The following is a 144,179-nucleotide window of genomic DNA, read 5'->3' as shown; positions in this document are numbered from 1 at the left end:
GCGGGATAAACATTTTTTTGTAATTCATGTTATTTAATAATTATCAAGATTGCATAATATCAAACTTTACTAAATCAATTTAATTATACATGTTTTATATCGATGTTGTTAAAAAAAAGAAGTAAAATGACCCGTATTGGACTGTGAGATGAATAATATTATAATTTTTTTAATAATATCAACTTAAACTCGGTACTTCTTACAACCCGTCCCATCATATAATATGTTGGAAGCATATTACAACATTTTCCCGTGTTATACCCTCTCATGTCATATAATCGCCAAAAAAATGAATCCATATTTAAAAAAATATGTTGAACAAATTATTTTGGAAAAAATATGTCATAAAATTATTTTGGGTTGAACAAATTCAACATGTTGATAAAAACATAACCAATTATCAACAATTTTATAGGTAATCGATTATCATTTTTGTTTAAACGGTTAACCAAAGTAAAAACAAAAACCTTTTATACTTTTTATGATATTTCTTTAGGTTGAGCCGACTTCTTCTTCTTCTTCTCCATTGTTTCTTCTATTCTCTTCTTCTTCATCAATTCTTTTATTTATCTTCTTCCACTTTGCTTTTTCTTCATCAACTTTTTCTAAATCTAAATAACCGTAATATCCAAACCGAATGACCCGAACTAACCGAAGTCACATGCCATATTTTACGAACACACATACAATCGTTTTGGTCACCATTACGTTTTTAAACGTTTTAGACGGATGCCACGTCATCGATTGAAGGTTTATATTGCGGGTGACTTTCGATTTCATGGTATTGACTTGCATAGCTCGGATATGAAGTATTAACTTACAAACAAAAAAAAAAAAAAAGTATTAACTTACAAAACTTTTTTACTTTGGAGAGTTTTTTGTTTTTCTTTTTTGTTTTTTTTTTTTGTTTTTGCTGAAAACCCTATATTTATTAACAAATCATTGAAATGAATTAATTCAGAAACGGTACAAGATTCAAGTGCGCATGGTAAGCTATCCTGCGCACCCACCCAGCCTTCTAGGCTGGAACGGAACTTAAAAAACAACCGACTAAAACCGAAGCTTTTCAAATCCATCCGTTAAAAACTAAAGTTTTCCCGATCTAAATGAACGGCCTCGATTTCTTCTTCTCCCCTTCGCCAACCGTCGATGCATCCACCACCGGAAACAACGGCGAAGATGATGATTGGGGAGATTTCGTCGACTCTTCCGATGTAGATCGAAACGGCGCCGATCCGTCGTCTCCTAATCGGATCGAGTCGGAGAAGAAGAATCAGGCGCATTGGGTTACTTCTCGTGGTCCGGTACCACTCTCTGTGTTCGGAGAGGAGGAAGAAGGTGATGAATCAGGTGCGCCAGTTCCATCGTTTGGTTTCTCATTCGATTCGTTTTCGAGTAAACATAATAATGGCAATGGATCTGTGAACATAGTTAAGGATTCGAATACGGATCATAGTGTTGGGATTAGTGGTTTGATCGCAAATTTGTATAGAGAGAATGGTCATAGTGATTTGGATTTGCTAGAGAAGAAACCTGGGAATGATTCGTATAGGAGTTCAGGTGGTTTGGATGTAGATCTCTCGAATTCGAATCGTAAAGTCGAGAACTCAGCTGGTAGCTTGGAGACTATGAACTGGAATCCATTGAATTTTGGTACAGAGAGGTCTGAAAGGACGAGTAATGCGGTGAATTCGAGTGCTGCTGAGGTCACATTGGATCAAAATCATTCAGATTTGGATAAAAATGAAGATGATGTTGATGGTTGGGATTTTCAATCCGCAGACGGAGGCTATAAGGTAATCATATGCGTTTTTGTTATCTTTCTCGACTAATTGAAGCGAGCAAATGCCTAAATGTGGATCTGTTGTGGTTCAGGATACTAAAGATTTGAGTTCAGGCGTTTGGAGTTCACCTACAACAAATGGAACAGGTGCAAGTTTTGATATTGGTAAAGTAGATGCAGTTAAGTCAGTTTCTGAAGGGGTTAATGGAGTTGATGACCCATGGGGAAATGGCGGATGGGAGTTTAAGGTTGCTGACGTGGAACAGCCAAAGCACGATTTAACAAACAAGGTAACAGCCGTATTCTATAATAACAATTCTTGCATTGGAAGATGGTACAAGCTTTACTTGCCATGTGTTTTTAGGAATCTAACGGCTGGGGGCTCGGATTTGGTTTTGAACCTGTTTCTAAAATTGAAACAAGTACCTCTTTTCAATCAAACGTTGAGAAAGAGCCGCAAAAGACGGAAAATGGCTCGATTTCCTTTCCAAATAATGGAGATGAGGATTTTGGTGGAACTTCTTGGGCTTTTCAGCAGCCATCATTGGAAACTGGGAAGGAGAAAGAGGTAATGTCTTTTACAATCTGCATTATAATTGATTCATTCAGCAAAATATTGGGCTTTTCTCTATTGGTTTTGAAATTAATAGTTTTCACTTTTGATGGTATCATGACTCTGAGATTGGTTAATCTGACATATCGATAATACTAAACGTACCTTGTTTGACATGCTATTCATCTCTAACTTTGCTTAACCTGCGATTGGTATCTTTATTACATCTTTTGAACATTAAATAGGTACAAACATTCACAACTGCTGCTAAGATTTGCCTTTGTTTATATATCTTTTAGAGTATACATTGTTTAGTTTAATGGAGTTGCCTTTTCTTCTTCTTGATTTTGTACTTACCTGTACTCAGGAAAAGGAAGTGCAGATTAATAAGCCCAAGGGAGTCTTGCCACTGTCCTTTTTCGAGGATGAGAAATTGGAAACCCCTGATACTTTGGTTCATCAGGATAATTTTGTTTTATCCAGCGATTTTTCTGTGAGAGAGAAAAAGGCTCCGAGTCCAACTGTGTCCATCAGTGACCTAATATCAAGTTTATACAGCCAGGTGGAGGAAAAGAATGCTGTTAATCATTCAGAAAAGTCCGCTAGTGATTCCAACGTAGTAAATGGTGAAGATGATTCATGGGAGTTTCAGGTCCCCAAAACGCCCATAACAGAAGGTGCTGATGATTTTGACAGTACTTGGGAGTTTCAAGGCCCTTCACCAGCCATGGAAAACTCTGATGTTACAGAAGGTGTCGATGACGATGATTCATGGGAGTTTCAAGGTCCAGCAGAACCTGTGAAAGATGCCATGCCGAGGATAGGAGATAATGGCTCATGGGAATATAAACATAGTTATGTAGAAAATGAAGTTGGGAGTCAATCCTCTGTTCCAAATGGTTTTGGAGAATTGGATAAAAAATCAGTATGTCAGATAGATCGTAAAAATTACCAAGATCTCTTTTATAAATTGAAGATTGAGCTATACTACATTGCTCTGAACCATCTCGAGAAACTAAAGGTCAGCAGACTTTTTGTGTCTGTAACTTTCTCTGCATAAAACTTTCGTTGTACATCCTATCTTTTAATTTTCGTTACATAATTGGAACTTTTGGATATTGAAGGAAGCTCGTGACTCGGCTGTTGATTCTGATGAAGTCCTTGAAGTTCAAAAACGCGACAGTGAAATCGAGGTAGGTATATTCGTTGTTTTCATACATTTTCTTAGGTGAATCATGGGAATGCTGCAGAGAGTATTAATTCTTGTGCTTTCCTTCTAGGATCTGCAAAACTGGCTGAACAATGATGTTTTGATCAGTGAAGTCAACCGAGAAAGTCTACAACCAAGATCCTCTGGCATTTCTGAACTTCTTAAAGCTCTGCAGGAGCCAAAGTTTCAACCACTTGATTCAGAAGATCTCCTGACAGAGAGATTGTTATCAGTTGAGTTCTGTTCGGAACTTGGTTACCTTTATATTGAGATGAATGCTTGGTAGTATGAAATATTAACACGGAAAAAATAACTAACATCTTTTCATAGGCAGAGAGGGACTGGAAATCAACGATAGAACTTCTCAAACATGCCACGCTGACCCTGAAGATCATAAACTTGGGTTCACCTGAGCAACAGTCGAAATACTCTTCAACGTGGTTTCGAATTGCTTCGACCTGCGCTAGAGAACTGCATCATGCTACATCCATTTGGAAGCAGGCGATTAAAAATGATGTTCAAGAAGAAATTCTCTCTAAACCTCAAGGTACCAAACCATTAGCACTTCAACCTTCTTGCATCGTGAGCATGACATTAATATTGACGTATTCGTATTGTGTAAATCAGGGAAGAGTTATGCTCTCTCAGTTGGAGAAATTTACAGAGTAGTGAAAATCCTGAGAGCCTCAACAAGATTATATAAACCATGGATTCTATTACATCCCACGTCATCCAATGTGTTTGCTGTTCTGGACGAGTGTGTGAAGTTGTGGTTGAGTTCTGGACTAGTAGAGGCTCTGGTAAATAAGTTCATCTATCAAGGACTTGACCATGATGATTCTGCCGGTCAACTTCTAAAATCAATTAAGAATATAGACGAAGTTGACGCTTTCACGCTTCACACCTCAGCCACATTACCCACATGCCACATCTCTGGCCTAAATACCGACATTGTACCAGGTACGCTTATACTAGCAACTGCTGTTAGAAAGATCATCTCTGAATGCTTATTCCACTCGGGATCTGTGAAACAGGAATCAAGACAGTTGAGTGGAACGGAGAGCATTACTTGCTACCGTTTGCGAATGTTTGGGCCAACCTGATAAGCCGTGATCCACCGAGCCTTCCTGGCCTCCATTTTCCTACTGTCTCTTAGAAGAAACCTATACTACACTCATGAACTCACGCAACAAGCCATTCTTACCACAACCATTTTCAACCGAAAGCTATATCCTTCCATACACCTATACTTATTTGTCTATAATGTTTGATTTGTTATGGGTTGTGTTATTGTAATTTATTTCGAATGGGTTTGGGTCTCACTAGTTGAGCACATTCCCAGTTTTTACAGAGGATATATTTTTGTATCGGAAGAAGCAATAAGCCAATATAATCAGTTCATATATTTTTACAATGTCGCCAATGGTATTCAGAGGATGCAGAGATTTACGATGAGTTAAAACAAAGATGGAAGCTTGAAGTGGTATCTAAATCAAACACTTTCGGCTTTGTCCATGTTTAAACTAAAATGGAATCAAGATTGTTGTTGTGCAGCACCTAACTCCTGAATCATCAATCATGTTTCGCCGTGACAGGGGCATAAGCTGATTACAGGAAAGTATCAGAGCTATGATTCAGGCTTTTGAAATACGTTAGATATAAAGTCGTCGGCGCGCTAAATCAGACTCCTTCACTATAGTCAACTTCATCATCTGATTCAAGGTAAGATCAAGACTACAAGTTGGATAATAATGTGGGAAATTCACAAAATGCTTAGGTCCTAAATTATACATAAGTTTTACAGAACCATAGATTATCTTCAGTCATCTACTCATATTATTTAGTTGAACATAATTATATAAACACTCAAGTCCACTCCTTAGCTTCTTTTTCTTATCTATGGAGCTGCGAAGTCCCTTTGCTTCTCCTTAGCCACCTTTCCTGTCGTCTCCAGCATTTTATTCTGCAATTTCGCCATTTCACCAGAAACTTCTTGAAGCCTCATTGCAAACTCAGAGGTCTCCGCCTCGCAAAACTTCATCTGTTTCTCTACTTCACTGAGACTATGTGCTCTATCACGAAGTGACTTAAGTTGCTTGTACGAATCCGTAAAGGCAGTCAAGGTATCAACATATTTCAAAGAAACATTCTTGAAATGAAGCTTTTCTGAGTTATATTGCTCCATGAGGTCCATCAAGGAAGAGCTACCTGAAAACGAGGCTCCGGTTTCACCAGATATAGTAGATTGATGTTTATGGTCAGGTTTGGTTTTGCCATTCGAAACTGAACCACCAGTGTTCTGAGATACACCAGTTATCTCCTCCGATGCATAACTCGCTTTACTGTTACATTTCAAAAGATCACTACACAAAGTCTCCACTTGAGGTTCAAGGTGTTTAGGGGCAAGTGAAGGAAGTATTTGCTCTTCCGCATCTTCATATAATGTAATCAAATCAAATGAAGGGACATTGCCTATAAAAAAACGTATTAGCTCAAAAATGAAAAGGCAATGCCTAGTATCTAAGGTGAAGAACACCGAATAATGCACACAAACGCAAGGTATCTCGTTAGCGGGAAATAGTCCAGCCTAACTAACCAATATCGCGAAAGCCATCCCTAAAGAAGTAACAGCCAAAACGTACACACAAGTAAACAAACAGAGAAATACCTTGGTTTCTGCCATCTACAGAAACAATTCCACCATTGGAGACCAATTTACGATTGTTGAAACCTGCGAAAACCGGATTCGATTCTTTTCCGACAGTGATTGCATTCATTGGAAGAGTATCTTTCACAGGCTGAGCAATTCTACCAACAACTCTGTTTCCAAGAGTAGACTCATTAGATAAACTTGGATTCAAATCTGATTCAACCACCACTCCAAGTCTACTCCTCTTTACATTCCCTAGTTGTTCAGATTTAGGTAGAGTTTGAACATCATCCTCTAACTTAAAGAATCCACAAGCCCCAAAATTCTAACAAAAACATCAGACAAGACAAGACAACTTCAAAATCAGATTCAGAAGTATGTAATGGATATGAGTTCCGTTGTTATAAGACAGCAAACAAAGTAAGAACGTTGAGCGTTTGGTCCATCTATGACTGTTACCTTTCTACAAGGTCTAGAGCCACAAGGGCAAGTGGGATGAACAGAGATTGACTCTGGTTTGATGATACTCTCTTGATCACACCATTTGAAATATCCACAGCTTGGGCATTTGTAGAATCTCCTGTTTGGGTTTTCCTCTGTTTTAGAAGTGAAAACGTTGCAAACTCCGCCGTTACAGGGGCAGTGAATGACCGGCGGAGACACGGCGGCGGTGGGAACTGTGGTGGTTTTGAGAGGACAGTTTTTGGCCCAGTGGCCAGGCTGATGACAATGGAAGCAATCGCCAGTTTGCATGACTGATCGGAGGAAGTAATCGTCGTCGTGCTTCTTCCACTTGTTCTCTCGGATTCTATAGAAGTCGCGTTTAGTAGACAAGACAGGTGAATAGTGTTGTGTCTCGATTTGTGAGCTCAATTTTTCTACTCATACTATTCATCAATTATATATAAACGGAAAGAATTTTCAAAAAATTGTCGGAAAAAAAACCGAAAAATACGCCATCTATTTTTTATTTGGATGTTTACTAGGGTGACGGTATCATATAACGGAGTTAGATTTTAATTTGACGTGTTTAACTGATATATATAACTTGGTTACAAGCATGTACGAAAGAATTGTTGTGGCCTGGTGGTGACATGCTTCCTTTTGTACTCACGGGTTCAGTGTTCGATTCTCTGCCAAACCCTTTTTTTTTTTTTCTTCTTCTTCTCCGTTGTCACCGTTGTCACCACTGAACAGATCAGAACTTCTCTCTAATGGTTTTCTTTTCCTGTATACCAGAAAAAACATTTCTATTAACTTTTGTGGTGCCAATCTTCATGCGGATTCGTTTAATTTGTCTAGTTCGAAACCTAAGCCACAGATCTCAATTCCTATCTTTCGAGAAGGTTGATTTTAAATTTTTTTGTCGTAGATCTAGATCGGCATATCTCACTCTCACGATTATGAGAACGCCTTGGCTAGAAAAAACTTCTGTCAACTTTTTAAAAAATCGATCTATGATCTGTAAGAAAAAAAAAAAAAAAGGGTTTGGCAGGGAATCGAACTCTGAACCCGTGAGTACAAAAGGAAGCATGTCACCACCAGGCCACAACAATTCTTTCATACATGTTTGTAACCAAGACATATATATCAGTTCAACACGTCGAATTAAAATCTAACTCCGTTATATGATATCGTCACCCTAGTAAACGGCTGTTAACTGTAAGGTAGGAATCTACTAACGAGTATATAAACGAATATTTTTTAAAACAACGTTAAATAAACGAGGTATATTTGTTCCAATAAAAAAAAACGAGGTATTAAACATCCAAATAAAAAATAGATGGCGTATTTTTCGGCTTTTTCCCAAAAATTGTCAGCTATTCTATTATTATTATTTTTTTCAAGGGTTTTGTGCAAAAAAACTATTAAGTAATATTTTTTTGCAAGAAAACCTTTCATATCAAATAAATGCAGGTCAATACCATAATCTCAAAAGTCACCCGCAATATAACCTTTTTCTGTATCGATGACGTGGCAGTTTAAACACCTTGCTGTTTTGAAGACAAAAAGATAACAACACATTGATTTTTTTTAATAAAAAGATTTTACAAAACTGTTTGTCTTCTTCGTTTGCATCTCTGCAACAATAAAGAAAATATGAAAAACATATATCAAAATCGAATCCCTTAATCCAATTTTATCATTTTCCCGAATCGAGTCTCCAAGACAAAGCTACAAAAGAAAAATTAAAAACAAAAACTTAGAAAGAAAAACTGGATTTATGGATCTAACATGTTTGCTCTCAAGGGTTTTGTTTATTTGTTTGATCTTAGATTTTTGTATCTCGTCATTTTGGAAGCTTACCCAACAGTGAAATCAAAACTATTTCTGGGTTTTATCTCTTATAAATCTCGCTTGAGTGATCTTTACAGTCCACCTTCGATTCCAGCTGTTTTTGAAAATCTATGGTTGGTGGTTCAGATTTGTTTCTTATTGTTTTTTCATCTGGTGGAGAAAAATGCTCCTTGTGTTTGGAACATTCGAGACAATAATTTTTGTATTTAGAACACACGAGAGACAATAATATTGTATTTGAATGAGCAGCAAGTTCTATGATTTCTTTTGGTTGCAGAGATGCAAACGAAGAAGACAAATTTTTTTTTTACTTTTTATTATAATTTTTTTTTAACGTTTTGTCATTTTTTTGTCTTCAAAACAGCAAGGTGTTTAAACTGTCACGTCATCGATACAGAGAAGGGTTATATTGTGGGTGACTTTTGAGATTATAGTATTGACCTGCATTTATTTGATGTGGTGAGTAGTCTTGCAAAAAAATATTACTTAAATGGTTTTTTGCACAAAACCCTTTTTTCAACTTGAATTTTTATTATCCGATTACAAAAAAAAGTCCAAAAAGGGACACTTAAGCCGACGGACAACTGAAGTCTCCGGAGACATTGCCAGAGGAACAAACAAATTTCCCGGAATCTAAACCCTATCAAAGAGGACCAAAAGAACTGAACGAGAAATACAAAGCAAATAATGTCAAACACAATCGAAAGAGGACAACTCCTTAATCTAGGAGCAGAAGAAACTAGCTACAAACCCTAAAGAGGCAAGAAATAACTAAGAGAACAAAGCAACCTCTCCTTCTGAACACATGTGAATGCGATTTATCATGGATGCTCACGGCCAAACCAGAAATAACATCTACCACCTCCTATCATAAAGAGAGCCAATCTCTCAAGAAACCAAGGATCTCAGAACCCGACAAGCAAAGAGCGCTCATAGACACACATAGAACCTCGAACACACTTCCGGATGCGACGATGACGACAAGAGCGTCCTTTAACGTATAGCTAGAAACCTTCATAAGAGATCAGATCTAAACAGAACCTGAAAGCAGAGACAAGGAGCGAGGCAAAGCTTCTCAACAACACATCCAATCTATGGACCGAGAGCTACGAAGGTTTGAGACAGCAAACACACACCGCGAACACCAAGGAGAAGAAGGCTTTGGACACTAGAAGACAGCTAATACCAAACATTGAACACGAAGCTTCTGCTTAGAAAGGAAGCTATCCAAAAAGAAGACAATGGTTGAATCGAGTAGGCAAAGAGAGCAGGGAAAGGCACAAAATGGGCGTATAGAAACACAATCCACAACCAGGCCACACAACGTCATATAAACGACGAAAGGCACAAGAACATCTACAAACCAAGGGGCAAGATCAAGCAAAGAAGAGACTTTATTCTTCCAGTTATACCATAGATCTAACAGATCCGGAATTATAATCAACCTCTCTGAAACCAAAAGTCCCAAAAGCTCTTACCGTCTGGACCGCTCTCACAGCCCCAAACCCAAGACTTGAATCAAACCAAGAGACTTCCCAATTGAAGGCCAAACAGGAATGCAAACGCCACTAACCATCTAACCAAACCTGAGTGGTTAAAGCTCCATCAACGGCCGAGTTCCACCACCACAAATATACATGTCGGATTTGGTTGTTGCAAATTAAAATTCCACTAAAAATCCTTGAAAATCGCTAGGAAATCCCTGAAAATCTCTCAGAATTTTTGTCTATATAAATTCAATTGAGATTCATTTGTTTGGCAAACGAAAATAGATACAATACCAACAAAAATGTCTTATTCAGATCCTTATGGTTATTTTTGTTGATGGATGGATAAACTTAGATACAATAAAGAGAGGGGCAAACTCTCAGAAGAGTTCAAAGAAGGTCTTAGGCAATTCTCATTATTTGCATCAAACCAGAGCATATCAATAAGAAACATGTACTATGTCATGTCATTGTCCAAATTGTCAGAATTAAAAAAAATCTTGAGGTACCATTAGTAAGGAAGCACTTGTTTAAGAATGGATTTCTGCTGGATTATATGATATGGCTTTCGCATGGAGAAAGTGAATCAATGGTAGATTATGGTAGTACTAGTCACCATTATATTTTGGATAGTGTAGAGGAACCATCAACGGAAGTAGAATAAGGTACATTTCAGATGGAGAACGATGCATTTAGGGAAAATGCCCCCTCATTAAGTTGGGATGGAGATATAATAGAGCAACAGAATTCAGAAGCCTAGAGATTCTTTGATATATAAGATGCGGAAAATATGTCACTTTACGATGGTTGTAAGAATGGTCATTCACCGATATCAGCCGCAACTAGGTTGTTGGGAATAAACACGGCTTGAAATTTATCAAAGGGTTGTGTAGATGCAATTACAGATTTTATGAAAGAAATTTTGCCGAAGAATGATCTTTCATCAGCTCTGTACTATGATGTGCAGAAACTTGTAGCTGGACTTGGGTTGCCATATCAAGTAATAGATGTGTGTAGTGATAATTGTATCATTTATTGGAGAGAAGATGCAGGTCGCACTACATGTCGGGTTTATCGTAAACCTTGGTATCAAGACAAAAGTGGAAAAGTTCATATACCATATAAGAGAATGTGGTATCTACCGTTGGCATAGAGGTTGAAAAGATTGTATCAGTCAGAGCGTACAACAGGATCATTGAGATGGCATGCAGAACATACATTAGACTGCGTAAATCCGCACCCATCGGATGCAGAAACATGGAAAAAATTTCAATCAGTCTATTCTGGCTTTGCGTATGAGCCAAGGAACGTTTTTCTTGGTTTGTCCACATATGGTTTTAATCATTTTGGGAAACATGGGAGGCAATATTCATTATGGCTAGTTATTGTGACACCTTATAATTTTCCGCCATCTTTGTGTATGAAACGAGTTTCTTTTCCTTACCATTCTTGTTCCTTGTCCTGACCATCCGAATAATGCACTTGATATTTTTTTGCAGCCATTGATTTATGAGTTAAAAATGTTATCAGAACATGGTGTGGAAGCGTTCGATGTTTCTGTGAACCAAAATTTCAACATGCGAGCGGTGCTTATGTAGACTATCAGTGATTTCCCAGGCTATGGTGTGTTATCTATTTTCAAGATAACACTGATGCATTTCATCTAAAACACAGACGTAAAACATGTTGGTTTGATTGTCACAGACGATGGCTCCTTGAAGATCATCCTTATCGTAGTAGCACCACATTATTTAGAAAGATCAGGCAAGTCTTTGATAGTCCACCTCCTGAGTATTCAGGTGAGGAAATTTTGACTCAGTTAAGAGATTTTGGTGTTGAGAAGACAGCGGTTTGCGGTGGTAATGGGCATGATACCGTTGATGGATATGGCAATCATCACCACTGTCACAAGGCTTAATCTTCTATGCATTACCATATTGGAAAGACCTTTTGCTAAGCACAATCTTGATATCGTGCACACCAAGAATAACTTTTTCAATAATCTCATGAGCACCGTACTGAATGTTGAAGGAAAGACAAAAGAAAATTTGAAGTCTAGATTTGAAGTCCATAATGTTTATTAAAACGTGGAAATAAATTATATCTGCTGAGGTTTTCAAAAAATATTATCATAAATAATTATTGGCAACTATTTTAAAATTTTTTATACTTTTGTAAAATGTATAAAACTAAAACACGTTTTATACACAATATCGCTATTTCTGACGGAATTCCTAGGGGATCAATAAGTCCTTGGAAATTTGTCAGTATTTTTTTTATGGCTGCCAAATGGTTCATGAATATGGTCAGATTTATAAAAAAATCCTAAATTCCTCAAAAAATCCTCAAAAATTTCTATTGGATTCCCCGAGGAGCTATGGTTGTCCACGAAAATCTGTCGAAAATTTCTGATTTAGATTTTTATTTGGATTTACATGTGTTTTCTAATACATATAACGCGGATTCAAATGGATTTGAAATTCATTACTATTGTATTTTTGGTGATTGTGGTAGATTTTATAATTTTTAAAATTATTAAAAATAAAATAAAAACTACCCATAACTCTCCACTCCACCGGTTTCAGTTGTTACGAAGCCGAAGAAATTAGGGATTTGATATTAGATGTAAGATCAATGAAGATAATATTAGTTTTGCGGACATGGCTTTGCTCTCCGTGGTTATTAGTAATCTTACAAAAGCGTCAACGCCAAAGTAGAAGAAGAGGGTTGGAGGGAGATATAGCTCAGATCAAAAAAATGGGAAGGTTCCTTTGTTGTAGTTTGGTTGAGAAAACTGAGGATTGCTGATTTGAGAAGCGAACCGATTCAGATTCATCATTTTGATTGAACACTATTGAGCAAAGGTTCGTTTAACCCGAATTATATCTATTTGAGAGAGAGACGACTGGGATAGAGAGGAAAATGAAAAAAAAAAAACAAAAAAGGAGAAGAACAAAATATTCTAGAAAAAGGTTGGATTGTGTTTGTTCATGTGTTAGAAGAAAAATACGTAGAAATCTAATATAAAATAAAATCGGGTGAATAAAAACTCTTTTAGATGGAATTTTGAATACACCAAACAAATATATAATTCAATAAGAGTATATTTTAATGTACAATTGATTAACACCTGATTTTAAAATAGATCAAATTCCTTTAAAATACATTATTCAATAACATACTCTAAGATCATTAATTTCAGTTTTGATTTTCATATTTATTTTAAATATAAAGACATGAATAACGGGTCAAAAAACAGCTTAATCGTTCATTTTTTTATAATTATTTTCGCTAAATTATGGGACAAGATATTTAGGTAACGTGATGGCGTTATAAAATCTGGATAGCTAATTTATATTTCAACTTTTAATCTATATTAAAAAAGTATTGCATCCTGTGCTGTAGCAGGAAATATCAGCTTTGGGCGTAATGAACCGGCCGTCGGATAAGAGTAGGTCCACAGACTGAGAGAGGACGTGAGGTCCATGGGCCAAGAGAGGACGTGGAGTCCACTGAAAATGTGACGGTTGGGGATTTACAAAAGTAAAATAAAATATTATACTAAATTATCCGTGTTGTAGCCAGGTTATGTCTATTGACTAAACATAATTGCATGTGTTGTAGCACGGATACTATCTAGTTATTTATTATGTGTGTCTTAAATTTTAGTAAATTATTTCTAAATTTGTTTTAATTATATATTATTTCCATTTGTAGCAAGATTTTAATTGGGAAAGTGGTGATTCTCGTAAAGTGAGAAGAGCTTTTGTCACATTCACCACAATCACATGCATGGAAGCAAAAGTGGAAGGAAGGCAAAAAAATGCCGAAGTTTCTAAACCCCAAAGTTTCTAAACCCCAAAGTTTGGCAAGGGTTTATCCGCTATTGGAGTATGGATACGCAATCTATTTTGTCACAAGCATCAAAAATCCTGTGCGAACATGGTGGAAAGGTTATAGCAACCCACAATGGAGGTTCCATATCCTTTAAAAAGCATGAGAGAAAAATGGTAAATTTTAAATTAATTACTCTAATTTTTTTCAAATTTTATACGTTTAGATTTGATATATTATTTACTTTAAAAAGTTGGTATCTATACTAGATGAGATAAATGCTACTGGTCCTAATGCTATAATGAAGTAAGTGTTGTATTGTATCATTCATTAGTAACTTTTAGGTTTTAATTTTGTGTATGGTTTAAGAAACTTGAACTCTGGTAATTAGGTTTTGGGATGATGAAGACGTGTGCAAAAAGCTAAGTCAACCAATGGTCATTGCTGATCATGAAACTCCATCCCCGTCTGATGGTAAGGAAGATGACGAAGTCTCTCGGGGAAGGAACGCGTTGCAGATAGTATAGATCGGTATGTCAATCTATCTGACCTTACATGTGGTTTATAGCAACCTTAAACGCGGGTTTTGAACCTTAACTTATCCTGGTTCTGTTTGTTTTCTATATGATATGTGTTAGAGTTGTAATAGATAAAGAAAGTGTGTTCAAAAGGCTTGATGAGGTAATGGGTATTGTTCATAAGACTGCTACTTCTGGTGATGTGAAAGTAGTAAACTGATTCCTACTCTGTTAATGTCTCTACTCTGTTTATAAACTCACTTTGTAAGGGTCTGAAAACTGCGTTGGCTACTGCGAATAAAGATGACGAAGACTCCGAGGGAAGGACAGCTCTGCATTTGGCTTGCTCGCGTGGTGAGGTATGTCAATCTATCTGCCGTTACATGTGGTATAATCTTGGGTTTGGATACAACTTACACTAATTGTTTCTAGGTGAAATGTGCTAAAGTTCTTCTGAAGGCTGGAGAAAATCTCAATGCGGTTGACAAAAACAAGAGCACACCATTGCACTATGCTGCTAACTGTGGGAGAAAAGGGTGTGTAAGCTTTCTCCTAAAGAAGGTGCTACAATGTAAGTTTGCAACAACCAAAAAAACTCTGTTTCAAACAACTCTGTTCTATATGACTCAGGTGTTTGATGTGGCTAGTTTCGTGTGTAGCTCTCTGCAAAACATGGATGGCAAAACTCCCATTTATTTGGCTAAGCTTAACTATCATCTCAACGTTGTGAACTTGCTTGAGAAGGACGCTTGACTTTGCCTTTGAGAGCTTTGAGATGCGCATATAGGGTTTAATGATCTGATAAAAGTGGCTGTAAGAAAACAAAAGAGAGATAAGTCGTTTTATTTATTTGATATTCATACATTGCTTGTGCCTAACGCATCAAATTCTCAAGCTGGCTACACACAAGAAAAAACTATTATAAGCAACACCAATCACTGTGATATGCGATTTACGCTGAGTTCCTTCGTTTCGCCTTTGAACGAGAAATGACGCCAAATATAAGCTTAGAAGTAGAAGGATCCCAAGAAAGTCCAATCTCATCTTTTTCCCTCAAGCTTCTCCTTTCGACAAAATCATTAACCCAGCCATTCATTAGACCATAGTTTATTCCCCATACCCGACGCAGAAGCAGCTTATGCATTGTGCCCAAGTCGTAGTCATATATGTTAACAATGATTCCGATTTTAGCTCTTATCTTTTGGACATCTGCTTCAGGAATATGTCTTCGAATGTGCTCATCAAAGGAGCTTTCTTTCAGAACAAGTTTGTCATAACCAGAATAAAGATCGTAATCGGTTAGAGTCTTCTTGATTGTCCATTGAGGTGCGCTGAGAGCTTTAGGGGTAGGGATCATCACAATCTTTTCCCTCTCTCTCTTTGCGTTCATCATCGACTCAATGCTTCCAAAAGAACCAAACGCAATGTTCGTGTCTGATCCTTCACCTAAAGCAACCAAACAAACATACAGTCAAGAAGTAAAACAGAGCTTTCTTGCAGAACAAGTGTGTCAGTATTAGGGTTAACATTTATTACCAGTCAGTTCCTTTGTGATGGTGCATTGAGGTGCGTTGACAGTTCTAGGGGTAGGAGTCATCATAATCTTTTCTCTCTCTCTTTTTGCTTCAATGGATTCAATGCTTTCACAAGAATCAAACGCAAAGTTACTGTTGTACTCGAAAGGGTCAGAAGTGTTTATGCCATATCCTTCACCTAAAGCAAGAAGTCAAATAAGCTCATCAACGAAGCTTTCTTGCAGAACAAGCCTGACAGTTTTAGGGTTAACATTGCTACCAGTCAGTTCCTTTGTGATGGTCCATTGAGGTGCTTGGACAGTTCTAGGAGTAGGGATCATCACAATCTCTTCCCTCTTTCTCTTTGCGTTCATCATGGACTCAATGCTTCCAAAACAACCAAAATCAATGTTACTTCTGTAGTCGAAAGGGCCAGAAGTGTTTATGCCAGATCCTTCACCTAGAGCAAGAACACAACCACAAAAAGTCAAATAAGCTCATCAATGGAACGTTCTTGCAGAACAAGTGTGCTAGTATTAGGGTTATCATCGTTACCAGTCAGTTCCTTTGTGAAAGTCCATTGAGGAGCGTTGACATTTCTAGGGTTAAGGATCATCTCAATATTTTCTCTATCTCTCATGGATTCAATGTTTCCAAAAGAACTAAAAGCAGTGTTACTTCTGTATTCGAATGGAACAGAAGTGTTTATACCAGATCCTTCACCTACAGTAAGAAGTCAACCACAAGAAGCCAAATAAGCTCATCAACAAAGATTTCTTGCAGAACAAGCGTGTCAGTATTAGGGTTAACATCGTTACCACTTACCGGTCAGTTCCTTTGTGATGGTCCATTGAGGTGCGTTAACTGTTCTAGGGATAGGGATCATCTCAATCTTTTCCCTCTCTCTCTTTGCGTTCATCATGGACTCAATGCTTCCAAAACAACCAAACTCAATATTACTTCTGTATTCAAAAAGACCAGAAGTGTTTATGCCAGATTCTTCACCTAAAGCAAGAAGTCAAATAAGCTTATCAACGGAGATTTCTTGCAGAACAAGCATGCTAGAATTAGGGCTAACATTGTTACCAGTCAGTTCCTTTGTAATGGTCCATTGAGGCTTATACTCATTGACAGTTCTAGGGGTAGGGATCATGACAACCTTTTCTCTCTCTCTCTGTGCGTTCATCATCGATTCAATGCTTCCAAAACAACCAAAATCAATGTTACTTCTGTATTCAAAAGGACCAGAAGTGTTTATGCTATATCCTTCACCTAAAGCAATGAAAAAACATACAATCATGTACTCTGTTTATAGCAGGAACAACCACAAAATGGGAATAAAGACTTTACTTATTCAGCACTCCTAAACCCTGAAGTGTATCTATATATACCTCTAACGTCGGAACCTTCAACACTTAAGTAAGACTGATCACTGTAAGACTGGTCACTGTTGTTCTTGACATCTCTAGAAGTAGGCTTCATCTGTGTCAGGTTAGGATCTAGTTCTGATCCCATGTCCCCTGCATAATCAAGAGAACCTGCAACACACAAGAAATAAATTACTGGTTTTGTCTCCATACCAGTGTCTTATAGTACATAATTTGTGACGAACGAACCTTCGAAGAAGCCATTAGAAGGACTTGGCATGTGTGTAATGTTGAGAAGGATGTTATCACTGTCGTAGTAACTTGGATTATCCCAGTACGATTCATATTGCCTCAAGACTTCTTCATGTTTATTCATCGGAGGAACAGAAGACGACTCTTGTGTTTCTTGGCTCATACTCGTTTGTCTCTGTTTCCTTGGATCGCAAGAAAGATGAATCTTGAGGGATCTCTCGTAGTTCTTGACTCGTACTTGTTCGATTCTTCTTCCTCAGTGCTAAAGGATCAATGGAGAGAGACTTCTCTGTTTACTTGTATCTCAAGAATGAAGAATCTTGAATGAAACAATCCTCGTCGGAGAAAGTTATCGTTAAAACGAGATTAGAGAAAGAAAGATTGGGATTAGTGTAAGCGCGAGTGACGAGAGTCGTTAATTATATATAGGCGACTAATTAATTATCTAATTTTATAAAATGTGTAATTATTACTGTGAATTAAAAAATTTGGTTGTATTTTAATTTGATTAAATGATTATTTTGTTTGTCTTATTAACAATTTATCCTTAGTTTCAAAGTTTATATTCGGTTTATGTATTTGTTAAAACATAAAGAAATGTAGGTGAAGCCTGGTTAATTATAATTAGTACAAAAGTTGCAATATATATTTAGAGTACTATGATACTAATAATGCAGCAGGATGAACAAATGCATGTTTCTTTTGATTTACGGATATTATCACATTTCAAAAATAATTAAACCCTAAACGATACTCATTAAGCTCTAAACACTAAACCCTTGCATTAAGTATAAAATGTTATCAAAGGTCTCAGAGGCAAGTATCCTCAAGCAGGTTCACCCAATCTAGCTTATAATTAAGCTTATCCAAATCAATGGGAGTTTTGTGATCTTGGATTTTTGACTATTATTACTTTTTTTTTTGGTTTCTTTTTTTTTTGTCATCACTTTTTTTTTTGGTTTTTATATTACTATGATGATATTCGAAAGATATGCGGATTTTTGAATTTATAACCTTGTTTCAATCTATTAACTAGAGGATAACCCGTGCTTCCGCACGGTTGAAAATTTTTTTTGGAACAAATTACTAAATTTTTTTACTGTATTGTATAAATATTTGGTGTTTAATACAATAGATTTGTACTATATGATAAACAGAATAGTGTGTATTATTGTACAGTTGTAAATTCGTTTGGTTTTAATATACGTATGCATATATCGTATGTTTTGAAAAACCGTAATATATATCGAGCACGGTAGTTACCTCAACCCTTGTTAATAAAAATGAATTATTTAAATAAAGTTATCCCTTAGGGGATGATCCGTAAGCACGGATGACATGTTTTTAAATAATGACTAAAATATAATCTATTAATTGGTTTTGTATTAATATTTGGTATTCAATAGTATTAGATACACAGAATAACGTGTTTACTTATATATTTTAATTTTAATTCTATAGAGACTAAATCACGTATTGATTTGTATATGATAACTATAAAAAGTAAATAGCGTGTGTATATTATGTTTGATTTTAATATAAATATGTATATATTGTATATTGTTTGGTTTTAATTTGACATGTATATTTATTTTGTATGTAAGTTATACACAAAGTAGGAAATAAAATATGAACCAATTACTCATAAAAACATAACAAAACTCACGCACGTAGCGCGGAGAACTGACTAGTAACACATAAAGTTAGGCTGGTTATACATCAGATTCTTCCAATATGCTTTTCCAGAGCCATGTAGTCTTTGCTGAAGCAACCAACCAGTCTGAAGGATGTTCAGGATGTGCCACAAGAAAGTTATATCCCATCTTCCTCTCTTGGTCGAGCATATTTAGGTAATTTTCGTCTTCACGACAGATGAACATACGATTAGCCGGAGGTGGATTATCATCATTATACAACCCTCGGCGCAACACATCTCCGAAAATATTACTTCTAACTTCTCCTCTTTCAGAACCTAAAACGTGAAAACAAAAGCTCGTAAATATATATGCATGGTTAATTAGACCATATATGAATTTGAATATGAGCATCAAAATCATACAAATTCAAGAGATAAGGAAAAGAATATTAACTGGAGTTGACGTGAGTAAGTGTGATCCCAGTGGAAGAGAGAGCTTTCTTGATAGAAGGAGGGATATGATCCATGTTGCCAAAGGCATATATATAGATGTTACCACGATAGTTCAACTTATTCAAGGCCAACCTTATTTTCTCAACGATCCCTTCAGGACTATAACCCTTTGGGATTGGACAGTCATCAATGTCCCACCAAACCAACGTTGCAGCCTCCTCGTATATAGCCTCCGCTACCTTATTCTTCACCATCTCGTATATATTTGAAGGCTACGAATTAGAAGTGAATCAAATCAAAACAATGAACTTGAAAGATTAAAGAACAACTCGATTTAGAAACTTCTCAAAACTAAATCTCTCTCAAGGTCTTATGGAACACTTCTCCATAGGCTCTTATTTATATAGAACTTAGCTTCTCCTAATCCTATATTGTAAAGGAAAACTTACAAAACTTATCTTAATAAGACTTTATTTGTGTTTTCCTATTTGCTATCTCTAGAAAGAGATTACTTGAACTCCAAGTCTTGGAATTATCCAAGAGTGAATAGACAACGAGAGAAGGTTAGTAGTAAAAGAAGAGAAAGATGGTGCTATATATCAGTATGGTAATCGTATCGAATTAGCGATCTAATACCTTTTTCCTGAGATTGACGCAATACTTCTTGATCTTCTTCTACGTATCAGTATATAAGGATTTAGGGTTTTATTTTAATTTTAGGGTTCTTGTAAGAAATAGATAGATTTAGTGGGTGTTATTGGATAATGGATTTTAATAGAGTCTAACTCTAACCCAAGTCTAATGTTATTTAATCAATGATTTTAAATACTTTACTCAAATCAAGTGTTATTGGTTCTTATATTTGCAAAATCTTCATTAAAAGAGTTTAAAATCTAGTGTTATTGGTTCTTATATTTGCAAAATCTTCATTAAAAGAGTTTAAAATCTAGTGTTATTGGTTCTTATACTTACAATTATTAACTAAAGTCTTATGTTATTCAAGTTTGGTGGATTTTCACAAATGATTTCATTTGAAAAGCTTTGAGTGAATCTGAAACTGATTTCATGTGTAAATTATGTCAATCCCAAAACCAACCTTCTAACATGAGATTTGACAATCTAATAAATTAATAAAAGTTTCATTTAACGTAATACACGTACGTTATCAATATTTGCAAACTCATTCACCCATGACCCAACACATATGTATCTCTCTTTATCATTTTTTTCCCAGTCTTTTTTTTTATCACTAGTTAATGTGTATATTGTTTTAACAGTTGTTGTATGATTCATTTGATCACTTTAACAAAAAAAAAAAAAAAAAAACTTTCATCTTTAAAAGATATGTTAAGACTTCAATACAGAAATTTGAAATGGGAAAAAAATACGTGATGGTAAAAGTTTGGTATAATTTCATTGAAAATTGTAAAATCATTTGTTATAGAATTCAATTATATTGTTCAAAACCAAAAGATATCATGTGTCAGTGTAAATACACTTCCACTGATTTAAAGAATGAATAGTAAATCAGTCTCAATGAACCCAGATTTTGAAAATCTTATGAATTTTAAAATCTAACGGAGTTGAATTTAACTTAAACAACTAATAACACCCCCTTAGGGTAGTAATTGTATTCTTGTTAAAAAAAAAAAATTGTATTCTTGTAATGCGACGTGAATTTTGTCACGGAGCGCCATGAACGTCGGTTGTTGTGGGTAAAGCCAGCTAGGTCCGGCCCTACTTGATTAGTTTTAAATATTCTACTAAAACAATATTTGTTTTAAAATAATATTTATCAATAATTATTAAGTAATAAGGCTTTTTATTAGTTATCAATCATATTCATTTTTCATATAATTTATCATAATAATATAGATTTTGGTATATTTATACATTTTTATAATTATATTTATATCTATTTTTGTAATTTTTTATTTAATCGCTATTGCTTTTGCTTGTCAACCAGTCATAAATCTCCCGCATACACACTCATTTTTAAACACTAAACCAATCGTTCAAAACACATAATAACGCTTGAAACTACAACCGTCTGCTTCCGCAAACTCCTACAATCGCAACCGCAACTGCTGCGTTTAAACCAGTCATGCCTTTATTTTAAACTATGGTTTCTCCCTGACTTTATCATCTCTAACTTTCACACAAAATTAGAATATGTTACATAAGTCCCACCAAAAAGCTACAGTGACACTACTAATTAATAAACTTTATACTCTCTTGTTCTCCAAGAGTAGATTTACCATTTACACATCTATTATTATTATATTGTAGTAGTGAACGAGATTTTCTATCGAGTATGCATATTAAAAGGATATTCCTGAGAAATGTTTTGAAAGTTTCTATGCGAAATTGATGCCTTCCATATCAAACAAATTGTGTCCTTTGTATATAATATGGGATTGGAAAAACTGTCAAATCATGTCTTATTAATATAGCAATGAATCATGAGAATAAAGTAACAAATCACAAAAACAAAGCATGGTCAACCTAAGAATATAACCTACTTAAAATTAAGCAAAAAGAAAATCATAGAGATGAATGTATCCAATCACCTATTAAATTAGAGTTTGGTTTCATGAAAAATAATATACCATTCTCAAAATAAAAAAAAAGATAAAAGATCTAAGAAGGTAGAAAAGACAATGGCAAAGTGGTTTGCGATCATATTGATAATGATGGTGGTGACTGTTGTGGTCATAATAGAAGCTGCACAAGAAGAAAATGGTTGGATTCTTTGTACCCGTCTATGTTCTAGTCCTTGCTGCGATAACGATAGCAATTGCTTCGAAAGCTGTAAAATCAAATGTGGTGGCCCTGTCCCTCCCTTAATTGTTGAGGTCACAACAAAAGCTGGAGAACAAGACAATGATTGGACTCCTTGTTTCCGTGTATGTTGTAATCATTGTCGCGTTGACGACGACAATTGCTTCGAAAGCAGTAAAATCAAATGATTTTATTAAAATGCTTGAGAACAAAGGAGAGAAAGGATACTAATGAGATTATGTGAGACTCCGGTTTGCAGAGATGTTGAAATGAATTGATTTGGTCACTTATGTCACCAAAGTGCACTTATGTTTTGGTCAAGGGTCCTGAGGGGACTTCGGAGTTAAGCGTGCTTATGCTGGAGTAGTCAAAGGACGGGTGATCTCCGGTAAGTAAATGACGGAACTGTGTGACTGAGGCCAACACACATAGAAAGTTCATTTGGTGATTTGTAGAATCGATAAAAAAGTGTTTAAAACCTCCCGGACGTAGCAGACCGGCCCTCAGAAATTGATGGGCTCATGGGCCTAATGAGATGACATGAGGCCCATTAAGAGAGGTGGACCCATGGGTTGAGAGTGAACATGGCCTACAAGAGTGGTGACGGTCAGGGCGTTACAACTGGTATCATAGCCGAACCCAGAAAAGTGTAGTGTAGTGAGCTCACACTGTCATGGGGTGACGGTCTTGGTGAGCAACGAGGACGTTGCGGCCTGTTCATGGGGGAGAATTGTGAGACCCCAGTTTTCTAAGAGGTTTAAATTAATTGATTTGGACACATGTGTCACTAAAGTGCACTTATCTTTTCGTTCAAGGGTCCTGAAAGAACTCTAGAGTTAAACGTGCTTATGCTGGAGTAGTCAAATGATGGGTGACTTTCCGGGAAGTGGTACTGTGTGAGTGAGGCCAAAACACAGAGAACGATCATGTGGTGATTTATAGGGTCGGTAAAAAGTCATTAAGCCACTAGGACGTAGCAGACCAACCGTCGGATATGGATGGGCTCACTGGCATAGTGAGAGAACATGAAGCCCATTAAGGGAGGTGGATCCATGGGTTGAGAGTAAACTTGGGGCCCACTAGAGAAGTTACAGCTGGAGCGTTATAGATTACTTTACTTGTATATCTATTGCATAACATATATGCCTCTGTTTTGTATTTAGGCCCATACGTCAGAAAATTATTGTTCGCCTTTTTATTGGATTATATACAATTGGGCTGAGTAAATAAGATTATTGGGCTGGTATTCGTCCTCTACTCACGAGGCTGAGAGACTATGGTGCTAGATCTTTGCGCATCCTGCTGAATGTTAAAGTTGTTGATGCTTATAGTATTCTTGCTAGCGGCTCCCTTTCTCGTGATCCTAACTACCGCTTGGAACCACAGAGTGTTCCACCTTGATAGATTGCGTATGCGGCAAAGTCTTGTTTCTTGGGAACAGATTCAGTCATCAAGCTGTAGTTTTTTTTTTTCGTAAACGTCATCAAACTATTGTCTATATTCGTTTGTTTCACAATCTCGGGACCATCTCTTCCTAGCTTATGATTATTCTTCCCAGGTTTGGATGTTGGTCTTTTCTAGCTCTGCCCTTGACAGCGACTCTTCGCCTCGTGGTCGGAGCTGCTCTCTTGGACTCAACTCACTTCTCCGAAAGCCCCTACTCCCTTCAGAAGCTAACATCTCCAGCGATATTCTACAACATTTGGCGGCAGCGCAACAACGTTTTGCATAACTCCGAGAGTTTGTCTCCTCAAGTAATCTTCAAGTTGATCGACCGCATAATTCGTAGTATCATATCGCAAGAAGATTAAGGAAGTGTTGCCGCAAACTCATGCTTTTATGCATTTATTAACCCAAATCTTGTTTAATTATATTGTAACCTTGTTTTTATTCTTTTTAGCCAAGGCAACTCGTTTATAGATTTTTTTGTAGAACCTTAAATTTTATTTTTAATGATATTTATATATTTAGAAGAAAAAAGATAAATGATGATGTGGCGGATAATGTGGCAGATAATGTGGCGGAATGAGAAGAAAGAAAGTTAACTTTATATAATTTTTGACCCGCTCTGCGCGCGGGAGGTTTATAATTTTCGTCTTGTTATATTTTGTTATTTCATTTTTTTTTTGTTTTGTTACTGTTTTCATTTTTGTTATTTTTTCGTATGATTTTTTCTTTTTGAATTTTATATTAGTTTATTATTTAAAATTTTTTTGTTGTTTGTTTAAATTTTGATTTATTCCCAATAGTAGGTGTTAGAACCTTATATTTCATAAGGTTTCAATTCTTGTAGCCCAAGTTATTATTTTGAGTACGCCGTTTTTTTTGGTCGGCGAGACCACTGATGTGTTTTCCCTAGTATTTTGATTTTGTGTTTTAGGTTTTTTTTTCTTGTGCCTTAAATCAGTTTTGTTCTCACTTGAGGTGGCTTCGGATGACATCAATTTAGTAGTATGTCTATCTGTATAGAATAAATGTCCTTATTTTGTTTTAGACCCATAAATCAGAAAATTATTGTAAGCTTTTTAATTATATTGAATACAATTTGAATTGAATGTCGAACCATTTAATTGAAATGAAATGAAATATGCTGAGTTAATAAGACTATTTACAATGAGCTTGATGTAAAAAAATATTCAAGAGTTGAAAAGAGTGCAATGATTGTTGTAAAAATATTGTTAAGGATGTGGCAAATTTGATGTTGATAAATTACAATACCATGAATTTTGATTGAGTGGAGTATTCTTTGCCATGTGTTAAGTTTTAAGTGGCCATTAAGATTTATGATATTTTTCGCCCTAATTATTTAACTCAACTATTTCTTAATGAATTATTATATACATAAATATTCTTTGATGTTGATAAATTACAACAGCGTGAATTTTGATTGAGTGGACTATTCTTTGTCATGTGTTAAGTTTTAAGTGGCAATTAAGATTTATGATTTTTTCGCCCTAATTATTTAAACTTAATTATTTCTTAATGAATTATTATATATATACATATAATATAAATCAATAATTTATATGAAAATTCATCATTTTCAATACTTTATAGATAGATAGTACTTTTTGATAAATTTTGAAAAATGAGTATTTTTAATAAGTAGTATTTAAAAAGGGGTAATTTTGAAATTTCCCCTTTTTATTTAATTTGGACCTAGATTTTTCTTACTATAGTACTTATTTTCTTAAAACCACTATTGACTATAAAAATAAAATAAAGTTAAATTATGATGTTGAAGAGAGGTAAAAATGACATAGAGTGTTAAAAGTCAAAAAGTAGGATGTTGTAATTTTAAACAAATGTAAAAACTTTTAATAAAAAATTATGATGTGGCAGATGATATGGCGGATGATGTGGCGGAAGGAGAAGAGAGAAAAGTTAAAGATATATATATATATATATATATATTACTTAGGAAATCCACAAAACTCAAAAATCAGGTTCAATATTTAAGTGGCAAGATATATGTGTGTCATTTTCTCCATTTTGACTTCTTTTACTATAATTCATAAATATTATTTTTATATACTAATTTCCAATTAAATATATACATAATATCTGTATAATGTTTCAAAATTTTGTTTTTGATTTCCTACTTAATTTGTAATACAAATTTTGCTGATTTCACCAATAAATTTTAAAATTATATGATAACTAAAACATAATGAAATGGATATGATTTTGAATTGTAGCAAGGATTGGTCAATTATACATAGTAGATCATTCCCATTTCAAGATAAAACGTAAACATGCATAATATGATACTTTTCTTAATAAAGCATGTCCTTCAAAAGCAAATCATCATATATTTTTCTTCTTTCGCTATTTTGTGTTATGTGAACCAAAATGTTTTTACTCAAGAGTTTTCTAGACTCAATGGACTAGTCTCCAACAAATACTCAAGAATCTCTTATAAAACTTTCTCTAAGTATAACACTAACACACGCTCCCATTACATGCGTGAGATTTAACAATTAACATAATCACACCAACCATAAACAAGAGAGAGACATATATATTGACTTTTCACACCAACGTGCGTCCATGCAAATGAGCCTTTTCAACACACACGAGTCACGAGTGTGCATATAAATCTTTATATCCTTACAAATAAAAATGCGTGTACAAACTTATAGGTATCAAAAACAAAAAATGGGTGCAAAAACTCATAATTCTAGAGGGAAAATATTCATGATCTATCTAATACTAATCTCATTATCACTTTTTGGTTTGATCTTACCTTTTAAACCTCTTTTAAAGATCACTTCTCCATCTTCAACGTTACGGATTAATCTCCCTTCTCCTCAAGTAAGCCAAAACCCGAAATGGCTCCGACTCGTCCGTGACTATCTACCGGGAAAGAAGATCCAAGTCGGCTTCCTTAACCTCGAAGAGAAAGAGCGTGAGAGCTACGAGGCTCGTGGACCGTCGATACTAAAGAACGTCCACGTGTCGCTAGATCCTTTACCGGAGAATGTTACTTGGAAGAGTCTTTACCCGGAGTGGATCAATGAAGAAGTTTCAAACTGTCCGGAGATACCTCTCCCTAAGCTACAAGGTTCTGATGTTGACGTGGACGTTATTGTTGCTAGAGTTCCATGTGATGGATGGTCGGAGAATAAAGGGGTTAGAGATGTTTTCAGGCTTCAGGTTAACTTGGCCGTGGCGAATCTAGCCGTTCAGAGTGGTATGGCCATGGGAAGGGTTGATGCAACGGTGTACGTTGTGTTCATTGGCTCATGTGGACCTATGCATGAGATCTTTAAGTGCGATGAACGAGTTAGGCGGGTTGATGATTACTGGGTGTATAAGCCTTATATCCCAAGGTTGAAGCAGAAGCTTCTCATGCCTGTTGGTTCATGTCGCATTGCTCCACCATTTGCTCAATTTGGTAAGTTATTATTTTTTTCCCCTCTCTATGTTTGGTAAAATATATTATTTTATTAAATTTTTCATAACATATATTTGAAATATTATCTCACCATTTCTTTCAGAAAACGTAGATAGTAATCGTTTAGAGTATTTTTTTTTTTCTCTTCATTTTACATTTTTATAGAATTTCCACTATTAATTAATCATTTTATGTGATTAATATGCTCTTTTTTTATATAATATGCTTTTTTTTTTCTTGGTGAAGTTTCTTTAGGAGAGGTGTTTTGGTAGATCATATATTGCTAACACGTACTTTGTTTTTAAATGAAAAGTTGGTATATAAAGTAATAGAAGGTTAATGGTTGGTGCAATTAGATCGTGCATCACAGTATGCATATATAGTTTTGTTGACGTGATCTTAACATTGATTCTTCTGCATATTTAAATTAAATAGCATAAACATTAGTTGTGTCGTCCCACATAAAACCACTAACATTTTTTGTCAAAGTTTTTATTAAAACTAAAATTCTTTGTGTTTTCAATTACTTGACATTGACGCTTTTGTTTAGCTAGATAACATAATTGTATGAAACGTCTCAAATTTTTATGATAAATTTTTTACAACAAATTTCAATTGTATATAGTCAATGTGGAACCTAAAATATATATGTCTATACTAATTCATAAATTATCATACCCAGTTTTTAAATTAAGTGGGAATTGAAAAGCTTAGCTCTAACAACTTTATACCCTACTTGTTCACCATATTTTCCTCGTTTTACTCTTTCTTCTCATTCATTCATTTATCAAAATATTCCTTAATCGTTATCTCACTTGTAAATTTTAAACTATTGTCATTTACAGGGCAAGAAGCATGGAGACCAAAAACTGATGTCAAACTTGCATCCGAGGCATCCATAGCCTTACCTCGTCGCTTACGAGTGGCCTACGTGACAGTACTACACTCTTCAGAAGCCTATGTTTGTGGAGCAATAGCCTTAGCGCAAAGTATAAGACAATCAGGATCTCATAAGGACATGATTCTCCTCCATGACCACACTATAACCAACAGGTCTCTTATCGGTCTAAGCGCTGCGGGATGGAATCTCCGGCTGATCGATAGAATCCGCAGCCCTTTTTCGAAAAAGGACTCTTACAATGAGTGGAACTATAGCAAATTACGTGTGTGGCAAGTAACTGACTATGATAAACTTGTGTTCATAGACGCAGATTTCATCATCCTCAAGAAACTTGATCATCTCTTTTACTATCCACAACTCTCAGCTTCAGGCAATGACAAAGTCTTGTTCAACTCAGGAATCATGGTAATAATCCTGCCAATACTAGTCAAAATTTTATTTTATTTTTCGATAAATTGATATGGTCACATACATATGTTGACGCATTTGGCCTAAAAAACCTAGGTTTAATATTTAAAGTTTCACTTGAATATAATATTTTGAAAAAAAATTTCTTGGCATCAGGTTCTTGAGCCATCAGAATGTATGTTTAAAGATCTAATGGAGAAATCGTTCAAGATTGAGTCATACAATGGAGGAGACCAAGGATTCCTCAATGAGATATTTGTATGGTGGCACAGGCTACCAAAACGTGTGAACACAATGAAGTACTTTGATGAGAAAAGCCAAAGAACACATGATCTTCCAGAGAATCTTGAAGGTGTGCATTACTTGGGATTGAAGCCATGGGTATGTTATAGAGACTATGATTGCAATTGGGACATGAGCGCGAGGCGCGTGTTTGCAAGCGATTCGGTGCACGAGAAATGGTGGAAAGTGTATGACAAGATGTCAGATCAGTTGAAGGGTTATTGTGGTTTGAATAAGAATATGGAGAAGAGGATTGAGAAGTGGAGAAGAATTGCTGAGAATAGTAGTTTGCCTGATAGGCATTGGGAGATTGAAGTGAGAGATCCTAGGAAGAAGAACCTTCTTGTTCAATGAGAAGGTTTTAGCTTTTGTTGATTTTTTTGATTCTTAAGAAAGGGTTTTGCTTTAGTATTTTTTAAAGATTTCTAGGGGGAATTTATGGTACGACAATGTACAATGTAATCTTACTTTCAGGGATGATATGTGAATGTGAAAGACAGCAAATGATCCTTTGAATTTCACATTATTATTTTTCTAATATAGTCTTTCAATGATGTTTAAATTAATTATTGAAATCTCTATGTTATTGATTTCAAGATTCTTTAAGAAGAGATGTGTCTCTTGTGATTTAGTGATATCATGTAATTAAGAAACATATATATATAAGATCGTAACATGCTTCCAAAACGAAAACTTGAAATCAAGCACATCAGCGAGTAATATTGGAAGGACTAAACAAGCCATTGACATGCTACATCAAAGGAATCACAACTTTTCTTATTACAATTGGATTCAAGAAACCATACATTGGAAACAAAAATTTGAATCAGTCAAATTTTGTTGGACACCAAGATCAAACAACAAAGTTGATGACAAAAAAAATGAAAAAAAACAATCAAACAACAAAGCAGTAGATATTTTGGCCAAACAATAATCAATTTCTGATCAATTGATGAGAGTAAAGAACACAAAAGTGTTTAGAGGAAGAATTATATTAGACTCTCATAAATATAATGCTACATAATACATCGATATATATAGTGATAGGAGTAAACCTAATTTTCTAGACTGAGATAATGACTAATATAAATAATACATTTCTACATAAATGTAAATATCCTAAATAAGAGGATCTAGATTCTTTCAAATCTACATAATTTCCATATTCTTGAGCAATCTTCTCGACCGTCGATCTCGGTCAATCTCGGTCAATCTCCGGTCTCTATCTCTCAATAATTTCTTTTTCACTACTTTGTATCCCAGTTTCTGATTAATTCTTTGCATTGTAATCATGTACAATAAAGTCTAAAGAAGATGAGAGGTACTAATAAACCAACTAACCTTGATTCTGTTGTATCTTTCTAGAGCCAGATCCACCATGTTCTGCATGACCGAACGGCCTGTAAGTCCAGCGTTCCAAAATGGTTTATCAAGATCAATGGGAACGAGTGGTCGGTACATCACACTCCCAGGGTAGTTTTCTCGATCCACATGGAAACCCTGGTGAGGAAGACAACATTGTTACTATCACAAGACCAATGTTTTCATCCAAATCTCAAACTAAAACAAATCAGTCCTTAAAGAATGAAATTGATAAAGAGACATTATAAAAAAAAGTTAAAGCAGGAAGAGTAAAGACCTTGCTACGGTACATCTGAGATCTATATCGATCCATCTTTTGACCTATCTCATCGTTGGGATCCAGATTCCGTTTGGGTCTGTAATCGAATCCATCGTCGAAACTATCAACGTCCCATTCTTGGCCCTCTTCGCAGCTAGACACGTCGCTTGCCTCCCTATCACCTTCTTCTTCGTCGTACTCCATCATGTCATCATCATCATATTCCAAATCACCAGAAGAATCAAACGGGGACTGCAGAGAGCCACCATCAAAAGATTATTTTTTTCGTTTACAATTTACGCAGCCACTCACGTATTAACACCTGGCAGAGGAACCCTCTCTTAAAAAGTCCTAAATAAAACATGAATACCCCTCGTAATTTCACTGTTTGTTTATTTTGGCCTTTTTAATTGGGTTAAGGCCCCTAAAGATGTAGCGATAAAGATGGCCTTGCCATTATATTGTTACAAACGCGTATAAAAATAATAATATTTTTCAATACAAATTTATTTTTAAATTTAAATTTTAAATAATGAAAAAACAGACCAATAATCTTCAAGTCATCTTTAAAGAACTCGTCTCACCACTTATTACTTTCTCTCTCTTCTTAATTAATTATTTTAAGAAAATATTAATTATATATATGTCCTTATTTAATATGTATTTAATAGATTAATTAATTTTAGTTTAAAGATAAAATTAAGAAAATTTAGTGTTAAAAATGTATTGAAAATCCAAAATGACACTCTTTGCAAAATAAAGGGCTAGTAATTAATGACTAGACGCACTTTATATTGGAGAGGAGGGTGAAAGAGAAGAGGGGAGAGAAGAAGAACATGCAAGAGCATGCACAACCCCACACTCATGCAAAATTTTTTGAAAATTTCAAAAGCAATAAATGCAAGAATGAAGGTAAACGATAGAAAATGGACCAAGGCAAAATGATGGGACTTGGACCCACAAATTTAGCTTGGTAAAACCACCCCCACTCGTGAGAGATACTAAAAAAAGGAAAAAGTATTATTTAATTTACTTAATTTTAATTATAGTTTTTTTAGGGCTGCCTATATATGGATCCACCTATATTTTAGCACTCTACCCAATTCCACATGAACAATTTTTTTTGCTTCCCAATTCCACCTAAACTACATAATTCCACTTAATTAACCAAAATCGATTAAGCTGTTAAATATCCTTAATTTACGTTTTAAAATCTTAATTTCGCGTTTACTGTTCCACGATTGACTAAACCCGATTTGAGTTTTTGAACCCGAATTATAATCATTAAAACCCTAAATTCGAAATTGGGCTTTTTTGTTCTTCCTCTCCATCGATTCTTCTTCTTCTCTTTCGACTTTCTCTTTGACCTTGTTGATCGAAATCTTCTTCTTCATCGACTCTTCTTCTTCTTCTTCTCTTTCTACTTTCTCTTGTGTTGATTGTATGCGCGCGGATCCCCTACGGATCGGGTCAGATTTTCAAACTGATTTAACAACTTTACTTAAATTATCCCTCTTAATTTCAATAAAAGTTCTCTTTTTCAATAATTGATAGGTAATTTGGGAAATTTTAACCATAATTTTGCAATGTCAAATTGTACTTCTCTTTCAATATATAAGAGGATACATTCCAATTTCTTATTACATTAACAATATTTTTTATATTTTAATGTCCAAAATTGCTATATATTATTAAACGAGTCGGGCAAATTTCTCGGATTGTGGAGTCCGTTTTTATCCAACAATCGATATAGTTACGTTAAAGAATTTATAAAAACTCTTTTATCGAATCTATAAGTCACCATATAATATTTCAGGTTTTGTTTTTTTTTTTTTTTTTGGTATAATACTAGCAATCACTTTCTGAAAGATTATTCATTCTATAGTCTATAGATTACGCATTTACCGCCATATCACTTGAAATAAAAATGTTACAATTGAACTACAAGTTTGAAAATATTTTACATAAGACATCGTCACAAAAGTTAGACCAATTCAAGAGTCCAAGTAAAAATTTCTACGAGAAAGTATATATTAAATTACGTATACGTGTTTACTGAAATTCCATATAAAAATCAATAGTTATCTTCGTCAGAAATTTAAGATTAACGACGTAACCTTAGTGCACTCCCTCTACATTTAAATACAGACTTAACATCTTACAAAACTTAATTAAAGAGTTTACTTAACATCTTGAGATCCAAGAAAGATCGATGTACATGGCAATTCGGTTAATAACATTGATGTTTCTCCTGTTCGTGGCATCAACAAACACAGTCTCCGCTCGATTACAATACGTTCACAAATCTCATAATACAAGTAAGTATCTAGCTAGTTATGAGAAATATCTTCTTTTGTCTCTTAGTTCGGTTACTTAAAAAAATTGTATTTAAAGATTTGTTTTGTTGAACTATACATAACAGAAAAGGTTTGGGATCAAAATGGCCTAGTCTTCGAGATCAAGGGTTCTGTAAACCCAAGTATTTCACCACCTGGAGGCCAAGGAGCTTCACCTAGCGGCCAAAGAGGTCCACCTAGTCCTTGAGGCCACAGAGCCAGACACTAAGACCAACATTAGATACCCTCTAGTGTAAATCTTATGGCTAAGATCCTACCAATAATGTTGGTCTAAAGACTACCTATCTTGTAAAGATTTGCTGTCATCGTTAAATCTTTTCTTTAATTTGCATGCCATGTCCCTTTCCTTTCCCTTTCTTTGCATTAACATTGAAAACAAAAATTTAGCTTATTTGTTACCATTACTTTGCTATAAATATTTAGTATATGTTTTTTTTTTTGTTAAATAATATTTAGTACTCCCTCTGTTTCTAAAAAGTTTATGTTTTGGCTTTTTCATACATGTTAAGGTAAAATTAAACAATTTTTTGTGAATTAATTTCTAATTACTTTTTGTTAGAAAGAGAAAATATAAACCATTAGATTACTGACATGTGGAAAAAAGATTAAAGTAGAAATATAGTTTTGGTTTTTTAATCTACAAAATCAATCTTTTAGAAACAATTTTTTTTTCTAAAACATCAAACAATGTGAAATAGAGGGAGTATATGCTATGTTATATAATTTAAAATGGGTTAAAGTAAGATTTCTAAAAATAAAAATTGAAGTAACGTTGAGTAGATTTCAACAAAAAAAAAGTTTGAGTAGATAACCACGATGTATACTGTCAAAATTTTTGTAAAAATCAAACTAATTTGTATATATTGTGCAATATAATTTCTTATTAACTTAAAAATATCTTGTATATACTTTTAGGTCTAATTACAAATCTCTTAATTATAAACGAGTCATCATATTGGAAAAAAACCGAGTCATCATAATATCTTTTTAAAGAAGACGCATTCAACAGTGTGATATTACCACTTGTAAGTTTTTTTTAATCGTCTTTAGATTTATTAATTATTGCAAATTATGAGAATTATTACAAAGATAATCTACCTTGGGTAATTCCTTCCGACCCTATTAGATTCACTATTGACAACACTCCTTTGTTGATTTTGAACGCCTTCTTCTCCATGCTGATCTTGAACGCCTTCTTCTCCATGCTGATCTTGGACATCTTCGTCAATAGCTGGAATCACGGCGAACGGCTCTAATTGTGCATCACTAGAGATCTCCTGTATACTTATCTCCATTAATATGTTGAAACATTAATAAATCGCGCTATCTGGGGTTCAAACCCCAGACCTCTATATATATATATGTAATTCTAATCAAAATATCATATTTGTTTGACAAATATTATTTATTCATTGTTTGAGGTTAAATCAATCTGAAACATTTAGTTGAAGAGAAAGTTTTTTGAGTTTTTTTTTCATGTTGATATGTTTTGGATTAACAAAACTTGACCACTGTGGGATAACGAGGTTTGTCAAAGTATAACTGTCATAGCTAGAGAGAAAGCTGTTTTATGAATCGCTAATCATTTGACCAAGTCATTTCTCTAATTTTTGAGTTACATAATAAACAATTGAATGTGATATGATGAACTATAAAGTTTGAAAACATTATACGGAAGGACGACAGAAAATGTCTTAAAAAGGAAATATATATGATCGCTATTACTAACAAAATAATTTTTTGACTCTTGAATTTGTCAAATTATATTATTTTGACTCTTGAATTTGTCAAAATATATTATTCTGTTAGTACTGTTTTTTTTTTGCTAAATTGTAAATATCATTTAGAAATGAAAGGTAGGTGTTACAGTGAAACAAAACCTACGAGATTGGTCCTTGTCAAAAAAAGTGGAAAACCAAGGAACAATTAAACAAACTACTAATCAAAGGATAAATTTGGATCTTCCAGAATGTCATCGTAGCCAAACCGACATTAATTTCTTGAACTTCTTCATACGCTTCCTAGCTGTGAGTGAGTTTCTAATGAGCCGGTCAATATCTTTGAAGATGGTAAGCGGCGGAAGTCTAATCTGATTATGAACCAAGTTGTTGCGCTGACGCCAGACCGTGTAAACCAACGTGTGGATAATCAAAAGACGCAGAGTATGGGGAGAACTTGCATTTCCCTCCTTTACCCAATCCATCATTTCATTCCAGTCAACAAAGTTGGGATTTGAGATTTGAAGCTTGGAGAAAATGAGAGACCATACCATCTTGGTGTAAGGGCATTCAATGAACAAATGGAGCCTACTTTCAACAGAAGCGGAACAGAGGCAGCATATTGTGGACACTTGCAAACCCCAAGATGCTAGTTTTGACATAGTTGGCAACCTGTCGAGATTTGCAATCCACATATTGAAAGCGTGGCTCGGAGTAGAGCCTTTAAACCAAACTAACTTCGCCCAGCTTTTCACAGAGCTCCTTGGTCTAAGAGCCTCCCACAATTTAGCTGCATTGTAGTCAACACAGGCCTTATCGTCTACAAACCAATAGTAGGTATCCTCATCATCTGTGGCTTTGGGAAGTGAGACCGTGGAGAGGTGAACTTGAAGGTCGTAGGCCTGGTCAGAACGGGGCGGAGGCAGAAGCCAACCGTCATTATTAAAAGCACTAGAAACTTTTGCGTGAAGAGGGATTCTTAGGGCTGTAGGACCAGTATCTCCTAGGAGCTTTATCAGCGGTCCTAAGGTTGTCCAGTGATCAAACCAGAACCAGGCCAGCGACCCGTTTCCAATATTACACCTTATGAACTTCTCGGCTAGGCTTCTTAACTTTAGCAACCTTCCCCAAATCCAAGAATCTGCTGATTTTGCTGTCATTGCCCAGAAACTCACTCGGTCCAATTTGTGGTGATGGTTCTGCCATGCAACCCACAGAGAGCCGCTTTTTGAAAAGAGAGACCAGATTAACTTCAAGCATAGAGTTGTGTTCCAAACTGAAAGCTTCCTGAGACCCAAACCTCCTTCCCATTTAGGGAGACAAACCGTAGACCACGCAACCTTTGCTTTGGAATGATTATCCGTTGTTCCTGACCACAAAAAGTTTGAGCAAAGCGATTCGATTTTTCTGATGCAACCTTTAGGCAGTAAGAAAGTAGACATCCAGAAGTTCACTGTTCCGTAGATGACAGAAGAAATAAGCTGCCGCCTACCCGCAAAAGAGAGAGATTTAACTGTCCAAGCTCTGAACTTATTAGAGATCTTGACAATAAGGGGAGAGTATTCATGAATCCTTAGCTTCCGGCACATAAGAGGGAGACCAAGGTACCTCACAGGAAGATTTCCAGCAGGAAAACCATAGTTGCTGATGGTTGTCGTCTCAGTAAGGGACAGACCTGCGTGAAAGAGCAAAGTTTTCTCCCTGTTCATATGCAGCCCAGACCAGCCAGCAAAATCCTCAAGGGTTTCATAAATACCGTGGAGGGAAGAGCTGCTTCCATCAAAAAATATCATCACATCGTCAGCAAACATCAGGTGGGATATTTGCACCTCTGAAGTCCTTGGATGATACGAGATATAACCGGAGTCAAATCTGGATTTCAACAGCTTAGAGAAAGAATCCATGACCAGGACGAAGAGATAAGGTGAGAGAGGATCCCCTTGTCTGAGCCCTCTGGTACTTTTGAAGAAACCATCAGATTTCCCGTTCAATGAAATGGAGAAAGTGGGAGTACACATGCATTCTTTAATCCAGCCGATGAATCTGCCCGGTAAGTTCAGAGCTTTCAGAGAAGACAGAACAAAGTCCCATCTTACCGAGTCAAAAGCTTTCCTGAGATCGATCTTAAGCATTGCTCTTGGGGTGATGTTTGCTCTGTTATAACCTTGCACTATTTCTGTGGCCAACAAAACGTTTTCTGATAATAACCTGCCCGAAAGGAACGTAGACTGTTCCAGGGAAATGACTGACGGTAAGAGAACTTGCAGACGAGAAGCAAGAAGCTTTGAGATGACCTTGTGCACCGTGTTTAAGCAAGAGATAGGGCGGAAATCAACCACTCTAGAAGCATTTTGAGACTTAGGGATAAGGACAAGAGAAGTAGCATTCCATTGCTTGAGAATCTGCCCAGAGGAGAAGAACTCAGCAACTGCAGCGCACACTTCCGGACCAATACAAGACCAGCAAGAAGTGAAAAATTCTGCTGAAAAACCATCAGGTCCACTCGTCTTGTTCTTGGGGAGAGAGAAGAAAGCCACTTTTATATCTTCAATGGAGAAGGGAGCATTAATCTGGTCTCTCTGAGCTGCAGAGCAAGAGAAGTTAAGGAGAGAACTTATATCGTCATGGTCGAATAAAGGAGCGGGCTCTTCGCTTCCCAGTAACTCTTTGAAGAAAGTAATACAATGCTTATGGATTCCTTGCTGACTCTCTATATGATTTCCCCCTTCATCAACCAGAAAGTGGATGTGGTTGGAGGCTTGTCTTGCTGATGCCATCTTATGAAAGTAGGAGGAGTTCTTGTCACCCTCACTTAGCCAAGTGATACTAGATCTCTGGCAAAAGAAAGACTCTTCCGCTTCAGCTAAAATTGCCCACTTTCTAGTAGCTTCCAACTCTAAGGTGGCATTAGCAGCTGAAGGATCTAATAAAAGCTTGCACTGAATATCCGATAGGACCTCACTAGCTTCCACCACCCTTTTCTCCAAATCAGAGTAGTTAACTCTGCTGAAGTCCTTTATGATCTTCTTTAGCGTTTTAAGTTTGAAGGATAGGCGGAACATTTCTGAACCCGCAACATTTATAGTGAACCAGTTATAACAGATTAAGGGCAGGAAGTCAGTGTTCTTGAGAAGGTAGTTGTAGAATTTGAACGGCTTCTTTTGTCTCTGCTGACCTGATGAAAGGCTGAGACAGCTAGGAGAATTGTCTGAGAATTGAGAAGCACCAAAAAAAGCTGTAGAAAGAGGAAACTGGGACTGCCATTCATCATTTACAAGGATCCTGTCAAGCTTCTTTGCCACTGGGTTTGCTTTTTGCTTGTTCCACCAAGTGAAGGAACATCCCCTAAACGTGAGGTCACTAAGGGAAGCCTGCTGGAGTGCATCACTGAAATCTCTAGTGGCCCTGTCCATGTTGAGAGTGGGAGGGGAGGAATGCTCAGAAGGTTGCAGAATCTGGTTAAAATCACCAAGCACAACCCAAGGGACCCCTAGAACTCTGGAGTCTGAAGCCAGCGTAGCCAACTCATCCCAAAGTTGCCTTCTTACCGTCTCGTCATTCGAAGCATAGACACAAGAGACAATAAACTGGGTAGGGTTGTCGGGAAAAAAGACTGCGCATGTGATCATTTGCAGTGAAGAAGCTATAGTCGTCACTTTCACGCTTGCGTGCCAAAAGATCCAAATTTTTCCTAAGTCAGAATAGTTATAATTATCCGAATAAGACCAGCCCGGCAAAATAGCATTGATGAACTTACTCATCTTCTGCTGCTTGACATGAGTCTCTATAATACTTCCAAAAAATGGTCTGCTGCTTCTAAGCCACTTTTTTAATCCGCTTCTATGGGATCTCTTATTAAATCCGCGGACGTTCCAACAAAAAATGTCACTATACATATATTAATGAAGTTTGAGGCCAAAGCCTCGAGAGTTCCTCCGATTTTTCTTCGAGACAACTTCCAAGTACTCGTGTTCTTCTTCTAAGGGCGAATCAGGGTCCTCCTCCTCACTAGAACTGATATCAGAAGAGTCTGAATCTGCCTCAGAGACCTTTGGAGTTGACTTTGCAGAGCCAGGGGAATCTTTCGCTTTTCCCTTAGAAGAAGTGACAATGTTTCGCGCATTTTCACTAGCGATCACAGAATGATGGGGAGGGATCGCTGAAGAGGATGGAGCAGATGCTCCTTTAGCAACGTATGAAAAACCTTTCGGAGTAGTAATGGTTGCGGGAAGAGGGTTGGAAATTGGAGGGATCTCTTCATTCCGAATCTCTGGGACTCCCGCCACAGCTGTACTCCTCGCCTTTTGTGGCAGCCTTGTCCCATTTCCTTTAATTCTAGGGCAGCTAGCTACAAGATGAACTGTGGAGCTACAATTTGAGCAAGTAGAGGGGGCGGTCTTACATCGCTTTAGACTGTGTCCAACCTCCTTACAGTGAGAGCAGATTGGTGGCATCCATGGACTAGAGACTGAGACCCTTCTTATCTCACCTGATTGAAACTGAACATTTACACCTTCCGGGAGTGGCTTTCGCGGGTCAATGAAAGTGAAGACCTTTGCGACCTCCAAGTTTGACTTGTTTATTGTGTCCGGATGAAGACAATCAGGGTGCCCAACCAGACCTGCAATGTGCTCAAGTCCCTCCTCATTGAAGAATTGAAGCGGCACATTACGCAATTCTAACCAAATAGGAGCAATGGTTAGCTCTGGCGTAACCGGAGCCATGCCTGGTTCCCAGTCAGCAACAAACATGGTTTGTCCGTCGATTTTCCACAGTCTCTGATTTAGCACTCGACGGCGAGTCTGGACATTTGGAATGCGGAAGAGGTACGCATTTCCTTCCAGCCTTGAGACCGAGATATCTTTGAATTGCCGGCTCCAGAACCCATTCACGATCGTGTGGACGAGAGCTTGCGGCGGAGGATCGGCGTAGAATTGCCCAATGATGAACGACTCCCATGACTTCTGATGCTTCTCAATAACAGAGTTTGGTATTTTAACACAAACTTCACCGTTCGGCAGAGTAAAGGGGACACCTTTCTTAGACAACTTTCTGGTAGAACCTTTGAAGAGACCAACCCACTCATTGCTCGGGGTAGGAGTTGAAATCGTTGGAGCTGCTGGGGTCGAAGTCGTCGCGGCCTCAGAGTTAGATACAGAAACAATCGCTTCAACGGGAGAAACTATCGGATCGGAGACTGATGGAGTTATTTCGGGTTCGACTATTCCTGCGCCTAGGTCTGACGAGCCAGGTGCTAGAGATTCAACTATGGCTGAGCTTGTCTCGATGACTGGAGCTGAGGCATTCTTCGAAAGATTCTCTATAGTATTCGATTTAGCTTCTGAACCGGCCGAAATACACAAACCTAGGTCTGTCGCTACGGCGGAATTGGCAACTTTTATGGCTGAGACTGTCTTCTGGACCAGATCTGAGGCATTACACTTAGGAATTGATGACTGAGACTCTGAAGCGGGCACCGAAGAAGGACTAACCTCCGTCGAGACCGGAGAGCTCATCGCTGGAGAGACGGAACCTTGCGGCGGTGAATGGGAACCCGAAGGTTTTCTTTTGATCTTTTTTGTCTTCCCCATGAGGAGGGGAGGGCCTGGGGGCAAGAGAGGGAGGGGATTCCGACGCCGTGAGAGACGCCGGAGGTGAGATGCGAAGGAAGTCAATTTTCCTCTTTTCGTCTTACTGTCCTTGAAAAAAGGTGTTAGTACTGTTGGTATTTTGTAGTTGTGTTCGTGTACATAGAAAGGGAAGTTTGAAAAAAGTATACACGGAATTTTCGAAATTCATTAGTTTTCTTTGTTGAAATTCAAGATTTACGACGTAAACTAATTAGTGCACTTTCTCTACATTTAAATACAGACTTAACATCTTTTTTTGTCTCTTTGTATTTTAAATAACATCTTATTTTGTCTATCAATAACAGAAATGGTTTGGGATCAAAACAAGTTCGAGATCAAGGCTAGTGTAAAACAAAGTCTTTCACAACGTGGAGGCAAAGGAGAAGTTCCACCATAGAGACAATAGTTAATTGGTATGTTGATATCGATTCAGATTTTAAGGTTTTTAACCCATCTTATAAGTTGTAACGCTTCTTATATTGTATCAAGAGATTTGGTTATTAAAATACCGAGAACTTATGAAGAGAAATCTGAATCTTGTATTACAATTAAAAAAAAAACATCATTAAGTAAAAACGATGAGCCATAAAAGTATATGCATCTAGCGTGCATAAATAAGAGAAGGCAACTGGCCACAAATATATTCTTGAACAAAACAACCAACAAAATATGTGACATGATAATCACTAGCTACTCTAAAATCGTAGAATTGGTTTGGGATCAAAACATGTTCGAGATCAAGGGTAGTATAAACCCAAGTCTTTCACAACGTGGAGGCCAAGGAGAAGTTCCACCATAGAGACAATAGTTATTTGGTATGTTTATATCGATTCAGATTTTAAGGTTTTTAACCCATCTTATAAGTTGTAACGCTTCTTATATTGTACTAAGAGTTTTGGTTATTATGTTATACAGTAGAATTTATAGTTGGTTAAACAATTTTAAAAAAAAAAAATACAAATTGAGAAAACATTTAATAATAGAAAATTGTTAATCTAAATCCCTGTTTAAAAAATCTCTGTCTAAGTCCGATTACTCCCCGTGTAATCGCTAGGACCACCCTATCCACTTTGATTAATGACTAATCCACGTCTAACCTCATCAAGAAGAATGGGGAAAGCGAGCTAATTCTCAGGATATTGCACTATCGAGACTAACTCTGCACATTATATTTTGAAAACATTACAATTTATTGTTCTTGCGAGTATGCTCTTCATAACCCATATTAAAGCTTACATCTCCAAGTGAAGAGACGAGAGACGCACTCCATGAAATTTTGCTCATAAAAACACCACATTTACATCCCCCTGAACACAAATACATCTTAGTCCAATAAAATGATCAGTTGAAGTGATCTTATTTCTTTTAAATGATCTTGAGAGAATGAGCTAGTTCTTTATCTTTTGTGTGTGATTTACCAAGACTAAGTTCTATGAATGATTTGTTCATAATTTACACACACTTGTACAAGTTGTTTTTTTCAAAGAGAGAAAAAATCTTTTGTTACCATATGTCATTGTTCTATCAACAATATCTCAAATGTTCTCTTGATATTACACTCGTTTTCCAAATTTTTTTAGAACCTTAGAGAATTACATTGCGTAAACCAATGACTAATGCTGTTTTTTACTTACTTGAAGTCACTTAGGGTATGCCAGCATAACCAAAACACCTAGGCATCTCAGCATTAGAGGTAGATGAAAAAGAAAAAACAGCACCATGAGTCCATGAAACAATTATGCAAGCAAATCCTAGTAAAAAGTGTAATACCCCGGCGTCATCATATATGGTGATGCATGCAGAGAGGTTTAAAAGGATTGATTTGACCGCCAATGTCACCAAAGTTCGCTTATCTTTTTGGCAAAACATACAGAGCAAACTACCTAGTTAAGAGTTATTATGCTGGAGTAGTTTCAAAATAGGTGACCTTCCAGGAAATTATTATCGGAACCGTGTGAGTAAGGAAAAAAAAGGATAAAGATCACGAGGTAAATTCTAGGGTCAGTTAAACAAGGTTTTAAAACCTCCGGGAGGTAAATAAAGAAGGCCCAGATACCTAGAGAGGATATAGATCCCAATAATAGAGATGATGGCCAGGGTTATACAAGTGGTACCAAAGATAAACCTATATGAGGGTGGAGTCAATAGATCTCACAATCTACGGGGTAACTATAATATTATCACTGTGACTAGTACTCGGACAGATGGATGACCGACGTGACCAGCCAACAAAATCCCATGATTAATTCCGCTAAAAAAAGTACAATTTTGGTTTGGTCGTTTATCAGGCTAAGGTAATGGAATAAGGAAGTACATGTAATGACCATGAATGAATTGCCATATCAAGAAGGATATTCCATCAAAATGGTATCGGAGGAAAGATTATTGGCAATGACCGTTAACTTTGTTGATAAACCTATAGGTAAAACCCTAAAAATAGTTTTAGATAACAATCGTTAGTTTGTTGAGGAAAACCTCGAATTGTTCAAAGAGAAATTAGGATTGGTCGAGGAAAGTATGTTTTTGGTAAACTGATTCGATAAAACGTTGATGTCGGATGTGGGTATTACTAGCCAACGCTCTTGGTAGCCAGACGATGGAGGCACTACCGATGCAGATTGCATCGCCAATCTGCCCGAAAGGAAACTTGGTCAATATGTTCATGCTCCTAAGCTGGCACGCTAGGAAGTAAGATATTATATTACCGCGGACTTTATACTCAATGACCGGTAACAACCGTATTGGTTATCTTGCGCATCGGTGGCTTAGGATGGGTAATTAGGTAGAATTATTTAGTTTCAGGCTTACTAAGAAGTACTGATTACTTATGACGCTACTTTATTTACAGAACATCTTAGATGAATATTCTCCATGGTGAAGCAACGTGATCATTGGGCAAATCAATGTAGGTTTTACAACTTTTGTAAATTCTTACTAAACTCGAAGTTTTGAAAGCTAAATGGTTATTCCAACTGATATTAAGTCTTGTTCGGACTTAACACAACCTCTTGCTTGCAGTGCGAGTTGCAAAACTTAGGCCGTGTCCGTAAAGTCGGAACCTTGCGGTTGGATGACTTTGATGAACGAATTCGTTTTGGGAACCTAGGTTAGCAACTACGATGGTCCTTAGTGACGCTCCCGATTCGTTCTTATTACTAGAACTAGCCGGGGGTATAATTGTGACGGTCTTGCTGCACAACGAAGACGTTGCGATCAGTTAGTGGGGGTAAATTGTAAATCCCCGGTTTATGATACTGATATACAGTAAACCTCTATAAATTAATACACTATAAATTAATAAACCTTATAAATTAATAAATTTTGCTGGTCCCGAGTCGGGCCAGTGTAAAAATTAACAAAATTTGATAGGATACTAAGATAATATTTTTTTTTGAAATCTCCATGTAAAATATAGTCCCAATAAAATTATAAATTAATAATCATTATATATACATATATATATACTTTTATTTTTCTGTAAAAATGATTTTTTTCCTAGTGTTCATCTCTATAAAGCAATTTTATACTATATTTTTAAACTTTAATATTGTAATATAATTCATAACATGTCATAAAATAACCAATTTTTTTAATCTTTCAATTTTTAAATATGCATCAAATTCATTTTTTTATTTTATAGGATGTTAAAATATAACAGTTGAGGTTATTAATCATAAATTTGTATTTATGTATACCACAAGTGAATTTATCTATAATATTTGTGATTTATTTGTCAATTTGTTTTCTTTTCAAAATATGAAATTCAATTCCAAACTATAAATTTTATAATATCTAAGAAAAGACTAATCTTATTTTTGTAAAATTACTCAATTTATAATTATTATAGATAAATTATAATAATTTTTCAAAAAGTTATAATAATTAAAAGTACCACTATAAATGAATAATTATTAATTTATACTATAAAATAATAAGGGCGATTTATACAATAAGGCACAAAAACACACAATATAAGCAGCCCACAAAAGCCTCAGCTTTTTGTCCAAAAAAGGACTATTGTGCCCCAATAAAGTTAACTGGATGGATAAGTGATTTTTAGTTAGTTTAGTTTGTTTTAACCATTAATGTTGGATCTCTTAACATATTACAAAAGCAAAAATATGAGTTTTTAAAATCTTTTTGTTCGAGAAACAACTTTTGTAGACTTTCGTTCTTGTACTTCAAAAGGCAAAAATCTGGGTTAGTGAAAAGAGCTAAGTTCTTGGTTGTTTTCACAGAGGTTTTGAATCGAGCGCAGAGCACAAAGGATAATGTCGTCTGGAACAGAGGTGAGATTTTGTAAAAGTTGTAAACGGGATGAGATTTTGTAAAAGACTGATTCTAAAATACTGATTTAATTTTTTTTTATACAAACGATTAAATAATTAATTTTTGGATGATATCCAACCCCATGGTTATGTATTTTGTGTTCAGGAACAAATGAAAAATTCACTATTGTGATCTGCGGGAGATAGCGATGTTGCGAAGAAGGGAAATGGAAGTTCGAGCTTTTGAGTTTTGAGTTTTTTGTTTTTTTTTGTTCGTTGTTACAGATCTGTATCGGTAGTGATGATCCTCTTTGTGATCATGTGAATGTGGTTTTCCTGGATACCAATGATGTATTCTGTCCAAATAATGTTTCCAATCAATCTTAAGGCTATCATGGTCTCTTGGATAAACGATTATTATCCATATGGATATGTTTGTCTAGACGTAGTACGGCTTGTTTTGTTATATATATTCGACTGAGTGTACGCAAAACTATGGACAAGTACTCCTCATCCAAGGATGGAATAGCAAAGGCGATTTCAAAAATTAATTATTGATTCGTTTGTATAAAAAAAATTAAAAGTTTGAATATAAAAAAATTTAACTAAATAAAACCTGAAAATTATGTGTGTGTATCATGAAAACTATATATTTAAACTAAATAGTAAAGGAAGGGACATGATATATCCAATATCTAAGAGACAACAAATAGAAAAGTGTAGGACATGTACAAAGAGAGAAAAAGAAAATAAAAATAATAATAATGAAATATGTAACTATTTAGTTTGAGATATTTCAATGAAATTAATAATTATTATTTGGGATATTTTAATGAAAAGGCACTTTCTCAAAAGTAATCAACATGCAGATCAATTGGTAACAGCTTCCACACTATGAGATCTTGGGTTCGAGTAACGCCAAGCGCACCAATAACTTGCCTGGTGGGCCAGGAGAGGATGTGGGCCAAGAGAGTGCCTACATGTCAGATTGGGCACAAAGGAGAGAGGTTAGAGTAGATGCGCTGCAGCGCTTGTAGCTGCAATGTGGCGGGGTGTGCCCTGTGGCAGGGGATCCCACATGACGGGTTGTTACATAAAAGTCGACTTATTTTTGTAACTATAGAGAAAATATAGTTCCATCATGGCCTTGTTTTTATAACAACCCGCGTAGTGGGATCCTTATTGTGTGATTACTTTCGAGAAAGTGCTTTTTCATTGAAATATCCCAAATAATAAATATTAATTTATAGATAAATTAATAAAATACCTTAGTCCAACATTACTAATTTATAGAGGTTTTACTGTAAAGGGGAGACGACTTACTTAAAGATAATAATTTTCTTTACTAGTTGAAGGACCTAAGCTATATTTTATGTATTGTAACTACGGCCACAAGATATTCTTTCATCATACTTTATTTGATGGTTCCTTCCATCATATCTGAGTGCTATCTATATTGGCTTTAGGATTTTCAAAAATATATAATAAATTGTTGATGTTAGATTTGGAATATTATATGTTTTGTTCTTCATTTATGGTTGTTCTTAATGCTGAAACTTGATTAGCTACATAGTTTTCAGATCTTAGGTTACTCATCTAAATATAAGAAGTGTTGTTGAGTTGCTTTATGAAAAGAACATAGGTGAGAAAAGTAATCCTTAGTGATGCAAGATTGCAATCACTCCAACTTAGGATCAAACAAAGATCAATAGATTTCAAGCTTAACTTGCGGAAGGTGGAATTCATGAGCTGGCTCTGAAGCAATCTCTTGTGAACCAAGGGGTGGTACATGAGATAGATCAAGTGATTGACTCGCTCAATCAATGGTATAATTGACTCACTCAACCAATGAACGAATAAAGAATGTTGAATCACTCAAAAACTTAATCTGCAGATTCCAATAGGTTTAAGAGACTCACTCACTTAAGGCGAATAAAATGACAAAGACTTGAACTTTGACAAGAAGAAACTTTGCCATTACTTAAAAATAATCAAGGGTGTTTTACAAATGAGCCTAAGATCAGCTTATACAGTGTTGAGTACAACGTTCTAAAGTCTAAACATGGTAACAAGATATGCGCTATTAATCAAAAACTAGCTGTTGGAGCCTTTATGGTGGAATCCTTGGCCAAAGAGGTGAGATATGAGTGGGCTCTATCAAGAAATTTTTGGGGGATATGTGGAGCGTCTTGGGAGCTTCTTGGAGAGAGCCTAAACAAACACACAAACAAAGAAGGAAGGATTCGTTGTGGGTTGATGTCTAAATATGGTAAGTAGAGCTTAGCCCTATTTGATATATCAAAGGCCTATGCACTTTTCCTTTTCTATGTAACAAGTTTGGCAACTCCACATCCATGTAACAAGTTTGGCAACTCCACATCTATGTGAATCATGTGATAGATTTGTCTTCTACTCACTATCGTTTTTCATACTACGTATCTACTATTAATTGGGGAGGACAAAGTGTTTCCAAACAGACCCCGTTATCAAAAAAAAATTCATAAAAATTATACATGTTGCCAAATAAAACTAAAGACATCAATTTTTTTTTGTCAACATTGCCCAAAAAAAAAAATTGCTGTCTTTAGTTTTGTTTGGCAATTTTTTTTAATAAATAAATGATAAAAAACATAAACTATCTATATTTATGGAAATCATATTAATTTGTTGCCAAAAAAGTGGAAAATTAAATTCGAAAATTCACATATGTAAAATATTTAATTTTTTGAGATATTTTTAAACAATAATTTAATAATTAATCAAATCTAATTTATAGTATATTTTATTTGGTTTAATGGTTTTATTCAAGTGGTTTATATTACTTGTATTTTGTATAACTCTTATGATATGATAATATAATGATTTTTGCGTTACAACACCCTAACAAATCCAACAATAATCTAAAACACCAATGAGTGCCTAGATCATCCTCCTCTCCTCGCCATGATTCCACGGATCACACTTTCGCTTTACCTGCATCACAAAATGAGATGGATAAGTATTTCATAAATACTTAGTGAGACAATCATCCCCACAACAGGCTATACACACAAACTGCATAATCCACACTACAGCAACACATATCAATCATAAAAAGGCCATAACAATAACAACACAATCCGATCAGACGAGTAGTGTCGATCGACACCATCATCTGGTGTCGCTCGACACTCGCGACCATCCTCGCGAGAAAGAAAATTGATGTCGATCGACACCCACCACTGGTGTCGAGCGACACCGAAACCCTAACATCACTCCAGTCGCTTCTCATCAACGAATCCGCCGTTTCCAAGCCCTCCATGGCCGTGTGACCACTCCATAAGGCTCGCCCAGAGGTACCATGACACAAAAAAACACGCATACAACAAGGAAAATCAATCAACAATCATAGAAATCGCCAAAACATGAAACAAGCAGCTCAGATAAGCCTAGGTCCTGCACTCACCTTTCAAAAGGACTGAAACAAGGACGAATAGATCACAACAACAACAACCAAGGACTCTCCTAATACCACAACTACGAGATCTCTCTTCCCAAGGACAGAAACACCAAGAACAAGCCTCAAAACACTCTCAAACCTCACAAAACCTCTCTAGAGAACTTAGAAACCTTAGAGAAGAATAAAAGCGGCCACCTCTCAACAAAAAACGACCTTTACTCTTTTAAACGTGACCTAGGGTTAAACCCTAACCAAAACCACACAATTTCGCAATTAAAATCGACCCGAACAAACCGAAACATGCTGGTGTCGAGCGACACCCTTCAGTGGTGTCGATCGACACCGCCCAAACCGGAACACGGGCGTTACATTATGAAACCTTCTTTTAAAAATACCCTCTTTTTGCCATTTTCATTTCTACCCACTTTTAATTTTTAATACCAGTTTTACCCTCAGACCAACGACCTAATTGTTTTCTCTCTCTTTCGTCTTCTCTCTTCTTTCGCCGTCAGAGTGTTTTTCGCTTCGCCTCTCGTCGGAGTGTTCTGTCGTCGGAATTATCTTATCTTCCATTCTTCTCGTCGGAATCATCGTCACTTTCCCATGTTCGTTTTCGCTTATGGGATCGATTTTTAAGTTTAACCTAAATGACGATTTCGAATCAAATTTAAAGTTTAGCCTAAATGTCCCAATTTTGAATCGTTTTTGGTGTTGGTTATGTGATTATGTGAATCGATTCTCCTGTCATGCTGTTTCTGTGAGAGATTTTGTGTTTAGTCGGTTTTTGGACTACAATAGAAAGAGCTCTTCTTCTGTATTCTATGATTTCAAATTTAAAGTTTAGCCTAAATGTCTCGATTTTTTGAATTGTTTTTGGTGTTGATTATGTGATTATGTGAATCGATTCTTCTATCATACTGTTTTTGTGATAGATTTTGTGTTTAATCGGTTTTTGGACTACAATAGAAAGAGCTCTTCTTCTGTATTTTATGATTTCAAATTTAAAGTTTAAAAACTGTACAAGAAATGATAAAAAGGGAACGGGTAATTCAAAAAAAAAATCTGAACTATTTCTCATCAGAAACAAAACGATATAAAAATTTTGGAAACTTAAATTCATTTTCAACTTTCAAATATAAAATAACGGGTATGATAGAGGAATATGAAATTTAAGTAGCAAACTCTATGATAAACTTAGGTTTTGCAATCAACCCAGCCCTAGTAATACTTTAAAATGTGATTTCCCTTTATATACGTATACATTACCATTTGATCTGATGTGCCTCATCTTCTTTAAATCTATGTTATCTAGAGTCCGTCCACTTGAAACATGTTTTATGAGAAACCAATTATATTTTCTATAGCATATGAAAGCTCTTTTCTGAATATTTTTGTAGTACTAATAATGGTTACAAAAGAGATACAAATACTATGGCAAAGACGATTCAATCTGTTAAGCCCAAGCCCATAAAGTGTCCAGCCAACTCCGAAGCTTCTAAAAATTTCACTAACATAAACAGAAGCTGAAATTCTAAGCTGAGTACAATATGATATAGGTTTCTTTCAATTATGAAATATTGAAATGAATCAAAAACAATGAATCCATACATTACATTCCATATCACCAATTCAAACGGCTTTCACATTGGAGTTTTATACAACAAATATGAAGTTCAATTTACAAAATGGACCACGGTTTGTTAAAGATTAGCGAATGTCCATTTACCAGTTATGGCAGACACTATAGGCACAAAGACTTCTAGGATCTTCTTTTAAGTATTGATGGTACCAATACAAATGAGTTATCCATTTATAGCAAATTTATCAGATCTAAGTTTAAACTTGATGTTGAAATTGTGCATTAATCCTCCTAAATGTGCCGAGTGAACTTACAATTAGCACATTTAGGAGGATTGATGGACAACTTAACATCAAGCTTAGACTGAGGCCTGATAAATTTGCTATAATGGATAAGTCGCTTGTATTGGTATCATCAGTGCCTGGAAATGACCGTGACTGGTGACAACCGTGGTCGTGTCCCAACACATCAGCCATAGCAATATTGACTAGTTGACCAACTACAGAGACAAGGAACATTAGAGAACCCTGAACTTCGCCATTGCTGTTATGAAATCCAGCAAGAAGCCAAATCATCTGGATGGGAACAAGGGCACCAAGGATCTCGCTCCTGAAGAAGCCATAGGACTGGCATGGGGTTTTCTCCAAACCTGAAGACCAGAGAGAGAACAAGGAGATGGCAAAAGCAGCAACATCGGACAGAAGATGAGCCACATCTCTGAGGATTGGGAGACTGTTGGCCTTAATCCCTCCAACCACTTCGACGGTGATGAATAGGCCAAAACAGCCACCAACAGCTTCCTCATAGACACTGCGTTCTGCAGCATCTCTTGAAATTGTCCTGGCGTCCGAGAACCCGCAACCCGAACCCGGACATCCGTTGTGGTAGTTGTGCTTCTCCAGAACTAAAAGAAATAAAGATGCAATAGTTTAACAACTGAACAAACGGTCGAAACAATCCAGAACTAAAGCAAATAACCTAGGGGAAATTTTTACAATATAACATCAAGCTTAGACTGATATATATATACCTGATAAATTTGCTATAAATGGATAACTCCTTTGTGTCATCAATGCCTGAAATGAAAGAAATTTTCAGAAGAACAATCTCTATTTTGTTTCATTCAAGTGCAGTACATATGTATAATCAACAAAGAAGCATCAAAGGAAATATCAACTAGGTCCTAGCAGTTTCTTAACTTGTTATCACTAAAACACTAGACATCAAGAGCGAGGATGTTCTGCATACCTGAGATAACAAGAACTGTACCGACTTCATTGGTTGAGTAGCTCAGGCCTCCATACTGAAAATATCTGCATAGTCAAATTCCAAGTGATGAGTTTCATTGTTCAGACAAAAATCTGATCAGGACAATGAAGTTGCAAAGGCTATAATTTCAGAAACATGGAGTCTTAAAGCTGTTGCATGATATGATATAGCTCTTAAATGCCTATCAAATATTCACCATACAAGAGGGAACTGGTTCGAATGAGGAAATAAGCAGAGCTGCAAACACATGAATCCAAAATGAGAATGCAACCTAATCAGCCAATCATTTTCCCTAATCCAGCAACAAAGAACCCTAAAAACTCCCAAAAAAAAAAAAGAAGGAAAAACAAAAAAGGTTAACAACAGAACAAGAGGAGATAACCTAAGGAAAATTATAAAAACTGTAAGTGAATATGTCGGAAAATATTTATCAGTACCACACGGATTCTCTCTTTCTCGTCCCTGGACTCTGGAGCAGAAAGATGAATAGTCTCGGTTATGTAGAAAACAGTCTCGGTTATGTAGAAAACATTTATGTAGTAACGTGTGAATTGTGGTATATACAGTATTTATAAATGGTCTGAGACAGTAAATACTCTTCACATGCTCGTCCACCCCCAAAATTTGATTATAACCTAATCATTTCTCTCAATTATTATAAAAAAAAAACAAAAAAAACAAAATCTGTATTGTATAGTCTGAGATAGCCCTGTGCATATTAACGGTACCCGAAATCCGAACCCGAACCTGACCCGAAGTAGGCAGTTTGGTTCGGGTATAGATAGTGTGTAATACCCTGCCGATCGGGTTTAGTTTTCATAAAACTTGGATATTATCAGAACCTGAACGGATAACCAAACTTATATGAACATATATAAACCATCTATCCTTAAATCCCTAAATCTTTAACTGAATTTGAAGTTTGCGAAGTGTGGAACTAATGAATGATGTTTTAAGATGTTATTAGCTTTGTCTACTTGTTTTTTTTTTTTTTGGTGGAATGTCTACTTGTTTATATTCTTAAAATTTTTGACTTAATCACTTATATTCGGTTTTACTCTTTCATATATTTAGGTCTTCAACATTCTTCCGTATTTTCATTTCAAATTATGTGTGAATATTTTTTGATAAAATTATGAATGTTGAGTATTCTGGATAAAACTAAAAGTTTCAGATATTTCTATCTATTTCGGATATTATTTTTCAATTTTGGATAAAAAAAATTACCAAAATCTTCGGATATTCGATGCGAGGATCGGGTTTCATATATCCGCAATTAACCGAACCCAAAAGCAACCCGATCCGATAGTATAAAATATCTGATCGGATTCCATATCTCTGTATCCAAACATCCGAATCCGAATCCGAGCTGATATCCGAATGCCCAAGGCTATTCTGAGAAACCACTAATCGTAGGGAGAATCCGTATTAATGTCACATGCATGGGATAGTGTCAAAGTGGTACTGACTCTGCATGAAGAGGTTGCTCCCACCAGGCTTCGAAGAAAGATAAATTAATGGTACCCACGAAGAAAGAGACAATTGAAGATGGTCTCTAGAGACATAAAAATAGGACTGAACAATATTGGCTACTGATCAATCTTTACGACTTGGAATGGTTCTCTTATTTAGCAATTGCAATTTCTCTACGTAAATTTTCTTTTTTCCTTTTACCATTATAGGTGAAGAAGATGCATCGCCATTATTAATTATAGCACCACGTTCTTTAAGTCTCTACACAATAAGTGCTGAAACAAAGAAGGGTATAATATAAGTTCAACATTAAAACTTTTTATTTCAATTCCTTCACGCCAGTCTTTTTTTCACCTGTCTTATTTAGGTGAAGAGGTAATACCAGAATTTAAAGCAGCACGTGCTTTGAAATTACTGTGATGTTTCCAATTCCAATGCATGAGTGAGTCTAGTGCCTTTGAAAGTAGAAACACCTAAACGTCACGCTCATATGCATATATATATATATATATATATATTCATTTTTCAGTATAAAATATTAACACATGTTACCATTGTTTTGGAGTTTACAATTGTTTTGTTTGTTCAAATATTAGAACGTTTTATATATTTTTTAAATTAGTCTCATAAAATTATAAATTTTACAAATATTAGAATTTCTTATTAGATTTTACGAAATGTTTATTTTTGCTTTGTTAATGACATTTGGTGTTTTAAGAAAGATAGTCAATAGAACTTGATGTTTTAAATAGTCTTCAGAAAACTTCATGATTTAAATGGCGTTAATTCGAAAGAGCATGATTTAAACGGCATTTTTCCAATCGACAAAACGATGTCATTTAATCGATAATGGATTGGTTAACGACGGAGTAACCTGTGTTAGTTGCTCCGTTATCAGATTTAACGACATCTCTATTATGGCTTCGTCAACAGTATTTAATGTTTTGAAATGAAAATCAAGAAAACTTGATGTTTTAAATGACTTTAGGAAAAGTTCATGGTTTAAATAACGTTTTTTGGGTGACTTCATGGTTTTAGTGACATTTTTCCCTATATATATTAGTGTTTATCTCCAATGCTCGACTACATTGAAATGAGAACTTATACAAATATGCTGATATATTATAAACCGGCAATCACAACCTTCTCATTGCCTGGTGGTCAGCCTCAGCCTCTCCTCCTTCTGTTCGATCGACCACTTAATGTATCAACAACAAGTACTTCTTTGTAAATAACATTATTTCATTGAGTAAGTTGAAACTTCCAAAAAAAGAAAAAAAAGAAAAATAGTTTTGGCTATCGTGTTGTGTGTGTGTACAGGAGAGCCGAGAGTGATGGGCATGGGCGTGTGGACAATTTATACGTCAATGTTACTTAGTGGAGCCGACCAATAAATCACGAGGATTCACAGAGCGCGTTGCACCTAAGCTCCCACACCACACTTGGGGTTAGCCCTGGGCATTTGGGTACTCTGGTCGGATTCGAGTAAGAACCGTTCGGATTCGAGGTTCTCGGGTAGAGAAATTGAGAACTCAATAGAATAAATCTAAAAATTTGGTTTGAGTTCGGTTCGGGTCCTTTCGGGTTTGAGTTGGATCGGTTATAGATTTTCATAACCGCTAAAACCCCATATTTTTTGGATACACAAATACCCAAAATTTAACCAGAATACTAAGAAAGTTTTGGGTAAAATTTTGAAAATTTGGGTATTTAGAGTAAATAATAGGGTATTGATCAGGTCTTAAATTATTTAAAAGTATTTATATTTCTGATTTTCTCAGGTTTGAATTTGGGATCGGATCGGTCTCGGTTTTGAGTTTTCTGGTTTAGGAGTTTAGGACCCAATAAGGTAAATCTAAATAGCGTTTTGTATATGCCAGGTGCTTCTTATGTAACGCAAAACTTCAAAAGCATGTAACTTAAGGATCCCATGACCTTAGATACAACTTGCATAGTATGTATAAAAAGGATGACATAATACGTATTAAAAAGGAAATCTATACGGGATTTTTACGGATTTTGTTTTTTGTAGGGAAAATATTACGGATGCGTCATTTTTGTTAAAATTTTATGGATTTGTCATTTTTGAACGTTTAAAATGTCTTTTTCGCTAAAAGTCGTAATTTATATTAAATACTAAATCCTAAAAACAATTATAACCGACTAATCCTAAACATAATGAGTAAAACGTACATTTAATCACATTTTTCTAACGTGAGAATCGGGGCATGTTTGTTTGGTGAACTGGATGAGTTATCAAGATACATGATCTGAACGCAACAGTATCTGAACGCGGTATCCAAGTGATGTTCGTTTCATTTTCTGCGTCATACGTCCAGAAATTGTATTTGGATGCAGTTATGTTCGTTTTATATTGTGGTATGTATATCTAGATATAATACATGTCAAATGACCAAAATGCCCTTTTGTGTTGAACATATTTTAATAGTTTTAATTATGTTTATAACTATATTATTATCATACTAAATTGAAATAAACATTTATAAATAAAACTATTTTTTATAATATAAAAATGCATATTGTGAACTTTAGAATGCTTTTTTGGTTTTGGGGGAAAATCAAATTTTGCAATTTTGGCGGGAAACCATGATTTTGTAGTTTTGGTGAGAAATTTGGTTTTGGCATGAAACCATGATATTGCGGTTTTGGCGGGAAGTTCAGCTTTGGCGGGAAGTTCAGTTTTGGCGAGAAATCATGATTTTTACGGTTTTGGCGGGAGTTCAGTTTTGGCAGGAAATCATGATTTTGCAATTTTGGTGAAAAATCGAGATTTTACGGTTTTGGCGGGAAAACAAGATTGTACAGTTTTTCCGAGCAATCGAGATTTTACGGTTTTCACAGGAAATCGAGATTTTACGGTTTTCACAGGAAATCGAGATTTTACGGTTTTTTGGGAAACCATGATTTTGCAGTTTTGGCGGGAAAAAAATAGTTTACGGTTTTGGCATGAAATCACGATTTTGTGTTTTTGTTGGAAAATCATGATTTTGCGGTTCTTTCAGAAATCATGATTTTGCCATTTTGGATGGGAAATAAAATTATATAATTTTAGCGAGATATCATTATTTTGCGATTTTGGTGAAAAACAAGATTTTTGTAGTTTTGGCAGGAAAATAAGAGTATGCGGTTTTTGTAAAAATTTGTTTTTATTATTTTTATTAAGAACTATTGTTTTAAGAGTTTTACAAAAAAATGAGTAAATAAAAAATAACTAAAATTATAGCTAAATAAGGGTATTTTAGACTTTTTTAATTTGAGACGTATTTAGGTGCGTCCAAACTCATCTTTCAAACTGATCCAAAATATCCAGTTTTTCTTAGATGAGTTTTATTTTGCATCCTGATATCGCATCTGGACGCGTTTCTTAATTTGAGAAAAACGAACATAATCTGATAACTGCATCTGGCAACTGCGTCTAGATGACCAAACGAACAGACCTTTGGTATTCATAAAATTTTATCAAAAATGGCAAAACCAAAAAATTTTGTTAAAAAATGAGAAATTCATAATTAATTCAAATACATTTCGCTATCAATAAAAAGGACCAACAGTACTAATTAAATAATATACTGACACTTGAATTTGTCAAAATATATTACTTTGACTGTTGAATTTGTCAAAATATATTATTCCTGTTAGTTTTGTTGGTCTTTTGTAGTTGTGTTCGTGTACATAGAAAGGGGAGTTTGGCAAATTCAAGAGTCCACGAAAAAAGTATACATAGACATTTCAAAATCAAAATCATTAGTTTTCTTCGTTGAAATTCAAGATTAACGACGTAAACTAATTAATGCTCTTTCATTACATTTAAATACAGACTTTACATCGTGGGGGGCAAGGAGAATAGTTAATTGGTATGACGACTAAGTTGTTATTATTATTATATACTTTATCATAAATAATATAGATTTTGGTATATTTATACATTTTCATAGTTATATTTATATCTATTTTGTAATTTTTTTAATTTAATCGCTATAGTTTCTGCTGGTCAACCAATCATAAAACTCCTGCAAACGCACATATTTTTAAACGCTACACAAGTCGTTCAAAATGCATAATAACACATAAAACCGCAACCATCCGCTTTTGTAAATTTCCGCAATCACAACCGCAACCACTGCTGGTTTATTACGAATCTTGCAAGTTGTAAAATCTTTCCCTTTAATTAAGAATGTCTTTTCTCTTTTTGGGTATTTACATTTCAAAATATATATATATATAGCTTTTATTTGTTTCACCATTATTTTGATATTATGTTATATAATTTAGAATTGGTTAAATAAAGACTTTGCAAAAAATATAAATTGAGAAAACATTTGACGATAGAAAATGATTGATTAAAAGCTTAAAACTAATTAAGCAGTAAGAATAATTCTTTTCTCCAGCCACACACTAGTTAAAACCCCACTACTTGATTGGTAGCCCAATTAAGAAGAACAAAGTTTATGTAAGAAATTTCAAAAATTAAAGATATAGAAATATTAGCTAAACAGTAAAAAATCGGCATGAGCACGACAAGAATGAGTAATATTTGGGAGTGAGTAAAATAGATTGTTCTTCATATAATATTCCAAGTTTTTTTCCGTATCATTATTAGTAATCACTTTCTGGAAGATTATTCATTATAGTATAAATATGATTATTTTAAACCTATCTACATTTACCGCCATATTACTTGAAGTCATAATGTTAGACCAATTCAAGAGTCCAAGTAAAAATTTCTACGAAAAAGTATATATAAAATTACGCATACGTGTTTACTGAAATTCCAAATCAAAAATCAATAGTTATCTTCGTCGAAATTTAAGATTAACCTTAGTGCACTCCCTCTACATTTAAATACAGACTCAACATCTTACATAACTTAATTGAAGAGTTTACACCTTGAGATCCAAGAAAAATGTACATGGCGATTCGGTTCATAACATTGATGATTCTCCTGTTCGTTGCATCATCAAACACAGTCTCTGCTCGATTACAATACGATCACAAATCTCTCAATACAAGTAAGTATCTAGCTAGTTATGAGAAACATCTTCTTTTGTCTCTTAGTTAGGTTAAAATTTGTATTTAAAGATATGTTTTGTTGAACTATACATAACAGAAAAGGTTTGGGATCAAAATGTCCTAGTTTTCGAGATCAAGGGTTCTGTAAACCCAAGTGTTTCACCACCTGGAGGCCAAAGAAGTTCACCAAGAGGCGAAAGAGGTCCACCTAGAGCTAGACATTAGAGACTACCCACCAACAAGAACATATTTTAAATCTCTCTCTCTAATCTAAAAGAATGTCATGTTCTTTTCCTTTCCCTTTCTGGGCATTAACATTGGAAATAAAAATTTAGCTTATTTAATTTGTTACCATTATTATTATTATTACTATTAATTTTTGATCGACTAATCCAATCCGTCTTAAGGGTAACACGTCGAAGTGCTACCATATGGATTCGTTGTTAACAGAGGTGTTGACATTCCCATGTCCCTTGGGACGTGGGAGTTTTACCCTTTCATCCATGCTGGTTCTACTACTAGCACACCACCTTATCAGCTTGTTACAATAAATTATAGTATATGCTATAAGGATGTATAGATATGTGGGTCTTAATGTAATTAGTTATCTCTAGGTTACTTAAGTGTCTGTATATATATGTGTAAACTCACTATCAATAATAATAACATTCATCCTCTTTATGGTATCAGAGCAGTACGCTCCTTAAAACCTAAAACAAAACACACAAAAAAAAAAAAAAAAAAAAATTTCTTTGCCGTCTTCTACCATGGCCGCCACACTTGAAGGTTCCAACAGCAACATCGAGTCCATTCCTTTCAACACAAACAATCAAACACTTCTTCAGATCAACATGTCCAACATCACCAAACTCACTCCAACCAACTATATTGTGTGGAAATTGCAGGTTCACGCTCTTGTTGATGGTCATGGACTTGTAGGTCACCTTGATGGATCGGTTGAGATCCCTGCTGCTACAGTCACCACTAATAACGGTGTTTCTCCAAATCCGCTGTTTATTCACTGGAGTCGTCAAGACAAGCTTCTCTACAGTGCTCTTCTTGGCTCTGTTTCTCCTGCTGTTCAGTCCACACTCTCAAGAACCACAAGTGCTGCTGAGATCTGGAATACCTTAGCTGAAACTTACGCCAAACCGAGCAGAGGCCATGTTCGTCAACTAAAGGATCAGTTGGAACTGATCACTAAAGGTACTCTCACCATTGATGAGTACTTACAGAAGTTTACAACACGTTTTGATACTTTGCATAGCCTTGGAAGTCCTGTGATCCTTGATGATCAAGTCGAACTTATTCTCGATGGCCTTCCTGAAGAATACAAGCCAGTCGTTGACCAAATTGCAGCTCGTGATACGACTCCGACACTCACTCATGTTCATGAGCGTCTTCTCAATCAAGAGGCCAAACTTCTTGCTAAAGCTTCTCCTGCTGTGTTTCCAGTCACAGCAAATGTGGCTACTCAAGGTCATCGCAACAACGGTCGCTACAACAATAACAACAACAACACTAACGCTACCAACAACAACAACAATAAGAAGCAGTCTCACAATTCGTATGGTGGCTCCTCGTACAACCAAGCTGCTGTTTCTACACAAGGGTCTCGAGGTTACAAAGGCAAGTGTCAGATTTGTAACACTCAAGGTCACAGTGCACGTTGGTGTCCGCAGTTTCAGTCCCGTGCAGTGACGTATCAACCTCCAAGCAGTCCTTTCCGTCCTTGGCAGCCACGTGCGAATGTTGCTATCGGCTCCTCATACGATCCAAATCCTTGGCTCATCGATAGTGCTGCCACTCATCACATGACCTCAGACTTAGCAAATTTATCTCTCCATGAGCCGTATAACGGGGGTGATGATGTTATTGCTGCAAATGGCTCACCAATGCCGATTACTCACACTGGTTCCAAAATTCTTCCCTCATCTACACGTGATCTTTATTTAAATAAAGTTCTATGTGTTCCCGATGTTAAAAAAAATTTGATTTCGGTATATCGGCTATGTAATGCTAATCGTGTCTCCGTTGAATTCTTCCCTGCTTCCTTTCAGGTGAAGGATCTCAGTACGGGGGTTCCACTTCTTCAAGGCAGAACTAGGCAAGAACTCTATGAATGGCCAGTCTCACCAACACAAGTCACTGCTTTCACTACTTTCACAAGTTCACGTGCTTCTCTTCCGGTGTGGCACTCTCGTTTAGGACATCCGTCTTCTTCTATTTTAAACACTATGCTTTCAGCTTTTACTCTCCCTGTTTCTGGTTCCTCTCACAAACAGTTATCTTGCTCAGATTGTTCTCTTAATAAAAGTCACAAACTTCCCTTTACACAAAACACAATTCAGTCTACTCGCCCTCTTGAGTATGTTTATTCCGATGTCTGGATGTCTCCGGTTCTCTCTATTGATAATTACAAATATTATCTTCTGCTTGTTGACCATTTTACACGTTATACTTGGCTTTATCCGCTAAAGCAAAAATCTGATGTCAAGGAGGTGTTTGTTGCGTTTAAATCATTGGTAGAGAACCGTTTTCAACAAAGGATTGGAACATTATTTTCAGATAATGGTGGTGAGTTCATTGCTCTTCGCTGTTTCCTAGCTACTCATGGCATCTCTCACTTAACATCTCCGCCACACACACCGGAACATAATGGTTTAGCTGAACGGAAACATCGACATGTTGTTGAAACGGGCCTTACTCTTCTCTCTACGGCGTCGATTCCAACCTCCTATTGGCCTTATGCTTTCACAACAGCGGTCTACCTCATCAATCGCTTGTCGACACCAGTCCTTAGTCAACAATCTCCATTTTTCAAGCTGTTTCAAGTTCAACCAAACATCCACAAGCTCAAGATTTTTGGTTGTCTCTGCTTTCCGTGGTTAAGGCCGTATACAACTCATAAGCTTCAAAGTCGTTCTCAGCCGTGTGTGTTTCTTGGATACTCTCTCACACAGAGTGCCTATCATTGTCTTCATGTTGCGACTGGTCGTGTCTATACATCGAGACATGTTCAATTTGATGAATCGATCTTCCCGTTTAGCACCAACAAGAAAGCTTCGATTGTTTCTTGTGATGATACACCACCAGCTGTGTCACGGCTCGTCACTACGATCTCTCTGCCACCACCGTCTGTGCAACCGTCGAGTGGAACCCCCAGCTCAGACCTTCACCGTGATGCTACGTCTCCACTGCCATCCTCCCCGTCAACGCAGGTATCGCCTCTAAACTCTCACGCTTCCTCTTCTTCTTCTCCATCTCATTTTTCTGAGCCCACTGCTCCCCAAAATGGGCCTCAAACCAAGGCCCAGAACATTGTGTCTAATGAGCCCACTGCTCAAGTCCAAAATAAACCGCGACCTACGGTTCAGCCTCACCCTCTTCCTTCAACCTCTGCTCTTCCCTCTCCTCGACGTTCTTCGTCGGAAAATCATCAAATACCTCAGCCCCAGCAACCACAAAATCCTGTCCCTGAAGCACCACCTCAAAATGTCCACAAAATGACAACTAGAGCCAAAAATAATATCCGTAAACCAAAACAAAAAGTTAATCTTCATGTTGCAGGTCCAAACAGTTCCAAGGAGCCTAGAACAGTCTCTCAAGCTTTAAAAGATGAGCGTTGGCGGAAGTCTATGTCTGCTGAATATGACGCTCAACTAGGCAATCACACATGGGACTTGGTTCCTCCTCATCCGTCTCAAAATGTCATCGGTTCCAAATGGGTGTATACGACAAAATATCATCCCAATGGACAGCTGAATCGGTACAAATCAAGGCTCGTGGCTAAAGGCTTCCATCAACGTCATGGAGTTGATTATGCTGAAACGTTTAGTCCCGTTATCAAGACAACAACAATTAGGCTGGTTCTTGATGTTGCGGTGGCTCAATCCTGGCCGATCAAACAACTTGACGTTAATAATGCTTTCCTACAAGGTGAATTAACTGAAGAGGTGTACATGGTGCAGCCGCAAGGTTTTGTTGATCCCGATAGGCCTAGTCATGTATGTCGTTTGCGGAAGCCGATCTACGGCTTGAAGCAAGCTCCCCGGGCTTGGTACTTGTCACTTAAGCAACATCTACTCCAAACGGGTTTTATCAATTCTCTTGCTGATACATCCTTGTTCATTAAGCGCAATGGCACCTCGTTTGTCTATGTCTTGGTCTACGTTGATGATATTCTTGTCACAGGAAATAATTCAGCCCTTGTTACACAAACGCTTACTTCCTTTGGTGAACGCTTCTCCATCAAAGATCCCACGGATCTCCATTATTTTCTTGGTATAGAGGCGACCCGAACCAAAGCTGGTCTTCACTTGATGCAACGCAAGTATATTCTCGATCTTCTCACAAAGAGCAATATGCACGAAGCCAAACCCGTTGCGACACCGTTGGCTCCTTCTCCTAAACTGTCGTTACATAGTGGTTCTTTGCTCGATGATCCTTCTCAATATAGGTCTGTAGTTGGCAGTCTTCAATACCTTGCGTTCACTAGACCGGATATTTCTTATGCAGTTAACCGCTTGTCGCAGTTCATGCATAAACCTACCACAGATCATTGGCAAGCTGCAAAACGTGTTCTTCGGTATCTTGCGGGCACTCCAACACACGGTATTTTTCTTCGAGCCTCATCACCACTGGCACTACATGGTTTTTCAGATGCGGATTGGGCTGGCGATGTTGATGACTATGTCTCAACTAATGCTTATGTCATCTATCTTGGTCATAGTCCCATTTCTTGGAGCTCTAAGAAACAACGTGGTGTTACTCGTTCTTCCACCGAAGCTGAGTATAGGGCTGTTGCGAACACCGCCTCTGAACTCCGCTGGCTTTGTTCTCTACTTAACGAGATGGGTCTCACTCTCCGCTCTCCACCAATTATATATTGTGATAACATTGGGGTTACTTATCTTTGTGCAAACCCGGTATTCCACTCTCGTATGAAGCATATTGCTCTTAACTATCACTTCACTAGAAATCAGATTCAAGATGGTACGTTACGGGTCTCTCATGTCTCGACGAAGAACCAGTTAGCAGATGCACTCACTAAGCCTCTCTCTAGACAGCAGTTTCTTACAGCATGTTACAAGATTGGTGTCACAAGAGTCCCTCCATCTTGCGGGGGTGTATAAGGATGTATAGATATGTGGGTCTTAATGTAATTAGTTATCTCTAGGTTACTTAAGTGTCTGTATATATATGTGTAAACTCACTATCAATAATAATAACATTCATCCTCTTTATATGCTATGTTAAATATTTCAAAATAGGTTAAATTAAGACTTTCTAGAATTATAAATTGAGGGAACGTTTTAGTAGATACATATTCTGCAGTTTTTTTTTACCTTTAAAATATCTTGTATACTTTTAGGTCTAATTACAAATCTCTTTATATTATTAAACGAGTCATGGGAATTTCTTTTTAAACAAGACGCATTCAACGGTGTGATCTTAACACTTACGAGTTAATATATACTGCTAATCAAAATAACATATTTGTTTGAGAGAAATACAAATATGATTTATTTATTGTTTGAGTTTTCTTTTGTTCATGTTAATATGTTTTGGATCAACAAAACTTGACCATTGCAGAATCAAATTCGTTAAAGCAAACATCCATTGAATCTTCCATTCGAGAAGTCTAAACTGACAAAACAACGTCATTTTACTCAACTCTGATGCCCCCTTATTACTGTTAAGCAGTTAACTAATACCGTTTCGACATTTGTTGATTTTAGCTACATTCATATAGTTTAGCTTGAGAATTTGAATTTTTAGTGAATTTGGTTTTATTTATCGGATATCGTAATTTAGGTATAAAAATTTTGTTAACAAATAGTTTGGGTTGATTTTAACAATTTTTCGGATAACAAGATTTGCCAAATTATAACTGTGATAGAGAGAAGGCTGTAAAAATAAATCGCTAATCATTTGACTAAGTCATTTGTCTAATCAAACTATAAAGTTTGAAAACATTATACGGAAGGACGACAGAAAACATCATAAAAAGGAAATATGTATTTCGCTATCGATATAAAAGGACCAACAAAATAATATTTTGACGCTTGAATTTGTCAAATTATATTATTTTGACTCTTGAATTTGTCAAAATACATTTTTTAAGTACTGTTGGTCTTTTAACGATGTAAACTAATTAGTGCACTTTCTCTACATTTAAATACAGACATTACATCTTACAATATTTATAAAACTTGATCAAAAATTTTATACAGACCTTGAGAAGAAGAGAAAAAAAAAAGAGAGTTTAATTACACCTAAAGACCGAACAAATATGTATATGGTGATTCGGTTCATAACATTGATAATTCTTCTGTTCTTTGCATCACCATCAAACACAGTCTCTGGTCGATCACTCTACGATCGAAAATCTCTCAGTACAAGTAAGTATATCTTGTTATGAAAACTAAAACATCTTCCTTTGTCTAGTTCTATATTTAAACATCTTCTTTTGTCTCCTTTGCGACTTTGTCTATAAATCGCAGAATTGGTTTGGGATCAAAACATGTTCGAGATCAAGGGTAGTGTAAACCCAAGTCTTTCACAACGTGGAGGCCAAGGAGAAGTTCCACCATAGAGACAATAGTTAATTGGTATGTTTATATCGATTCAGATTTTAAGGTTTTTAACCCTTCTTATAAGTTGTAACGCTTCTTATATTGTATCAAGAGATTTGGTTATTAAAGTACCAAGAACTTATGAAGAGAAATCTGAATCTTGTATTACAATTAAAAAAAAAACATCATTAAGTAAAAACGATGAGCCATAAAAGTATATACATCTAGCGTGCATAGATAAGAGAAGGCAACTGGCCATAAATATATTCTTGAACAAAACAACCAACAAAATATGTGACATGATAATCACTAGCTACTCTAAAGTCTTTGTTTTTTTTTTTGAATTTAATGTTAAATTATATTCAAAAGAAAAATAACGTTTGTACAATTAGTGCATCGTTTGATAGAGTAGGATGCTGATAAAAGTTATAGAAAAAAACTGAAACAAATTTAGCTTCTAGACCGGATCCACAACTGAAAACCCGCGTCATATATACCACCTATCTCCGGCTCTCCAGATTGAAGATATTCGGTCCCGAACTTGTTTGTCAATCCATCGAGTAAGCTCACTTTCTTGGATGAATAAAACCTCATAATGTGTTTTTTCGCCTCCCGCAAGCGTACTGTACTTGAGATCATAGGAATATTCCCCAACTCCTGGAGCAGAAGGTGCAATACAGTTCACATTCACATACCATCCTCCGGGATCATTGAAACACTGAACCACAACAAGGGGACCATCATCAGAAATCTTCAATTTTTGAAGAACTAAGATCTTCTCACTTATCCGCAACCATGCCTGATTGGGACGGCCATAATTGAATTATCCTCCATGTCCATGTAGTGGGTATAATGGAAATGAATGTAGAGATCCTTTTATAAGTCTCTGTAGTTGCAGTTTGGCGCAGGACAGTAGAACATGGAGAAAACGCATTTCTTCTCATGGACTAACTCTTTCCCATAAGAGAATGTCTCGGTGCAGCCATGTTTGGCGTTTGGGCATGGGACAATTATTGCTTTGACAACTTTCTCCATTATCTGCATCGATTGATACCAATGGGAAAAGTGCAGGAAGGGCATATGTGCCTCAGTTTAGTGTAGCAAGAAGAACAAGATATATGTACATTGTCACACTGAGAAGCAAATTTAAATACACACAGAGTAAGTTACTTGGATTACAACTCAATGAAACTAGAACCAAACACAAGCTGATAAAAATCTAAAACTGGTATAATTCATATGTTATCTAGCAAGAAAGAATCATCCATTATGAATATATTCTATCGGTATTTGCAAATCATTTTGGTGACTGTAATGAAATTAACATTTGCTTCTAGCACATCAAAGTTTTGAATCATCCATCAGATTTTGAAGAGCAGTGGTGAAAAAAGTAAGAAGATAATACCTAAAAGATACGACTCGTGAGTGCGTTAGAGCAAACATGACAATCAAGAAGACACAGATCAAACAACGTTCGAGATCGGGCCTCAGATTTCACCACTTCATCGTCTACATTTCTAGTCAATGTTCCTCCACCATTCTCCCCTTCTTCTTCATCTCTTTGAACAACGATTGCTTCAACAACTTTTTCCATTACAGAGCATCGAAATTCACCAATCGGATCATCACAAGAAGGGCATATGTTCATCATCTTAGTACAACACGACGAGCACACAACATGTCCACTGTCACACTGAGACTCAAAGCCACACAGTTAGTTAAGTAGCAATGCTTGTTAACCACACAGTATTACCAAATATATCATAAGCTTACACAAGAATATATAAGATAGAATGTATTGTGTTATATTATTCATATGAGAGGCTATTACAATATATATACTGAATATACAAGAGAGAATAGGTTAATATGAAAGACTCATCTATCCTTTCCATACATATCACCTACATGCCCCCTCAAGATGGAGGAACCTTGGTGAGTCCAAGCTTGGACATGAATTCATAGAACTTTGAACCGGGTAAAGGTTTTGTCAAGGGATCAGCAAGCTGATGCTGAGTCGAAACATGAGCTACCCGTAACGTACCAGCCTGAACATTATCCTGAATGAAATGGTAGTCCAGTGCAAGATGTTTCATTCGCGAAAGAAATATAGGATTAACAGCCAAGTGTGTTGCACCAAGATTATCGCAATAGATAACCAGAGCGGCGGGTAAAGCAAGACCAAGCTCATTTAGAAGAGACGTTATCCAACGTATTTCCGAAGCCGTATTCGCCACCGCACGGTACTTGGCCTCAGTTGATGTGCGAGCCACACCCTTTTGTTCTTGGATGACCATGAAATTGGACTGCCCCCAAGATAGATCAAATAGGCAGTTGTAGACAGAAAGTCATCGGTGTCACCAGCCCAATCTGCATCAGAGTATCCATAAAGAGCACTTGAGACAGCGTGAACGGAGATAGGCGTGTTTAGCCGAATAAAAATACCATGAGACAATGTGCCAGCCAAGTAGCGAAGAATGCGTTTCACTGCAGTCCAGTGCTCATATGTGGGGCTGTGCATAAACTGAGAAAGACGGTTGACCGCAAACGCAATGTTCGGGCGAGTGAAAGAGAGGTACTGCAGACTACCAAGAATAGCTTTGTATTCACGCGCGTCATCTAGCTTCTTACCTAGACGAGAGACAGTTTCAGAGTGGGAGATATAGGAGTAGGCACCAGTTTAGCATTAAGCATTCGTGTCTGCGTAAGAAGATTGACAATATACTTCTGTTGACGTAAGTGAAGACCAGAAGAAGTACGGGTCGCTTCAATGCCAAGAAAGTATTTCAATGCTCCAAGATCCTTCAGAGAGAACTGGGCTGCAATGGAGTTCACAATGTCAAGGAGGAGCTTGGTGTTACTCCCTGTAAGCAACATGTCGTCGACATAAACAAGGATATAAACAATTTCATGTCCCTTGCGTTTAATAAATAGAGAAGTATCTGCAACCGAATTCACAAACCCAAGGCGAAGTAAGTGTGTCCGGAGCTCCTGGTACCACACACGTGGTGCTTGCTTGAGGCCATACAAAGCTTTCTTGAGGCGACAGACATAATGAGGATGTTCAGGGTCAAGGAATCCCGGCGGTTGAGCAACAAAGACTTCCTCATAAAGTCGACTCTGTAGGAACGCATTATTAACATCAATTTGCTTAATATGCCAGCCTCTGTTCACCGCAACCTAAAGAACATCCAGAACAGTTGTTGATTTGATGACCGGGCTAAAAGTATCGTGATAATCACGACCTTGCTGTTGATGACAAGTCTGACCTTATAGCTGTCAAGGGAACCAGCATGTAAATATTTGAGAGTAAAAATCCACTTACATCCAACATCATTCGAAGCCATTGTAGGAGGGACCAATTCGTGAGTGCCATTACAAATTTGAGCAGTAAGTTCCTCAGACATCGCTTTTCTCCAATTCGGATCCTTCTACGCCTCAGCCAAAGTTTTGGGAACAGTTGGTTCAGGAATTGACATCACATGAGCATATCGTTTATTAGGTTTAACGATATGGTTTTTCGATCGTGTTGTCATGGTATGAGTATTTGGTGGTAGTTGTTGGAGAGGTACGACGGAGGAATTTGGAGATAAGGGTGGAGGAGGAGATGACGAGGGTTCTGAATTTGGAATTTGGGATGTGGTGGAGGAAGAAGAAGGTGAAGAAGGAGTTGGGCTTGAAGAAGAAGGTGTAGTTGGGCTTGAATTAGAAGAAGTGTCTGATGGGCTTGAGGTGTTTGAGGTTAAAGTGTTTGTTGGGCTTGGGCCTGGGATATTATTTGATTGGTTGTTTGGAGAATTATTTCCCAGGATGGAGAGTTGAGGCGTCGAGGAAGAAGAAGAACCCGATGTTGACGATGACGACTGATAGGTCCCAATCAAGAGCTTATAAGAACAATAGACTTTAAACATTTTTTCCATATATTTCATCATAAGATGTTATGAGTATTTATACATGTTAAGGGCAATCCTAGAATATAGGAGATAGACATGAATCGAAGATTTAACATAATCTACCTAAATCTACTAACAACAATAAGATCACAAATGATGATATTCTCATCGTTTCATCCTTATCTTAATTGATACCGGTTTACTTCGGTTATGTTCTCATCAATACTCCACCCTCCAAAAGAACTTTGTCCTCAAAGTTCATAAGAAACCTCATGCATCTTCCTTAATAGCTTCTTCCCATCTTCTTCGCTTGTGTCGTCTTCTCTGACTAGAAGATCAAAGGGCAGCTTCCTGTGGCTACTATTTTTTTTAATATGAAAGATATAGATTTTGATACCATAAATGTGGTCCGGATCAAAGCTGAGAACGATGATAAAAATATGGTTTGATACCACAAGTGTGGTCCGAATCAAAACCAAGATAGATAGTGGATGAAGGTTGCTATTGATACCACAAAGTGGTCCGAATCAAAAGCGAGATGAAGGCTCTGATACCAATTGATAGGTCCCAATCAAGAGCTTATAAGAACAATAGACTTTAAACATTTTTTCCATATATTTCATCATAAGATGTTATGAGTATTTATACATGTTAAGCGCAATCCTAGAATATAGGAGATAGACATGAATCGAAGATTTAACATAATCTACCTAAAACCACTAACAACAATAAGATCACAAATGATATTCTCATCGTTTCATCCTTATCTTAATTGATACCGGTTTACTTCGGTTATGTTCTCATCAACGACGTCGACATCGAGTCATTGCGGTTGGAGAGTGGCGACGGCGGCTGGTGAAGGACCGGCGACGGGGGTGGAAGCGGATGAGCGTGTACGAGTGGACCCGATATTGTCGGTACAGAGGGAACCAACGGGAGAACCGAGACAGAGCTTCCGGTGTAGCAAAGGGAAACTTTGTTTCCTGAAATTGAACATGCCGAGATGTATAAACACGGCCAGATGTGGGTTCTAAACAGAGTTAGGCGCTTTGTTTAAGTGAGTAGCCTAACATAACACACGGAGAGGAGCGTGCATCCAGTTTATTGGCCGTGTACGGTTTCAACCAGGGAAAGCACAAACAGCCGAGACTTTGAGTTTGAGATAGTTAGGATCGGCTCCAAATAGTTTCTGATATGGAGATGTATTACCGATGACAGGCGTGATCATTCAGTTAATGAGATACACCGCTCTCGAGAATGCATAACTCCAATATATTTTTGGCATTGATGCTTTGCTGAGAAGGGTGAGACCGGTTTCGACGATATGTCAATGCTTCCTTTCTGAAATCCCGTTTAGCTCAGGAGTATGTGGTGGCGTCGTTAAATGAGATATTCCATGAGAGGAGAGAAAAGGACGAAGGGCCACACTCTCTCCACCATTGTCAAAATACAATGTGCCCACACGCAGCTTGAATCGATTTTCAACTAAGGCAACAAAGCGGCTGAAGATTTCTTTCACCTGAGACTTCTGCTTCATAGGATAAAGCCACACATATCTTGTGTAATGATCTACCAACACTAGGTAATACTTGAAACCATCAATAGATAGAAGAGGTGATGTCCAAACATCACTACAAATATATTGTAGAGGATGATTGGAGACAAGAGTGTTTGTATGGAAAGGAAGCTTATGACCATATAAGATAGAATGTATTGGGTTATATTATTCATATGAGAGGCTATTACAATATATACTGAATATACAAGAGAGACTATGTTAATATGAAAGACTCATCTATCCTTTCCATACATATCACCTACAGAATCATTTCACTATCATCCACACTAAGTTTGCAATTCAAAATTTTAACCTAAAGGCCGAAACTTTCTAACTAAGTCACTGAAGCTAGGGTTCCAAAACGTTAAAGAAGGAGAAAAGTGGTGGAAGTAAGAAGAAAAGACCCGAAAGATAGGTTTCGTCTTCTTGAGTGAGTCAAAGCAAACGGGACAATCGAGAAGATCAAGGTTCAACAATGTCCCAGATCTGGCCACCACATCTCCTCCACCGTTCTCTGTTTCCTCTTCTTCTACAAGTCGTTGCCTCTTTTGGCGGCTGCTCGACGCTTCTCCGGCCATAGCTATCGGAACCCTAATTCGCCTTTTCTATCGTCCCGCTGGTATTGATCTATGTAATACGTAGTAACTAGTTCTAAGAACACAAAGAAAACGTAAAGCTTTAGCTTCTTTTGACCCAAGACTCTATATAGAGAATTAGGTTAGTGTTGGAAGATAATAATTATTGATGTTTAGAGACCTATTTATAGATTTTTTTTACAACAATCATAAGCTTAACTAAAAGTAAAAATACCAAAACCAAGTTCTAATAAAAACGGAAACATAAATAACTTAAGGAACATGAAGCTTCTTAATCCTTCTTTGTTCTTCTTTAATAAGTAATACCAAATCGTACGTGTATCACCTCCAAATCCCAACTTCTTCAAAGCTTTCTCCTTCAACAGACAAGAGAAAGTCGACCCTGCAAAACAAGACAACCGATAGCTTCACGATCGGAGTTACATACCACGATAAGTTAGGAGCTAAACAGTCGTATTAATAGGGTCAGTCCTATTTTAACCGCAAATATTTTTTGAAACATCATATGTTAGCCCTAAAATCTCTTCAGTTATACATTTAGGGTCAAGGCTTTTATTTATTTTTATGGACCATGACCGACCCTAAATATTTAGCCCTTTTTATAGAAACCGGTTCTTAACATAATTCTTATTATTGATTTATTTTTGATCCAATAAATGGTGAGAACTCTTTCATGAGAACTCTCAATGGAGATGGTCTTAGATCTCTTTCTCGAGAGATGGTTCTATAAAAAAATTGAACAGCTGTCATTTGGTTACAAGTTACAATTAATAAAAATTATAATTATAATTAAAACAATATTTTTTCTTTTCTTCAGAACTTTTGAATAGTTTTGCCGTTGATGCTGATCATAGGGCATGTCCAACGTTAGTATCTAAACTAGATTTTTATGGATTAAAAATAAAAAATATTAGTAAAACATGAAAAAGAAAATTATGGGTCTCTATATTAGAAATTTCCGAACCTAACTATGAACCCCAAATCACACTTATCACTCTGTTATTTGCTTAGTTGTATTTGAAAAATAGAATATAAATATATAAGTTAAAATATTAATATTTTCTTTTTCCTAGAATCTCTTACTATCTCCCTAGTGAGATGGTCTTAGTTATTGTTAAGTTTATTGCAGCTTCTCCATCCCCTCTTTTAGGAATGGCAGTATATTTCAAGAATTCAAGACATTCTCACTCATCATTCAAGTCTATTGGAGCTTCTAAGACCATCTCCATTGATGGGTGTTAACACAAATTGCTTGTTTTTAGAGAGAGAAAAATTATTAATAAAAAAATTATGGGAGTTGCTTAAATAGGTAAAAGCTATATTTAAAGTTGCTTAAACACGTGATTTAAAAGACTTTTGAAATATTTTTTTCACTAAATAAGCAACCTATCAAATTAAATATTTGTATTTGTATAATTTCAATAATAAACACCTTATGTTAAACACCCATGGTTGGAGTTGCTCTAAGTTCTCTAAGTAAAGTAGTTGCATATAATTTAATTATTTAATATTTTTAATTTTCTTAATTTTTTTTGTATTTATATTATTTACTTAAATAGTTTTAGAAATGAAACTGAACTTTTGTTATAAAAATATATTAAATTTTAGAATAATAGTGTTTACAATATTTTTTTTACTATTCAACCATTTGTTACCAATAATAACTTAAAAAGAGAGAGTTTTCAGAAGTAGGAAAACACTATGTATAGCTGTTGAGCAGAGATGCAGAGTAAGAAGGCAACTTTTGATTTGTACATGTGGCTTGATCGACGGAATAGATGAACTAGCCGTTAAAATAAAGGAATAATTGGATGTTTAGTACATTTTGGAAACATAATATGCAATATAGTACAATTACTATTTAAAATTAGTAACATAGACATTTTTCACTATTTACTTTTCTTTGTATCCCATTTTACCATTTGGAAATCTGTTTATTTACCAATTATGCCACTCAACAATTAACCCCACTATTTTTGTCTTCTTCCTTCAATTCCTCTCTAATCGAAAAAAACTTTCTCTTTAGATTTATTTATTTATTATTTATTATGTTGCCCCTTCAAACTAATAACAAATATACTAATCAATAAAAAACATTTCTGTGAAATTTGTTAGGTTTATGAAAATCTATGTTTTTTTATCAACTGTTTGATATATATTTTATTTGATGATTTTATTCGATAATATATTTTTATATGTACAAATATTGTACAGATATCTATACAATTGTTTAATATTTGAAAATTTTATTTTACTATATGTGCATAAAAATTTATGCACAAAAATATACAATTATACAGAATAATATTTGTATGAACTATTTGTACATAATAATGTGTGTGTACAAATACAACTGTACGTTTATTTTGTATTTCTTTTCTCTCCTCTTGTAATCTAATAAATAAAATATTAGTTAACCTTGTTTTCTTTCTGAAATTTGTAGATACATAAAATCTATATATATATATATATGTACATATATAATTGTACATCTATAATTGTACTGATATAAACTATTGTAAAATTAATATATATGAACAGAGATATAGAACCGTACATAATAATGTATGTACAAATATAAATGTACAGATAAAAACTATTGTACATCAATATTTATGTACATATACGTCTTTGTGTACAAACAAACATAATTTGTATAAAATATATTTAAAAATATCAAACAAAATGCATATCAAACTGTAGAGAAAAAAGAGATAATTTTTATGTTTCTGAAGTTTTTTAAAACACGAATTCATGCGATTAGTATTTTAATTATTAGATTAGTGGGAGAATGTAAGACCTAAAAGGAAAATATATATATATATATGGAGAGAGAAGAGTGTGTATAAGATATTATTTTGTCGACCAAACTCCCTTTTAGTCTAATTATCAATAGTAAATGTACTATATTGCATATTATGTTTCAAAAACGTATTATTTTGCAAACTTTCCCTAAAATAAAATATGGCTCTTCTCGTCTTCAAATCTCTATCACTCTCAAGTTAGATACATGACTTGGGATTATGATCAGAGTGACCATTTCCAGATGAACATATCCAATACTAAAATCTAGGCAAGGCTCAAAGAACAAACATACGCAAATATAGTCGATGGTTGAAGAGAGATACATCATTTAAGTAAAACGAAACCATACGATAAAACTAAGATAACAACAAACAAACAAACATAAAGGTGTCAGAAATGCATTTTAAGTAGCAGGCAACTGATATATGAACAAAACAGCCTACAAAGGATCTGATATGATAATTACTCCTCTTCGACTTCGACTTCATCTTCTTTCTTATTCGTTTCGCTGGGTGATGCAAAACTTCATCTTAAGATTAGTCATGGGAACTGTTATGAAGCACTTCTCTGGAGATTGGAAGCTCACTTTCTGAATCCTATTCATCTTATCTGAACCTCTTGTCCAATAGTCACCTTCACCTAACCATGAGTAATTAAAAGGGTAAAAAAGAGAACTCCCCAACTCCAGGAGCAGAAGGTGCTATATAGTTCACAGTCAACGAGACCCTGGCTTCTCGAAAACCTGAATTACAACCAATGGACCATCTCGACGTTCCTTAAGGACAATAATCTTCTCAAGCGTCCATGCAAACTCGTCATGGCCACTACGGAAATGTTCATCGCCACAACCACTCTGGTGGTTAGCTTTGTAGTGGCTATATAGTTCCTTGTACATGCCGCTGTAGTTGCAGTCTGGTGTAGGACAGTAGAACGAAGTGAAAATGCATTCTTTCTCGTGGACTTGTTCTTTTCCGTAATAATGTAACAATAAAAATGTCATACACCAAGATTTAATGAGTTATGAAAATTTGCATATATGATGAAATAAAGTTGTTGTAGAAAACATCAGAAATGTATTAGAAGGGAAGAAGAAGTTATGAACAGAACGACATAAGATAAGATGATTATTACTCTTCTTCATCGTCATCTTCTTCTTCTTCATCAGCTCTTTCTTCATCAGCTTTTTCTTCATCACTTTTTAGCCGGCGGATGCAAATCTTCATTTTCAAATAATCCCTGGAACCTTGGAAATAGTTAGGGTCTTAGGGACCAACAAGAAGCTCTTCTCAGTTCTTTGCCATAAGAGAACTTCTCTGTGCAGCCATGTTTAGCATTTGAGCATGGGACAAAGACTGCTTCAACAACTCTCTCCATTATTCTCGATCGATAGTTACCAATGGGCAACGCGCCGGACGGGCATTTCTTCCTCAGCTTAGTACAACAAGAAGAGCAAGCTATATGTCCATCGTCACACTAAAACACAATTCACAGAGTTAAAGAGTGAAGCTTATACAAATCCAAAACTGTAATGTTTCTTGAAGCAGTCTATACTCACAGAACTCATTTGCTATTCGATCAAAGTGAAAAAGGTGGTCTTTGCGAATTTTGAAATAGTATAATTTTTTTTTTTTGAATAACTAAGAGGTTCTGGGCCAAAACCCATACATCCCCTCAAGCCCGAGACCAGAGCATGTTATATGGTCTCGTCCCAAGCGCTACTCGAACCGGTGACTTCTAAACTTTTGCGAGAGATCTTTACCAATCGAGCTATTAGCACTTGGTGAAGCAGTATAAATGTCAGTGACTGTAATGAAATTGGAATCTTCAAGGCATAGATTTGAAGCTAATCAATCTAATTCTACAAGTCCCACACATAATCTAAGTAAATGAAAGCTTCCTAATTCAGCAATTTCACCAAAATCATCCATAAACCCTAAATCACAACAGTTTTCAAAACTCTAAATCAAACCGAGAAGCAAGAACAATGCGTGAAGTAAGAAACTAGACCTGAAAGATCGGATTTATTTCACTTACTTTTGTAAATAGTGATGATAGTATTCAACAAAATTAAAAACTTTCACTGGAGCTAGTTACGGAGGAAGAAGAACCAAATAGGTTGATGATGAGGAAGACGAAGACAAATTGGATTTTAATTAGTATTATTATTATTAGTTTTTTTGTAAAAGTGCCATTGTACGTAATGCGTGAATGGATATTTTTGTCAGCTAGAATCGCTGTAAACATTCGAACCCTAAATTTTATAGCCATTTTTAATCCAATTTTTTTTATCTACAAATGTTTACTTTTTTTTGTTTCATATATATTTATGTTTCTCAACATATTAATGGAAGATTAGTTATGTATTTTATATTCTTTTATCTATTAGCAATCAAATTCAATAACCTATAGATTGACACAATTTTAAAATTTGGAATTTAGCGAGTCGAAAACACTTAATAATTATTTTCTTAAATCGGTTTTTACACACCAAATTCAAGAAAAAAATAGCGAAGTAAACTTACTAAACAAAATACAAGAAAACAAGCAAAAAAAAAGAAAAATCTATTTATTTTGATTGCATATCATATTCAAATTTTAAAGGCACTAACAAAGAGAAGTATAAGTAGTTTCGACAGTTAGAGAAAGAAACAAACATTGAGTAAAACAATAAGGCCATAAAAGAGTTTAATTTTAGACTTTAGAGATAGAGTTCATTGGTGAAAGCATACACCGAAAAAACAAACATAGGAACTAAAGTTATATATGAAATAATATATGAACTCAACAAACATACTACAATATATATGAAATGATAATTATTACTCCTCTTCTTCGTCTTTATCCTCATCCTCATCCTCATCATTTTCTTCCTCGACATCTTCTCTTAATCCGCAAATGCGAATTTCCAACTTCACTACCGAGCGTTCATCTAAGGCATAATAAGGAATAACCATGTAGTTCATCTCAGGAGCTTCGAAACTCACCCTTCGAATCTTAGTCATCTTGTCGGTTTCATACGTAAACGTTTCATTTCCCCACCGGTGGATAAGATCATAGCCCAATTCCCAAACATCTGGAACGGAATGTGTCATTAAATTGACAGCCACATACAAGCCATGTGCCCCCTTGAAGCATTGAAGAACAAACAATTCTTCATTATCACATTCCTGAAGGACTAAAGCCTTCTCCTCGATGTTTAACCATGCATCCGCGTACTGGCCAGTCCTGTTGTTTGTGCAAGGGGGGAGCAACTACAATAATGATACGAGATTTTCGGGACGATACGAAACTAGTTCCTTTATTAAAGTTTTTGTAAGATCCGAGGTTACAAAGAGAGAAGTCTCGCTGCGGCAGTTATAGACTATCTGTCGAGCCGAGAACTCTATACGAAACAGATGAGTAAAACACAAGAAAGAGAGACGCGGCGGGGAACTCGGGCTAGGCGGGTTCGGGAGCTGCGCGAGTCTCTCCCTGGTTCTCCCCCCCCTTCTTCCAAATAGTGATACAATGTATTTATAGGGGCCAAAAACCCTTAAATCCCTCATGTCTCCTTTGCGATTTACGATTTTGCCCCTCCGAGCTTAATGGGCTTGTTTTAAAGAAATCCTCCTTTAAGCTTGTTGGACATTTGCTTTGTGGCCTTCTAATATATGAGGGCCATGACCCATATCCAACAATAGCCCCCTCCCTTAGTCCGGTGTGCGAGAGCTTGCTTGAGTTCGGTGGGCTAATCTTTGAGTAGTAGACATATTAGTTGGGCGCAAATTGGAGGATGACATTATTGTAGACAAGTTTGGGGTCCTTTGTCGTGTATTTAGAGGGTAGAACTCTTGATCAATAGTGTCGTGGACATGCTTTTCAAGGAGAACGAATCTCCTCTTCGACGACATGCTCATAACTTTGTAGCAAACTTGATTTGGGGTTGTCTCGCCGTGACCGAATCTGTAGATGTGTGGAAGCCTCGAGTAGTGTTCAAAAATAGATCCATTGAAGCTTCGGGCCGTGCCCAAATTGTTCGGATGCGCTAGGATGTTGCAGCATGAATTGGTAAAGATGTCGTTCTGAGAGACTTAGCCAAGATTACAATCTGCACTGCTTCTAGTTCACCGCGCCGATGCTTCTAGTTGGGAGAGCTTGCTGCACTATTAAATGTTGTTACGTTGTGTTGGTACTGTGGGGATATAGAGCCACGGCGGGTCGTTGTCGTGGATAGGCAGAGCCGCAAAGACTTTATTGTCGAGATGGTGTAGCCGCGGCAATTTCTTTGCTAAGGTGGTGTCGTGGCAATATTTTGTCAAGGTTAGCCATTTCCCTACCTTGCTAGAGTTGAGGTCGTCTCGTCGTCGAGTCGCGTGAGATGGGCTGAGCCAAGAGACGCGCCGTGCAGACGACCATGCCCACGCCGCGCCGAGGAGGAAGTTCTGCGCCGACTTGGTGCAAGCTATGCTGGAGAACGAGATCGTGCCGCGCCGGGTTAGTTTGAATAACGGATGAGGCGGAACCTTTACGGGTTGCTGCGACGAGACGTGGTTGTTGTTGGAGCCGCGCCGTGATGAGACGTGGTTGTTGTTGGAGCCGCGTCGTGACGGGTCCGTGGTGAGACGACAAGACTACGCCGTGGCGGAGTGTTGGAGAATAGCTTGCGACGAGACGTTGCCGCGGCAGAGTGTTGGCAAGACGGCGCCAAGATGTTGTCGTAGTGGAGCCGTGTCCGTTCCTTTGTTGCGTGGAAGTGATGTCGTGGTGGAGCTTGGGTCGTGCCGTGGCGAGGTGACGCCGAGCTGGGCTGAGACAACGAGATCACGCCAAGATGGGCCACGGTGAAGCCCCAAAGAGATGGTGTAGTGGCGAGATCGTGACAGGCGGGTTGCATAGCTGAGACTTCTCCGAGTTGAGATTGTGGTGAGGTGATGTTGAGGCCAAGCCGCAGCAAGACAAGATCGAGACGGGCCATGGTGAGACGATGCCGAGTCGGGCCGAGGCAAGACGTCGTTGTGGTGGAGCCATAGCAAGACGATGTCGAAACGGGCAGGGGCGAGACAATCTCAAGACGGGCCGAGCGATGATTTAAGGCCGTTCCCGGTGTCTCGTTGTGCTCAACATCCTACCGTTGTGCCGAGCCGTGGTGATGTACGATTTTGCTGGGACCAAATTCTCGGGCGAGATTGTTGGTGTGGAAAACTTGGTTTAGCGGGAAAGTAGTTGAGGCATGGCGAAATCGAGTTAGATCAGCTGGAGAAGAGTCGTCCTAGCGAGATTGGTTGTTTGAGGGAGGACCAGTCCGGCGAGAAGGTTGACTTAGCAGGGAGCTAAGTTCCGCGATGACCTTGGTTTAACGACAACCTTGGCTTGGCAAAGGTGTTATTTTGGAGAGATGAGACCAGTAATCAAGGTATGACGAGAGAGGTACGACGGACGTATTTGAAGTATGAGGTTTGCCAGCTCGGCACAAAATTTAGAGTGGCTAATATAAGATAGCTGAAAAACCATTGTGATCGTTGCATTTGTAAGCGTCTTTAAGGAGGCTGGAGCACGTGTTTTTAAAATGCAGCACCTCACGCATGTTATGAGGAGATTTGAGCTCGTTCCGGAGATAAAATGCCTTGGGCTTGTTACGAGAAGCTTGGAGCTTGTTTCAGAATATGAAATGCCTTGGGAATGTTACGAGAAACTTGGACCTTGTTTCCGGAGATGAAATGCCTTGGGAATGTTACGAAAAGTTTGGAGCTTGTTCGGAGATGAAATGCCTTAGGAATGTTATTAGAAGTTTGGAGATTGTTTCCTGAGATGAAATGCCTTGGGAATGTTATGAGAAGCTTGGAGCTTGTTTCCGGAGATGAAATGCCTTGGGAATGTTAAGAGGAGCTTGGAGCTTGTTTCCAGATATGAAATGCCTTGAGCATGTTACGAGAAGCTTGGCGCTTGTTCCGAGAGATGATATGCCTTGGGCATGTTACGATGAACTTGGAGCTTGTTCCGGAGATAAAAATGCCTTGGGCATGTTACGAGAAACTTGGAGCTTGTTTCTGGAGATGAAATGCCTTTGGCATGTTACGAGGAACTTGGAACTCGTTCCGGAGCTGATTTGCCTTGGGCGTGTGATAACGAAGATTTTGCAAAGATGTCTTGGCTTAGTTCCTTGGCGATTATGTGCTTGATTTTGGGACGTATTTTGCTGCGCGAGTCTCTCCCTGTACCTTGAGAAACTAGCCTTGTGGCAAGCAGTGTAATGACAGTAGAGATCTAGTTGGAAAGCAGAGTGGTTGCAGTTTCGTGCTAGAAAATAACACACATAAAGGTCACAAATCTTCTCATGGTCGGCTTACTCTTTCCCATGAGTGTATCTCTCTGGGCAACCATGCTTGGCGTTTCGGCATGGGACAAGGACTGCCTCCACAAGTCTCTCCGCTATTCTAGACCGATTGTTACCAATGGTCAAAGTGCAGGAAGGGCATTTATTCCCTAGCTTGGGACGACAAGACGAGCAAACTATATGCCCATTTACACACTGAGATTTAAAACACAGAGTTAGTTAATCTTATCAAAGTTGTATATAGAGAAGAGAAACATAAGCAAATATAAATTTAAGCAAGCCAAAACAATCATCCATCATATGAGACTTCTTGTCCTATATGAAGTTTCCTTTACCAAAACTTCTTATCCTAAAATGAAATTCTTGTTCTATACTAATCACTAGTACACTAATCATTGCTATATCCTAAAGTCTCATGTATATCAATAAAATTTCATCTTTGTAGGATTTGTAAGCAGTGCAATAATAAACCAGGAAGAAGAGAGACCTGAAAGATAGGACTGGTCAGTGGGTGGCAGCAAATCGGACAATCCAAAAGATCAAGCTCGAGTAGTGTCCCAGTATGTATCATGTCATCATCAGTACTCTCGATGAAGATTAGTCTTTGCCTCTTTCGGCGGCTGCTCGATGCTTCTCCAGCGTTATCCATTCCTATCAGAGTATATGATATGTGGTGGTGGTCCTGGTGGAGGCTCTTACATGTTCAATTGCTTTATATATACATCGAGAAGAAAGGGTGCAGTGGCATAAACCCTTCTTTCCTTACATGCAATGATTTTTTTCTAAGTTTAATTTAGATTATGTGGTTGACTAAATTTCTAAGTTCACTGTATCTTATCTGAACAAAATAATGTAAAATCAATTTAGATTAGTTTCTCTTTTTGGGAGAATTTTAAAATTACAATTTTTCAAATACAATTTTTCAAAAAATGCCTTTAGATTTTTAATTAAAAATGTCACTAAAAATCTAATATTTAATTAAATATGTGTGTAACTATAAACTTATCAAAACATACACCAACTAAATTTAAAAAAAAATCTTATAATACTTGGACCTAGTTTCCGAGTATTAGTTACCATCTAGAAGTACTTTATAAACCTTATTAAACTCTATAAATTTTCAGATTTAATATAAGATATTTATTAAAATGAATAGATGAGTATCTTTGAAATCGGATACAACAGAAAGGTATAGTTTTTTTAAAAAATTCATTTTTAGTGTAAAATTAATTTTGTATTTCATATTTTTTCCATACCAGTTAAATTCGAGATAATATAAAATTTAAGGTAGATCTTGTTTTAATTATTTGGAATCGAACGAGTTGAAGCACTTCATAGAAATTTCATAAACAATTTCCTGAATTCGTCTTTACACACCAAATACTATAAAATCTAAGCTAGGTCTGTTTTTTTACATGCAATGTTTTTTTTTTAAGTTTAGAATTTTTGTGGAAGACAAAAATTGTAATGATATCACTAGATCTTATCTTGAGCTCATCATTTACACAATTGTTTTTTTATATTAGTGACTCTAAAGGCTTCTTAGGTCCAAATGAATCGTAGTGCCGGAGAAACCATGTTAAATTGCTAATACTTTGATGACCAATCATAAAGATTTACACTTTTGTTTCATTTGTACTAGATTTTAACACGCGGTACACTGCGGGGTAAACATTTTCTTTTTAATTCATGTTTTAAAATTTATGATTTTTTTGGATTTTATTTAATAATTATTAAGATTACATAACATCAATCTTTATTAAATTAGTTTAGATATACATGTTTTATATCGGTGTTGTTAAAAATAGTAAAATAACACGTATTGAACAGTGAGATATACAATATTATAATTTTTTAGCAATATCAACTCAAATCCGTTTCGTCTTACAACTCGTCCTGTCATATAATATGTTAGAAGCATATTACAACATTTTCTGTCTAATATCCCGTCATGTCATCTAATAGAAAGAAAAAAAATCCATGTTTTAAAAAATAGCAAAGTCAATAATGTTTTAGTATTAATTTGGTGTAGAGTTAAAATATTAATATCACTTTATTTTTTGAAAATTAAAAATATTAAAAATATTTTAAACTTTATATGTAGTTAACAACCCTTCCCGTCATTTAATTCCCAAAAAATTAAACCCATGTTTATAGTTTTGTCAGTCATACTTGGAAGGTTATAATCGTATTTATAAATGTTATGAACCATTATCAAAAAAAGTCTACATGATGTGGGATGTTGTACATATACTAAAATTTTTGTAATATACATCCGTTTTAATAAATTCAAATCGCAATATATGCAAAAAATTGTATTTTTATTTTACATATGTTTTATGTGATAAAATAATTTTCAAAAAATAAGATCATATAATGATTTTGGAGAAATATTTGAGAAAAGGTGGAAATAAGAAATTGTATTATATTTATTAGGGAGAGATTTTAGAAATTTTGTTAAAAATGCTTATTATTAGTTTTCAAAATTTTAACTAAATAATAAATTCTAATGGCATTCTTTGTAAATACTTTCAAAGTCCAGAGTCCATGTATTATTTCAAAGAGTGATGCAAAAATGTTAACATAGATGATCATAATTTCTCCTTTTTAATGTAAAAATAAATTTGTTTGTATGATTCATACTCAGTAAATTCAACAAATCTAGACACTTCATTGACGTTTTCGCCAATAAGTTTCCCAAATCTATCCTTACTACACACCAAACTCGAGAACTGGGAAATTTATTTATTTTTCTTTTTTCGATACTTCAATGACTTTAGAGCATATCCTCATCGACGATTATCAACAAGGTTCTCATTCATCTTTTAATGAAATGCATACGTAACAAAGTACACATCCAAAAATGACATTTTTGAGCACACACTACATTTGTAATGCATCAACATCCTAATTAATCCAAGGCCGCAAGAACTCTTGAGGCGTACAATCTGGAAAAGAGTTTAACTGTTTAGTACAAAGATCTGCATATGCTTCAGATGATCTGCGAGAAATATCAGACAACTTGTTGCGGCCTTGGCGTCCAGTTATAGTTGATGGCCTCATAGTGCATACCTTCAAATATCATATATATATTTTCAAAAAGAAAAAAAAAAGCATACCTTCAAATATCAATTTTATATAAACCCTTAATCAAAAGTTACTTACACATAGGCATGAAAATTAGGGCTAAAGCTCGCGAGCTAGCCCGGCCTGACCCTGAAAAACATCGGGCTCGGGCGTAATATATATGTCCAGGAAAAACCTGGCCTTTTAGGCTAAACCCATTCGAGCCAAAGGGTTTTCTAGACTCATGCCGACCCGAAAATCCTTTAAACAAATATATTTTGATTTTTTTTTAATATTTTAGTTTGATTAGAAGAATTTATTAATGAGTTAGTTTTCATATTTACTTACTAACCCTACTTAATAATTTTAAATTCTTTATTTATGACATTTTTTGGGTTTTACGGGTTTCGGACTGGGCCGGACGGGGCTAGCCCGATTGACATGCCTACTTATACATCTCTATGGTTCATCATTCCTAGCAAATCTGGTTTCTAGTATTCAAATACTCTTTCTGTTTTATTTTAAATGATGTTTAAGTTTTCTACACATAGACTAAGAAAACATATAAGTTAACTATTTTCACAAAAAGATATAAATTTGAGAGGATTTCCTTAGTTAAAAATACAGAAATCAAAATCTCATGGTTTTATGTAGAGATTTGAAAGGATTTTACAAAAGTCATATTACTTTCCTTAAAATCATCAAAACCATTTAATAACTCAAGAAAACTCAAATCTCTTCAAATTACATTTTGAATACACCCCCTTAGATTTTAGAGATAGAGTCCATGGGTGAGAGAACAACAACAGCAACAACAAAACATCAGAAATACATTACTAGCTTCAACAGATATGAACTCAACAACCTACTACAACAGATATGATATGATAACGATATTACTCCTCTGCGTCTTCATCATCATTATCATCATCTTCTTCCTCCTCAGCTTCTTCTTTGTCGTTTTCTTCCTCCTCATATCCTATTTCGCGAATGCGAATTTCCATCTTCACTACCAAGCCTTCATCGAGGGCATTGTAAGGAATAAACATGTAGTTCAGCGCAGGAGCTTCGAAACTCAATCTTAGAATCCTAGTCATCTCGCCGCATTCATAAGTAAGCTGTTCATAACCCCTCCGGTAGATGAGATCATAGCGAAATTTCAAATCTCTTGGAGTAGAAGGAGATGCGAGTAAGTTGACGATCACATATAACCCGTCTCCCCCCTTATAGGACTGAATAATAACCAATGGACCATGATGATATTCATGAAGGATTAACATCGTCTCGTTGATGTTTACTTGTATGTCAACGTCAACGTATTGGCCAGTCCTGAACCTCGATGAGTAACAATCCTTGTGCCAAACAATGAAATGATAGTAGAGATCCTCGTACACACCCGTGTAGTTGCAGTTTCGTGCAGGGAAATAGCACAAAGTAGAACCGCAATCATCTCGATGCACTAACTATTTGCCATAGGAGAACTTCTCTGGGCAGACATGCTTGGCGTTTGGGCATGGGAGAATGACTGCTTCCACAAGTTTCTCCAGTATTCGACATTGATAGATACCAATTGGCAAAATGCAAGAAGTGCATTTATTCCTCATCAGCATAATACAACAAGAAGAGCAAGCTATATGTCCATCTTCACACCGAAAAGTAAAACTCAGAGTTAGTTAATATTATCAAAGTTGTAGAGAAGAGAAACTAAGCCAATGTAGAAAAGATTAAATTTTAACAAAAAATCATCCTTCTCAGACTAGTAAGTAGTGAAATTACTAATTTTTACCACCAAAACAATTATAAACCAAGAAGAAGAGAGAGACCTGAAAGATAAGACTCGTCAATGGGTGGCAGAAAAGGGGACGGTCAAGAAGATCAAGGTCGAATAGTATCAAAGACATCACGTCAACACTTGAGATTAGTATTTGCCTCTTTGGTCTGCGGTTGCGGCATTATCCATTCCTATCAAATTATATAAGAGATGTGGTGGTGGTGGTCTGGTGGAGGCTTTTATATGTGCTTTGCTACTTATATACATGTACAGAAAAAAAATAGTGTCATGCCTTAAAACATTCTTTTCTTACATGCAATAATTTATTTTCTAAGTTTAAACCTTTGACTATGACTATATTTTATCTTCTTTCTTACATGTAATGATTTTTTCTAAGTTTAGATCTTTGACAATGACTATATCTTATCTGAAAAATAATATACAATTAATTTTAAGATTAGTTTCTCATTTTGGCTTAATTTCAAAATACAATTTTATCAATAATCTTTTCCTGGAAATACTCCTTCTCTAAATTTGTTTATTAAAAATGCCACTGAAAATCTAATATTTATCTAAATTTATGTTCGTAAACTAATAAAAATATAAATAAACTACTTTTTGAAACCTTATAAATTTGGATTGAATTTCTGAGTAATAGTAGTTAAAACATTATAAATAATTGTATTTTAGAAAATGATAAATAAATAAATTTGGTAGATATAATAGATCTCAATATAATTATAAGAAAAAAACACAGCACAACATGATCTCAACTTCTTCTCATGCCTTAATATATTTTATTTGCTTCTTTTTATTTTATTTTATTTTATGAAGGCTTTTTTTTTTATTGAAAAGGCCCTTTGATGGGCTGGGCTTTGGCTTTACAACAAAAAACAGAAGAAAGCAAATCGGAGGCCAAAATTGTTGCTGGAAAAGAGGTTCTGGACATATTGACACCGTGTCGCGTAAGGTCCAGCCATTAGATTCGGTGGAAGCCAGATCCACGGCTTTGTGGCGGACCGAGGTATCTAGGCAACGGAGAGGAAGCAACCAACCCACCACAAATCTCGCGGAAAGGCCCACCCTCTAATGACTCATCACGTTGTAGTCAGCTCCCGAACCAAGCGAACCGACTACTTCCAACCTAACCCCTCCTTCCCTGTTATGACAACCATCCAATCGAAGGACCAAACTCCTTCTAATCGGCCATGGGGAAGCAAGTCGCAGTGATGATTGAGGCTGAAGGCTCAATCGGAAGTTCAAACATCAACAATCTGCGACGGCCATCAAGATCCCAACGGATCTACCACTAACCACCATGACGATTCGACCAAACCCACCTTCTCAGCCGACAACTTCCACCATGGCTGCACAACCAACCAAATGAGTGAGGCACGAAACACCTTCGTTACCCCTAACCAGCGTCTTCAAACCTGTGGAGTTACATTGTAATTATAGCGCATCCCTGTTATTTAAAATCTCATATATATATCATTCATTAAATTATCATAGTTTAGTTATGAACATATAGGTAAGATGGACCGGGAGAAATCCATAGGTTGTTTTTTAGCATTAAATTTACATATGGGTAAGATGGACAAGAATGAACTGGATGCTAGGTCCGGTTTGTTTTCAACGTAAATTTAACACTTAATTTTTTAAAAACACAGGTTGGTTAAATTATAAATTAAAAACTATTTACTTCTAAATTATTTGGTAAAAACTTTGATACTGTATTTGGTTTTTAATCATAAAAATCAGAAGTGAAAAAACATAAAATGTTTTCTACTTTTTGAATATTTGTAAATCAAAATCAATATTTTTAACTAAAAAGAAAAAAAAAGTAAAAAAGTATAGTATATACATGCAAGGCTGTGATGTCTTGTTCTGAAATTTGAAACTATTACGAACCTGTTTGTTACAAACAAACACCATGAGAATGAGAGATGTCATCTTATTTCATGACAACACCACACAAAATTTATTAATTCTCCAAATCAAATTATAAGATGACGACTATTACGAACCTAATAATACCTGGATTCACTATATAATCCTCCTCTTATGGATTGCATCTCTTATCCAACGACATAAACTGAATTTGTCTTGACATACTTGGTTGTCAAGTAATGACTAGTACGTTCTAAGTAAGCCGCTTGCATGAAATAACCGACAAGCATGGCCTTACCTTATGTTGATGTAGTAGTTAAAATGAGTACTGCTGCACATCTTTAGGTTGAACCTTGGACATTATCCGGACTAGCTGTTGTCTTAACAGTGTAAGCGCTCTATATTGTTGATAAATTTTTCATAGCACCAATTACATTGACCAAGTTAGTTACGGAAAATTTTAACTGTCTAAATTAAAGCAGCTATAAACAACGATCTCCAACAATTTGATCTGCTGCTTTGTGAGCCTCTCTAGGCCGAATAAAGCGATTCAGGTACTAAAGAAAGAGAATTGCTATTTACTTATAACAGAAGAGATCAGCAGATGCATAGAGGCGATGAGACTGATACCATTAGCTTGTTGAGAAACAGCAAGAGAAACTGCAACTACTATCATTCATTACTTACTTAGAATATTCCTAACCATCACTGCTCATGATAACCCAACTCTAATACTGAATTCTACATGATAATCATACATATGGAAGAAAAAGATAAGTTCTATGACGCATGATGCAATGGAACAATGGTGGTTCGGGAAGGTGCGTTCTATGTGATAATGCTATGGAATCTCGGGATTAGTTGTTCTTTTCTTGTGCGTACGGGGCTGAATTCTGGGCAGCAGTAGCTAAGAACATCGTCAAGTCTAATTTCTCTACAAACGGCTATTTATACTATTTGGTAGGAGCGAAATGGAAGGAGACACGCGAGAATCCGAACTCAACTTCCCTGCTTATAACTTGGATAGATAGGCAAATGAGAAACAAATATTTGACTATTTGCCTCGTTGGAGACTAGCGCTACGAGCCTACGACAACGGCTTCAGTGTTGGTTTTGCTCTACAAAAATTAAGTTCTGTTTTCTAAATTTCCTTCTCAGTTTTAGATTTCAAAAAAACGATGCACGAGTTGTAAAAAGAAAATTCCTTTGAATATAATTTAACATTATTTAAAAAAAAGAATAATATATAGGAAAAAGATACCTACCTACACGAAATATGCTATGAATCGAGAAAAATATAGTCAAGAACACACTTTATATAGTGCCAATTAAAAATAAAAATAAATATAATGTAAATTAAATGAAATAATTTATCATAAATTTTTATTTTTAGCCTCATAAATTGTTGTCTATGTAGCATTTATGAAAACAACTAAAGTGATTATGTACGCATTGCTTTATATGATCATAAGAAACAAATTAAGCTTCACAGGGGAAAAAATATACGTAGTTAACTCTTCGACAAAACACACAATTAGGCTCAGTAATTAAAACGAATTCAAAAATATATTATCTCATTTAATACAAAACAATAAATCTGATACACACAAAACCGTAAGCTATACGTCAAACCAAAACTATCATCTGTTGTTTATTGATTTAATCAGATATTTTTAGTGAATATTGTATCATTTATCAGAGATATGTTTTAAAAAAAAAATGCATCTTTTTGATATATGTGATCTTAAGTAGCCTGGAAAAACTCATATAACACATAATTAAATTCGTTGAATTTTACATGATTTTTCAGTCTCGTCTTTTAGATATAATTTTCATGTAAATATTAATCAAATAGTTTGGTAAAATGGTTAATACTATGTAATATAGCTTGGCACAAAGCAACTTCAGGGCATGTTTATTGGCGTTAGTACGCAATGTCCCAACCCAAAAACCCATTTAATTTAAATCGAAATCCATGAAATATTGAAGAAACGTTAGTAAAAATGGGACGAATTAAGCAGGTCCTTCGTCCCGCGTGTCACGTTCTGATTGGTCCTTGCTTGAGTGTAGGTAGAATTATTTCGGGGTTGAATAGTTTTCATTTGTTTTCTTCTTCTCTCTCGCTCGACTCTCCTCTATGGGATAAAAACAAAATGGCAAATGTGATGCATAGGTTAATTATTGGAGTCTTGCAAGGTAGATTTGCCGTGGTTAAAAATCATTCTCCTCTATGGGATAAAAATAAAATGGCAAATGTGATGTCGATCAAATATATACCGTTGGCACCGCCGGAGTGGGTTCAAATATCAGGACGACGATTACAAGACGAACAAGAGTTCGTGATAAACAAGCCCATCAACAATTAAAAGCTGATTTAATTGACCATATTTTGACTAATTTTGGTCATCTTCAAGATAATGAAGATTAATTTCCAAAATTCTAAAAATGTCGATCAATAAAATATTGGTAAAATCTATGCTTATGTAAAATGTTTTTAATGTCTTTATTGTATGTTTACAAGCTTAATCCTTGTTTGTAACTTTGTAATTTTAATATGTGTAATATTAATCCAATATTTAATATGTTTTTCTTTTGTAATTAATCTAGTTAATATGTTTTTCTTTTTGTAATTCAAATAAAAAAATTATTCAAAAAACAAAATATATAATATTTATAATGGTGGGACAAAATATCTAAATAAACCAATGCTCAACATTCAAATTAAATTAATGGTCCTACATGCAAAAAAATCATAAAAAATTAGTGGGACAAACAATTGGGACAAACCAATGTGCATGGTCTCAATGGTTGAACGAAAAATATCACGACACAATTACATATTATTGAAAAGATAGGGAATAGAAGGCATATGCAATCTAGGGATCGATAACCTTCTACATTTTTGTCACATACACGACAATTATTGATGAAAACATGAAAAATAACACTCCATAGATGATGTACTTCGTATCTTTGTCTAGGCGGTTTCAACTGCATTCATCGAACCTTTGTTGCAGACTTTAGAACACGCCAAGGCACAGTTTCCAGCAGCTTCATTCACGATTTCACTTGCATCTAGTTATCGAAACAAAATTTGAAGCGTATCATATATATGTTCTCTTGTTTATTATTTTTTAAGAAAATTGATAGTAATGATAAGGAGCTTTGGGAATTTGCTTTACCAGAGTTCTGGAGAGTGGCTAAAGCACCGCACACAGAGGATACACACCCAACTTTGCAGTATTTACTAACAGCGTCACCTTGAGACAAAACACATAAGAAACAATGGAATCTTGATTTTTCCCTTTACGACAAATAACGTACATAGTAAAGCACAATATATTTTTATTTACCTGTGCTTTCAAGATTCTCATTAGTATATCCGTTAGGACATGACCCATCAACGATTTTGCAGCCACTGAGGCCTGCACATGTTGGCCTGGAACCTCCCACAACGCGGCAAGTATTATAGACATTTCTAGCAGTGCTGTTAGGACAGCAGCTCTTGGCGTCAACTTGGATTTGTGCCATGAATAGGCTCATAACGAGCATACTTAGAATCAAAGTTTTGCCTTCCATCTTTTGGATTGATCGGTTGTTGGATTGCAATATGTATATGTAGAGAGTTAGAAGTTTGAATTGATGAATTGGTAATGGAACAAGGCTCCCTTAAATACTAGTTGGTCTATGTTTGGTAACCACAAACTTCATTTGATATTACATGCTCTCTATAGACTGTCTGTCCATGCTGTGTGAACCAACCTCTTATCTTAATGGATAGGTGAAATCTTTATTGTGGTTGGTAGGAGTTTCTAGTTATTAGTTATAACTAAATCTCTTCTAGTTATGTCTAGATGATGGCAAAAATCCAATTATAGTTTGTTAGAACGTCTTTTGTGATATTTTTTTTGTTTTAATCAACTTTTTGTTTTCTATTGGAGATTTGAATGTAATATATAGCTGAGGTGTTTTGGTCTAAGGGAGTGTGGTTCCGCCACGCCACACCAAAATTTGCCTTTTGTACGTGGTTAGCAATTCACAACAGGCTCGCTACAGGTGACCGTATGATGCAATGGAACAATGGTGGTTCGAGAAGGTGCGTTCTCTGAGATAATGCTCTGGAATCTCGCGATTACTTGTTCTTTTGTTGTGCATGCGGGGCTGAAGTCTAGGCAGAAGTAGCTAAGATCATCTTCAAGTCTAATTTCTCTACAAATTGGCAAGCTCTAATCAATTCCGTATGCGTTCAATGGCCGAGCCAGCTTGAGAGATTTACCGTTAGATATGTGTTTCAAACAGCTATTTATACTATTTGGAAGGAGCGAAATGGAAAGAGACACGCGAGAATCCGAACTCAACTTCCCTGTTTATAACTTGGATATATAGGCAAATGAGAAACAAATTTTCGACTATTTACCTTATTGGAGACCGGTACTACGACAACGGGCTTCAGTTTTTATTTTACTCTATAAATTAAGCTTTGTTTTCTAAATTTCCTTCTCAATTTTAGATTTCAAACAAACGCTGCACGAGTTGTAAAAAAAAAAAATTTCTTTGAATATAATTTAACATTATTTTTTTTAAAAAGAATTGTATATATATACGTCGTGACCAAATAAATCTTAATTTGTCACATGCTCTATTAGGACCAACCCTATCTTTTTTTGAATAACACGTTGGGACCAAATAAATGCTAAATAATTTGAAAAAAAAGAATTACCAATAACATGAGATGATTGAGATGACGAGTTTACAAAAAAAGCTTTAAACTCAAAACCACTTGACAATTTTTACATGTAAACGTGTTCGATGACTATATTAGTTTAGTTTATACAAGAATAGTATATTCTCGGATACTGGAGATTCCCATCGTAATAACACGCCAAACTCGGATTGTTCAGTGGGTTTTGTAATAGCAAAATGAAACAGTTACATTGTTGTATTTTCTTACATAATAAATGTGTTTTGCAGAAATGTTTTTTAACAACTTTGATTGGCTTCAACATTAGGTTTTTTGAAATCTGTCTCTCATGTATTCTCTGCTCTAACTACCTTCAACTATTGTAATCTTGATATGTTTTCTTATATATAAATCGGTATCTCTTTAAAAAAAAACAATACAACTTTGATTGAATCTATTTCACGCATGGCAAACAAATGCTTAAAATGGAGTACGTAGAAACAATACTTAACCACTCAACTCAGTAAATGATGAAATTTACTTAATAAACAAATGCTTAAATTACATAACAACCCTTTCCCGGAAAGCCATCCATCATAAGACTATCCCAAAAGCACACTTAACTGTGGAGTTCTCTCAATACCTTTTACCGAAAAAATAAGTGCACTTCAACGACTTGCAAACTAGGTTCTCACATTGTTTTAATGTTTGCAAAAACTTATTAACCTTTGTTATAAGTTTGTTTCACTGGCATATATATACCCCTATATTACTTATTTTTAAAAACGTACTACTGTGGCAAATTTCTTCTAAAATAATTGAGTTTAAGAGTTGGATAATATTTCGTATAATTTAGTAAAGCAGATCAGAGCGACTCGAATGGTCGTTGAGTGAAAGGATATATCACGACACAATTACTAATTAGAATATTATAGAGAATAGAAGGCATATATAATTTAAGAATCGATAACCTTCAATATTCTTGTCACATACATGACAGTGATTTAAAACACGAAAAACAACTGGCCAAGATAATGTACAAATCATGAAAAACAATAGTCCAAGATGAAACATATATTAGGAAAAAATATGTTTATTGAAAAAAGCTTATTAAAAATAAAATTTAAAATAAAATATTTTTATTTATTTATTGACCTAATTTTTTAAATAAAATTTATATTTTAATATGCTTAATCCAATAGTATTTTTTAAATATATTTTTTTATTCTTTTATAAAGTTATAATTTTGGTTAATTATGCTAATGTTGTAAATAAATTTACACAAAACTAAATATACTTGATAATCTTAATTACGAACCAGTTTTTTTAAAAATGAATTAATTTTTCATATATCTTTATGCAAACTAATAAATTATGAAAATTCTGATTTCTAATATTAAAGTTTACATAATTAATTAAAACATTACAAGAAAATGATTACAAATTTAAAAATACTTTTCGACTAACATGTGACTAAAATTCCTCAAGTTTTCCTCAAAAGTAAATGATGTAACCTAACAAAAATTCCACATTTTTTCCTCAACAATTCCTCAAACTAATATCACCATTTACACTCTATATCATTGTCAAAAACATACTCCCTCTGTTTCATTTTAAGGGATGTTTTAGCCTTAAAAAGTTGTTTCATTTTAAGTGATGTTTTCAATTTTCTATGCACATATTTTATGTATTTAATTAATTTTGACCAATCATATTATACATCGTATTTTCTCGTTGGTTGAATTCATTGTATTTAATGATTTTTAATGGAAAAAAGAAAAATTATATGTTTTCTTAATATGTGTGTAACAACCTTAAACATCACTTAAAATGAAATCGAGGGAGTAGTACATATATAAAGTTTTTAATGATCATTTAATGATACATATATGCCCTAATCATTAATTAACGATAAATATAGTCCTTAATCATTAGGCTTTAATCATCATTTACTTATGAGAAATGTTAGGCTTTAATAACTTTAATTGGTAATTGAGAAAGTTACAAATCTATGTATATAATAGGAGAGTTCTCTCTCCATCTAGGCTATCCACATCAGCATACACCTCATTAAATGTTTAAAAAAAATTAAGTATATTTAAAATATTTTTAATGCATATTTATATGTATTCATAATTAATAAAAAAATAGAAAAGAATTAAACTAAGAAAAAAAAATAAACTAAATGAATAAAATTTAAAAATCCTAAAAGAAATATTGTTAAAATGTTATTAGTAATGATCATATTTTCAATGATTTAATGTGTTAATGAGAATTATAATGGAAGAAAAATATTAAATGCATGGTAGACTAAAAAAATATATATGACTATATATATAAACCTTATAAACAAGAAAAAATTTAAGTGAAATATTAGTTCCAAAAAATGATATACTACAAACAGTTTTTATTTATTATTAAAATTTTAGTTAAATAAAAGTAAATGATTACCAAACTCAACTTAAAAAATAATAATTGAAAAATATATTGTAATGGTTGCATTTTTTTTTTTGAAATCAGAAAACCTTGAATATATCAAAAAGTTTTTGCACTTTTTCTGGTGCAAAAAAAACTTGAAAATTATAGAACATTATATTCCATCTTCTATAAACATAAAATAATCAAGTGGTTATATTAATCTTATGAGTTCTAAACAATATATATTGGTTATATATAAGCTCTCCATACTAAAAGGCTAATATTTTTGACACAATATATATGTTTTATATTAGTTTTCATTACCACCAAAACGTGCTCCAAATGCTACTTATAATCTACTTTTTATTATCGTTTTCTCTTCTCACGTACGAAGTCCAATATTCTAAAAAATGTGATTTACCAAAAACGAGGAAATACAAAGTTGAAATACATTAAAATCTTAAATTTTTTCATATTAAAAGATAAACTCAAACTTAAATTTTAAAATCTATCTTGGAGGACCGCTAGATCGAAATATGGTGAAGACAAAATAAAGCATAATGCCTACAAAAAAAACAAATCGAAAATGGTGTCAGTATCCTCCTTTTCAGGATTGAGCTCTCTTCATGCTTGAATATCATGTCCAAGTTAATCAGTTGATTACGGTGGCATCGTCCGATTAAATAAGGTTTATGCAAAGTAAAGGTAAAAATAGAAATATTGGATCCCATCGAGTAAAATGAAATTAAAAAAAAAAGTAAGCAAACTATCTAAAATTTAGATCTACTCTTACATCAAACAAAAAGAAATTTGTATGCATTATATGAGCTTGGCAAGACATGTCATAAGTGCATGCTCAATTGCAAAACATTTTAACAAAAAATACTATGCTATGGGTTAATATTTAAAAAAACTAGATTCTCTATTGATAACACCCAAATTCAAATAGATAAAAAAGACCTAACAAACATAGCACGCTCCAACTTTAATAAGTTAATTTTTAGTCAAATTTAAAAATATGACAATAAATAAATAGTAAAAAATAAAATAAAAGAGTAACAAATAGTTTATTGTCATACTTTCCTTTTAAGTTAAAGCTTTTAATCTAACAATATTAATACATGCGTCCAAACAAAACCAAAAATATTAATTGAAATATGAGTAATGCATATAACAACAGCGCCACACAAATGATTAACCAAAAGTATAAGATTATAATATATGAATATGGAAAAAAATTAAAATATAGCCAAACAAATATGACACAAAAATGTACATACAATCATTAATCTTAAAAATATAAAACCAAATAAAAACAGTGTTTTCAAAATCATTGCGAACAACTCTACGCGCGCGGGTCTCCTTCTAGTCTAGGGTAATTGTAGGCCTTAATAGATTTCTAGGATGACTTTATTTGGGCTTTAATCGTTAATTGAGGATAAGTTTAGGCCTTAGTCATTAATTTAAAACTCTTCACTCTTCATTAATAATTTTCATGCCTTAATATAATCACTAATTATGTTATTCGCAAAATAAATTTTAGTCAGAATTTGTTTCTAGTTATGCGTGCAATGTGCAGTCTCTTATACTTGCGGGGACTGATACATCAGCAGTAACATTAAAATGGACATTGGGGAACCTATGGAACCATCCCGAAGTACTAAAAAAGGCGAGAGATGAAATCGACGATAAAATTGGCTTAGACAAGTATTTTACATCTCGAACCTTCCTTATCTTCAGAACATCGAGCGTATTAGTCGTCGCAAGCGGTTGCAGCGGTTGCAGCGGCGGTACCGACATACAAAATGCTTTTGATCTCTGAATCAAATCGACATTCAAAATCTTTAACCGCAGAACGTTACGCCTACTGCTGCAGCGACCAAACAAACAACAATACCCGCAGCCGCAGATACCTGCTGCGACCAAACGAACAGACCCATTATCTTTGAAACGTTGTGGTCATACCCTGTCGGGCCTTTGTCAGTCTCGCACGTCGCGTCAAAAACCTGTAAAATAAGACAACACGATATGCCGTGGTGGTACGATGTTATTAGTCAACGTGTGGGCTATACACAGAGATCCTAAACTATGAGTTTTAAGCGAGAGAGGTTCGAGAAAGAAGGTGAGAGTCAGAAACTAATAAGTTGTCTGTATGTTGCTGTTATTTATTTACGTAAAATGTAACATATTCATGACGATAAAAAGTTAAACGATGGAAATATGAAAAAATCGATTATGATAAATTGACAACACAAAGAATGTGTAATTAATCTAATTTATTGATTAGTAATATACAGTATATACTAATATTAATCAATACTAGTTGGGAGACAAAAATATTAAAATATTAATTTTTTTTTTTATATATGTTTTTTTCATTAAAAGAAGGCGAACATCGTTACTAGACCGAACAGCCTTAATGGCACGGCTCGCAGGCCTACCGAAAAACATACAAGCCATAAAGGCCTAAAAAAGGCACGCAGTCCCAACATCACATTCAATCAAAGGGTTTTAAAGGGTTTTAAAATATTTATTGACTTTTATTTATTTTTAAAGGGTTTTAAAACTCTTTTTTATATATTGAGTTACATCATCAGATTCAATCAAAGGGCATCTATATATTATTGGTTTCTCAATTTAAGATAACTTACAGTTTTAACGATATTTTCACACTTTATAAAGGTCAGAAGATTGAAAATATCGATAAAACCAAATAGAATAAAATTAACAGTTTATACGTTGACGATATTTTAAATGTAAACATATTAAGTTAATGTAGTATATATTGATGTGCATGTGAGTCAGTGAGTGATAATGTAAACCTAATAAGCTAAGAAAGATTTTAACATTAACGTATTGAGATTTTTTCGAACCACCGGCTTAATAGCTTTTACTCTATCCGCCGTGACGAGATCCGGCGACTTATGCTTCGTCTCTCACAAAACTCTAAACTCGTAAGTGAGCATAATAGTTAGGATATTTTGAGGGATTAACTATTAATTTACGAAACATAAGACCTGAATTACTAATTTTAAATAAATTTTTAGGCCTTCATCACTGGCCTATATTACTATATCTAGCATAATTTTAGGTATTTTAGTCACTTACATACAATAGTTTTCTACCATATATTGAAAAATTTAATTTTAATACTCACTCTAGTTTCTTATTAATCCATTTTCTAGAAAAAAAATAAAAAATGTATTTTTAAACTTATTTCTTCACTTTTAAAGTTGACCATGAATTGTAATTGTCAATAAAAATAACTAAATACAATTTTTTAGAGTATTTTAAATCAGAAAAAATTGTATTTATAATGAACTTTTTAAAAAATTGTAAAAAGTCTTAAAAACATTAATTGGAAGTCGAGGGAGTATGTATTAATGAAAGTGCTCTGTTTCTAGGTAAAGTTTTTAAATTTATATGAATTGTGTGATTTATTTAACTTTTTTTTAGAGTATTGTAAATCACAAAAAAAAAAATGTATCTATAATGAAATTATATATAAAAATACATGTAAAAACTAAAAGGTCTTAAAAAGACTAATTAGGAATCTAGGGAGTGTAATTATTCTAGTAATTAAGTTTTATGAAAGTGCACTGTTTCAAGGTAAAGTTTTTGAATTTCTATGAATTGTGTCGTTTATTTGAACTTTTTTCTTTAAGACTGATGACATTTAATTTAACGTTAGAGTATATATAAAAAACATTTTGTAGGAATTTGCTAAGGTTGAGATGAATTCAAAGTTCTCCTACCTAACATTCAACAACATCACAAGAATGGTGGCTGGAAAATGTTACTACGGAGACGGTTTAGAAGATGATCACAAGTTTCGAAGGACGGATCAAGAAGACTGCTAGTAGGATTGATATGTTTTTACAAGGACTGGTCGATGAGAAGCGAGCGGGAAAGGAGAAAAAAGAGAACAGGATGATCGATCACTTGCTTTCGCTGCAAGAAACTCAACCGGAGTATTACACTGACCGTACCATTAAAGGAACTATACTCGTAAGTAAGCAATACGAGCATTTATATGAGTTCATTAGTTAATGTTACAGTTTTTTTTTGTGTGTTATGTGTGGATTGTGCAGTCTCTTATACTTGCGGGGATGGATACATCCGCGGTAACATTGGAATGGGCATTGTCGAACCTATTGAACAATCCGGATGTACTAAAAAAGGCGAGAAATGAAATCGACGATAAGATTGGTTTAGAGAGGCTCTTAGAAGAATCAGACATCTCAAATCTTCCTTAATTATCTTCAGAACATTGTCTATGAAACGTTGCGAATGTACCCCGCGGCGCCATTGATTGTCCCTCATGTCGCGTCAGAAGACTGTAAAGTGGGAGGTTACGATATGCCGAGTGGCACGAGGTTATTGGTGAACGTGTGGGCTATACAAAAGGACCCTCATGGGATGATCCATCGAGTTTTAAGCCCGAGAGGTTCGAGAAAGAAGGAGAGAGTCATAAACTAATGGCGTTCGGGTTAGGAAGAAGGGCGTGTCCTGGATCCGTACTAGCTCAACGGCTAATGACTCTAACTCTTGGGTCTTTGATTCAATGTTTTGAATGGGAGAAGGTTGGAAAAGAAGAGGTGGATATGATTGAAGGTGGAGGACTCACAATGTATAGAGCTAGTCCCTTGGTAGCCATGTGCAGAGCACGTGCCTTTCTTGGTAAAATCTTACATGAGTCTCCTTGATTGGTAGAGACTTTTGTTAACGCTAAATACATGTATGTATGCAACTGTTTATGTCTTGTATGTGTTGGAGTGGATTGAAATTGGATTCTAAGACCATCTCCAAAGGTGTATCCATATATAGAGTTCTTAGGCAAATTTTAATTAAATTTTGTAATTAAATTAATTATTATGAACCTCTTATGAATGTTTTTTTCTTACTCCTCCAACGGTGAACCCATGTATGGGATTCTTAAACTTTGTAAACATGACCCATTGAATCAAACACACCCAATAAACATAAGCTACATTATCTTAAGAGACTGCCCCTTAAACCCCTAATTTAACAACCTATCCTGACCATTAATTTATTTTGATTTAAATTAAAGAACCTCATTCAAAACTCTCCTTTGGAGATGCTCTTATTTCTATTAAAATCCATGATTAAATAATATTATTTGAGCCTCGTCAATAAATTTATGTTCTTACAAATCATGACAAATTATATTTGCTTATTTGAAGAGAGAATCCGCTCAAGAAAATCAAAAAAATTATATCATATTTCGTATGAATTTTTTTTTTAAAATTAAAAATGTAAATATTTTATTAAAATGAAAATGGTGTAGGAATAGAATCAAAGATTATAATTCTATAACAACTGATCCCATAACGAAAAAATGATAAAAATATGAAAACATAATAACAAATTATATAAACGGTGTTCGATGAAGGATGAAGACTAAATAGTTATTCCAATAATTTATATTAAAAAAATGAATAATTTCATACTTAATTAAATTGATAGAAGATTTAGCTCAATTTCAACATGAATTTTCTTAAAGCTAGATTAACAACTACATAATAAACTTATAATATATGTACCAAAACGGCAAGACTTAAGGGATGACCATGACTAGTCTATAGTTCTTATAATAATAACATTTACATGCATGCAGATCCTAACAAAGTAACTTTCACTTTAGCTGAGGCATATATAGTGACTTCTTCTGCTCTTCATATCCACTATTCATTTGGTTAGTCAAATATTGATAGCATGCCGTTTTATATAGACTACATTTTTCGCCTATTTGATTTTAACACGATTTCTCCTTATGTCAGCATGTCGGAACAGAAAGAATAAATAATCAAATATAGTATGTGGATTCTATGTTATCAGATAAAACATGTTTATGACTTACTAAGTCGGCTTGACAAAGTTTTCCTTTCTTATAAAATGGCATAAGCAAGCTACACAAAATTTGCAAAACCCAAACTAAAATTCCTCAAACACAAAAAAAAAAAGAAGAAGTATGGTTTCCAACATTGATCACAAGGCTGTAGGAGCACTACTCCATGGTCAAGAATGTGCTAACAGCCTCAAGAAACTCTTCGAAAATGGCGAAATAAGCTTAGGCTCAGCGAAGCCACTCATCGACACTATTCTTGATTCTTTCTCACTTGTTCTATCTTGTATGGAGTCTCCTAATCCTCCACAACACTATGAGTCTTCCTTTGGTAACATAGCAGGTTTTGTACTCCAAAGACCATCAACGAAGTAAAATTTCCAACAAACTCTCATTGCATATGTCATAAATAAACTTCATGAATATGCTATGTCTCATACTATATATGTAAGAGTCTTCTATATTTTTTTCATGAATCCTCAATTAAACATTGCAGAAGGATTTACGCAGTGGAGAATATTGAGAACTACAAAGACTCTCCGACTCCATGTCCTAATGATGGCTTCACCTGAAGGAAATATGGACAAAAAAAAATCAAAACCTCTCCATATCAAAGGTTAGTTAATATATTAGAGCCAATGCTTTGTTCATAAAAACTGAGTTTAATGCTCCTCATGTTCTATGAAGGACAAGTAAATAGAGTAGCAATAAGAAAGTGTGATATCTACAGGTGTTACTATAGGTGTTCCTATGCAAAAGACCTGAACTGCAAAGGCACAAAGCGGGTGCAAAAGATCAAAGACAATCCTCCAGTGTACAGAACCATCTATATGGGAAAACATGTGTGTAAGGCTTTTACAATTCATGATGATGATACATACAGTTCCCAAATGATCCAGTTTGACCAAGTTGTATCAGAACCGGTCATGCCTCAACTCGCAGCAATTGACCACCAAGCAACTACCATGGAGGACATAGCCATAGACCAAACCATGAACCAAGAATGTGATATTAACGATCTTTTGGTGGACTATGACCAATTTTGGGCGAATCAGTTTCCATCGGGTGACACAATGTTCTTGGACGACATTGCCTCTTTTTATTAGAACCCTATCTTCTTATGTTTGAACAATAACATATTTACGAAGCTTCTAATGTTTTCATGTGGGTGGTTGTTTTCATCTTCATGTTTTGTAATACTTAACATTTAAAATTATAATGTCTTTTTTGTGTAAAAGGAAATGTCGTCAGTCATGTACTTTTTACGTTTATTCAAAGAAAAGTAATGTGTCACATCGATTTTTGCGTTATTAGACGTGGAAAAATCTCAAAATCTTATTAAACACTTTTATTAAATATATATGTGTCTTCAACTATAATAATTGAAAACCAACTTAAATAATTTAACTAATAATTAAATGAACTAATTAAGTATTGAAAAATCTTCCTAGGCAACTCCACGAACGCCTTTGTAAAACGTCATGTTTGTTAGAATATTTTTTTTTATTCTTTCTTCATTAGCACTCATATTATTTAATTAGATAGATAATACAAATCATGTATTCGTTTGTTTAATCACAAACAAACTGTGTTTCTTACAAAAGATAATATATTTCAAAATTCCATTTTCAATCGTTTCAATCAATATATAAAAGTTATAAAAGCAAATACTACTATATATGCAACTTACTTTCATATACTCCCTACGTTCCATTATATAAGATTTTTAAAACTTTTATTTTTGTTCTATTTTCTAAGATTTTATCAAATTTTTATGCACTTATTATCTTAATTTAATAATTTTTTATTATCTAAATTCTACAGCATTTTTTTCTATGGTTGAATTTTGTTTAATTATACAATATCGATTGCTTCTTAGTTTTTGTTTTTCTAGCCAAAATCTCTTACATAATGGAACGAAGGAAGCATAATTTAAAAATCAATTAAAAGAAGTGGTGATTAAAAATACAATAATGATTAAAAAAAAAAACCGATAAAAAACACTCACGTCTCATTTATCTCTAATTAGTCAAAAGTATTTGTTTGAAAATGGTGGCATTTTTAGAGAAGTTTTGGTCGATGATGTTTTAAGGAAATAATCTATCAAATATGACTAGCATGCATGTGGGAAAATCGAAAACATTAGAAGTTGGCACAGTTCATTCGGGTGACTAAAACTTTTCACATTATAGAGTCGTAAGAATTAGAAATTGACTTAGTCCAAATGTTTCATCATGCTTGATGACACACCGGTGACATAAGAGTAATGACGTTGTAGTTTTGATTGTTTGACTTTTTAGTGTTCAAAGATTTGCTATTTAGGAAAATAAGCAAAACAAATGTTACAAACTCACAAATTACAAACATTCTGAAATATTTTATAAAATACATTGAGAGTTATGGTATATATGGTTTTACTTTTACTAGTTGATGATGAATTGATCTGTATTTTCTTAGACGTCATAGAGATATAGTTGCAAATAATTGTCACATAGAAGAATTAAATGTGGATCATGATTTTCTATTTTTCTTATTAATTTCAACAAGCTTACATATATATCGACAATGTATATATTTGGGAATTTTGTCAAGTATGCCATTTTTGAAACTCAAATTTGTAAGATTGCCATTAACAAAAGTCTCTTTCAAAATATGCCACAAAACATAAAATTTGGACGATTTTGTCTTTAGTATTGGAGAGTGAAACTTTGTTTTTTCTGTTTGCAGTAGTAGCCATTAATTGCTAGGATGTAGTCTAATATCCTGTGGGTAATGGACCATGTCAAAAATAACGGACGAGTATGTAATATATGATGGACAAAAAATATAAAGTAGATGTGGTCCATCGAAAACTCACTTTGACAGAATTCAAGAGACAACTCTGATGCGTGTCCACCAAGGATGTTCTATAGAAGAACACAAATAAAGTTTTGATTTATTTAAGGGCACAATGTAAACCAGATCTGTACAAATTGGTGGGTGATAATGGAGGACAAGTACAGAGATTTTGTGTAAGTTGTGGGTGGTGAAGGAGCACAAACAAAAAACGATAGACCAAAAAAAAAAATACAGATCTCGTCCACTAGATCTGGTCCATTACATCTGATCCGCCATAACTAGTCGACCAAAATTGGTTCACCGAATCTTGTCCATCTACAGAAAAATGTATTGTCCATAGTATAATAACCGCATCACTTGTTTCATCGTCTGGTTGGTCCGCTGAATCAGGTCACCATAACTGGTCCGCCGGATTTTGTCACCTAGAACAAGTCAATCATAACTAGTTTTTGTCCGCCGGAAAATGATTCGCCAGATCTAATTTGCCACAACTAGTCTATCGTAACTGGTCTATCTGGTCCGCCGAATCTGCTCTGCCGGAGCTGGTTAAAGTTCGTAGGAACTGACTATGGTCCGCCTGAACTCGTCCGCCAGATCTAGTCTATCAAAAATCGTCTTTCTGGTTGGTCGAAACTGGTCCGCCGAATCTGGTATGCTTAAACTGGTTTTTCTTCATCAGAATTGACTATGGTCTGCCAAAACTCGTCCGCTGGAGTTATGGTTTGTCGGAACTGGTCCGTCGAATTTGGTCTGCCGAATCTGGACCAGAATTGCTATGGTCCGTCGGATCTGCTCTGTCGACTCTAGTCCGTCCGATCTGGTGTGTCGAATCTGGTCTATCGGATTTCGTCCGCCGGATTTTGTCCGTCGGATCTGGTCTGCTGGAATTATTTGTTGTTGGAAGAAGAAAAAGAAAATGAAAAAGAGAAAGAAATAATAAAAAAAAAATTGAACAGTCACGACACTGAGCAGCCAATTCGTCCAGGGATACATTAGTCTTTTTGTAGAGCTCTTGTGGCAGGCGGGAGAAGAGGTTTCTCAAAATGGCATTTCTTACAAGTTTTTTTACTGTACATCGCAGTCTTTACAATTTTCTCTATATATTTACCATTTTATGTTTCTGATGTCTCCATCCTGTAGTTTTTTTTTCTTCATATAAATCATGTTAATTTCTCTATACGCACAACATAATTAAAAATATATTTTACTTTTGGATATGTTTGTTTCGAATTCAAATATTAAAGTACTGAAAAACTTTGTATTTTTGAAATAGTTTTTCAAACCGTAAAAATTTTATTTTGTATAGAAGATCTTTGCATTAAAAGAATATAAGTGAAGTTGTATACTTAATTATTGTAGCCATATGTCACATTTTGCCACATGACAACCTTACATCACTGCAGCGCATCGACCCTAACTTTTCTCATGGGCCCAATCCAGCCAACTGCCCCACCAGGTAGGTTACTGGTGCGCTTGGCGTTCTTCGAACCCAAGACCTCACCCTTTAAGAACCTTCCCACTGTGGAAGTTGTTACCAATTGAACCGCCAAGCACACCAATAACCTACCTAGTGGGCCAATTGGCCGCTGAATCTACATAAAAGAGGTTACGGTCGATGCGTTGCAGTGTTGTAAGGTTGCCATGTGGCGGAATGTACTCTGTAGCGGAATGTGTTAATTTTTTAAAAATGAGTGATAGAAAAATTTCTTATAAATTAAGCGACCATAATGAAGTGAAAATATTATTACTGGGATGATTGAGTTGAATCACGAATGTGACATTTGCTTTCACATTTATCTTCACAAGGTACCTCATGTTGAAAAATGAAACCACACCAGAACTAGCACATGACCATGCATGAGATACCTTCTACTTCATCTATTATAGCCACCATAACTATTACGACCACAATCATCAATACGATGCATTTCTTTATATTCATTTTTCTTGTATATACATATTAATAAGGGAAACTACATCTCATGTACTCAAATAAAAAAATATTAAGAATTTATACCTATTCTTTTTTTTATTAGTTCTCTCTCTTACCTACTTAAATTGGACAAACAAGTCCCTAAGACAAATAACAAATATTTTAGCACATAACAAAACCGATATCATAAACTTTTAGAATATTTTTACATATCATTTATATGTTTCTTATATATAAGTTAACATAACAGATGAAATATCATAAAAAATTAACATGTTTACAAATAAATTAGTTGATATCAGTCATATAATAAATAATTTAACTCGATAATTATGATATTTATCAAATAATTTATAATTTATAGCGGTAACATAAATAATTTAACTGTATACCTATGAGGTTATCAAATAACTTATAATGTATAGCGGTAACATATTATTTACATAGTTAATAGAGCTAACATATGAATAACTATAAATAATTTAACTATATAACTATGAAGTTATCAAATAACTTATAATGTATAGCGGTAACATACGATTTACATGATATGCTATTTTAGCAAATATCAGTTTTTTATTTTTTGTTAAATCAGATAATGGGTAAAAAGGTAATTTCGTTAGGGTGAGGAAAGAGATCTAATTTTAAAGTTATCATTTCTTTACTTTTTGTTTTTTGATATTTTGAGTACCAATTTTTAACAAATTATTCTATATGTTCATTAATAAATTTTAAGCATATAGTATATAATCGGTAAGAATTCGTATCACACACGTGTAAACCTTATGCTAATTTTACAATTAATAAATCTTTTTAAAAAACTAAAATACTCTATAAATCTAAGGTAATTTAATATTTATAAATAAATGTTTGTTATAATTTTTTTTTGTCAATTTTTTTTCTTTTATATGTCAACAAATGTTTGTTGTAATTGTTAATATATATAGAAGATTTTATAAGTTAAAGTACATTTAAAAAAAACTCATTAAATATATAGAAATTTATATATGGTAATAATAAAGGGATTTTGAAATGGAAAATGTAGATATTCTAAATACAATTACTATATTTACAACTTAATTATAAAACATGATCATATTCTAGTTACTTAATTAATTGCCCTTTTAATTCTAAGATGATGATGATATGGCATGTCGTCATCATTTTGGCTTTTGAACCCACCAAACTTGACGAGAAGTATATTATTATATACACTTGTAAAAATGTATTTGCCAAAACAAGTAGAATGTAGTCTTGCGTATATTCAAAATAAAATGACGAAGTAGTATCTATATATACAATATTGAAACATGGACTTTGAAGCAAATCTTATTTTTCCTTCTTGTCTCTATCTTGGAGCAAAGCAAACCTTTATCCGCAATGACATCTTCTATCTCCATGGAAGATGCGACTGTAAACAAAAGTTGGCCAAATTTTTTATTAACTAAACAAGTATAATTAAACGTGTTATCATTTTTTTGGAAGGAAAAACAAAATTTGATTGGGTTAGTTGGTTAATAATACTTAATTTTCTTCTCAACATTTTTATATAGTTTAAATTCATAGTAGTAAGAACAACATTTTCGTGAGGTACATTTTTGAGAATTTTTAGAAATACCCCTTTTAGTGTATCTCTTTTTAAAAATACTCCTCTTTTCTATCCATTTTAAAAAATACCTCTTTTCAAATGTAAAAAATTATAAATTTTTATATGCTTGATAAGGTACATCAAGATCATCTTTACTACTGGGAAACTAAATCAAAATATTTATAAGGTTTTAAAAGGTTCTAATCAGCATTTTACGGTTTTTATAAGGTTTTTAAAAGGTTTACAAAGTTTTTATAAGGTTTTTAAATGGTTTTTTAAAAAGTTTTTAAAAGGTATTTATACGGTATTTATGAAATATATATAAATTTACACAAATAAAAAGATAATTTGTGTCTATAAGTATAAGGTTACACAAATTTCTTAGATAAATTTCAAATTTTATGGTAACTTATTGATAAAATTAGAAAGAGGGGTATTTTTAAAAAGTGATATTGGAAAAGGGGTATTTTTGAAATTCCCCCTTTTACATTTTTTGGTTTATTTGATGGAATTGTGATTTAATTACTTAAAAATCGTTATCTAATTTCCCAAATGGGTTTTCTTTGTTTTGGCATCATGGACAAACTTCTCATTCATAGTAATTAGTTTTGTTTCCTTAAAAGTATAAGAAGATACCAAACAGATCGACTTTAAAAATATATACATATATATATTTTGCCACAAATGCAAGAAACAAGAGTACAATTCCACCAAATTGAAGAAAAAGACTAATTAAGCATAGATAACCCTTTTTGGCTCACACTATTAGTACTATTTTTCCACATATATGTGATTACCGTCACTTTCTAGTTATTTTTAATTAATATGTAGTTGGTAAAAGAAGAAGAACATAAATATAAAACTTTACATGAAATAAAAACCACGAATTCAAAGCTTATCCAATTTGATATGGTTACGACAACAAGAAGTCAAATTAAGGTTGCGCAGTTTTCATGTGACCCAATCAGATCTTTGGTCTCTCTCTTCCTTTTGTGATTTTGTTTTTGTCTCTTTCTTCTTAGGTCGTGTGATATATGGTCGTGTGATTTTGCATAGTATTACCTAGCTATAGTTGAATTGAACACAAGCCAATCTAATCAAAATGTTTGAACATACATGCATTTTCTAATTTAGTTTGTGTTGTTATAACTTAAATAATTGATCAAATGATTTTACTTTTTTTAGCTGAATTTTAGTAAATATCTACCATAACTCTCAAGTCTCAAGTCTCAAGTTCGATCAATTTTAAATATTTTTGATATAAATACTTTTTAAGTTCTTTTTATTTTCAATTGATTCTTCAAATAGTTACTTAAATTAGTTATATGTTCTTATACAAAAATTCCGGTCGTCCTCTTTGTATGAAATGTCAATATTTATTTTTTTGCACTTTATTATATAATCTGAATTAATATAAAAATATTGGAAAGTTTATATCCACTTATAAGTTTATATCCACTTTTATTTTAATTTGGTTACGAACTAACAACTGACAATGTGGCAATGACATGTCATTGAAATTGAGTAAAAAACCTTGTTTCGTGATCTTAAGGTTCTCAAATTGACAATCACTAAAACAAACACTCATCGGATCTTTGATTCGAAATCCCTAAATTCTAAAAACAACGTCGTTTCACCCAATTTTTATGTCCTGTGATCAGACTCATTCATATTAAGCGGTTAATTAACATCGTTTCCCACTATATTGATTTTGGTTAATTTCATATAATTTGGATAATAAATTTTATTTTTAATGATTTTATGTTGATTTTTTTGTCCAATGTCATAGTTTGGTTATAAAAACGCTGACAGTAAATAGTTTGAGTTAATTTTGACAATTTTCCCAACAACAAGTCGTATTTGGGTTCACACAAAGGACCAAACAATTGTTCTTTTCTTCTATTTTTCGTTTACACGTAACACAAAAGGTGATGTAATGTCAAACTATTAAACAACATACGACCCACGAAAGTGATGTAATGGTGCAACCTGAAACGAATTACAATAGGATATTGGGATGTGATGGTAAGGTATAATGTGAATACATTTGGACGTTTCATACAAATGTATATAGATTCATATTTTATATCGTATTTGGATACTTTTATCTTATATATTGTGGTTGCCACATAATAAACTTTTTAAATCCTATTTCTCCCTGCTTGTTATTTTCAATATAATCTTGTTGAACTGTTAGTTAAGTAGTTTGTTGCAAACTTGCAATCTATATTAACATTTTTGAAGTACCTTTTGTGTTCTATCCTTTTATTTTGTAATATTTGCATAATTAAAGCTTTTTCATTTGATTAAATAGAAAAAGTTTAAGATAAATTTTGTAATTAAATCATAATAAATTTATAAATTTAGAAAATCAATATTTATTACATTTAACAAAATTTCCTAAAATCTCTCCCTCATAAATCAAAAATTTCTCCCTCATAAATCAAAAATTTCTCCAACATCTTTATATGATCTTATTTGTTTTTAAATTTATATTATTATATAAACATATGTATAATAAAAATATAATTTTGCTTTTGCATATGTTGCAATTTGAATTTTTAGAATCGGATATATATTACTCAAACGATACAAAAATGTATGTACTAAAGTATTACTGATAATTGTGTAGCACGTGTCATGTGATGGAACGGGTTATAATTTACAAAATTATTATTATAGATAATTTTACGGGTTGTCTACTATAGTATAACTCACAAAAATATTTTAATATGAAATTATATTATGTAAACGAATATTATGTCAGTATCATTTCATTATTTGAAATATTATACTTATTTAATTAATTTAATCAAATTACGATTATATAAAAAATAAATTATCATGTAATATTCTACGGTTTAAATCATAAAATTAATAATCAAAATTTTTAGTATACTCTTATATACCAAACAAACAAAAAAAATACATTTTAGAATGTCGTCCCGCGGGTTAAAATCTAGTAATGTTAATAACAAGATTTTTAAACCTTTCGATATCTCTTAAAACTTAAGACGTGAAACTAATTTTTAATCACTTAAATAGTAAAATAACAATATGGGTCCAACTGGTGACCAATTGTTTTATAAGGAATGAAAAGGAATAAGTTATTCCTCCTTATTCCTCATTTTGTTTACCATTTAGCAGTAATATATATTCCAAATTTTGACACATGGACCCCACACTATTCTTATACGTTCCTTTTTTTTAGGAATCATAGAAGAAAATTGTTCCTCTTCAAATTTGATGTGGAACAAATAGGATAACAAATTAAAAAAAAAAAACAAAATCATGCAAAAGTTGTTGATAACGTATAATCTTTTAAATAAGTTTTTTTTATTTGTTTTATAGTTTGTTCTGTTTTTTGGTTAGCATTTACCATATCATTTGTTCTATTTTTTCCGTGCGTCCATTCCTTTTTTTTTGTTCCTTTTTTTTTTCTTATGTTCCTTTTTTTCTTGTTCCTCTTCATTCTTTTTAATCACTTAAATAGTAAAATAACAATATATATCATTATTTTACAACGATACACTAAATCTGTATCCCAAAAATAGAAAAACAAATATAACAATATTGTCTCCCACATCTCCTATATTATTTAAAGCTTCAATAATCCCTTCATGTTTCTCACACAACAACAACAAAAATCCAATCTTAATTCAATAAAAAAGACAAAAAAACAAAGAAAAGATATGGCTATGTCTAAGAAATTAATGAAGGCTATAATGATGTATGTGGTTCTTGTTATGGTGTTCTTCACACTTGGAACACTCAAGACCAATGCACAAGAAGTGGTGATAAGCTATGATGCTCTCGCTCAAGATCATGCATGGGGTTGTAGTCCTAAGTATCCTAATCTACCTTGTCAGAAAGAAAGGGTCAATCCTTAGTTTTGAACATCGGAGTTTAACTTATAGTATCGTTCGTCGAGTGTTTATATATATGTGTATCCAAATGTTTATGTAAAACTTATGCATGGTGTTACAATATGTTAAGTCAAAGTTAACCGGAAAAGTGATATCATTATTACATTATGTTTTGTAAAAATAAAATGTAACAACCCGCTTCGTGGGATCCTCCGCCAGATGGCACCAAGACTCATCACAGTGAAGAGTCTAAAGATAGTGATGTAAAGACAAAGAGAAACAGTAAGTTTCTTAGTTAATTCTAATATATTACTAACCGTCTTATTTAATTTCAAATCAATTTTTTGTTTGTGCTTCTAAAATTTATGGCTTTCTAGCTGCTCTATTTAGATAAAACATGGACATCTGTCGAAGCTTCGTAGAAAGTTTCTATAATTTGATTGACTTGTATTATCTGTTTTGTGTAGCTTACGCAGAAGTCACACGAAACAGAGTAATAGATAGGAGTTGCTTATTGCACACGTTTCCTTCAAAACCCTATTGTTGGAATCAAAATATAATGGTCAATACAATTGGTGGTCACGTTCTTTCCTATTCCCAAATAGAATAGTTTCTACAAAAAATCTCAGGATTGGTTTTCTTAGTGGTAGAGAATTGGGTATTTTTCACTATAGGCTATTTTTAAGGTAAAATTCACTAAGTATTAACAATATGATATTTTTGTCTTATTTATTAGCTATTAGCTACGAAATTTTTGTAGAATTTACATCAATACATTTCCAAAGAAATTAAAAAATCAAACTAACCATTTGAACATATTTGTGCGTTCTCTTATTTATAGTAAAAACAACAATTTTTGTCGATGTTGTAGTTGATTAGTTTTGTTTGTAGAACTATGCTATTATCAAGAATAATTATAAAAACTCTTCAGAAATTATAAAAAATAACCAAAAAAACTCTTATCCATGGAAAAAAATCATCGATATTTCCTATGAGGTTATGGTCATCGCTAAAACATATGAATGGCGTTTATTATTGAGTGTATGTATACTTTGTGTCCTCCTTCGAAAGAATTTAACAAGGCTAACCTCATCCATAATTGACGATTTAAAAAATGTAAAACATACATTTTGAGTCCGACTAACTAACTACGGGATAGAAAAGCTTAATAATATTATGAAATCTAACACTTGTAATGTTGCTTCTATAAATCATTTTTTTTCAAGCCTAAAAATTTAATGTGCATATGACGGACTAGCAACCACAAAAATTCATTATATCAAATCTAGAAAAATCATACCTTCCAATATATATTGTCGACGTACGGTAAGTCAAGTGTTACTCGATCAGAATTTCATGAGAATTAGAGTAATTGTGTTGTAACTGGTCTTTCGTGATCTCAACATTAGCTTTCACGTCCACCTTAAATCATTACTTCAATCACAATGAATCATTTACAAAAAAAAAAAAAAAAAAAAACACTACGATCGTATTTATAGTTTAGAGTGGGGAAAATTCGCATATAAATGCGCAAAGACATTTATATTTGATAAGATCTATGCAAAACTGATTTTTTAATAAAAGAGTTTCTCTATTTACATATAGTTGAATGTAGTTTTGACATTTTAAATCATATACGGACAAAACACTACAAGAAAATATGCCACTTTCAAAAAGAAACCAAATGACGCATCTAATTATGCTGATAAGTTAATTATAAAACACAATTTGTCACTAATTGGTGATATGGAAATGACAAATTTTATCTGATTAATTATCCTCTTTCAATTGGATATAACAAGTTGGCAACAGAGTCAAGAATTTTTTTATTAAGATAACAACGTAATTTTGAAAAATGTTTGACTCGTAAAAATATTAATTTTATTTCACTGATCCATATTTGGTTAAACTTTCTAATATATGTTTTTCTTCATACTGTATATTTCATAGCTATAATCTATATAATTTGTATATAAAAATCAACTTAAGGCTATCTGAACCAAACAGTAGATATATTTTTCTTTTACCTAAGTCATTACTTCCTTTAATCCACTTCCTAATTAGTCAAAAAATGGGTTGCGTATCTTTTTTGCATGGGAATGAGACCTAATCATAAGTTTCATAATAAACTTATGATTAGTTAATTATGGAAATATTATATATATATGGCTCTTTAGAAGCATCCACGAAAGTAAAAAAAAAACCATCCTCTCATCGTCACGTCTTCTTCTCTATTTTACGTTTCCACAAAAGAACAAAAATCAAATGACGTAATGACAACATAATTAATTAGGTGAAGAATATTGTGGATACAAAAGTTAATAACGAGAAATATAATTTGGTTATTCTGTTAAACACATTTCTACGTACCATATTGGCCGATATGCATGCAAACACCAAAGAAGTGAGCACTATACCAATTCATATACACGTTATCCCACCATATGATCCATCAGCTCGAACATTGTTGCCACTTATCAAACGACTATTTGGCTATATGTTAAACAACTTTCATGAAGCTACGCAATGGCTAATTCGTAATTTATAATTTATTAGTTAATTATGAGTTGAAAGGTTGATTTTTTTTTTTTTTTTGGATAGTAAATTTTACTTTTTTGTCTTCTTCTTTCTTCTCCCTCTCTTTCGTCAGTACATGAGAAATAGATAAAAATGCATATGTGACAGCTTAAGAGCATCCTTATTGTAAGGCTTTTAAAATAAAAATAAGTATTTTAACACAAAGTTTTGTATCTAACTGTATTAAGATACTTTTTCCAAATCTAAAGAAAAAAAAAATTGGATGGGAAAAATAGGGAAAAGAGAACGATTTTTCCATTATAAATTAAGGCAAATTTAAGACAGAGATATTTTGCACAAAAATAACTATTTTTATTAATATTGTCGCACGCTATTTTTTGATAAACGATATATCAAATCTGTAACGTCCCGACCGTCAACTCCCTATGTTCACTTTTAGTCTATGAGCCCACCTCTATTGATGGGTCTCACGTCTTCTCATTAGGTTCGTGAACCCATCCATAACCGATGGTCGGTTTGCTGCGTCCGGGAGCTTAAAGACTTGTTTACCGATCTTACAAATCAACATATGATCTTTCTCCGTATTTTGGTCTCACTAACACAATTCCGACAACCACTTCCCGAAAGGTCACCCATCCTTTGACTACTCCGGCATAAGCACGCTTAACTATGAAATTCTCTCATGACATTCGACTGAAAAGATAAATGGACTTTAGTGACATAGGTGACCAAATCAATTCATTTAAACCTTTTCGCAAACTAGAGTCTCACAATATCAAACAAGAAAAGTGTAAATCTATCTTTAAAATTTTCAAAATATAATATATGTGATTGTAAAAATAATTAGAAGATACATAATTATATTTCTATATTGCATATGACCTTTTGACTTTGTGGAGAGAAAAGTGAAAGAAAGAGTGAATTGTTTAGTTCTCTTTTATGAGTGTACGTGTGTAAAAATTACTCTTTTTGTTTCATATTGATATATGTTTCTAAAAAGAAAAGGAAAATTGTTTCAAAAAGTTACACATTTTATTTTATTTTATTTTGCCCAAGAAAAGTGTAATTATTGTTCTGTTTTCTCAATTTGCCTATATGGTTTTTAGTATTTAGTGTATCTTACCTATTTTGATGAACATACAATACAACTCTTGATACTAACGACAAATCCAAAAAAAAATGTATATATATAGTTTGCGCAAAGACATTTCTATTTGATAAGATTTATACTTTTATACTTCAGTAAAAAAACAAAATTATACTTTCGTTTTTTTTTAATGCAGAACTAGTTTTATCATAACGAGTTTCTCCATTTCCACATAGTTTGCATCCAATATGATTAATTAATTATGAAAACACATCCTCTTTCGATTGGATATGAAAATGATAAATTTTATCAATAGGTAATAGGTTGCTCTGGAACTAATTTAACGAATTTATGATTAATTTAATTATGAACTACTCTAATGTGATTTATAAGACAACACTTATGGAATAAACTATCAATACCGAAAGTGAGTTGACTGGCTTGTAAGATCAAAGTGTTGGGTTCTCTAAACCAAGTCAATTTTTCATTTGTATGATATTGTCCGTTTTTGGCCTATAACTCAAGCTCGCACGAATATGTTGGGTTCTTTCTCAAAATGCTTCATACTAATTGGAGTTGGACTTGACTTATATATTAGAAACTTCTCTTTCTAATCTTTCGATGTGGGATATTGGTTTGCATTCCAGTACTCCCCCTCAAACCATAGACCACGAATCTTAGCCCTCCTAGTCTCGATGTGCTTTTTTTTTTATCGGCTCTGATACCAATTGTTGGGTTCTCAACCAAACCAATTTTCCATTAATATGATATTATCTGCTTTGGGCCTATAACTAAAGCCCGCACGGATTTGTTGGGCTCCTTCCCAAAAGGCCTCATACTAATTGGAGTTGGACTTGACTTATATATTAGAAACTTTTCTTTCTAATCTTCCGATGTGGGATATTGGTTTTTATTCCAATACAAAGTGGGATAGGTTGTGAGGAAAGAAAAGAGAAATGTGGAGTTTCAAAGATTGTATTTGGTGAGTTTTAAAAACCTTTTAAGACCCAAACGTTTATAAAAAAGAGTATTTTCAAAGATTGATTTTTCCACATTATAATATAAACAAATGGAGGTTGCCACAAAACTTTTTTTGTTTCTATATATATTGAGAATTGATCAAGATTTTTCTCAACCTTAAACCAAAAAAAAAATGTTTTCCAACATTGATCACAAGGCTTTGGCAGCACTTCTTCATGGCCAAGGATGTGCTAACAACCTCAAGACGCTTCTGGACAACCGCGAAATAAGTTCTGTCTTGATAGAGCCATTGATCAATACCATTCTTGATTCTTTCTCACTTGCTCTATCTTTTGTGGATTCTCCTAACTCTCCACAACTTCTTGAGTCTTCTTCTTCTCAAAACATGGCAGGTCTTGTGCATCAAAGATCATCAAAGAAGTAAGTTACCAAAAAAAAAAAAATATATAAAACTCTCTTTGCATATTCTATACACAAAAGTTCATGAGTTCTTGTTATAATATTGCAGGAGGATTTGTGGGATAAAAGGTTTGAAGCCTGAGAAGTATAGAGATCACGAGTCCCCGAATCCACGACCTGATGCACCAAAAGACTATCAAAACATCGGTGCACCAAAGGTTAGAAGAAACAGAGCTAATGGTTGTGTTTCTCTGTTTTATGAAAGACATGAGAATACAAGTAGTTGTGTTTTTTCCCTACATAGCGAAAAATTCAAGAATTAGATGATATGTGCAGGTCTTACTATTGCTGTGCATATGCGAAAGACCGAAACTGTAATGCTACAAAGCGGGTGCAGATGATCAGAACAAGTTATATGGGACAGCATACATGTAAAGCATTTGAGGTTTATGATGAAACGTTCGGTTCAGAAATGATACAGTTTGACCAAGTTAAGTCTGAATTGGTTATGCCTCAGTTAGCATCAACTGATCACCAAGCAATCACTACTGAGGACGACAAAGCCACATACCATACCATGAACCAAGAATGTGATATTAACGATTTCTTGGTGGACTATGACCAGTTTCCTTCATTTTCATATGGAGAACATTTGCTGTTTTGGTTTAAACAATAAAACCTATCAAGAACAATATTTTCAAGAAACTTATATAGAGTTGTAATTGTATATTTTTAATTGATAAATTAGAAAAAGAACAATATTTTCAAAAAACGGTATTTGGTTTTTCATTTTAAAAATATATAAAATGTGAAATTTATGTTATTTATTAATATATGTAAATATTTAAAATATTTAATTTTTTTAAACTAATATCATTAGTTATATATAATTTGTGCCCCATATAAAAAAAGTTTATGGATCCGCCGCTGGTTATCATGGTAGAGACTGATTGTTTCTTCACTTCTTGTCATGTCTTTTTTTTTTTATGTATGAGAAGAAGTTTGGGCTGTGATGTATTTTTGTGTTTATTCAAGGAAATAAAAAAAAGAAGAAGACACGAAGTAATATGTATATTGAAGATTCATGAGAGGCTACAGAATAGCAGAAACGATCTTACCAAATGTGAATTGCATCAGAAGAAATTAGTAGAATCAAATCAGTACTTCACAGAGTGGAACATTCTAGCAATGAACGAGTCATCTCTCATACATATTTAACTGTGACTCTAGAAGTTAAAATTTGTAAAGTTTTGTTTTTTCTTTTGAATTTAAATATTAATAACTGAACCTTATAGATTTGCAAGTGGAGCCACTTAAATCTAACACTTTTATATTTTAGCTTTTACAAGTAAAACTTGAAACGTATAATCAAAAAATTTAGAAGAATCTTATGTGAACATTTCTTTTTAATATTAAAATTGCTCTCTTAGTTTTTTCTAATTTTTAATTTCTAATTTGTTGATGGAAACTACCATATATAGTCGGATTATTTTGCTAAATTATCCCTTCCTTTCTCTGTTGAGAATATACTTGTATATTTTAAAATAATTGTTGAAGCCAAAAAAAAAACAAAAAAACAAAATTTTTTTTTGTTCAAAAAGAAAACGTTATTGTATCTTTTGCAAACTATGCACAAATTAGTGGTATTTTTTATTATGATTTCCCAAAACTCTTTCAAATTATTTTTATAATTTTTTTAACACATTATTATTATAATTCTGTTAAAAAAAACTCAATGAGGCCATAAATCTTGGAATCCTACATTTCATAAAAAAAAAAACAAAGTAGACCTCGCGATCGAGCAAATTAAGGTTGAAATTTTCAAAACGAAAAGTATCTAGGACGGAGATATTTGAAGGAGACCCTCTGTTCCCTTGAGAGCGGATCAAGTCGACAACAGATGAGACTTTTGATTTCGAGTATTAGGGCACACAACGGTCTTGAAATTGAATTGTGAATTCTTGATGAGTTTCTTTACTTTCATACGAGATTAATTGAGGCTTTATAGGCTAATTTGAGTGTCAACCTTATGTTCTTGTTCTATTGTTTTTTTTTCTTGTTGTTAAAAGGGAAAAATATCTTAATATGATGAGATTTAGATAAGATCTAGTGATAGCGTTATAAATTTTGTCCTCCACAGAATCTCTTAACTTTTAAAAAAAAAAGGGTTTACAACTGCACCCTATATCTTCTCTACGTATATATAAGTAGTGAAGCACATCTAAAAGCATCCACCACCACAATAATCTCTTATACATCAACGAGCAGCCGCACAGGCAAAGACTTGGTTCCATGGAGAAACGGTAAGTGGTGACGGCGTGATAGCACGGTCTGGGACACTCTTATCTTTCAGGTCTCTCTTCTTCGTTGTTTATAATTGCACTACGTAGGACTCCTACACAAATGGGTTTTATTGATATGAGGCTTTAGGATAGCAATGCTTAGTGTAATAGTGATTTGTATTAGAATAGGACAAGAAGTTTCATTTTAGGACATTGATTCGTGTAGGACAAGAAGTTTTGGTCAAGGAAACATGATGGATGATTGTTTCGGTTTCTCAAATTTTATTAGGATATAGTATTAGAATATACTTAGAATATTGAGATATGTGTGAGACCCAATTCAAGCCCATAAGGGTCCAATAAAAAAACACTAAAACCTAAGAGTGTGTGTGCAGTGTACATATGTATATAATGTATATATCTTCCTCTACCTGCAGGCTGCAGCCGCTTCTTAACCTCACAAACTCTAACCCTAAGCAGCACTTAAGAACCTCGTTTTCAAGCCTCCATGACCATTGTTTGGTGATCAAGAGTTGTAATTGCTTTGCTTTCTCGTTGGATCACGGCGGAGAAGAGTTTAACGTCACGTCTTCACCATTCAACACCGGTTTCAATTAGGTAAGACAAATCTATCATGAATATGGTTTATTCCATAGATTATGTCTCTATATAGTTGCTGATTTCGTTGTTTGTGCTGCAACAATTGGATTTACTAGTGGAGAAGAGGAGTAAGGAACAGTTTCAAGTGGCTTTTTGGGTGATCCTTTTTCCGTTGGATCTGAAGGAACCAGAACACGCTATTGGTGTCGTTGGATAGATCTCGCTGCGACGAAGAAGTAGTAATTGACGGTTCTTCATTACAAGGTAAAATCCATCCGAAATTCGAGTTACAACTTGGCTAAAAGTCACAGTTTCTAAACCCAGAAATAACAAGTATCAGATTCAGGTTGGACTTTTGGAGAGGATATTCCGGTTATCTCTGATCAGTTGAGGTCAAGTAGACGGTGTTTACTGATAAACGAAGTGTCAGGGAAGACGCTGGAGCCTTGAAAGTCACCAGAAAAGGTAGACCTTAGTTACCACGTGGATTGCTTGTTGGGCACGAATCCTCTGTTTCAGTCAAAACCCAGAAACCTAATCTGTCTTTGTATTGTTTTCTTCTGCTGCAAGTTTCAGATTGTTTCAAGCCATTTTAAGCAGTTCTCTTCCAGTTCTCAGTCCATTCCAGATTCAGCGGAGGTTGTGATATGCGGAAATTCGATTATAAGTCCTACTCTTATACATCATGATTCTTTTGCATAGGATTAGATTTGCTTGCGAACTAGTGTTGTCTTGATAATTAGAAATTGATCATTTGATGAATGATGAATCTTTTAAAGTGGTTGAGATAATGTTTTTCTTTGTAGCTCAATAAAAGGCTGACTGGCCTAATGGAACTAGATAGGTTCAAAGGTCATGAGAGATAATCGATGTGCATTGTGTGTTCTAGCTCGGCACAATGTTGCGGAGTAGTTGATTGTTATGTCTATTTCTATGTGATTGATGAGTGTGGTTCAAAGGTAGTTTCTTTCTTCAATTTTCCTAGTGGGCGGAAAGGATATTTTCACTGAGTAATTCGTTACTCACCCCTTCTTTCCTTTTTCTCCAGTTGTAAGTGAGAATCTTGAGTAGCTACGCAACTCCGTCTCGTTACTGGTGTTTTCTTTGAGTAACTTGGGTCTTATTTATTTTTCCATTATTTTCTTATTTTGAAAACGGATTTAATTATTTTGGCTATTTTCATGGAATGGTTAAGACAAGTTGTTTTTACGGTTTCAAATAAAGGAAGTTTTTTTCAATAAGAATGAGGAAGTAAGATAGATGAATGATCTAGTAAGGCAAGTAGCACGCTGCCTCATTTGCTTAGGTAGACATGTGTTACAATATGATACGATTCTATCATATAAAGAAATCTAATTATTTATAGATATTTCTCTTATGTTAATGAATAAACCAAAACCTTTCTAAATTATATATCAAATATATAGCTTGACTGCATTTGCTTAGTTTCTCTTCTCAATACAACTTTGATAATACTAACTAACTTTGAGTTTTACATTGTATACAATATAGAATTATGTGCCGGCTACCAACGGTCATTGATTGTTCTCTATGCCTCAGACTCTACACATGGTCGAACACGGAGCTTCTTAGCCCGCTATGATTCATACAAGAGGCATGGTGACCATCCAAACTCATCAACTACTCTAACTAGATATACAAGTAAGGAGTCATCTCTCATATATTCAAGCTTTGGGAAACAAGCGTTATAGCAAGAGACACCAACTGTGGTACGTATAGTGCAAGGTACTATTTTATTTATTTTGACTTCGGCATTGCTTCGTGGCTTAAGTTTTAAACATTAGTTCATTAGTTATTTTATACAAAGTAAAATGGTCTAAAAGCAAGCCTATTACTGCGGTGGATAGAACTTTCTCATGTTGGAAATGATTTGTTGCGAATCCAGTAGTGGGAGTTTTCCTTACCCAGAATGTTGCAAATCATTCATCAAGTTAATGCATTCAAGCAATTTGTAATAACTAGAGGATATGTGCAACATGAATAGTTTTCACAATTATTAAGTTCTTCACATTTGTAGTTCTACATATATGGATCTTCTTGCTGAGTTTTCTATCAACTTGAACTTCAACAAATGATCATCTCTTGAAAAGTGGGAAGTTCTGTAACTCATGAAATAGTGATGAAATTAGGTTCGAAACATGCAGTTTCAAATCCAATAATTCGCAATCTAACTTGTGTGATCGTAAAGGATATTGATGATGATGAGGACGACACTAATGTTGTTTGTTGTCACTGTAAAACTAGTGCCAGTTTTATAAGCTCTACAAATCAATCAACAATGATGCTGCTGGATCCATTTCACACAAATTTGGTGAATGAGCAAGTTGATTCCCAAATGGTAAAAGGCAAATGCCTTATATCAAACATGGACAATCTTTCTATGGGCACGTCTACTTCTTCTCATTGTGAACTGAACCTAAATGAAGTAGAAAAACTGTGATACTGATGCATTCACAAACAAACTCTATAAAGAAAGTCAAGTTTAACATATGTCTAGCCATCAACAAGAACTGGAGGGTACTCTCCAATACTTGTTGTTGGTGGGACATATGTTGAACTTGACTTTATTCAAAGACTATGTTTGTGAATTTACCAACATCACAGTTCTCTATTTCATGTGGTACTTCATTTAGGTTCAGTTCACAATGAGAAGAAGTAGACGTGCCCGCAGAACGAATGTCCGTGTTTTATATAAGGCCTTTGTCTTTCACCATTTGAGAATCAACTTCCTCATTCACCAACCTTGTTTGAAATAGATTCAACATCATTGTTGATTGATTTGTAGAGTTGATGGAATTGTCACTGCTTTTAGAGGATTCCTGTCAACAAACAGCATCAGTGCCGTTCTCATCACCATCAATCTCCTCTATGATGGCACAAGTTGGATTTCTAATTCTTGGATTTGCATATCTCGGATCCAATTTCATCATTGTTTCATGAGTTACTGAACTTCCCCACTATTCAAGAGATGATCTCTTGTTGAAGTTCGAGTTGATAGCAAATGTGAAGAACTTAATAATTTTGAAAACCATTCATGTTGCACATTTCTTGTGTTTATTACAAATCACTTGAATGCATTACCTTGATGAATGATTTGCTACATTCTCGGTTAGGAAAAACTCCCACTACTGAATCCACAACAGATTCTTTCCAACGTGAGAAAGTTCAATCCCATGTAGTAATAGGCTTGTTTTTAGATCATTTGACATTGTATACATTAACTAATGAACTAAGGTTTAAAACTCAAGACACGAAGAAGCAACGCCGAAGTCAAAATCAATAAAATAGTACCTTGCACTATACGCACTCTATCACTCTAGCAATGAACAAGTCATCTCTCATACATATTTAATTGTGACTCTAGAAGTTAAAATTTGTAAAGTTTTGTTTTTCTTTTGAATTTAAATATTAATAACTGAACCTTAAAGATTTGCAAGTGGAGCCACTTTAAATCTAACACTTTCATATTTTAGCTTTTACAAGTACAATTTGAAACGTATAATCAAAAAATTTAGAAGAATTTTCTGGGATTATTTCTTTTTAATATTAAAATTGCTCTCTTTGTTTTTCAATTTTTAATTTCTAATTTGTTGATGGAAACTACCATGTATAGTCGGATTACTTTGCTAAATTATCCCTTCCTTTCTTTGTTGAGAATGTTCTTAGATATTTCAAAATAATTGTTGAAGCCCAAAAAAAAAGAGAGAAAAACTATCTTCTCAAATAAGAAGAAAATTAGTGGTATTTTTATTATGATTTCCCGAAACTCTTTCAAATTATTATTATAATTTTTTTAACACATTATTATTATAATTCTGTTTAAAAAAACTCAAGCATGCCATAAACCTTGGAATCCTACAATTCATAAACAAAAACAAAGTTGACCTCGCGATCGAGCAAGTTAAGGTTGAAAATTTCAAAACGAAAAGTATCTAGGATGGAGATATTTGAAGGAGACCATCTGTTCCCTTGAGAGTGGATCAAGTCGACAACGGATGAGACTTTTGATTTCGAGTATTAGGTCACACAACGGTCTTGAAGTTGAATTGTGAATTATTGATGAGTTTCTTTAAATCTAGTTTAGATTGATATTTTGTTGAATTTACTTGGTATAAACAAAATCAGGAAATACAAAATTAAGTTTGCATTAAAATGAAAAACATGATTATTTGTGAAACAAAAGTGTAAATATTTAATTCTTGTGTTTTTTCCTTGTTGTAAAAATGGAAAGATATCTTAAAATGATGAGGTTAAGATAAGATCTAGCTAGAGATATAGCGTTACAAGTTATCTCCTCCACTGAATCTCTAAACTAAAAAAAAAAATACGTTGCAATACTAATTCTCTAACTTAACGATGCTTGCAATACTGATTTAAGTGACCTTAGAAATATGATGAACTACAAAATCTCTCTCAAGTCCTTACCAATGGTATGTATATGTCTGTCCGATTAAGTTTCTATTTAAGAAAATAATCATAATCAAAGCCAAACAGAAAAAGAAAATTATATGAATCGGTTGAAGCTGCATATTGTAAGTTGTGGGAATATTCAATAGTCCATTCCAAAAACATTAATCGTCTCTGCCATATCTGTGGTGCCTTGCACAAGAAGGTTTGGATCGCAGTCGGTGACATCATACTTGTTGGGCTGAGGGACTACCAAGATGAAAAAGTTGATGTAATCTTAATCTCTTTCTTTTTCTCTGTTTTGAATCGCAATCTTTGAAGTTTGTGTCCAAGTTTAAACATAGTTCATCCTTTCTCGACCCGTCATCGTCTAATCGTAATCTTGCGAGGTTTAGTACTAGCGTGTTTTGTTATTAAGTGTAAGAAGAATAAAGTATAACATATCTCGCCTTTAAGCATATGTTTTAGAGCTTAAAAGTTTTTTCCTGTTTTGTTCTTGCACTAGTTGTAAAAACCTGATGAAATTTGGTTAACCTTGATTTTCATTAACAAAACATAGTACCTTACTGCAACTATGTTTCTTTCGATAAGAATGTCTACGATAAGAGGAGTAATTATATTATATCATATATGTTGTAGTAGGTCGTTGAGTTCATATTCAGTGATGTATTTTGTTGTTGTTGCTTCTTTCACCCATAAACTCTATCTCTAAAGTCTAAAACTCTTTTGGCCTTTTTGTTTGACTTAGTGTTTGTTTCTTTCTCTTACCATTGATTCTACTCATACTTCTTTTTGTTCTTATAATTCATTAAGCAATATTTTGATATTGTGGAGGGTTCATGGTGATTGGTGACCATCCAAACTACTCTAAACCCCATGGATTAACAAACAAGTGAGGATTCCTTATAAATTTACAGGGTGGCCTAGTTATTATAGTAAGGACTAGAAGCTAAAATTTGTAAACTTATAGATTGCAAAGTGTGTCTCGACCCACTTTAAATCTAACACTTTCATATTTTAGCTTTTGCAAGTAAAAATTGAAATTTATAATCAATTTTTTTTTAAAGCATTGCATCTTCTGTGATATATATTTTTAATATTAGAATTGCTCTCTTCGTTTTTCAATATTTGATTTTCTAATTTGTTGATGGAAATCACTATGTATAGTCGAATTCTTTTGCTAAATTATCCCTTTGTTGAGAATGTCTTTAAAGGTTTTGAATTAGTTGTTGAACCCAAAAAAAATTATTTTCAAATAAGAAATAAAAGTTATTGTATGTTTTGGAAACTATGCACAAATTGGTAATGTAGTTTTTATTATAATTCCGCAAAAAAAAAAAAAACAATGGAATCCTCGACACCATTACACAGTGCCTCCCATAAAGTATACTACAATTTATAAACACAGAAAAAGTAGACCTCATGTTTTCGAGTATTAGGGCACACAAACCAAAAGTAGATAGGACCGAAAATTTCAAAACGAAAAGTATCTAGGATGGAGATATTTGAAGGAGACCATCTGTTCCCTTGAGTGCGGATCAAGTCGACAACGGTTATATGAGACTCTTGATTTGGAGTATTAGGGCACACAACGGTCTTGAAGTTGAATTGTGAAGTCTTGATACGTTTCATAATTACTTCCATAAGAGATCAATTAAGGCTTTGTAAGCTAATTTGAGTGTCAACACAATTGTTCTTGTCCCGGCAACTTTTCCATATTATATAGTCTCTTAGTTTCTCTTTCCGTCAACTAGTTTCCTGGTTTCTTAGCCCCTTAAGACTAATTGAACTAACTTTTCTTAGCCCCCTTGAAACTAATTGAACTAACTTTTCTTAGCCCCCTTGATAAGATAACAATATCTGTAACTATTATACCCGAACCGACCCAAACCCAAATGGATCCGAACCGAACCGAACTTTTATATTTACCCTATTGGGTCCTAAACTCCTCTACCCAAAAAATCTAAACCATAACGGTTTTTATCTGAACCCGACCCGAGTACCCGAATGACAAGGGCTAGCTATAAACAACCTATTGTTGGGATTTGGGACTATTGAACGAGATATATATATAATGACTGAAATATTAGTGATAAATTTTCAGTCTTGGTCATTCGACGATATTGGTGTACATGTTATTAGGGATAACAATATCTCACATTGGAAGTTGAGTAGGATCCTAAGTAGTATATATAACATGTGAGCCTCTCCATTCATTGCCAATTGATTTTAAGTTGGAAGCCCATAATCTGCTATGGTATCAGAGCCCGGTCCGTACATACTCAACCCAATCCACAATCGGTCCGGCACCATAGTTGGCCCGCTGGTTCATGCCCGAACATATCGAGATTTATGGCGTAAAGAGTCATCATCTCGAGGGGACGTATTAGGGATAACAATATCCCACATTGGAAGTTGAGTAGGATCTTAAGTGGTTTATATAAGATATGGGTCTCTCCACTCATTGCCAATTGATTTTAAGTTAGAAGCCCATAATCTAATACATGTAAAGATGGACTAGGGAAAACTATTTTCAAAAACTTCAAATACTAATGAATCTGGTATTCAACTTATTGTTACGAAAATTTCAATAAAGAGTACTCAACTCATCAAATTCCAAATGATAAATAAATCTAGTTTAGACTGATGTTTTGTTAATTTTATAACTTGGTATAGAAAAAATCAGGAAATACAAAATTAATTTTTCACTAAAAATGAAAACCATAATTATTTGTGAAATAAAAGTGTAAATATTCAACTCTTGTGTTTTTTTCCTTGTTGTTAAAAGGGAAAAATCATATATATAAAAGTAAGGTTTCACTCTCTCCTTATTGGTGGAAAAATATTGAAGGCTTTAATTTTAAAAAAAAAATTGTTTATGACAATCATTCAATACAAAAATTAATTACACTATAAGTTATAATCAAATGGCAAAGAAAATGAAAGGACTTAATCATATATCATTCAACAAAATAAATAAATAAATAAATGTTTATGACAATCATTCAATACAAAATTTAATTACACTATAAGTTATAATCAAATGGCAAAGAAAATGAAAGGACTTAATCATATATCATACAACAAATTTTATAAGGCTTATTGGTGGAAAATTATTTAAAATCATATATATAAAAGTAAGGTTCCACTCTCTTTATTGTTCCATTTTGTATTTATTTTTTAAAATATAATATTTATTTTTAACCAAAAAAACACATTTAATCATATACATTAATTCATACTTTAAATTCACACTTTACTACTAAAATGAAACTGAAAATTATATAAATTTCCAAAGACTATTGGTTTTCTTTATTGAATTCCAATTAAACATATTATAAATTATAATTATAACTCCTCTAATTTAATTATTTTAAAAATGTAACTTACATCACTTCTTATCATATAAATAGCAATTCTCACATCCTTCTCTATCATATCTCATATCTTCATTATTCTCTTTGTTTTTTTTTTTAAAGTTCTTGCATTGGGTGAAAACTCATTTAAAATATCACTGTAAGAGTTTGATTATTTAGTTTAAACTTTTGTTTTCAATTTTATTTATTTTTGTTTTTATGTATTTCTTTATGTCTTCATTGTTTTTTATATTTTTAAATGTAATACATATGTGTAATAATATTTTATGGTTATAAGAAAATCAAGTTAAAGAAACCATCTTCATTCTTTTACTTTGGATGTTTGTTTGTTTCTCACATATTCATGTATATTTAATTTATTTTCAAAAGTATGTAATTTTTTAACAAAATAAACTTTTTGTTATATAATTATCAAACCAATTTGTAAGACATTCTTTTAAGAATAATGATCCTTATATTTAGTTTGTGATTCAACATGTAATAATACAAAGAACATTATAATTTGTTTTAACTTTGAATTTTATACTTGATTTCATATCTAAAAAACAATTTGATATTCCATTTTCTATCTATTATATATACTACAAGGATGAAAAATATAATTAAACCTAGAAATATAACTTAAATTAAGAGGAATATAAAAAGAGAGTAAAAATAAAATTATTTCTTGGGAATTTTTAAGGTTTCACTCTCTCCTTATTGGTCCATTTAGCATTTATTTTTAAATTATAATATTTATTTTTAATTAAACCAAATATCTAACACATTTAGTCATATACTTTAATTCATACTTGAAATCCACACTTTACTATTAAATTGTAACTTAAATTATATAACATTTCAATTGACTATTTGTTTCCTCCATTTAACTTCAATTAACACACTATAAAATATAATTATAACTCATCTGATTTAATTATTTTAGAATTGTAACTTACATCATATTTTATCCTATAAATACTCATTTTTACATCCTCCTCTACCATATCTGATATTCTCAATATTTTTTTTGTTTAATTTTTAATGTTCTTACATGGGTTGAAAGCTCAATTAAGATATCATTGTAAGAGCTTGATTATATATTTGGTTAAAACTTTTGTTTTCAATTATATTTCTTTTTTATTTTATGTACTTCTTCATTTTTTCATTGTTTTTATACTATTAAATGTATAATACATATGTATAATAATATTTTATGGATATAAGGAAATTACTTTATCGATGGGATTCAAAAATATTGATTTCTGACCATCGCACCATAAGAAAATCAAGCTAAATAAACCATTTTCATTGTTTTACTTTATATGTTTTTTTCTTTCTCACATATTCATGTATATTTATTTTATTTTCAAAGTATGTAATTATTTAAAAAAAAAAAATTTTGTTATATTCAAACCAATTTGTAAGACATTGAAATAAATAAAATTTTATACACAAATAAAGGTAATTTTTGTGTATATTTATAAGTTTACACACATATTTGGATAAATTTCAACATTTTTAGTGGTTGTTTTGATAAAGTTTGAAAAGGGGGTAAATATAAAAAAGTGGTATTTTAAAGGGGTATTTTTAAAAATTCTCCTAATATCATTCCTATTTTTATCATTAACAATATTATTTTTTTATCAAAAAATACTTAAAAGTACTAAAGAAAATTACTTTCAAAATTGATTAATTGAACAATTAATCAACGAATAAATTCAAAAGATATGGATGTATGCTTCTATTGTATGATTTAAATAAATAACATGTAAAAATGTCATAAGCATTAAAATTTATTTAATTTATTTTTTATAAGTAATAAATAAAATAAAATAATTAAATAAATATTCAACAACCCGCGCATATGCGCGGGACATTACCTAGTATCTTAAAACGATGAGGTTAAGATAAGATCTAGCTAGTGACAGCGTTACAATTTTTCTCCTCCATTGAATCTCTAAACTCTAAAAAAACACACGTTGCATGCGTTTTAAGGAAAGAAGGGTTTACCACTGAACCCTATCTTCTCTACGTATATATAAGTAGAGAAGCACATGTAAAAGCCTCCACCACCACAATCTCCTATACAGCAACGAGCAGCCGCACAGACAAAGACTTGGAACCATGGAGAACCCTGGTAGAACCGCAAGTGGTGATGACGTGATTGCACGGACTGCGACACTTCTCGAGCTTGCAAAGTGGTGATGACCCATTTGCCGCCACCCACTGGCGAGTTCTATCTTTCAGCTCTCTCTTCTTCCTGTTTTATTATTGCACTGCGATGAGTTTTGGTTATATGAGGCTTTAGGATAGCAATGCTTAGTGTAATAGTGATTTGTATTAAAATAGGACAAGAAGTTTCATTTTAGGACATTGATTCGTGTAGGACACGAAGTTTTGGTCAAGGAAACATGATGGATGATTGTTTCGGTTTCTCAAATTTTATTAGAATGTATTAGAATATACTAATTAAGCATATTGAGATATGTGTGAGACCCAATTCAAGCCCATAAGGGTCCAATCAAAAAACACTAAAACCTAAGAGTGTGTGTGCAGTGTACATATGTATATATCTCTCTCTACCTCCAGCCGCTTCTTGACGTCAAAAACTCTAACCCTAAGCAGCACTAAAGAACCTTGTTTTCAAGCCTCCATCACCATTGAGTTGGATCACGGCGGAGAAGAGTTGAACGTCACGTCTTCACCATTCAACACCGGTTTCAATTAGGTAAGACAAATCTATCATGAATATGGTTTATTCCATAGATTATGTCTCTATTTGGTTGCTAATTTCGTGGTTTGTGCTGCAACAATTGGATTTATTAGTGGAGAAGAGGAATAATGAACAGTTTCAAGTGGCTTTTTTGGTGATCCTTTTTCCGTCGGATCTGAAGGAACCAGAACACGCTGCGACGAAAAAGTAGCAATTGACGGTTCTTCATTACAAGGTAAACTCCATCCAAAATTCGAGTTACAATTTGGCTAAAAGTCACTGTTTCTAAACCCAGAAATAACGTATCAGATTCCAGATTCAGGTTGGACTTTTGGAGAGGATATTCCGGTTATCTCTTATCAGTTGAGGTCAAGTATACGGTGGTTATTGATAAACGAAGTGTCAGGGAAGGCGCTGGAGCCTTCAAAGTCACTAGAAAAGGTAGACCTTAGTTACCACGTGGATTGCTTGTTGGGCAAGAATCCTCTGTTTCAGTCAAAACCCAGAAACCTAATCTGTCTTTGTATTGTTTTCTTCTGCTGCAAGTTTCAGATTGTTTCAAGCCATTTTAAGCAGTTCTCTTCCAGTTCTCAGTCCATTCCAGATTCAGGTGAGGTTGTGATCTGCGGAAATTCGATTATAAGTATTACTCTTATACATCATATATGATTCTTTTGCATAGGATTAGATTTGCTTGCGAACTAGTGTTGTCTTGATAATTAGAAATTGATCATTTGATGAGTGATGAATGTTTTAAAGTGGTTGAGATAATGTCTTAGGAAATACTAGTTTAAGATGTATGATATGTTAAATTAGATTACCATCTTTAAGGATGATGAACGTGGAAATGGTTTGCGTTGAATTGACAAGTTCTTTGTAGCCAATAAAAGGCTGACTGGTCTAGTGGAAGTAGATAGGTTCAAAGGTCATGAGAGATAATCGAACCTGATATTGATGTGGATATCTTGCATTGTGTGTTCTAGCTCGGCACAACTCCGTCTCGTTATTGGTGTTTTTTGGGTAATTTGGGTTTTATTTATTTTTCCGTTATTTTCTTATTTTGAAAACGGATTTAATTTTATTTATAAAACTTTTTTGGCTATTTTCATGGAATCGTTAAGACAAGTTATTTTTACGGTTTCTAATAAAGGAAGTTTTTTTTAAAAAAGTATGAGAAAGTAAGATAGATGAATGATCTAGTAAGGCAAGTAGCACGCTGTCTCATTTGCTCAAGGAGACGGGGTTACAATATGATAAGATTCTATCATATAAAGAAATCTAATTATGTATAGATATTTCTCTTATGTTAATGAATAAACCAAAACCTTTCTAAATTATATCAAATATATATCTTGACTGCATTTGCTTAGTTTCTCTTCTCAATACAACTTTGATAGTACTAACTAACTTTGAGTTTTTAAATTGTATACAATATAGAATTATGCGCCGGCTACCAACTCTGGCCATTGATCGTTCTCTATGCCTCAGACTCTACACATGATCGAACACGGAGCTTCTTTGCCCGCTATGATCCACACAAGAGGCATGGTGACCATCCAAACTCATCAACTACTCTAACTAGATATACAAGTAAGGAGTCATCTCTCATATATTCAAGCTTTGGGAAACAAGCGTTATAGCAAGAGACACCAACTGTGGTACGTATAGTGCAAGGTACAATTTTATTTATTTTGACTTCGGCATTGCTTCGTGACTTAAGTTTTAAACCTTAGTTCATAGTTATTTTATACAAAGTAAAATGGTCTAAAAGCAAGCCTATTACTGCGGGGGATAGAACTTTCTCATGTTGGAAATGATCTGTTGCGAATCCAGTAGTGGGAGTTTTCCTTACCCAGAATGTTGCAAATCATTCATCAAGTTAATGCATTCAAGCAATTTGTAATAACTAGAGGATATGTGCAACATGAATGGTTTTCAAAATTATTAAGTTCTTCACCTTTGTAGTTCTACATATATAGATTTTCATGCTGAGTTCCCTATCAACTGGAACTTCAACAAAGGATCATCTCCTGAAGAGTGGGGAAGTTCAATAACTCATGAAATAGTGATAAAATTAGATTCGAAATATGCATTTTCAAAATCCAATAATTCGCAATCTAATTTGTGTGATCGTACAGGAGATTGATGATGATGAGGACGACACTGATGCTGCTTGTTGTCAGGAATCTTGTAAAACTAGTGACAGTTTCATCAACTTTACAAATCAATCAACAATGATGCTGCTGGATCCATTTCACACAAATTTGGTGAATGAGCAAGTTGATTCCCAAATGGTAAAAGACAAATGCCTTATATCAAACATGAACAATCTTTCTACGGGCACGTCTACTTCTTCTCACTGTGAACTGAACCTAAATGAAGTACTACCTGGAGTAGAGAACTGTGATACTGATGCAATCACAAACAGACTCTATGAAAAAAGTCAAGTTTAACATATGTCTAGCCATCAACAAGAACTAGAGGGTACTCTCCAATACTTGTTGTTGGTGGGACATATGTTGAACTTGACTTTCTTCAAAGACTATGTTAGTGAATTCATTAACATCACAGTTCTCTACTTCAGGTGGTAATTTATTTAGGTTCAGTTCACAGTGAGAAAAAGTAGAGGTGCCCGCAGAACGACTCATGTTTTATATAAGGCCTTTGCCTTTCACCATTTGGGAATCAACTTGCTCATTCACAAAACCTGTGTGAAATGGATTCAACATCATTGTTGATTGATTTGTAGAGTTGATGGAACTGTCACTGCTTTTAGAGGATTCCTGGCAACAAACAGCATCGGTGCCGTCCTCATCATCATCAATCTCCTCTATGATCACACAAGTTGGATTGCGAATTCTTTGATTTGAAACTGCACATCTCGGATCCAATTTCATCATTATTTCATGAGTTACTGAACTTTCCCACTCTTCAGGAGATGATCCCTTGTTGAAGATTCAGTTGATAGGAAACTCAGCAGCAAGATCCATATATACAGAACTGCAAAGGTGAAGAACTTAATAATTTTGAAAACCATTCATGTTGCACATTTCTTGTGTTTATTACAAATCACTTGAATGCATTACCTTGATGAATGATCTGCAACATTCTCGGTTAGGAAAACTCCCACTACTGAATCCACAACAGATCCTTTCCAATGTGAGAAAGTTATATCCCATGTAGTGATAGGCTTGCTTTTAGATTATTTGACATTGTATACAGTAACTAATGAACTACGGTTTAAAACTCAAGCCACGAAGAAGCAATGCCGAAATCAGAATCAATAAAGTAGTACCTTGCACTATACGCATTCTAGCAATGAACGAGTCATCTCTCATACATATTTAATTGTGACTCTAGAAGTGAAAATTTGTAAAGTTTTGTTTTTCTTTTGAATTTAAATATTAATAACTGAACCTTATAGATTTGCAAGTGGAGCCACTTTAAATCTAACACTTTCATATTTTAGCTTTTACAAGTAAAATCTGAAACGTATAATCAAAACATTTAGAAGAATCTTCTGTGATCATTTCTTTTTAATATTAAAATTGCTCTCTTTGTTTTTCAATATTTAAATTTTAATTTCTAATTTGTTGATGGAAACTACCATGTACAGTCGGATTCTTTTGCTAAATTATCCCTTCCTTTCTCTGTTGAGAATGTTCTTAGATATATCAAAATAATTGTTGAAGCCAAAAAAAAAGAAGAATAAAACTATCTGCTCAAATAAGAAGAAAAAGTTATTGTATCTTTTAGAAACTATGCACAAATTAGTGGTATTTTTATTATGATTTCCCGAAAATCTTTCAATTTATTATTATAATTTTTAACACATTATTATTATAATTCTGTTTAAAAAAAACTCAAGCAGGCCATAAATCTTGGAATCCTAATTCATAAACAAAAACAAAGTAGACCTCGCGATCGAGCAAGTTAAGGTTGAAATTTTCAAAACGAAAAGTATCTAGGACGGAGATATTTGAAGGAGACCCTCTGTTCCCTTGAGAGCGGATCAAGTCGACAGTGGATGAGACTTTTGATTTCGAGTATTAGGGCACACAACGGTCTTGAAGTTATATTGTGAATTCTTGATGATTTTCTTTAAATCTAGTTTAGATTGATATTTTGTTGAATTTACTTGGTATATAAAAAATCAGGAAATACAAAATTAAGTTTGCATTAAAATGAAAAACATGATTATTTGTGAAAGAAAAGTGTAAATATTTAATTCTTGTGTTTTTTCCTTGTTGTAAAAAGGGAAAGATATCTTAAAATGATGAGGCTAAGATAAGATCTAGCTAGTGATAGCGTTACAAGTTTTCTCCTCCACTGAATCTCTAAATTCTAAAAAAACGGTTTGTAGATACAATGGTAAGAGAAAGAAACACAATTTTTGGGTACATATATTAAGGTTTGGTATGCTGGCTTTTCATTTTGTTAGTGTTAGGACGCGTTCAGTGTTGGCCTATGTAAATTGCTTTCTTTACTACTAATTCTCTAACTTAACGATGTTTGCACTACTGATTTAAGTGACCTTAGAAATATGATGAACTACAAAATCTCTCTCAAGTCTTTACCAATGGTATGGTATGTCTGTCCGATTAAGTTTCTATCTAAGCAAATAATCATAATCAAAGCCAAACAAAAAAAGGAAGTTATATGAATCGGTTGGAGCTGCATATTGTAAGTTGTGGGAATATTCAATAGTCCATTCAAAAACATTAATCGTCTCTGCCATATCTGTGGTGCCTTGCACAAGAAGGTTTGGATCGCAGTCGGTGAACATCATACTTGTTGGGCTGAGGGACTACCAAGATGAAAAAGTTGATGTAATCTTAATCTCTTTCTTTTTCTCTGTTTTGAATCGTAATCTTTGAAGTTTGTGTCCAAGTTTAAACATAGTTCATCCTTTCTCGACCCGTCATCGTCTAATCGTAATCTTGCGAGGTTTAGTACTAGCGTGTCTTGTTATTTAAGTGTAAGAAGAATAAAGTATAACATATCTCGCCTTTAAGCATATGTTTTAGAGCTTAAAAGTTTTTCCTGTTTTGTTCTTGCACTAGTTGTAAAAACCTGATGAAATTTGGTTAACCTTGATTTTCATTAACAAAACATAGTACCTTACTACAACTATGTTTCTTTCGATAAGAATGTCTACGATAAGAGGAGTAATAATATTATATCATATATGTTGTAGTAGGTCGTTGAGTTCATATTCAGTGACCTAGTGATGTATTTTTGTTGTTGTTGCTTCTTTCACCCATAAACTCTATCTCTAAAGTCTAAAACTCTTTTGGCCTTTTTGTTTTACTTAGTGTTTATTAGTATATAGAGAACATTGTAAACTGGTAACCTCTATAAACCAATATAAACCGTATATAGAGTCGGTTTAGTGGCTTTTGTTTAGGCCTCATGTCTGTGTATATAAACCCACAATTGTAAAGTTTATGTTAATAAATGAGAATGAGTTTATTTGGTAATATGGTATCAGAGCATAATACTCTCACTCTCACTCTCATCGATCTCTATCAAACTCTTCCGCTTCGTTTCATCGGAATCTCACTGGTTCTTCGCCGGAATCTCTTCCGATCTCTTCCTTTGAGCTTCTTCTTCTTCGATTCGCTTCTTCTTTCGTTTTTCTTCACTCGCTTAGCTTCGATTTCATCTTATCGCAGCTGGATTTGAGTTCCTCATGGGAAAACGAAATTGCAAGTCGAAGTATCGCACTCTAGCTCCCGATTCACCTGAATCCGGCACTGGGGTGTCACCTCGAGGACACGGTGAGCCATCTGATCTTCCTCCGTCTCACAAGTCTTTGGGAACGGTAAATCGAGCTTCTCTTCCTCCCGATCGTGGTTCAGCTCGCCGATCTCTCTCTACTCCATCTCATGATCCTTTTGAGGTATCAGATTCACCGGATAATATACATTCACCGTATCATTTACATAGTTCTGATCACCCTGGCTTAGTCTTAGTATCAGAACCTCTTCATGGCAATAATTACAATGTCCGGTATGTTGCTATGGTTACGAGCCTTGAAGCTAAGAACAAGCTAGGATTTCTTGATGGATCTATTGTTAAACCGGATGAATGTGATCCGTATTTTAAGATTTGGTCTCGTTGCAATTCAATGGTGAAATCATGATTGTTGAACAGCGTTTATAAGAAGATCTATTCCAGCATCTTGTACATCAAGTACTCTTATGACATTTGGAAGGATCTTCACACTCGCTTTCACAAATCCAATCTTCCTCGCCTATACAAGCTTCGTCACCAACTTCACTATCTTCAACAAGGCAGTTTGGATCTGTCTTCCAATCACACTCAGACTCAAACCTTGTGGGAAGAACTTTCCAATATTCAGACTACTTCCCACACTGTTGAGGATCTTCTTGCAGAAAAGGAGACTAATCGTGTTATTGACTTCTTGATGGGATTAAATGAGTCCTATGACAATATCCGTAGCCGCATACTCATGAAGAAGACTCTTCCTTCTCTCTCTAAGATTTACAATCTCTTGGACCAAGATGATAGCCAGAAAACTGTGAAAGCTCCTCTTCACAATGAGCTCAACTCTGCTGCTTTTCAGGTATCACACTCACAGTCTTAAGGGTTCAGTAAATCTTCTCAGTCTTCTATCACACAAAGAGTTGGTAATTCGGGTTAACAAAAAGGAAATAGGCCATATTGTAATTTCTGTGGTAAAGATGGTCATGTTGTTGATAAATGCTGGAAGAAGCATGGGTATCCTACCAGTTTCAAGCCAAATCAGAGGTCTGAAAAAGCAGTTGTTGAAAATGTGGCTCTTGATGAGGTTTCTTCTGAAGGTGGAGATACTTCTGGTGATTTTTCATCATCTCAAATTCAACAACTTATGTCCTTCCTTGCCAGCAAGCTTCAGCCTCCCAGCACCAGTCCCACACCAGAAGTTCAATCTGTCTCAGTTTCTGCATCTTCTTCTTCATCCACTGGTCCAATGTCTGGTACTTTTTCTCCCTCTGTCTTTTGTACTTTTCCCAGCATTGATCGACCATATGTATGTTCTCTTCATGGCAACATTCCTGCGATTTCTGCTTGGGTTATAGATTCAGGAGCTACTAATCATATTTCTCATGAGCAATCTTCTTTCCTTTCTTTTAAACCTGTTCACAATGTTGTGAATCTTCCAAATGGAATCTCTGTGAGCATTGTTCGGATAGGAACTAATCATTTGGGCAATCTAATTCTTCATGATGTCTTATATATTCCCCAATTCAAGTTCAATCTTCTAAGTGTCAGTGCTTTAACAAAAAGCATGGGTTGTAGAGTCTGGTTTGATGACAATTCTTGTGCTATACAAGATCCTACTCGGGGATCAAAGATTGGAAAGGGTAAACAAATTGCAAATCTCTACTTTCTGGACAAAGAGTCTTTGTCGAGTCCATGTTTCTTTCTCTTACCATTGATTATACTCATACTTCTTTTTGTTCTTATAATTCATTAAGCAATATTTTGATATTGTGGAGGGTTCATGGAGATTGGTGACCATCCAAACTACTCTAAACCCCATGGATTAACAAACAAGTGAGGATTCCTTATAAATTTATAGGGTGGCCTAGTTATTATAGTAATGACTAGAAGCTAAAATTTGTAAACTTATAGATTGCAAAGTGTGTCTCCACCCACTTTAAATCTAACACTTTCATATTTTAGCTTTTGCAAGTAAAAATTCAAATTTATAATCAATTTTTTTTTAAAAAGTATTGCATCTTCTGTGATATATCTTTTTAATATTAGAATTGCTCTCTTAGTTTTTCAATATTTTGTTTTCTAATTTGTTGATGGAAATCACCACGTATAGTCGAATTCTTTTGCTAAATTATCCCTTTGTTGAGAATGTCTTTAAAGGTTTTGAATTAGTTGTTGAACCCAAAAAAATTATTTTCAAATAAGAAATAAAAGTTATTGTGTGTTTTGCAAAGTATGCACAAATTGGTAATGTATTTTTTTATAATAGTTCCGCAAAAAAAAAACAATGGAATCCTCGACACCATTGCACAGTGCCTCACATAAAGTATACTACAATTTATAAACACAAAAAAGTAGACCTCATGTTTTCAAGTATTAGGGCACACAAACCAAAGTAGCTAGGACCGACATATTTGGAGGAGTGAGTAAGCCTATGTTCCCTTGAGTGCGGATCAAGTCGACAACGGTTATATGAGACTCTTGATTTGGAGTATTAGGGCACACAACGGTCTTGAAGTTGAATTGTGAAATCTTGATAAGTTTCATAATTACTTCCATAACTAATTGAACTAACTTTTCTTAGCCCCTTTGAAACTAATTGAACTAATTTTTCTTAGCCCCCATGATAAGATAACAATATCTGTAACTATTATAACCAAACCAACCTAAACCCAAATGGACCCAAACCAAAACCGAACCGAACTTTTATATTTACCCTATTGGGTCCTAAGATCCTCTACCCAAAAAATCCAAACCCGAACGGTTTTTATCTGAACCCGACTTGAGTACCCGAACGACAAGGGCTAGCTATTACCAACCTATTGTTGGGAGTTGGGACTAATGAACCAGAGATATATATAAAAAATGACTGAAATACTAGTGATAAATTTTCAGTCTTGGTTATTCGACGATATTGGTGTACATGTTATTAGGAATAACAATATCCCACATTGGAAGTTAAGTAGGATCTTAAGTGGTATATATAAGATATGAGCCTCTCTATTCATTGCCAATTGGTTTTAAGTTGGAAGCCCATAATCTGCTATGGTATCAGAGTCCGGTCCATACATACTCAACCCAATCCACAATCGGTCCGGCCCCATAGTTGGCCCGCTGATTCATGCCCGAACATACCGAGATTTATGGCGTAAAGAGACATCATCTCGAGGGGATGTATTAGGGATAACAATATCCCACATTGGAAGTTGAGTTGGATCTTAAGTGGTATATATAAGATATGAGCCTCTCCATTCATTGCCAATTGGTTTTAAGTTGGAAGCCCATAATCTACTATGGTATCAGAGCGCGGTCCATACATAGTCAACCCAATCCACAATCGGTCCGGCCTCATAGTTGGCTTGCTGATTCATGCTCGAACATAGCGAGATTTATGGCGTAAAGAGCCATCATCTCGAGGGGACGTATTAGGGATAAAAATATCTCACATTGGAAGTTGAGTAGGATCTTAAGTGGTATATATAAGATATGGGTCTCTCCACTCATTGCCAATTGATTTTAAGTTAGAAGCCCATAATCTAATACATGTAAAGATGGACTAGGGAAAACTATTTTCAAAAATTTCAAATACTAATGAATCTGTATTTAACTTATTGTTACGAAAATTTCAATGAAGAGTACTCAACTCATCAATTCCAAATGATAGATAAATAAATCTAGTATAGATTGATGTTTTGTTAAATTTATAACTTGGTATAGACAAAATCAGGAAATACAAAATTAATTTTTCACTAAAAATGAAAACCATAATTATTTGTGAAATAAAAGTGTAAATATTTAACTCTTGTGTTTTATTCCTTGTTGTTAAAAGGGAAAGATATCTTAAAACGATGAGGTTATGATAAGATCTAGCTAATGATAGCGTTACAATTTTTCTCCTCCACTGAATCTCTAAACTCTAAAAAAACACACGTTGCATGCGTTTTAAGGAAAGAAGGGTTTACCACTGAACCCTATCGTCTCTACGTTTATATAAGCACATGTAACATTCTCTTATACAGCAACGAGCAGCCGCAAGTGGTGATGACGTGATTGCACAGACTGCGACACTTCTCGAGCTTGATCTTCTGGACTGTCCCATTTGCCGCCACCCACTGGCGAGTCCTATCTTTCAGGTCTCTCTTCTTCCTGTTTTATTATTGCACTGCGATGATTTTTGGTTATATGAGGCTTTAGGATAGCAATGCTTAGTGTAATAGTGATTCGTATAAGAATAGGACAAGAAGTTTCATTTTAGGACATTGATTCGTGTAGGACAAGAAGTTTTGGTCAAGGAAACATGATGGATGATGGTTTCGGTTTCTCAAATTTTATTAGGATATATACTTAGAATATTGAGATATGTGTGAGACCCAAACCAAGCCCATAAGGGGTCCAATCAAAAAACACTAAAACCTAAGAGTGTGTGTGCAGTGTACATATGTATATATCTCTCTCTACCTCCAGCCGCTTCTTGACGTCAAAAACTCTAACCCTAAGCAGCACTAAAGAACCTTGTTTTCAAGCCTCCATCACCATTGCGTTGGATCACGGCGGAGAAGAGTTGAACGTCATGTCTTCACCATTCAACACCGGTTTCAATTAGGTAAGACAAATCTATCATGAATATGGTTTATTCCATAGATTATGTCTCTATTTGGTTGCTAATTTCGTGGTTTGTGCTGCAACAATTGGATTTATTAGTGGAGAAGAGGAATAAGGAACAGATTCAAGTGGCTTTTTTGGTGATCCTTTTTCCGTCGGATCTGAAGGAACCAGAACACGCTGCGACGAAAAAGTAGCAATTGACGGTTCTTCATTACAAGGTAAACTCCATCCAAAATTCGAGTTACAATTTGGCTAAAAGTCACTGTTTCTAAACCCAGAAATAACGTATCAGATTCCAGATTCAGGTTGGACTTTTGGAGAGGATATTCCGGTTATCTCTTATCAGTTGAGGTCAAGTATACGGTGGTTATTGATAAACGAAGTGTCAGGGAAGGCGCTGGAGCCTTCAAAGTCACTAGAAAAGGTAGACCTTAGTTACCACGTGGATTGCTTGTTGGGCAAGAATCCTCTGTTTCAGTCAAAACCCAGAAACCTAATCTGTCTTTGTATTGTTTTCTTCTGCTGCAAGTTTCAGATTGTTTCAAGCCATTTTAAGCAGTTCTCTTCGAGTTCTCAGTCCATTCCAGATTCAGGTGAGGTTGTGATCTGCGGAAATTCGATTATAAGTATTACTCTTATACATCATATATGATTCTTTTGCATAGGATTAGATTTGCTTGCGAACTAGTGTTGTCTTGATAATTAGAAATTGATCATTTGATGAGTGATGAATGTTTTAAAGTGGTTGAGATAATGTCTTAGGAAATACTAGTTTAAGATGTATGATATGTTAAATTAGATTACCATCTTTAAGGATGATGAACGTGGAAATGGTTTGCGTTGAATTGACAAGTTCTTTGTAGCCAATAAAAGGCTGACTGGTCTAGTGGAAGTAGATAGGTTCAAAGGTCATGAGTGATAATCGAACCTGATATTGATGTGGATATCTTGCATTGTGTGTTCTAGCTCGGCACAACTCCGTCTCGTTATTGGTGTTTTTTGGGTAATTTGGGTTTTATTTATTTTTCCGTTATTTTCTTATTTTGAAAACGGATTTAATTTTATTTATAAAACTTTTTTGGCTATTTTCATGGAATCGTTAAGACAAGTTATTTTTACGGTTTCTAATAAAGGAAGTTTTTTTTAAAAAAGTATGAGGAAGTAAGATAGATGAATGATCTAGTAAGGCAAGTAGCACGCTGTCTCATTTGCTCAAGGAGACGGGGTTACAATATGATAAGATTCTATCATATAAAGAAATCTAATTATGTATAGATATTTCTCTTATGTTAATGAATAAACCAAAACCTTTCTAAATTATATCAAATATATATCTTGACTGCATTTGCTTAGTTTCTCTTCTCAATACAACTTTGATAGTACTAACTAACTTTGAGTTTTTAAATTGTATACAATATAGAATTATGCGCCGGCTACCAACTCTGGCCATTGATCGTTCTCTATGCCTCAGACTCTACACATGATCGAACACGGAGCTTCTTTGCCCGCTATGATCCACACAAGAGGCATGGTGACCATCCAAACTCATCAACTACTCTAACTAGATATACAAGTAAGGAGTCATCTCTCATATATTCAAGCTTTGGGAAACAAGCGTTATAGCAAGAGACACCAACTGTGGTACGTATAGTGCAAGGTACAATTTTATTTATTTTGACTTCGGCATTGCTTCGTGGCTTAAGTTTTAAACCATAGTTCATTAGTTATTTTATACAAAGTAAAATGGTCTAAAAGCAAGCCTATTACTGCGGGGGATAGAACTTTCTCATGTTGGAAATGATTTGTTGCGAATCCAGTAGTGGGAGTTTTCCTTACCCAGAATGTTGCAAATCATTCATCAAGTTAATGCATTCAAGCAATTTGTAATAACTAGAGGATATGTGCAACATGAATGGTTTTCAAAATTATTAAGTTCTTCACCTTTGTAGTTCTACATATATAGATTTTCATGCTGAGTTCCCTATCAACTGGAACTTCAACAAAGGATCATCTCCTGAAGAGTGGGGAAGTTCAATAACTCATGAAATAGTGATAAAATTAGATTCGAAATATGCATTTTCAAAATCCAATAATTCGCAATCTAATTTGTGTGATCGTACAGGAGATTGATGATGATGAGGACGACACTGATGCTGCTTGTTGTCAGGAATATTGTAAAACTAGTGACAGTTTCATCAACTTTACAAATCAATCAACAATGATGCTGCTGGATCCATTTCACACAAATTTGGTGAATGAGCAAGTTGATTCCCAAATGGTAAAAGACAAATGCCTTATATCAAACATGAACAATCTTTCTACGGGCACGTCTACTTCTTCTCACTGTGAACTGAACCTAAATGAAGTACCACCTGGAGTAGAGAACTGTGATACTGATGCATTCACAAACAGACTCTATGAAAAAAGTCAAGTTTAACATATGTCTAGCCATCAACAAGAACTAGAGGGTACTCTCCAATACTTGTTGTTGGTGGGACATATGTTGAACTTGACTTTCTTCAAAGACTATGTTAGTGAATTCATTAACATCACAGTTCTCTACTTCAGGTGGTAATTTATTTAGGTTCAGTTCACAGTGAGAAAAAGTAGACGTGCCCGCAGAACGATTCATGTTTTATATAAGGCCTTTGCCTTTCACCATTTGGGAATCAACTTGCTCATTCACAAAACCTGTGTGAAATGGATTCAACATCATTGTTGATTGATTTGTAGAGTTGATGGAACTGTCACTGCTTTTAGAGGATTCCTGGCAACAAACAGCATCGGTGCCGTCCTCATCATCATCAATCTCCTCTATGATCACACAAGTTGGATTGCGAATTCTTTGATTTGAAACTGCACATCTCGGATCCAATTTCATCATTATTTCATGAGTTACTGAACTTTCCCACTCTTTAGGAGATGATCCCTTGTTGAAGATTCAGTTGATAGGAAACTCAGCAGCAAGATCCATATATACAGAACTGCAAAGGTGAAGAACTTAATAATTTTGAAAACCATTCATGTTGCACATTTCTTGTGTTTATTACAAATCACTTGAATGCATTACCTTGATGAATGATCTGCAACATTCTCGGTTAGGAAAACTCCCACTACTGAATCCACAACAGATCCTTTCCAATGTGAGAAAGTTATATCCCATGTAGTGATAGGCTTGCTTTTAGATCATTTGACATTGTATACAGTAACTAATGAACTACGGTTTAAAACTCAAGCCACGAAGAAGCAATGCCGAAATCAGAATCAATAAAGTAGTACCTTGCACTATACGCATTCTAGCAATGAACGAGTCATCTCTCATACATATTTAATTGTGACTCTAGAAGTGAAAATTTGTAAAGTTTTGTTTTTCTTTTGAATTTAAATATTAATAACTGAACCTTATAGATTTGCAAGTGGAGCCACTTTAAATCTAACACTTTCATATTTTAGCTTTTACAAGTAAAATTTGAAACGTATAATCAAAACATTTAGAAGAATCTTCTGTGATCATTTCTTTTTAATATTAAAATTGCTCTCTTTGTTTTTCAATATTTAAATTTTAATTTCTAATTTGTTGATGGAAACTACCATGTACAGTCGGATTCTTTTGCTAAATTATCCCTTCCTTTCTCTGTTGAGAATGTTCTTAGATATATCAAAATAATTGTTGAAGCCAAAAAAAAAGAAGAAAAAAACTATCTGCTCAAATACAAAGAAAAAGTTATTGTATCTTTTAAAAACTATGCACAAATTAGTGGTATTTTTATTATGATTTCCCGAAAATCTTTCAATTTATTATTATAATTTTTAACACATTATTATTATAATTCTGTTTAAAAAAAACTCAAGCAGACCATAAATCTTGGAATCCTAATTCATAAACAAAACCAAAGTAGACCTCGCGATCGAGCAAGTTAAGGTTGAAATTTTCAAAACGAAAAGTATCTAGGACGGAGATATTTGAAGGAGACCCTCTGTTCCCTTGAGAACGGATCAAGTTGGCAGTGGATGAGACTTTTGATTTCGAGTATTAGGGCACACAACGGTCTTGAAGTTATATTGTGAATTCTTGATGATTTTCTTTAAATCTAGTTTAGATTGATATTTTGTTGAATTTACTTGGTATATAAAAAATCAGGAAATACAAAATTAAGTTTGCATTAAAATGAAAAACATGATTATTTGTGAAAGAAAAGTGTAAATATTTAATTCTTGTGTTTTTTCCTTGTTGTAAAAAGGGAAAGATATCTTAAAATGATGAGGCTAAGATAAGATCTAGCTAGTGATAGCGTTACAAGTTTTCTCCTCCACTGAATCTCTAAATTCTAAAAAAACGGTTTGTAGATACAATGGTAAGAGAAAGAAACACAATTTTTGGGTACATATATTAAGGTTTGGTATGCTGGCTTTTCATTTTGTTAGTGTTAGGACGCGTTCAGTGTTGGCCTATGTAAATTGCTTTCTTTACTACTAATTCTCTAACTTAACGATGTTTGCACTACTGATTTAAGTGACCTTAGAAATATGATGAACTACAAAATCTCTCTCAAGTCTTTACCAATGGTATGGTATGTCTGTCCGATTAAGTTTCTATCTAAGCAAATAATCATAATCAAAGCCAAACAAAAAAAGGAAGTTATATGAATCGGTTGAAGCTGCATATTGTAAGTTGTGGGAATATTCAATAGTCCATTCCAAAAACATTAATCGTCTCTGCCATACACTAGTAAAATAAATACATATAGCCACTTGGCAGTCGCGAAAATTCGTGGCTATAAGGTGATTTTTTTAAAAACAGCCACAAGTTTTTTAAGCTACGACCCTATAGTCACGAATTTTAAGGCACAGCCACGAATTGCTAAGTGGCTATAGAGATTTTTTTTACTAGTGATATCTGTGGTGCCTTGCACAAGAAGGTTTGGATCGCAGTCGGTGAACATCATACTTGTTGGGCTGAGGGACTACCAAGATGACAAAGTTGATGTTATCTTAATCTCTTTCTTTTTCTCTGTTTTAAATCGTAATCTTTGAAGTTTGTGTCCAAGTTTAAACATAGTTCATCCTTTCTCGACCCAGTGCCGGCTCAACATAGAGGACCAGCAGTGCACAGCCCAGGTGCCCCACCGTAGAAAGGGGCCCACAGTTTTTTTTCTTTTTTGTAAAACTTAAAAAAAAATATATATATTAGTTATATATATGTAATTTTTTAAAAAATTTTTCATATTACAAGAAAACGGCCCCATAAAACTGTTATAATATTAGAAAAGGGCTCATAAACTAATTTTTTTTTAGTAAAAATGGCTCAGTAATTTGATTTTATTATATATTGATGTAAAAAAACAAATTTATAGAAGCTAATATAACAAAAAAAAAGTTTCTAATTTTGTAATATGTTTATATATTATCAAAATTATAATTTCTATTTTTAAAATATGTAGGGTTAATTTTTGTTTTGTTTTTTTGAACAAAAAATTTTTTTTTGCCCAAGGGCCCTAAATTCCTTAAGCCGGCCTCGACCCGTCATCGTCTAATCGTAATCTTGCGAGGTTTTTGAGCTTTAGAGAGGTTTAGTACTAGCGTATCTTGTTTTTAGAGCTTAAAAGTTTTTTTTTCCTGTTTTGTTGTTGCACTAGTTGTAAGAACCTGATGAAATTTGGTTAACCTTGATTTTCATTAACAAAACATAGTACCTTACTGCAATTATGTTTCTTTCGATAAGAATGTCTACGATCATTTCACTGTTTGCCACAAGGCTAGTTACTCAAGGTTCAGGACTGACCAATTCGATGACGTGTGGGTAGACTGCAACGAGAAGATGTTAGTCCTTCAGAAATATTAAGTCCATTGGTTATTATTAAGTCCATTAAGGGAGAAGTCGGGTTGTCTGTGTCGGTCAACTTACTTGCTCCTTCTGCTCCAAGAGGTTGGGAATGTGGCTATGATCTCATCTACCGGAAGGAAGGTGCAGAGTTTAGGCATAGATCTGATGATATGAGTAGGATACAAAGGGTGAGTTTAGAAGAACCTGGGTGGAACTGCATGTTTTTTACTTACGATGGCCTGGATGAAAGCTTGGTATTGAAGATGCAAATTCGCATTCGCGAGTTAAGATGTGAGGAGGAGGAGGAAGATGACGAAGAAGAAGAAGATGATGATGAAAACGAAGAGGAGTAAATAATATTATATCATATATATTGTAGTAGGTCGTTGAGTTCATATTCAGTGACCTAGTGATGTATTTTTGTTGTTGTTGTTGTTGTTGCTTCTTTCCATAAAATCTATCTCTAAAGTCTAAACTCTTTTGGCCTTTTGTTTTACTTAGTGTTTGTTTCTTTCTCTTACCATCGATTCTACTTTTACTTCTTTTTGTTCTTATAATTCATTAAGCAATAATTTGATAATGTGGAGGGTGCATGGTGATTTGTGACCAACCAAACTACTCTAAACCCCATGGATTAACAAACAAGTGAGGATTCCTTCTAAATTTACAGGGTGGCCTAGTTATTATAGTAAGGATTAGAAGCTAAAATTTGTAAATTTATAACTCAACCAACAGTTACGACTGACTTATAAAAATCTGGTTGAGTT

At 34.4% G+C, this 144,179-nt stretch overlaps 11 protein-coding genes, 2 long non-coding RNA genes and 6 pseudogenes across 20 annotated transcripts; 9 read left to right on the top strand and 10 right to left on the bottom strand.

The window, feature by feature from the left end:
• Positions 1 to 1,031: 1,031 nt before the first annotated feature.
• On the top strand, positions 1,032 to 4,960 carry LOC17895311 (dentin sialophosphoprotein). Of its 2 annotated transcripts, XM_023787329.1 has the most exons (9): positions 1,042 to 1,796; positions 1,876 to 2,073; positions 2,148 to 2,351; positions 2,704 to 3,357; positions 3,461 to 3,529; positions 3,617 to 3,778; positions 3,877 to 4,093; positions 4,174 to 4,506; positions 4,581 to 4,960. In XM_023787329.1, the coding sequence occupies exons 1-9, from the start codon at positions 1,107 to 1,109 to the stop codon at positions 4,700 to 4,702; spliced, it is 2,649 nt and encodes an 882-aa protein (XP_023643097.1). In that variant the 5' UTR covers positions 1,042 to 1,106; the 3' UTR covers positions 4,703 to 4,960. The 2 variants fall into 2 exon arrangements, with proteins under 2 accessions (XP_023643098.1, XP_023643097.1); XM_023787330.1 differs by lacking the exons at positions 4,174 to 4,506; positions 4,581 to 4,960 and having other exon boundaries at positions 1,032 to 1,796; positions 3,881 to 4,001.
• Positions 4,961 to 5,242: 282 nt separating this feature from the next.
• On the bottom strand, positions 5,243 to 7,062 carry LOC17896114. The gene is made up of 3 exons (XM_023787331.1): positions 6,656 to 7,062; positions 6,215 to 6,521; positions 5,243 to 6,018 (listed from the first exon to the last, which is right to left on the bottom strand). Exons 1-3 carry the CDS (start codon positions 6,947 to 6,949, stop codon positions 5,444 to 5,446), a joined length of 1,176 nt encoding a protein of 391 aa, XP_023643099.1. The 5' UTR covers positions 6,950 to 7,062; the 3' UTR covers positions 5,243 to 5,443.
• A 7,054-nt stretch (positions 7,063 to 14,116) lies between these two features.
• LOC17896451 (ankyrin repeat domain-containing protein 2A) lies at positions 14,117 to 15,086 on the top strand. Its single transcript, XM_023787576.1, has 6 exons — positions 14,117 to 14,121; positions 14,207 to 14,289; positions 14,465 to 14,541; positions 14,603 to 14,692; positions 14,766 to 14,873; positions 14,964 to 15,086. The coding sequence occupies exons 1-6, from the start codon at positions 14,117 to 14,119 to the stop codon at positions 15,084 to 15,086; spliced, it is 486 nt and encodes a 161-aa protein (XP_023643344.1).
• A 199-nt stretch (positions 15,087 to 15,285) lies between these two features.
• Positions 15,286 to 19,809, bottom strand: LOC17894284 (B3 domain-containing protein At4g02870). Its single transcript, XM_006301792.2, is given in 6 exon segments — positions 15,286 to 15,664; positions 16,972 to 17,119; positions 17,239 to 17,385; positions 17,464 to 17,638; positions 17,640 to 17,755; positions 19,557 to 19,809. Coding segments are annotated over 6 exon segments (1,218 nt in total).
• A 6,685-nt stretch (positions 19,810 to 26,494) lies between these two features.
• On the top strand, positions 26,495 to 29,433 carry LOC17896220 (putative UDP-glucuronate:xylan alpha-glucuronosyltransferase 4). The gene is made up of 3 exons (XM_006301335.2): positions 26,495 to 27,233; positions 28,079 to 28,539; positions 28,699 to 29,433. Exons 1-3 carry the CDS (start codon positions 26,495 to 26,497, stop codon positions 29,176 to 29,178), a joined length of 1,680 nt encoding a protein of 559 aa, XP_006301397.1. The 3' UTR covers positions 29,179 to 29,433.
• Positions 29,434 to 29,973: 540 nt separating this feature from the next.
• On the bottom strand, positions 29,974 to 30,739 carry LOC111831934. Its single transcript, XM_023787574.1, has 3 exons — positions 30,464 to 30,739; positions 30,166 to 30,324; positions 29,974 to 30,090 (listed from the first exon to the last, which is right to left on the bottom strand). The coding sequence occupies exons 1-3, from the start codon at positions 30,650 to 30,652 to the stop codon at positions 29,974 to 29,976; spliced, it is 465 nt and encodes a 154-aa protein (XP_023643342.1). The 5' UTR covers positions 30,653 to 30,739.
• Positions 30,740 to 38,419: 7,680 nt separating this feature from the next.
• LOC111831932 lies at positions 38,420 to 40,111 on the bottom strand. Its single transcript, XM_023787568.1, has one exon. It carries the CDS (start codon positions 40,109 to 40,111, stop codon positions 38,420 to 38,422), a length of 1,692 nt encoding a protein of 563 aa, XP_023643336.1.
• A 9,582-nt stretch (positions 40,112 to 49,693) lies between these two features.
• Positions 49,694 to 50,506, bottom strand: LOC111831931 (metal tolerance protein A2-like). The gene is made up of 2 exons (XM_023787567.1): positions 50,467 to 50,506; positions 49,694 to 50,340 (listed from the first exon to the last, which is right to left on the bottom strand). The coding sequence occupies exons 1-2, from the start codon at positions 50,504 to 50,506 to the stop codon at positions 49,694 to 49,696; spliced, it is 687 nt and encodes a 228-aa protein (XP_023643335.1).
• Positions 50,507 to 64,191: 13,685 nt separating this feature from the next.
• Positions 64,192 to 69,816, bottom strand: LOC111832018 (annotated as a pseudogene).
• Positions 69,817 to 78,961: 9,145 nt separating this feature from the next.
• On the bottom strand, positions 78,962 to 79,601 carry LOC17895782 (E3 ubiquitin-protein ligase SINA-like 2). Its single transcript, XM_023787564.1, has 2 exons — positions 79,440 to 79,601; positions 78,962 to 79,147 (listed from the first exon to the last, which is right to left on the bottom strand). The coding sequence occupies exons 1-2, from the start codon at positions 79,599 to 79,601 to the stop codon at positions 78,962 to 78,964; spliced, it is 348 nt and encodes a 115-aa protein (XP_023643332.1).
• An 8,870-nt stretch (positions 79,602 to 88,471) lies between these two features.
• Positions 88,472 to 89,360, bottom strand: LOC17894252 (probable thionin-2.4). Its single transcript, XM_006300508.2, has 3 exons — positions 89,033 to 89,360; positions 88,862 to 88,939; positions 88,472 to 88,754 (listed from the first exon to the last, which is right to left on the bottom strand). The coding sequence occupies exons 1-3, from the start codon at positions 89,256 to 89,258 to the stop codon at positions 88,657 to 88,659; spliced, it is 402 nt and encodes a 133-aa protein (XP_006300570.1). The 5' UTR covers positions 89,259 to 89,360; the 3' UTR covers positions 88,472 to 88,656.
• A 391-nt stretch (positions 89,361 to 89,751) lies between these two features.
• Positions 89,752 to 97,484, top strand: LOC17894347 (annotated as a pseudogene).
• Positions 97,485 to 98,770: 1,286 nt separating this feature from the next.
• On the top strand, positions 98,771 to 99,750 carry LOC17895224 (annotated as a pseudogene).
• Positions 99,751 to 108,695: 8,945 nt separating this feature from the next.
• Positions 108,696 to 108,893, top strand: LOC111832210. The gene has a single exon (XM_023788615.1). It carries the CDS (start codon positions 108,696 to 108,698, stop codon positions 108,891 to 108,893), a length of 198 nt encoding a protein of 65 aa, XP_023644383.1.
• Positions 108,894 to 113,647: 4,754 nt separating this feature from the next.
• Positions 113,648 to 114,550, top strand: LOC17894594 (annotated as a pseudogene).
• A 2,057-nt stretch (positions 114,551 to 116,607) lies between these two features.
• LOC111832208 lies at positions 116,608 to 130,362 on the top strand. 6 transcript variants are annotated; one of them, XR_002835244.1, is made up of 6 exons: positions 116,608 to 116,774; positions 116,873 to 117,020; positions 117,103 to 117,221; positions 117,333 to 117,395; positions 118,269 to 119,780; positions 130,265 to 130,362. It is a non-coding gene; the product is annotated as an uncharacterized LOC111832208 (long non-coding RNA). The 6 variants fall into 6 exon arrangements; XR_002835246.1 differs by lacking the exon at positions 130,265 to 130,362 and having other exon boundaries at positions 117,327 to 117,395; positions 118,269 to 120,210; XR_002835245.1 differs by lacking the exon at positions 130,265 to 130,362 and having other exon boundaries at positions 118,317 to 120,208.
• On the bottom strand, positions 123,445 to 123,553 carry LOC111832207 (annotated as a pseudogene).
• Positions 127,203 to 128,965, top strand: LOC111832209. 2 transcript variants are annotated; one of them, XR_002835249.1, is made up of 5 exons: positions 127,203 to 127,271; positions 127,370 to 127,491; positions 127,579 to 127,697; positions 127,809 to 127,866; positions 128,694 to 128,965. It is a non-coding gene; the product is annotated as an uncharacterized LOC111832209 (long non-coding RNA). The 2 variants fall into 2 exon arrangements; XR_002835248.1 differs by having other exon boundaries at positions 127,573 to 127,697.
• Positions 130,363 to 136,034: 5,672 nt separating the features above from the next.
• LOC111832202 lies at positions 136,035 to 136,143 on the bottom strand (annotated as a pseudogene).
• Between the last annotated feature and the right edge of the window lie 8,036 nt (positions 136,144 to 144,179).

This window comes from Capsella rubella, unplaced genomic scaffold (assembly GCF_000375325.1).
Source record: "Capsella rubella cultivar Monte Gargano unplaced genomic scaffold, Caprub1_0 scaffold_2, whole genome shotgun sequence".
In the NCBI taxonomy this organism is placed as follows: Eukaryota; Viridiplantae; Streptophyta; class Magnoliopsida; order Brassicales; family Brassicaceae; genus Capsella; species Capsella rubella.
The sequence above is the reverse complement of the archived record's forward strand: the minus strand, read 5'-3'. Positions and strand labels throughout refer to the sequence as shown.

Bases quoted from the DNA above. Each gene is read 5' to 3' on its own strand.
- LOC17895311 (XM_023787329.1), top strand. From the start codon at position 1,107: ATGAACGGCCTCGATTTCTTCTTCTCCCCTTCGCCAACCGTCGATGCA. The intron at 1,797-1,875 runs GTAATCATATGC...GTTGTGGTTCAG, and splicing joins CCGCAGACGGAGGCTATAAG to GATACTAAAGATTTGAGTTC. The intron at 3,779-3,876 runs GTTGAGTTCTGT...ATCTTTTCATAG, and splicing joins TGACAGAGAGATTGTTATCA to GCAGAGAGGGACTGGAAATC.
- LOC17896114 (XM_023787331.1), bottom strand. From the start codon at position 6,949: ATGCAAACTGGCGATTGCTTCCATTGTCATCAGCCTGGCCACTGGGCC. The intron at 6,522-6,655 runs GTAACAGTCATA...TGTTTTTGTTAG, and splicing joins GCTCTAGACCTTGTAGAAAG to AATTTTGGGGCTTGTGGATT. The intron at 6,019-6,214 runs GTATTTCTCTGT...GTTTTTTTATAG, and splicing joins TGTAGATGGCAGAAACCAAG to GCAATGTCCCTTCATTTGAT.
- LOC17896451 (XM_023787576.1), top strand. The intron at 14,542-14,602 runs GTAGTAAACTGA...TCACTTTGTAAG, and splicing joins CTACTTCTGGTGATGTGAAA to GGTCTGAAAACTGCGTTGGC. The intron at 14,693-14,765 runs GTATGTCAATCT...AATTGTTTCTAG, and splicing joins TGGCTTGCTCGCGTGGTGAG to GTGAAATGTGCTAAAGTTCT.
- LOC17896220 (XM_006301335.2), top strand. From the start codon at position 26,495: ATGGGTGCAAAAACTCATAATTCTAGAGGGAAAATATTCATGATCTAT. The intron at 27,234-28,078 runs GTAAGTTATTAT...TGTCATTTACAG, and splicing joins TCCACCATTTGCTCAATTTG to GGCAAGAAGCATGGAGACCA. The intron at 28,540-28,698 runs GTAATAATCCTG...TCTTGGCATCAG, and splicing joins TGTTCAACTCAGGAATCATG to GTTCTTGAGCCATCAGAATG.
- LOC111831934 (XM_023787574.1), bottom strand. From the start codon at position 30,652: ATGATGGAGTACGACGAAGAAGAAGGTGATAGGGAGGCAAGCGACGTG. The intron at 30,325-30,463 runs GTCTTTACTCTT...CTTCCTCACCAG, and splicing joins CTCAGATGTACCGTAGCAAG to GGTTTCCATGTGGATCGAGA. The intron at 30,091-30,165 runs GTTAGTTGGTTT...AGAATTAATCAG, and splicing joins AAAGATACAACAGAATCAAG to AAACTGGGATACAAAGTAGT.
- LOC111831932 (XM_023787568.1), bottom strand. From the start codon at position 40,111: ATGGGGAAGACAAAAAAGATCAAAAGAAAACCTTCGGGTTCCCATTCA.
- LOC111831931 (XM_023787567.1), bottom strand. From the start codon at position 50,506: ATGACACAAAGGAGTTATCCATTTATAGCAAATTTATCAG. The intron at 50,341-50,466 runs GTATATATATAT...TATTTCTTTTAG, and splicing joins ATTTATAGCAAATTTATCAG to TTCTGGAGAAGCACAACTAC.
- LOC17895782 (XM_023787564.1), bottom strand. From the start codon at position 79,601: ATGGATAACGCTGGAGAAGCATCGAGCAGCCGCCGAAAGAGGCAAAGA. The intron at 79,148-79,439 runs GTCTCTCTTCTT...TTTAAATCTCAG, and splicing joins TGACCAGTCCTATCTTTCAG to TGTGTAAATGGGCATATAGT.
- LOC17894252 (XM_006300508.2), bottom strand. From the start codon at position 89,258: ATGGAAGGCAAAACTTTGATTCTAAGTATGCTCGTTATGAGCCTATTC. The intron at 88,940-89,032 runs GTAAATAAAAAT...TTTTGTCTCAAG, and splicing joins TGAGAATCTTGAAAGCACAG to GTGACGCTGTTAGTAAATAC. The intron at 88,755-88,861 runs GTAAAGCAAATT...TTCGATAACTAG, and splicing joins AGCCACTCTCCAGAACTCTG to ATGCAAGTGAAATCGTGAAT.
- LOC111832210 (XM_023788615.1), top strand. From the start codon at position 108,696: ATGGCTATGTCTAAGAAATTAATGAAGGCTATAATGATGTATGTGGTT.